This window comes from Vulpes lagopus, chromosome 3, assembly GCF_018345385.1.
Source record: "Vulpes lagopus strain Blue_001 chromosome 3, ASM1834538v1, whole genome shotgun sequence".
In the NCBI taxonomy this organism is placed as follows: Eukaryota; Metazoa; Chordata; class Mammalia; order Carnivora; family Canidae; genus Vulpes; species Vulpes lagopus.
Genome location: NC_054826.1, coordinates 30,711,581 through 30,826,939, shown reverse-complemented (window position 1 = coordinate 30,826,939; position 115,359 = coordinate 30,711,581). Strand labels below are relative to the sequence as shown.

Here is a 115,359-nt window from a genome sequence, read left to right as displayed (position 1 = left end):
AAAGTTGCCTGAGTTGATGTTCAGACAGAAGAGCAAAACCCATGTTATTTTCCTGTGAGTGATTTTACACTTCCTTTTTTCCAAAAAGGAACCTAAGTTTATGTCATGTAAGGGATAAAAGTGTTAATTTTCAACAGGTCCAGGGAATGTTACCTGGAAACCTCACAATTTGATTCATTAAACTGTAACTACTCAAAAAGTTATTTTAACCCCGAAGAACCAACTGTGTAATTCTTCAGGTCATAATGCCAGCATTGGCTGTGGAGTCAGTCTGTTACAGGTAAAACGACTGCAAGTCACAATTCCAACTGTGATTCCAATGCTTTTGGGAGGAGATTTTAAAAATATGCCGGCCTGGGCAGTGTGAGTTAAACTACAAAGTGTTTCATCACCCATAATGGAAGAGGTTCAAGATGATTCATACTTCCACATAAGAAACTACAAAAGTCACAATCCCACAGAAAAGCAACTGACAGCTAGCCAAAGTGAAGAGATTTAGAAGGAGCCTGGGGACATCTTAAACAATTAATTGGCCTGGAAAATTGGGTCAGGATTACAAAGCTCCTCATCCTTTCCCAGAAGAAAATATGATAGTATGTCTTTTATATGGAAATTCCTTTGTATATATGTATAAACTTGGTATGGCCTTAATGCTGCAGTTAAGGATTTGTTTGGCTACCACCTTAAGCAGCGTGTTAAGCAATCGCTTCCTTAATGTAACATTTTTACTTCTTACTAGACTCTTAACCTGAAACAACCGATTCCCTTTTTACCCTTACTCCATTTACCTCCATTTTTGCATGAAGTCATAAAAGTTATGGCAGTTATTTTTTGGCTTATTAAAAAAAATCTATTTCTGCAGTTTGAAAATGTAATGTAAAATTTCTGTGATACATGTATATAAAAATATATTTATTGAACCATCCATATACACATATCCATGCTGATTCCAATGGAAAAAAATTAAAAGTTTTCTGAAATTTTCTCTGTGGTTAACTCATAGTTACTGTTTAACCCGCTTTATATGTAAAAAAAACTTTTGAAATACTGTGATTACTTCAGAGAGGAACCTACATTTAATCTGGAAAACATCATTTCACTTAAGACAAGGCTTTATGTTGTTCATTCAAGAAATATTTATTGATAGGTACTATGGGAGATACAAAGATGACTCCGACACAGATCCTGCCCATAAGGAGCTTACAGTCTAGTAGGGGAGATAGAACACATACATGGGATACATGGTCAGAGCTATGTTTCAGTAAGATGAACCTAATATTGTGTATAAGGTAGGCGGGGGATCAGAACAGGTAAAAGAAGCCAAGAGTCCACTGAGATTATCTGAGTGTGGAGGAGATGTGAAAGACTTGAGGTAGCAATGACAGGACTTAGCTTGAATAAGGAAAAAAGCAGCAGAGGACGCAGACGTGTGGCATGGGTGACAACATGAACTGAGAGAACAATGGGTTCAGTTTGTGAAAAGAAATCAAAGTTGGCACATAAAATTTTCCTGCATAGGAACTAAGTGTCTAGGATAGGCTGGGTGCAGAAAGAAATGGCCTATCACCCAGACCAAGGATGGAAGTACCGCTGAATGACCAGTGACTTCCTCCCTCCTCTGCCCACCCCTTAAAATTTCCCAACAATTCCCTCCACTATGAATCATTGTAGTGCCTACAATTTATTAAGTCCTATCTCTAAGGCATGCCTCACTTGTAAGAATGAAAACAGAAATACATTAATTTATTCAACTCAATGAGTCATCTTTTAAGGACTCTTTTTATGGAAGTCACTGTACCTTCTGGTGAAATACAGGGATAACCCCCCCTAGTCCTTTTTCTCTAGGAGCTTATGGTCTAATAAGGTAGTAAAACAGATATAGGTCATTCTAATTGTAGGTTGAAGGGGTAAATTATGGGCTAGGAGAAAGGTATAAAGTGCTCTACGAACACGTATTTTTAAAAAATAAAGGTTGGGACAGAATCTCCAACAGGAAGGACAATGTAAAAGGGAATCAGATAAGAATGAATTTGCCCCCACTTCAAATTCTGGCCAAATTAACCCCAAAAAGGGGGGGGGGGGGGTTCCACACTCCCATCACAAATCTTTTCTCTTAGGGAAAAGAAAAATGCTCTTGAACTGGGTCTTGAAAAAAGTAATTTTGATGGCAAGAGAGTTGGGGAAGGGGGATAATAGATGCAAGTCTATCTTCAGGGAGGAAAGAAGGCACTTGAAGCCACAAAATCAGCAACGCCAGGCTTATTAGAAAAATCCCAAGTAATTTATTATCATGGCTGGAGCATCACCTCCATGAAGAATGGGAGAATCACTGGAAAGGAAGATTAGGACCCTGATACGTACATGGCGCTGCCAGGCACTGAACAGGGTACATGCCTAAGACCAAATTGCTGCCCCTTAGGAGCTTACAGTTATAACAATACAAGGTGGGGAAAAGCACCACAATGTACAGAATGCAAAATGCTGAAGGATTTAGGAGAAAATTACAGCTGAGTTTCAGCTATTAACACATTAGGATACCCAATAGCTTTCTGACAGCTAGTAGTAAACCCATCCCTGAGGGGAGCACAAGGTAATATCCTTAGACAATAGGCCCTGGTAGAACTGGGCATTAAGACAGTTCTAAGAAAATAGAGAAAAACTGGGTATGAAAACCGAGCTATAGTAGCAACTGAATAAGCATATAAAATGTGGCTCCTTCCCTTTTCTCCCCACATCTTGACCTTTAACATCTCTGGCTTCCTACTGTGAACCTAGGGCAGAGTGGTGACTCTGGAGGTGCTCCATGTTACTTCTACAAGCCAATTTGGGACTCTGTGCTAATAATCTATTCTCTGAGCCATCTATCTTTTGAAAAATGAAGGGGATGTTAGTCTTTTCCAGCACTAACTATGATTCGATGAATTCTAGGAGTCTCTCCTGCCTCTTATGGTTAATAATCAGAATGAGAAGAAAAACTTAAAATATTATGATGTTTCTCACTTAGAAATTTTTCCCCATATAAATGACAAGTGATTCTTATCCCATGAGCTAAATTCCACATCCACCCATTCTTCAAAATCTAACATCTACCTATATAAACTTATTTGTAACATGATGTGTTCTACATAATCTAAGCATACACTGTATCTTTCAAGAAAGCAAGACCTGTTCTTCTCCCCTAAAACTCCCTTATGCCAGCTTTTTGGTATAATGTCTTCATTTAAAAGGGCCAAATCAGTAAATATACTCTTCACAAGAACATTTAAGAATTTAAATCAAATCCAAACAGGTGACATCAAAGCTTGGGGGAGAAAATCAGTAACCAAGGTTGTTAATTACAGCAAGAGTTTAAACTGTTTATATCCAGATTAAACAAGATATAATTGTCTCTCTAATTACTACCAAAAATACAGGCAAACTTCCCATAAGCAGGTTTCTGAAAAATAAATACTTGTTAAATTCAATAGTGAATTTCTGGTAAACATCCCTTAATTTACTTTTTTAAAAGACGAAGACACATTGGATGGCTGTAAGTCCCTTAGGAATCTGTGACACTGGCCATATTCCAAAGTTCTCAAATGAGTACAGATTTCTATAATTGGCCAGGTCACACGGTCTATGGAAGTAACTGTGGTACTGATTTCCAATACGATTTTCCTCTCGTAGGGAACTAAAAAAAACCTACCAGGTTCAAGTGGAAATTGGAGAAGCCGAGTCTGTCCAAGGTTTTTGAAACAAGTCATATAATCAAAAAGTAAACAAGCTTGATTGTAAGCCAATACATAGGTATAATCAAAACCAAAACTGAGTATGGGTTTTTTAAACCACTGCTAATCAGATTTTTACTCATACAGGCCATAATGAGACTGTTTCATGAAATCATGAGCAAAGCAGACTAATTTTAGCCATTATCCTGAGCTAGCAACGTATCTATTAAGAAGTAATTAAGTTTTATCTCACATGTGCCACTATTTCTCCTGTAATACAGTCTAAGAGTTCACAAGCCTACCTATGGTCCCCAAAACCTCAACATCACAGTAAACAAATACAAATCCCAAAAAGTATTACCTTAAAATAAGAAATATTTACTTATCTACTGCCACATGGTCATTACTTGATCAGCAACTGCCCACACAAAAAGTTGCTAAGTTTCTAACACATTCTTTAAGGTTTCTAAAACATTTGTGGAAGACTCTAATTGTCCACTGCCCATCTGTAGTATATTACACTGTTAGCTAAAAAACCCCATATTCAAACTAAAGTTGAAGTTGCTTTTCTTTTTTCACAAGGTTCAAAATTGCTGAACCAAAAGGTTAACAATGATCTTGTTTGTATGCAGTTCCTGAAGATTCTTTTAAGTAACACAAAAATAAAACTTCAATAAGTTATCTTTAGATCAGTAGGTTTGACAAATGCAATCATTTACTTAAAAGAAATAAGCCACTCAGCATAAACAATGGACTATAAATTTAAACCTCATAGGAAGATTATTTCCATATAGATTTCAACAAATTGTTTTCTATAAAGTGCCACGTTTCCCACTAAATTATTAAACTCTACAAGGAATTTCAAATAAGGGGATGAAGAAAACTATCAAAGGATGGCAGTTATAAGCACAAAATATAACTGCTACAAACCCACCTGGATTAAGGTATTATAAAAATAGTTACCTTCCACATTCAGATTTCAAGGTTGTCCTACACGTATTTAAAAAAACAGATGGAAAAAAAAAGATGGGAAAAAATAACCTAAGAACAAGTCATTGTTACTGTGTTACTATAGTCTATACAAATCAAAAGGAGCCCTGCAAAATCAATTGTTTCCTTATCTCGTTTACCTTCAAGGAAATGGAGAATAATGCTAACCTTTCTCTGAATGTTACACTCGTATCTGTACTGTAGTAATTTATTATGGCCATGTCCTATTCTTCAGTATGTCACTCGAATGGAAATAGGTAGGCATCAGGGTTCTAGAGAAAAAGCATCAGTTTGGAGGCCAATCAGCGCTCCTTGCTACATGGATGACTTAGAAGCTTAGTCATTTAACTGCTCTGACGTGATTTCTTATTCATCTATTACTTTGGGAAAAAATAGCACCTAATCCACAGGGTTAATTGTGAAAATTAGCTTCTAACCTAAAACCAAAGTGCAGTTCAACTAATACTCTGGGGGTAACCTACCCACCACCCAAAGCCAAATAATGGTTTTTGGATTATCCACTTCACTGCTCCCAGCAAAAGCTCAAAAAGTTGAGAACGTAAGAAAGAAAAAAAAAGTTGAGAACATAGTAATACACAGGTAAGCCCAACCTCACCACAAAGGAAAACAAATACATTTTTTTAAGGCCCAAGATCTACTGCTTACTTTCAACAGGCCTTCAAAAACTAAGACCATCAAACCAAACTAATCTTACTTAGCTAAAATACTCATGGGTGAAGGGTTTAAAGCTCAGCAGAAAATAACTGTATATTGGGCCATTCTTACAGATGGAATCTTATTTTAAAACCCAAAAAGATTAATGTGATGAGCTGATGCTGCCTATAGAAAATCTTGTCCTAACCTATTTTCATTTTCTACGTGTATGAATATGTAGGTACTAGGTTATCATATTTATTTTATCAGCAATAATGTAAACAATGATACTGGCATTTTTCATAGTGTTAATCATGATGCTAAATCTGACGTATAAAGTCCAATGCTATTTAAAACTCCACAACCATCCCATTCTGATGACTTGAAATTACTAAAGCAATCTTTTGTTTTCTAAGCTTATGCAAAAAGTTACAAGAAGCATCTAACACATTGTTACTTCCTCTCCAAATATTTCTTTAAAAGCATACATGGGTACAAATAAAGTGAGATTATCAATTACCTGCAGTAGATGTAACTATAATTCCTGAAAAGAGATTTCTAGTTGCTAATTCATTTATCTGAGGTTATTCTTCAAAGGACTGAGTCTTCACTCCAGCTGTCCTCATCCACCCCTCCATCCTCCATGCAGCATTATAGGGAATGAGGAATATCGATCTCAGTGGGGCTTGCTTCATTTCTATACAACATTTGGCATTGCTGGCCCCATCCACTAAATGCCAGGCGTGTTGTCTCTTCCCTCCTCCCCAAATCTCATCCATTTCCAAATGTTCTCTAGGATGTAACAACAGCTTGAGCTGAGAATCACTGCATCCAGCTGGTGCCCTTCAACTACTGAATAAGAAAAAATGCCTAGTGAGGTGTATAGATGAGCATTTACTTGTGAAAAATGACTTCTAGGTTATCCTTAATTTATGACCCTACTGTTACTGCAACTGTATTTTTTTTTTTAATAACAACTTCAGCTAAATTTTTTATTTCCACCACAGGCTTAATATAAGCTACAAAAGTACAAGCTGAATTTCTTCCAATTATCACTGGCCTGGGTCAAATAAAGTGATTACCAAATAGTTATTTAAGCTGACCCAAAAACAGCCCTGTGACCCAGTTATGTAAGTTTCTTTATGAAGGAGATACTGCCAATTTTCAAATATTTCAGGTACTGAGGACCGATAATGTCAAACTTCATTTTAGTTTAAGACTACACCCTTCAGCAAACCTAGGGTTTCCCAGTAACAGCAAAACAAAGATTCCTATTCTACTCATATTCTACCCTCAAACAGTCCTAATGATGAATACTGTTAAGAAAATAAATAAGTTAAATTTGACAACCTTGTTGCCCTTCAATTAGTTTCACAAGTTATCACACAAAGGCTTGCTTCACAAATGTGTAAACAAAACCTTCACCCACCTCACACACAGCACTCAAAAAATTAACATACTATGTAAAACGAATATTAGTCTATATTGCCAGATTAAATTTTCTTCCAGAAATATTTTAATAAAAATTGGCCATTTCCAAGAAACACCCACTGCATGCCCATCAATAAAAGAGAACCATAACAAAATAGAAAATTTACCAAATGGCTATGATTTAAAGAAAAAAACGGGCAGACACTAGAGCACAAAGTCCAATAATAAAGTTATATTCCTTTGTATGGGGCTATGATTAGGATTCTGAACAGATTTTGAAATAAAAATACAAATGCTGGACTATTTAGGTCAAAGGACCTCCATAGAAGCATATCTGTCCTTAAAGGCATTCCAGTTTGAGACTCAATTTTAAGAATAAGGCGTAACAAATGAACAGAAGACATACTAGGTGAAAAGAGGGATTCTTCAATCCCAACATACTCTACACCTGGTAAAACAAATCTAGACTTTGTTTTTTTCCTTTAACTGCCAAGGCTGGAATCAAAGATAAATAGAAGGCACAACAGTTTTGCTCTGGTTTTATGTTATTTGGATTTTGGGGTTTCTTTTTTGTTTTTTGGGCTTTTTGTGTTTTTGTTTTTTTGTTTTTTTGTTTTTTTTACAAATACAAATTAAACATGAAAAAACTCTACTTCAAAAGAAATCTCAATCAGTTGCATTCTAGACATTTAAAACCTATCTCACAATTTAAATGGTAAAAACAGTTAAGTTTGTAATTGTTTGGTGATCACATATCAAAAGAAAAAAAAAAAAACTCTACTAATACCTTTTATTCAGTTTAACCATACCAGCAAGAATCAGAACTGTCAATTTTTCCAATGGCAATTTCTACACACCAGAAGGTAGTCATGACTCTCAAAGAACAAACAATTTGGATTTTTCCTGCCTTCAAATGTTTATCAAATCCTGTGTTTCTCACAGGCTTTTGCAACACATAGAAAATAAGAAATATTCCAATGAATGAAACATACCAAATGTCAGTAATAAGCAAGACACATTCCTTTGGGGAAACGGCTGTTAAAAAAAAAAAAAATCCAGTCTGTATATGCAAAAGTAAAGCAAGGAAATTCAGTCTTTTTCTCTTCTTTAAAAATCTGTTTTTCCTAAAATATCATTCCACAAAATTGGAAGTGAAGGACTAAAAGGTGAGGAGAGGGAAGGGCGGGAGAGGGAGCACACATCATTAACACAAAAAGTAAAATTGTACAAACTTAAGCAGTTTATCATAGACTAGGGTCAAACTCCAGGATACCAAACGCTGGTGTAAGAAATTCACCATTCTGCAGGAGCTGTGTGAAGATCAATGAAGAGCAATTCACTGCCTTGGAGCGATTCCCCTTCCCACTCCAAATCCGGGTTTCTGCACCATGCCTCCACGGGGAGGGCCTCGCATTCCACCACCCAGCCCACCTCGAGGGCCTCCTGGTCCCCGCAGGCGGTTATCTCGACGGTCCCCTTCGCGGGCAGCTCGAGTCTTCTTCTCTTCCACATTCAGGCGGACCTCACCTCTGAACATGATGGGCTGTAGGAATCAAGGTAAGCAGACTTAACAGTGCGCTTATGGGCTACCAACTACCAGAGATAAAACAAAGCTATTATCAAGAACCAGCAACTTATAAATCAGCTACATTGTCACTTCAGTTCTTATTTCCAAGTTAGAATACATAATTCTCCCAATTAACAAATACATGGAAAGGTGGGAGCTAGATACACAAGCTAGTTCAAAAAAAGGCAATTTAGGGCAGCCCCGGTGGCACAGCGGTTTAGCACCACCTGAAGCCTGGGGTGTGATCCTGGAGATCCGGAATCGAGTCCCATGTCAGGCTCCCTGCATGGAGCCTGCTTCTCCCTCTGCCTGTGTCTCTGCCTCTCTCTCGCTCTCTGAATAAATAAACAAATAAATCTTTAAAAAAAAAAAAAAAAAAGACAATTTACGTTAACATAGCAGCACAACCAACTCTCATTGTACTTGTTATTTTCCCCACAGAATTACATAAATAGAATATATATAATTGCCACCTTCTCCATGGATTTGAAGGCTTAGAATAATCTTCCATCATCATCATCACCTAACGTGGAAAGACCGTGCTGCACAGTATTTATGTAAACTACATATACATCTCAAAACCATCATTAATTTCATCTAAACAGAACTGGAACAAAATGCTATTTGCCTTAACGAAATTTTGGAAAATACTGAAGACAATAAAGATAACAAAGCTTAGCAAAAGAAAGAAGACACACCCACACTAAGTCTTGGGCCTTCTTTTTAGCCCAATAGATCTGAAGTAGAAACCAAAGGGTTACTGGAGATAGCAACGACTTTAATTTATGCTCCTCACTGGCACACACTGGTTTTCTAAGTGACATATTTTTTAAATAGATATCTAACAGTGCTTACCATGCAGAGAAGTGTTCTGTATACTTCACACTTATCTCATTTAATGTCCACCGCCACCCCTGAGAGCTGTCATTACACCCGAGACCAGCAAACCGAGGGCCAGGAAGTTTATGGAACTAACCCACGGGTAACAAAAGAATAAGCGATGGAAGCAGAATATAAACAAAGGCATCCTGACAGGCAAGTATACGCTTTAAACCACAAAGCTATACTACTGCATGTCAAACACCATGGTCATCTGTCTTACAGAAGCTATTTCTGTACTCATAAAGAATTACTGAAGAGAGTATGGTAGAGGAGCCAACACAGTAAGAAGAGGGAAAGGCAAGCTACTTATGAAATCCCAGAGGACAAAGGGGAGATATGAAAGTACACATGAAGAAACCTGCATGCGGGGGGGGGGCTCTGTACAATTTTAACTTACATTTAAAATTTTGATTAAATACATATTTGTACTTGTACATTAATAAATACATTAAGACTAAGATATTAAAAATGTTTACAGGGGCGGCCCCAGTGGCTCAGCGGTTTAGGGCCACCTTCGGTCCAGGGCATGATCCTGGAGACCGAGGATCAAGTCCCACGTCAGGCTCCCCGCATGGAGCCTGCTTCTCCCTCTGCCTGTGTCTCTGCCTCTCTCTCTCTCTCTGTGTCTCTCATGAATAAATAAATAAAATCTTTTTTAAAAAAATAAATAAATAAATAAAAATCTTTACATAACTTTTTAATTCACACTATATAAACCTCTTCACACACATTAATTAATATGAAGCCCTGCTCCAGGAAATAATTCTATATACAATGGGAAAAACAAAGCCATAGTAAAGTCTAAAAGATAAGGGGAGAGAATTTGAGGGGGGGATGTTTTAATAGGCAGCAACGGAAGACATGTGAGTTATCACAAGGGTAGAAGCAACTTGAATGAGAAAAATGTAACATACAACGCCTTTCTGAGGAAATTTTATTTCAAATAATTCTTAATGGTTTATCTATGTGCATTAAATGAAAAAAAAAAAAAAAAACCTCACACCTTGGACAATGAAAAGCCAGTTATCAGATCTGACCTCTTCTAGACCTCTGTGAATATCCTACCCTCTAAGGATAAATTCAAGCCTGTACCAAAAATGCTGGCCACTGGATCTTTTCTGCATACAGAATGATGGATTTACACATAAATGGGACATTTCCAGGTTCAATATTTTGTGGCTATGCTAAGACTAGACACTGTTCTCTCCTCATTTCTGTGCTCTTTGCAAGAGAAGCTTCATAAAAAGTGGTTAAATAGTTTGAAAGAATAGAATACACATGTGCAGATTAGGACCACAACATTAAACTTTACAGTATAGCCATCAACAATGTCAAGAACATTAGAGAGTCTATACAACCCATGGGAAATAATGATCTACATTTCTATTACATGGTTAACAAAACGTGTAGCTCTAATCAGCAGACTGAAAGATTAGTTGTTGTCAAGGGCTGCAGAGAAAGGGTATGAGGAAGGACTGCTTAATGGACAAAGGGCTTACTTTTGACAAAAATGTTGTGTACTTAGGTGATGGTTGCACAACCTGTATTAAAAGCCACTAAATTTTACACTTTAAAATGGTTTAATTTTGGGACACCTGGGTGGCTCAGCACCTTCGGCTCAGGGCGTGATCCCAGGATCTGAGATTTAGTCCCGCATCGGGCTCCCTGCAAGGAGCCTGCTTCTCCCTCTGCCTGTGTCTCTCTCTGCCTCTCTCTCTGTCTCTCACGAATAAATAAATCTTTTAAAAAATAATAAAATAAAATGGTTTAATTTTGTATTATGTGAAGTTCACCTTCATTTTTTTTAAAGTGAGATTTTTTTTTTTAACTCCCATAGTCACCTCAGTGAATTAGTAATATTATTACACTTTTGTTATTCTCTACTACTACAAGACATGATCTTTTCTTAAAGATATGGGGAGGTGCGCCTGGGTGGCTCAGTTGGGTAAGCATCTGCCTTCAGCTCAGGTCATGGTCCTGGTGTCCTGGGATCGAGCCCCAGGTCAGGCTCCCTGCTCAGATCAGAGCTTGCTTCTCCCCCCATTCCTCATCCTGCTCATGCTCTCTCAAATAAATAAAATCTTAAAAAAAAGAAAAAGATACAGGGAAAGGGAAGGGTTCCTTATGAACTACACAATAGTAAGATTCTGATTCTACAAAATCCCTCTATTATTAGAAAGCACTGGTAAGAAGAGTTCTGTTAATAAAAGTGGTTCCAGGTAGAGTGACTCCAAACCTAGACAACTTATAGAATAAAAGGAGAAGCTCCTCATAGTTAGACCCAGATAACAGTCCTATATCAAAACTGCCCAGGGGAAACTGACTCAGCTAGAAGTACATTGTATTTCATCTCCTAAACCAGAGGCCTCACCAAGAAAAGAAATCTGCATAAATTTCGGTGCATTGGTAACTATTAGTTATTTCAATCTCTTCATTCAAGGTCTTCAAAATTAAGTTAGACAGAAGTTTTGTTACTTTAAACTCCCAGGCAAGTCTTTTCACAATGGCCAATCACCATGGAATGAATATATTACCCAAACACACTGGAGTGAATACTACTTTACTTATAAGACAGTTTTAGGATGAATACATTCCAAGATCCAAGATAGTCTTTAAAAAAAAAAAAAAAAAAGTCAAAAACTGCTTACCCTGTTGCTAAGGACCTTTTGAACAGGCTCAGAATCATCAAACACAACAAAACCAAAATTGGGTAATTTCCCGCCACTGTTAATGCGTAGCTCCACCACATTCCCATAACCTGTAAGTGAAACACAGACTCTCAACTTATGAGAACATTCCCTTTAAATATCATACATACACTATCCAATGATAACCACTAGTCACATATGGATACAGACCACTGGAAGTGTACCAATTCCAAAACAAGAAATGCCTTAAGGGTAATAAACACTGGACTTAAAGGACTTAGTATGGAAAAACATAAAATAACTTATTTTTCCATGTTGAAATGATGTTTTAGATATATTGCATTAAATAAAATATTAAAATTAAATATCCTCATTTCTATGTTTTAAAATGTGACCACTAAAAACAGAAATGAAATGTAGCCACTAAAAACTTATAATTACATGTGGCTCATCTATTTCTATTAGACAGCATTACATTAGATGAATCTAGTGTTTAACTCCATAACCTACTTTGAAAAAAATCTTTAAGCTCCGATTTGTCCACTTCATGTGGTAGATTGCCAATAAAAAGTTGGTGACTATCAGGGTGTCTCACAATTCTTCGGGGCTCAACGTCACCTTGCTCACCAGCCTCACGGACTTAAAAAACAAAAACAGCAATGAAAGATAAAGACAATTTTCAGTGACTATATCATTTAATAAATTTTTTCTCCACCCCTAAAACCAGGTAATTTCATCAGCTCCACAATTTTTTTTAAAGTAGAAAATATCAACCACCCCTAAGACACAAGCTCTCACCTAAAACTCCCCCAAACTAGGTAAGTCACCCTTCTGAGCTCTTACTTGGTCTGGGTCCCCTCTGGGGAGGAATATTTATCCGCTGTTCTCGCACTCTTTGATCCCTCTGAGGCCTCTGCGGTGGAATCTGAGATTCAGGTTTAGATTCCGGGCGAGGCTGAAAAATTTATAAGTCAACTGCGTAAAAACAAAGCAAGCTTACTTTTAAAAGTTTCTTCGCTAACAGTAAGGTTTAAGAGAGAAAATGAAAGAGGCACCTGGGTGGCTCAGTCAGCTGAGCATCCAACTCTTGGTTTCTGCTCAGGTCATGATGTCAGGGTCCTGGGATTGAGGCCTGTCATACTCCGTGCTCAAAGCAGAGTCAGCTTGTCCCTCTCCCTCCCCAACCCTACACACCCGCCCCAGCTCAGTGCAAGATTGCACTCCTTCTCTCTCTCTTTCTCAGACAAATAAATGACAATTCTCTCACAAATTATTTAAAATAAAAAATAAAAAAAAAAACACCTTGGACTCTGCTCTGTGTACCAGCTCCCACATTCTCTAAACCTGTGTGAAACCAAATTACATGAAATACAAGCAAATATGCCTAATACACAAACTTAGAAACTCACCTGTGAAGCTGGTACTTTAACAACATGAGGTGGTATCCCAGTAACTGGAACAGCTCCACTGGGTGGAAGGTTCTTACTGGTCACAGATGCCCAAGAAAATGTCTAAGGGAACAACAACATTAGTGGCTTGACCATATCAAAACAATATAAAAGCTCTTAGTTATTAGATTTCTCATACATATGAACCACATTTTCAGATAGGATAGAGTTTCTAAGTACCTCGAGATTCCTTTTCTCCTCCTACTTAGAAATTTAGTACTAAAATTCCCTTACTCATCAAGTACCAGCAAAATATGAAAAGTTTAATAAAATTCTCTCCTCCAAAACCAATCTTCCTCCTATGATTCCTCCAACTCATGTGTAAACATCAACCCAATTACATCAACTTTAGAACTACTCTGAACACCTTTTCAATCTATGCACATCAAATTTACCAAATCTTGCTACTTACTGCATAAAGATCTTCACTGCCACAACCTTAATCCCAGGTGTCAGTTTTCTCTCCAGGACTACAATAGCCACCTAACTAGTCATTCCTTCCTAATCCAGCCAACCTACTTTTCTACCAGCAAGCAAAGTCATTTCACATTTCTCATTCCTACTCACCTAATCACTGCCAGAGACAGACCAAAAACTGTTTTACCAATAGTTCCCATACTTAGAACAATGCCTAGCACAGAAGCACTTGAATTAATTGTTAGATAAATGATGTAAGAATCCTGACTACATAAATAAAGCATTAAAACATATTCCCTCACGGAGCATCAAATGTAAAGGTTCCGGGAATTCAGTTAACATGAGCCTAATGAGACTCAGGAATAACTGAAAAGCTTCAAACTTTTGAAATCATGTATTCTAATTAGAAGAGTAGCTATTATTTCAGTAGTTTCTCCTTCTACTTTAAGGTTATCCTCAATTAGATTTCAGAAAAAAGGAAAGTCTGCTATGCCACAGTATTTTTCAAAAACATATATTATCACTTGTTGGTTATAACAAGCATGTCATAATTTGAAATAAAATATTTTTAGGGATCCCTGGGTGGCGCAGTGGTTTAGCGCCTGCCTTTGGCCCAGAGCACGATCCTGGAGACGCAGGGTCGAATCCCACATTGGGCTCCTGGTGCAGGGAGCCTGCTTCTCCCTCTGCCTGTGTCTCTGCCTCTCTCTCTTTCTCTGTGTGACTATCATAAATAAAAATTAAATAAATGAAAATAGCTATTCTATTTTAAAAAAAAAATATGTATACATATATATTTTTAAAATGAGGGCTTATTGATACGGTAATAAAATAGCACCTGAAATTTCTGGTCTTTTAAAAAAAAAAAAAAAAGAGTATTAAAGTTTCCTTAGGAGGGGAGGGGAGTTACTTTTATAAAATATGCATTTTACTTCTTATCTGAGGTATGGCTCAATATGCAAGAAATTTCCCTGAACTGAAAAACATACCTAGAAAAGTCAACGAAACACTAATAAAGGAAGAGGTATTTTTTAAAATAAATCAGAAATAGAATAAGAATAAAAAGACACATTGCATACCCTCAAGTCTTCCTGTACTGTCTGAGCTATGTCCGTAGGTGCTGGAGAAGAACTCTTCTGAGTATCCTCAGGAGCAGTTTCTTCCAATACTGGCTCAGACTTTTCCTCTTGGATCTCAGACACAGGTTCTTGCTCTGGTTCTGGTTCAGGATCAGGTTCTGGTTCAGCAACAGGTTCCTCTAAATGTTCTTCCAAGTCATTGCTTGCACAGGAAAATTTAAGAAATATCATTATGCCTCAAATGATTTAGCAAGAAACTCCGATGTTTTTATTTACTACAGAGATCTGAACCAAAAAAATAGCTCCCTCTCTCCAAAAAAAGATCTAGGAGTTCCATATCTGCATATTAAATAAAACAAGACTTTTTGGAAGAGCACTCAATGAGCAAATCTTACTGCAATCAGATTTGCTAAAGTCTGATAAGTAAACACATCAAAACAGATCAAAGATGAACCAAATCATGATTTTCTGTCACAATCCCAAAAACTCACAATTTACCTACCACACATACCAAAAGACAGGCTGTGGGGAAGGGGAAGAAAGGTTACTCAATGGGTATAGTTTTAGTTTTGTAAGATGAAAACTTCTAGAGATCTGTTGCACAACTACGTGCATAGAGTTAAACATTACTACACAGTGCACTTAAATTTCATATGATGCAGTTTTTACCATCAAAAAAGCCTCTCAAATAAATCACCCAAATAATTTAGAAGAAAAAAATAGTTGCGATTCAGAACACTAGCTCTTAAAACTTCCACACGAATCACAATATTTGTTAACACGGCAGGTGTTTTCCCCCCTGAAATCCAATTTGGCTCATGTCTGTGGTGAGACAATAGATTATTCTCAACCAGCAACCAGGTGAGTGGTGTGGTTTGTCCATCACCACAGCTTGAGAAATACATGAAAATATCCTTTTAAGCACTAAATACTAACACCAAAGGTTTCAGTATCACATGGCAACTAATAAATATTAATTTTTATTCCTATCAAACATTTCTGTTCCGGATGTAGAGAGAAAAAAAAAACAGCTTAAGACAGTCACACATTTACTGTCTTGAGTTTATAGTCATTTAATTCATGTCTGAATTTCTATCAATTTATGCCTGATCTCTAAATCAGTCCTTCAACGTACTTCCCCCAAAGCACTTAATGCAATGCCTTCTTACATTAAATACTTGATAAGAAGTCCCAGAATCTGTTTTTCACCTACTGTCAGCAAGTTACAACATTTTTGTTAGCTCAGAGATACTAAAAGCAAAAACCTTTCTTTTAGGAAATAACTTATATTCTGAGATAATTCTGAGAGAATATGTAACTCCCTCCAACCAAAGAGAACACAATCCAAATTCTCATTCAGCCTTAGACAGATGAACACATTTTTTCTTTACCTGACACTCTGATCATAGAAAGTTCCAGAATCATCAGGTACCACCTCAGGTGTCTGCTGTCTTTCTTCAGGTTCCTCCACCTCTTCCTCAGATTCTACATAAGAAAACAAATTTCAAGGAATTTGTGCTTATTTAATTCTCAAATATAGGCTGACCCCTGAAGAAGATGGTTTGAACTATACAGGTCCACTTATATGCAGATTTTTCTTGATAAATACAGTATTGTAAATATATTTTCTCTTCCTTATGATTTTAATATTTCCTTTTCTCTAGCTTACTTTAAGAACACAGTACGTAAAATACATATACAAAATGTGTTAATTGATCATTTATATATCAGTAAAGTTTCCAGTCAACAGTAGGCTATTAACAGTTAAGTTTTTGGAGAGTCAAAAGTTATACAGGAATTTTCGACTACGGGGGGGGAGGAGGGTGTCAGTGCCCCTACCCCCATGTTGTTCAAAGGTCAGCTTTATATTCACTTTCACAATGCTCACTGTGGGTGGAGTGATGAGGTGGATGGAGGAGTGGGTTAAATACCTGCTGGTGATAAAGGAGTATATTTATTGTGATAAGCACCAGGTGTTGTACTAAAGCATGGAATCGCTGTATCATACACACGAAACTAGTATTATTATGCTGTACGCTAACTGGAATTTAAACACTTAAAAAGAAGTAATGAAATAAGCATATATGTATATAAATGTAAGTAAATTATAGCAATTTGGTAAAATTATGGCAAAAGCTTTAAGGACAGAATTAAGGCTACGAGAGTGTTTGGGTTAAGAACATGGGAGTCTAGGTCATACTGTCCATAATTCAATGCAGGCTCTACCACCTAACTAGCTATATAATATCTGGCAAAGTATTTCTCTGCCATCTCGGTGCTCTAATCCATTAAATGAGAATAGTACTTATCTATAGGCCTGCTGTATTACACAATAAATACAAAGCACTTAGAATCATTTCAGCCATATAGAAAACACTAATATACTAATTATTATTGGTGTTTAGAGACAATTCATCATGGGTTTGTGTTTCTGCACATCTTACAACTAAAGCAATGGCTAACCTTTGTTTCAGTTCCTAAATTTCTTAGGAACATTTAAACAGCAAACAGCCTCAGAAAATACTGTCTCCCTTTAGAGCAAAGAGCAGGCATGTTTACACCCATTATAAAAGATTTTGATTCCTTAAACTTAGGGTTCCAGCTCTATAATGCACCCCACTCCAATGCAGGTATCATATGAACTTCAGGATATCCTGTGGAAATTGTGGCAAAGGGATCCCTGGGTGGCTCAGTGGCTTAGTACCTGCCTTTGGCCCAGGGCTTGATCCTGGAGTTCCAAGATCAACTCCCACATCAGGCTCCCTCCATGGAGCCTGCTTCTCCCTCTGCCCGTGTCTCTGCCTCTCTGCCTCTCTCTCTCTCTCTCTCTCTGTCTCTCATGAATAAAGAAATAAAATCTTAAAAAAAAAAAAATACAACAATTTAAAAAACAAGAAATTGTGGCAAAAATACATTATCATGTTGCAGCGAGTAATTGTGTACTCATGACTTAGAAGTTTTGGGTCTTCCATAAAACAGGTTAACTTGTTAGCTCTTAAGTAGGTTAAAAACTGAGACCCTTTCTCTGCCTTGACAATTAGAAGTTATTAATGAAGAAAATACAGAGTGTAATAAAAACATTCGAGAAACCCATACTCTCTTCAGGTCAACCTGATGCCTTCAAAAAAAAAAACAAAATTGAGACAAGTAACTTACCCTCCTGAGGCTCAGTGACAAAGCCACCAAAGACCTCATCTTGGTATCTGAAGATATCATTGTGAACGTAGAACTTATTCGCAACAGAGCCCTGCAATGGCAACAAAAACTTTGATTTATTCAGCAGACTTTCAAAAAACCAAACCACCCTACACCAGTGGTTCTCAACTAAGGGTAATACTGCACCACCAGAGACACTTGGCAGTGTCTGGAGAGATTTCAGTTTTCACACAGGGGAGTGCAATTGAAACTACAGAGAAGAGGGCAGGGATGCTGCTAAAACATCCCACAATGCACAGAACAGCCAGTCACAACAAAGAATTATTTGGCCCAAAATGGTAATATCAAAGATGAACGACCCTGCTCTACATTATAGCCATTAAAAACTACATTCAAATATACTGCTGCTTAAAATACCAACAAATGGATATCCAAACATTGGTAAAGCTCTAAGTATGTACAATGCCACACACCTCAAATAATTTTTTAGACAATAAATACATACTACCAATTGCAGCAGGTATTTAAAATTTCCTTAATTCCCTGTATCCAACAATATTGATAAAGCACTCAACAGTGGTATAGCTGAAAAGGTTTGCCCACACTAGGTAGAAGACGCATGGGAATACAACCAGTTATTCAGTTTCTTCTTTTTTTTTAGTTTTTTTAGTCATTCAGTTTCTAACACTGTCTTCATCTAAAGAAAGGATACCACCTTACAGCTTTGAGTATTAATATTAGCTTTGAGACAATTCATGTAAAAATGCACCGTATTACGGTAATATCAGATTCTTCCTCTTTAATAGTAAAAGGAACTTTAATCAAACTGGAAATAACTGGTCATCCTATCCCCACATGATTCTTTATAGTTAGAAGTGCCTCAAGTTTGATACTACAGATAATCTAAGCCATCCTCTGAAACTTAGAACTAAAATGAATCATGTAGTTTTTCAAAAAGATAATCGAGTTATTCAAACCGTTAAAAGGACAGGGTTTTAGATTCATTACTCTGGACAGAAAACTATCTTAAGGATAATGCTAGAGAAAACATCTAGCCAGCAGGCCGCTATTGAGCCACTTCCACACACTTGTGCAGATAGGCATCCTGAATGTGTTCAGTCTGCACCAGTCAGGAAGGCAGTACAAATATAATTATCAACAGTACAAATATAGTTGCCAACATAAATTACCACCCATTCATGACAAGCATGATAACTAATAGGAACCAGGGTTCCTTGAAGAAACAGCAGATTCCAGGGCCGGTGCTAGAGCAGGGAAGAGTCTAAAATGACCCTGAAACATCTTGTGTCACAGAAGTTAAAAAGTACTCCCCTGGAACGCCTGGGTGGCTGAGAGGTTAAGCCTCTGCCGTCGGCTCAGGGCGTGATCCTGGAGTCCCAGGATCAAGTCCCATATCAGGCTCCCTGCATGGAGCCTTCTTCTCCCTCTGCCTGTGTCTCTGCCCCCGCCCCCCCATCTGTCTCTTGTGAATAAATAAAATATTTAACAGCAACAAAAAAAATTTTACTCCCCTCACCAAGACAAATACAAGCCAGCTTGAAGGAGCTCAGACTTAATAGATCTGGGATATTTTAGCCATTAATTTAATCAGTGGGTTAAATCCATTAAATAAACTCCACAAGTGACAGCAGATAGAAGGTGGAGTACCTTATAGTAAGATGCTAAGTAATGAATACCAAATGACAGAAATAGATAACCACTATTTATAACCATCAGAGTAGCAGCTGACTACAGCAAGAATGATGCTAAAACTAGCATACACAAAAGTTTATTGAAGAAAGAGATAACTGCAGTCTCAAAGAAATGAACCACAATGTATTTACTAATAAATAAAAATACTAACTTCACAGTGGCAAACGTGACCATCACCTTAACTAAGTAATCAATGTTAATAACAGTAAGACTTAAATGACATCTAGTGCCTTCCTAATGTGGGGCGGGCACTGAAGGACACTAATATGTGCATAACCTAGATCTAATCACAAGGAAATAGACAATTCAAACAGAGATATTCTATGAAACACTTTGACAGTGCTCTTCAAAAAAGTCAGTGTCGGGCAGCCCGGATGGCTCAGCGGTTTAGCGCCACCTTCAGCCCAGGGCGTGATCCCAGGACCCTGGGATAGAGTCCCAAGTCCAGTTCCCTGCATGGAGCCTGCTTCTCCCTCTGCCTGTGTCTCTCCCTCTCTCTGTGTCTCTCATGAATAAACAAACAAAATCTTAAAAAAAAAAAAAAAAAAAAAAAGTCAGTGCCATGAAAAACACAAAATTAAAGAATTACTGATGGTTAAAGGATACTAGAGACATGACAACTATATTATATTATGTGTAATCCTGGACTGATTCTTGGACCAGGGAAAAAAAAATACCACATAGGACATTATTGTTACAATCACCAAAATTTAAATATGGGCTACAGATTGCTAATTCTATTAATATCAGTACTTCCTGAATTTGAAAACTGTAGTTATGAAAAAGTATTCCTTACACTTATGAAATGCTCACTGAAATACCTAAGGATGATAGTGACTAGGCATGATGTCTCCAACCTATTTTCAAATGGTTTTGAATTAAAATGACAGGTAAACAGAAAAAGAATTACAAATGTATGGGCAAGTGTTGGCGGTGGGGTTCTAGGTAAGGAGTATGTGTGAGCTATTGTACTATTACAACTTTTATGTTTGAAATTTCAAAATGAATAGTTCCTAAAAAGGTATGCACAACCTTTCATCGTCTCTTTTTTTCATACCTCAGGAGCAAGGACAAATGTCTGCATGAATCTCCTCAAAGCCTGGTTGTTATTAGAGAGCAACCCCATCACCTGGACCACCACACCATCATTCAGAGTGGCATGAGCATCAACATGGCGAATCTTAGTGTGGCAATTGGTAAAGTTTTGTGACATCACTTTCCTATGGATCTCCTAAAGAATCAAGGCAAGAGTTAACGACTTAAAATTTAGACAATCTCCAACAAAGAACTTTCCAATACAACACAGGTAGAGATAACTTGCATGCTTAAATTACAAACTACACAGCCTGTACTGATTTGCCTTAGAACAGTTTTTATCCCTAGTGACCACCTTGAGCTTTCTTAAATTGTCCTGAATTGACATACCTAAAATGTTTTACAGTAAATAAATGATGCCTATGCTAAAACTAATTATCTCCTAACAAAAAAATCTTCAGAATAGATCACTCAAAATGAAATGTGACACCCTAAAGCTTATCAATGGCTACCATATTTACCAAGAAGCTTCTGAATACCAAAATTTCTAAAAAAAGAAACTGAAAAATTTGATCTTTAAACAGTAAATCTATTAAATATGTATCTGCCTCAATTTTATGGGTTATTTTCTAGCTGTGTAACAACCTAGAGAACGCTTGGGATGCTTACTTTCTGTCCATAGACTGCATCTGCTGGCTTTCCATTTGAATCCAATCCCCCATGGACATAAGAAGAGTTCTTTCCATAAAATCTGTAAAACAGAGAGATAATTTATTTTTCAGTATCAAGTATCCTTAGATTAGATACTTATTTTTCAGTTTGGTACCTACCTGCCTCACTGGCAGACTCCTAGAAGCAAGAATGTATTTTCTTTTTCATTTCTGTGTGCATATGCATTCATAGATCTCCCCCCTCTATATCACTCAGTATTTGTCAAATGGAAATAGATTTTGGTCAATGAGGCACAACACTTATTTTATAAAATGTTGAGCTCCAGATTTCAGAGTAGGATGATTCTGTCAGTTAGGAAGGCTACTTTAGAATGAAAAACAGAGGGATCCCTGGGTGGCGCAGCGGTTTGGCGCCTGCCTTTGGCCCAGGGCGTGATCCTGGAGACCCGGGATCGAATCCCACATCAGGCTCCCGGCGCATGGATCCTGCTTCTCCCTCTGCCTGTGTCTCTGCCTCTCTCTCTTTCTCTCTGTATGACTATCATAAATAAATAAAATTAAAAAAAAAAAAAATTAGAATGAAAAACAGAAGTTCCCATTTTCACTCAAGAAGAAAACAGGCAGTTTTGATACAGATGAGGCCATCTATACCATCCCACAAGCGTGGGGAGTCCAATTCTTTTACATATCTGAGAATGTATTTTAGGGGTTTCCATTAAAAACCCAGTAACTGGAGCACCTGAGTGACTCAGTCATTTAAGTCCAACTCTTGATCTTAGCTCAGATCTTAATCTCAGGGTCCTAAGAGTTCAGGCGCTCTACCTTGGGCTCCATGCCAGTCATGGAGCCTATTTAAATTAAAATGAAATAAAATAAAATCCCAGTAACTCATGCAGGTGAAATTTAAGAGTAATTTTTAGCAATTTTTGCTGATGCAATAAGAGCTTCAGACTTTAATTCCGCATAGCCTTAATTCATCTATATCCTCAAATGTTGTTTTCATTTTAATACTGGATCAGGAAAACCTGACAGATACAACCAAAAGTGCCCCAGCACAGATAGAACTGCTATTACAATTCGATAACTATACTACAGATACACAATTTTCCACAAATGAACCCCATGTCACTCTACATCCTGTTTCTGCCTGTTCCCCACAAAAGTGGGGAGATTTGGGCCCACGGGTACCCCAGTGTACCCTGCAAACTTTCAAGTTATTAAAAGGCTTTATGTCAGCCACTGAATCAGTACTGCTGGCCAATCCACTTCTCATTTCAGGCATACCTCAGAGATATCTTAAGTTCAGTTCCAAACCAGTGCAATGAAGAGAATTTTGCAATAGAGTCAAAAAAAAGATTTCTTGGTTTTCCAGTGCATTTAAGTTATGTTTACACTACACTTAGTCTATTAAGTGTGCAATAGTATTTCTATAAAAATAATGTACATATCTTAATTAAAAAACACTTACTGCTAAAAAAAAAAAAAAAAATGCTGATCACCTGAGCTTTCAGTGAGTCCTCATCTTTTTGCTGGTGGAGGGGTCTTACCTCCATTTGGCTGTGACCGAATCAGGGTGGCGGGTGCAGAAGGCATTGGCTGTACCAAATTCTTAAAGAATTTAAAAATTTTTAAAGTTTTCCCCCCATCAATTGCCTCTTCCTCTCACTAACAATTTCCCTATAGTATGTGATGCCATTTGATGGCATTTTACCCACAGAACTTCTTTCAAAATTGAGGGTTAATCCTCTTAACCCCTGCCATTAATTAATCAACTAGTCTACATAATATCCTCTAGGATATTATTTCAATAATCCTCAGTGTCTTCATCATATCCTCTAGGATATTATTTCAATAATCCTCACAGTGTCTTCATCATATCCTCTAGGATATTATTTCAATAATCCTCAGTGTCTTCATCAATAGATTCCATCTCAAGAAACCACTTTCTTTGCTCATCCATAAGAATTCCTCATCTGTTCAAGTTTTATCATGAGACTACAGCAATTCAATCCCATCCTCAGACTCCACTTCTATTCTAGTTCTCCTATTTCTACCTCATCTAGTTACTTCCTCTACTCAAGTCTTGAATCAACTTCTTCGCAACTCCTGTTTATCTTGATATTTTGACATCTTCCCACAAACCACTTCCAATATAAGGCTGTTTCATCAACACTATAAATCTTTTGGGTAGTGTAGCCACCTTAATTACCTGAGCTAGATCTTCTGGAGAATTTGCTGCAGCTTTCTCATCAGCACTTGCTACTTCACCTTGCACTTTTATTTTATGGAGACAGCTTCTTCCCTTAAATATCATGAACCAACAACCTCTGCTAGCTCAAACTCTACTTCTGCAACTTCACCTCTGTAAGCCTTCAAATAATTGAAAAGTAGTAAGTGCCTTGCTCTGGATGAGGCTTTGGCTTAATGGAATGTTGTGGCTTGTTTGCTCTTCTATTCAGACTACTCAAATTTTCTCCATAACCATAAGAAGGCTTCTCTGCTTATTACTTGTCTGTTCACTCAAGGAGCACTTTAATTTTCATTAAATTTTCCTTTACATTCACAACTTAGCTAAGTGGTCCTAGCTTTTGGCCTATCTCAGCTTTGAACATTCTCTCCTCACTAAGCTTACTTCTAGCTTTTAATGTTAAGGGAAAGACAGTATACTATAAGGAAAGTCTATTCCTTTCACTTAATACTTAAAAGCCATTTTAACGGTTAAGTAACTGGCCTAATTTCAATATTGTTGTGTTTCAAGAAAAAGGTAGAGATGGGGGATAGCTGTCAGTGGAGAATTCAGAGGATACACCTTTATTTAACATTAAGTTCATGGTTTTGGGGCACCTGAGTGGCTTAGTCAGTTAAGCAGCTGCCTTCAAATCAGGTCATGATCTCAGGGTCCTGGGACTAAGCCCTGCATCAGGCTCCCTGCTCAGCAGGGAGTCTGCTTCTACTTCAACCCCACCCCTTCCCCACTTGTGCTCACCCTCTTGCTCTCTTTCAAATAAATAAATAAAATCTTTACAAAAAAAAAAAAAAAAAGGAGTTCAGGGACACCTGGGTGGCCTAGCAGTTGAGCATCTGGCTTCAGCTCAGGGAGTGATCCCGGGTCTGGGGATCAAGTCCCACATCAGGCTCCATGTGCAGAGCCTGCTTCTCCCTCTGTCTGTGTCTCTCATGAATAAATAAAAATCTTTTTAAAAAATAAAAATAAAAAATAATTTTTAAAAAAGAGTTCAGTCTTATATGAATGGGCATGAGTCCCAAAATAGTAACAAAAAAGATCGCTGATCGTAAATTACCAATAAATATAATAGTGTAAAAGTTTGAAATATTCTAAGAATTACCAAAATGTGACAAAGATACAAAGTGAGCAAATATTATTGGAAAAATGGCACCAATAAGCTCACTCCATGTAAGATTGCCACAAACCTCTAACTTGCAAAAAAAATGCAGTTTCTGCAAAGCACCATAAAGCAAAACACAAAACAAGATATGCCTGTATATCTAAGCTGTACTTCAGAGATAAAATGTGGAAAAAAGAGGTCTTTGAGTCAATTAATATCAATATTGACAAGAAATATATCAATTCATTTAGCTATCTTTCAACTCTCAGTCCTTTTCAAATTCCAAACTTATCTAACCTGAGGGCATAAAATCAAATTTTTACATAAAACAACAAAAATAGGGAAACTTTTCAAATTTTTTCAATCACTTAATAGTCCTATCAGCACCAGATTTTTAACTCCTTAGCACCTTTATCTGCAAAATAAAGTTATCCTAACAGGTCTTACTAAAGGTTTTTGTAAAGATCAAAAGAAAACAGGTCAAAGGGGCAGCGTAGGTGGCTCAGCAGTTTAGAGCAGCCAGCGGGTGTGCTCCTGGAGGCCTAGGATAGGGTCCCATGCCAGGCTCCTTGTTGGGAGCCTGCTTCTCCCTCTGCATGTCTCTACCTCTGTGTGTGTGTGTGTCTTTCATGAATAAATAAATAAAATATTTTTTTTAAAAAAAGAGGTATTTTCCATTTTCAGAGCAATGAATCAAAACAAATTTATAAATTTTCTTTTGCACCCAATAGCATATGATATCCAATACACAAGCTGGTCAAAGTATAGAGGAAAAGAGTCTGGTCTAGCAAATATATATTTCAAAATCTCAAATTATTCTAGGGGCACCTGGGTGGCACAGTCGCTAAGAGCACATGAGAGGGTGGAGCACGCAAGAGCAAGCTCGCTCTCTCTCAAATAAATCTTTAAAAAAAAGAAAGAAAAATTATTCTAACAAGTCCACATAGACATATTTATAGTTCTATATAATGCAAGACTGTTAAAGGAAATAATGGAAGCAACTGACAAACTCATCACTGAGGATTAATGTATGCTACATCTCTATAAATTAACTATGTGGATACTAAATGAATGTGATATATGTACTATCGTTATAAGAGGACCCCAGATTATCAAGTAAAAAAGAAAGACAGTATGTTAAAAATGTTTGCATGTCCATACAAGAAAATCTGTAAACATGGTTTTAGTAGAGCTTTCCATGTTTAAGAACTTTATTTATGGGACACCTGGGTGGCTCCGTGGTTGAGCATCTGCCTTGGGCTCAGGTTGTGATCCTGGGGTCCTGGGATCGAGTCCTGCATCAGGCTATCTACAGGGAGCCTACTTCTCCCTCTGCCTGTCTCTGCCTCTTTGGGTCTCTCATAAATAAATAAATAAAATCTTTAAAAAAAAAAAAAAACTTGGGATCCCTGGGTGGCGCAGCAGTTTGGTGCCTGCCTTTGGCCCAGGGCGCGATCCTGGAGACCCAGGATCGAATCCCACGTCGGGCTCCAGGTGCATGGAGCCTGCTTCTCCCTCTGCCTATGTCTCTGCCTCTCTCTCTCTCTCTCTGTGACTATCATAAAAAAAATAAAAATAAAAATAAAAAAAAAAAAGCTTTATTTACAAGCCTATACCATTTCCACTAAAGTTTCTTCATTTTTTTTTTTTTATAAAAGATTTTATTTATTTGAGAGAGAGATAGCGACAGAAGGCACAGGCAAGGAGGGGGAGAAGCAGGCTCCCCAACCCGACATGGGGCTTGATTCCAGGACCCTGGGATCATGACCTGAGCCCAAGGCAGACACTCAACCAACCAAGCCACCTAGGTGTCCCAAGCTTCCCCAATTTTTATTTTTTTTTATTTTATTTTTTTTAATTTTTATTTATTTATGATAGTCACAGAGAGAGAGAGAGAGAGAGAGAGGCAGAGACACAGGCAGAGGGAGAAGCAGGCTCCATGCACCAGGAGCCCGACGTGGGATTCGATCCCGGGTCTCCAGGATCGCGCCCTGGGCCAAAGGCAGGCGCCAAACCGCTGCGCCACCCAGGCTTCCCCAATTTTTAAAAGCACATCAACATTAAAAATATTATCACAGGAACACATTCATACCAAATATTCAGGATTCACCAAAAAAAACAGCACAAAAAAAAAACAAACAAACAAACAAAAGCACAAATTCTATACCTTTATGTTTTCAGGCACTATTTTTCTGATAATGTGAAAGTCTAGGTAACTTAGTCTAATTTCCTTCTATTTGTATGTTCTACTTAAAATTCTAATTTTAGGGGCACTTAGGCAGTCCAGTCAGTGTTAAGTGCCCAACTCTTGATTTCAGTTCAGGTCGTATCTCACGATTGTTGGGATCATCTCACAGGGGTTAGATCTCAGCAGGGAATCTACTTGAGATTCTCTCCCCCTCCCTTTGGCCCTTCCCCTGCTTGTGTGTGTACATGATCACTCTCGCAAACAAATAAATCTTTAAAATAACTTCTAAACAAAAAATAAATAAAATTATAATTTTAACAGCTATCATTTACTGGCTCTTATGTAGAAAGCACTATTATGCAACAACACTGCAAGCAAACCCATTCCAAGCAAAATTAATTCAGAAGAGCCAATGCCAAAACTTTTGTTTTATCTCAAGAGACATTTGTGATGTCAAGTAATGAATGGTCTGGACCTGCAACTATTTTATTAAGACAGAGAGCATAATGGCTTTTGGAAATCGCAAATATATATGCGACTCTCTGAAGGAGACTTTCATACTTGCATATACTATGCATGATGCATAAGAGAATCAAGTACTAAGTACCCCCATGCTAAAAAACATTAGATGATGCAGGATAAAAATTTTTTTAAAAAGTTTTACCTGTGTAGCATGTCTGGGGCCTGGTTCAGGAGCGTATAATACTGTCTCACAAATTCCCGCCCGACCAGCAGGGGACTAGGCTTCTCCATAACCATTGCTTTGGTCAATTCAACCTGGAAAAAAAAAAAAGTCAAATATAGTCAACTTACAAGTACAAGGCGAGAACTAGCAGGGGAGAAAACGGAATCATTTAAATAAAATCAACTCAAAGTAAGATAAGGTATGTCAACAGTTCTGGTTTCAAGAACAAATAAAACCCACACAACACACCAGGAGATATTTTTACTGAAATTTATTGCAATCTGATGAATTTGGGGTGGGGGTGGGGATTATTATTCCCAACAGTCAATTTCTTTATAATGAATGAGTATAAGAACTTGAAAGGTACACATTTTCCATCATGCACCTTATCATAACTTCTCTATATTTTTAAACCCAATTAAGAGTGTTCCAGTTCTAAGATTCCAAACATTCTTATTTGTGGCAGTATTAGATTCAAGGATGATAAATATAGTTTTGACCTACAGACAACATATGATCACGTTTCTAGTCAAACTAAATCAGAAAAATTTTTAGTATCTTTAATAGAGAAACCACAAAATCTAAAAATTCTATGCTTAGTTTATGATGAAACCAAAAATAATCTGAAAATGAGTTAAACAAAATGTTCTTACTCAACAAAATGATTTCAACACCTCAAAATCATGACTTATCTTTTTGAGTATTAAGAAAGGCAACTGACACACAGTTAAATCCTCAATTATGGTCAGTTATGATCAAATTAAACCTTTTTGAAAAGACACTGGTATGAGACAATCCAACTTTTCATTTGAGGAAATAAAATCATCCTGAAGTTAAACATACAAGCAAACAAAGAGATATATATACAGATCAATTACAGTATAAAAGGCAAGAAATTTTATTTCAGTTTCCTCAAAGGATGGGTGAAAAAATGAACTTGATTGGTCAATTATGAACAATTTGTGGAGATTTGTTTATCCTTCTAGTACATCTGCATTATTCTTGAATATGTGTCCCATTTACTACTTATTTCACCAAAACCTAAGAAATTAGTTCAAGGTTAGTCTGCATTTTCTCCAGATTACAGGAACAAGGTCAATACAGAACACCTTCCCAGTCACAATGGAGAGCAGTTCACCGGCAGGCAGTTATGAGAACATCAATAATAGGAATCTGGATCGTAAGTCCTAAACTAATGTACTCAAAGGCAGAACAAGAAATTGCTGTTATTTCTTCCATGGCTCATAGTCCAAAAAAAAAAAAAAAAAAGTAATTTCAGATGTTCTCACTGATCATAAATTTTTGAGAACTTCAGAGTTGGACATTGAAAATCTTTTTTTTTTTTAAGATTTTATTTTATTTATTCATAGAGACAGGGAGAGAGAGACAGAGACACAGGCAGAGGGAGAAGCAGGCACCACACAGAGAGCCCGACGTGGGACTCGATCCTGAGTCTCCAGGATCACATCCTGGGCTGCAGGCAGGCACTAAACCACTAAGCCACCAAGGGATCCCAACACTGAAGATCTTAACAGTCATCTAGCCTATGGTTTTCAAGTTTTAAGATTTCCCATTACTTCATTTAAGCCAGAGCAACTGCACTTTTTTTTTGTTATTACAGTTCCCACATAACTTTTACTTTCTTAAAAGAGCTTAGCTACTCTCATCAAAAGTCACTAACATCTGACCAAATCTCAAATAAAAGGAAAAATCCAGTGTGATTCCATCATTGTGATCATCCACCAGATCTCACAGAAGACCATTCTCTCCCAATTCCTCAGAAACTGGTTGTTAATATTTTCATTCCATTAGTTGGACTTGCATATTTTCTAACATAGTAAGAGGCTGAACAGAAAGTTTTGCTTCCCTCTATTACCCAAAATATACAATATATCCCCAATATAAAAGGCAATTTAAAGAGAACTTTCACAACAGGATAAAGGAACAGCACACATTAAGTAAACCCCTATTTTTCTATTCTAGTTGCACTTGCTTCTCAAGTTCCATCTTATTACCCAGTCAATATTATAAATGTCATCATTACTAGACCAATAGTATTAACCTAACTGCATCTTTTGATACTGCCAAGTAGTCTCATAACAAATTTCTTTTTTTTTTTAATTTTTTTTTATTATTATTTATTTATGATAGTCATACAGAGAGAGAGAGAGAGAGAGGCAGAGACACAGGCAGAGGGAGAAGCAGGCTCCATGCACTGGGAGCCTGACGTGGGATTCGATCCCGGGTCTCCAGGATCGCGCCCTGGGCCAAAGGCAGGCGCCAAACCGCTGCGCCACCCAGGGATCCCTCATAACAAATTTCTAAAAATCTTTTTAGCAACTACTTTTCTGATATCCAATATCCCCATGCAAAATAAAGAAAATCCTCTAATTATACATCAAAGGTAAGAAAAATTATCATCTATTGTCCACCTCTAGACTAAAGCTTCTCTTTTCTCGTTGAGATTACCTACATAATTCAAATTAAAAGAATAAAGAAAGTTCATTATTGGTTTAGTTACACCATTATCAACATTTTATTTCAGGTCATCCCCCTAAAACCAAGAAAAAAGAAAAGCTAAATATTTATATGCTAAATCAAACTTCATCTCGTTTGTGGATTTTTGTTATTAATTCTGAAGCCAATACTAAAATCCACATCATTTACCAAGTTTCCAACATTAATTTTCTTTGTTAGCTTAATGGTTTAATATAATTGAATATTTTGGGTTCTCAGTTAGCATCTTTTATTTTTTTCTAAATAGGTGATACTTTATTTTAGATTGAAATTTTCAACTTCAGAAACATGCAATAGCTATGCTGAAACCAAATTTTCAATACTCTGCTACTCAAGTTACAAGTTTTAACGTCAATCATCAGTGTCGCCTCAAATACCCTTGTAGCCTCCTAAGGGCTCATATTTACACTCCAAGCACCATATAATTCCATTACAGTTGAAGCTCTGGCTCTGAAGTCTCTCCTTTCAGCTCTTCTATAATACGGACCAATTAATTCAAAGGAAAATGGAAATACTATTTAAAAAGAATATTCCTGTCAAAAAAATAAAACATTCCTGTCAATGACCTCTCCATAAAAAAAAAAAAAGTAACATTTCATGGGATCATGGGACTAAATAATGTACATTTTATTGAAAAGAAACTATATTGTTTCACTGCTTAAAAAAAGAAACTGATGATTTTTTTTTTAAGAAACTGATTTCTAAATTAAAACAGCCAAAGATTTCAAGAATTCCTCATGAGTCATGGTCAGATAAAACATTTTGAAAAAAGAATGCAAGCTTCTTCCTAAATATTGTTTCTTAATAGAGATCATTTCTTATGTAACTTTCTAGCCCCAAAACTTGAATGTCTGACAAAGAATAAAGTTTTCTTTGGTTCAACATTCTCACACAAAAGATTAGAATTTTATACAACCAAAATGGATTTTTTATCATCCATTTGTCAGGTTTTTCAGAAGTTAGATTAAGATAACAGCCACAACACTGTTTCTTTAAGGACTAAGAAAAAAACCAAAAGAAAGTGGTGCTACAATTCAGAAATTCCTGAGAGGGATGGGGGGGGGCGGTTAGAGAAATGTATGTAAAGTTGATTTTCAAATACCGTGCCCCTCCTCACTTAAGGGAATGGACACCCACCCCAACCACATCTGAAAATCCACGTTTACCTTTGATTACCCAGAAACTTTATTACTGGCCTACTGCTGACCAGAAGCCTTACCAGTAACAAATGACAAACTTTGTATGTTATATGTATTATATATTGTATTCTTACAATAAAGCAAGCTACAGCAATGAAAACATTGAGAATCATAAAGAGAAAATACATTTCCAGAACCATTATGTATTATTAAGAAAAAATCCATCTACAAGTGGACTCACAGAATTCAAACTCATCTTAAGGATCAACTGTTTAAAAAAAAAAAAGGATCAACTGTTTGGGGATGATGACTATAAATATATGATGCAAAAATTCTTCAAGCTAAAAAAAAAAACATTCTTCAAGCTGAATCCTTAAATTCTAGAATTTAATTATTTGTAAACTGTGCCTCCAAAATTCTATATAAAAAATGCTTTCAGGGGTGCCTGGAGAGCTCAGAGGGTTAAAAGTCGGATTCTTGATTTTGACTCAAGTCATGATCTCAGGATTGAGAGCAAAGCCCACATCATGCTCCCCACTCAGGGTCGGCTTGAGATTCTCTCTCCTTCCACCCCCACTTGTACATCCCTGTGCACACTGTCTCTAAGTAAAATAGAAAGAAAAGAAATGCTTGAGGAAAAAAACACTAAACATGACCTTCAGTTTACCGGTTTTCACTGAACCATCCAAATCTAAAGCAAATCTAAAACTGAGTGCTCAATTTTAGAATACTGAGAAAGTACTGAGATTCAAATAAAGGGACACCTGGGTGGCTCAGAGGCGGAGTGTCTGCCTTCGGCTCAGGGCATGATCTCAGAGTCCTGGGATCCAGTCCCGGATCAGGCTCCTTGCGTGGAGCCTGCTTCTCCTGTCTGCCCCTCTCTGTGTGTCTCTCATTAAAAAATAAAATCTTAAAAAAAAAAAATTCTCCAATACCATTCACTTGCTGTGCTCTAGGGCTAGTAACTTAATCTCTATGCACCCCAGTTCTTTCATAAAATCAAAATCATAACTGCAATCATTTTTTCTTTTATTGAAAAGAAACTATATTGTTTCACTGCTTAAAAAAAGAAACTGATTTCTAAATTAAAACAGCCAAAGATTTCAAGAATTCCTCATGAGTCATGGTCAGATAAAACATTTTGAAAAAAGAATGCAAGCTTCTTCCTAAATATTACAATGTTACAATATTACAATATTATAAATAATATTGCTGCTGACAGACAGCAAAAACTGTCTATCAAATAGCAAGCACTGGGCAGCCCGGGGTGTGATTCTGGAGACCCGGGTTCGAGTCCCACATCGGGCTCCCTGCATGGAGCCTGCTTCTCCCTCTGCCTGTCTGTGTCTGTGTCTCTGTCTCTTTCTCTGTGTGCCTCTCATGAATAAATAAAATCTTTAAAAATAAAAAAATAAGTAGCAAGCACTGAAAGTAAGCTGTTACTATTAACTCTAATTATTAACTAACTCTAATTAAAGAAACCATTTTCACATCCCACCCTTTTCTGTTCCCAGAAAACTACTTAAGTACTCTGCTAGCAGTACTAAAATACTGGATGATTCTTTTTTAATAAATTTTTTATTGGTGTTCAATTTACCAACATACAGAATTAACACCCAGTGCTCATCCCGTCAAGTGTCCCCCTCAGTGCCCGTAACCCAGTCACCCCCAACCCCAGCCCTCCTCCCCTTCCACCACCCCTAGTTCATTTCCCAGAGTTAGGAGTCTTTATGTTCTGTCTCCCTTTCTGATATTTCCCACACATTTCTTCTCCCTTCCCTTATATTCCCTTTCACTATTATTTATATTCCCCAAATGAATGACAACGTACACTGTTTGTCCTTCTCCGATTGACTTACTTCACTCAGCATAATACCCTCCAGTTCCATCCACGTTGAAGCAAATGGTGGGTATTTGTCGTTTCTAATGGATGAGTAATATTCCATTGTATACATAAACCACATCTTCTTTATCCATTCATCTTTCGATGGAAACAGAGGCTCCTTCCAGTTTGGCTATTGTGGACATTGCTGCTAGAAACATCGGGGTGCAAGTGTCCCGGCGTTTCACTGCATCTGAATCTTTGGGGTAAATCCCCAACAGTGCAATTGCTGGGTCGTAGGGCAGGTCTATTTTTAACTCTTTGAGGAACCTCCACACAGTTTTCCAGAGTGGCTGCACCAGTTCACATTCCCACCAACAGTGTAAGAGGGTTCCCTTTTCTCCGCATCCTCTCCAACATTTGTTGTTTCCTGCCTTGTTAATTTTCCCCATTCTCACTGGTGTGAGGTGGTATCTCATTGTGGTTTTCATTTGTATTTCCCTGATGGCAAGTGATGCAGAGCATTTTCTCATGTGCCTGTTGGCCATGTCTATGTCTTCCTCTGTGAGATTTCTCTTCATGTCTTTTGCCCATTTCACGATTGGGTTGTTTGTTTCTTTGGTGTTGAGTTTAATAAGTTCTTTATAGATTTTTGGGATCCCTGGGTGGCGCAGCGGTTTGGCGCCTGCCTTTGGCCCAGGGCGCGATCCTGGAGACCCGGGATCGAATCCCACGTCGGGCTCCCGGTGCATGGAGCCTGCTTATCCCTCTGCCTGTGTCTCTGCCTCTCTCTCTCTCTCTGTGACTATCATAAATAAATAAAACTAAAAAAAAAATAATAATAAGTTCTTTATAGATTTTGGAAACTAGCCCTTGATCTGATATGTCATTTGCAAATATCTTCTCCCATTCTGTAGGTTGTCTTTTAATTTTGTTGACTGTATCCTTTGCTGTGCAAAAGCTTCTTATCTTGATGAAGTCCCAATAGTTCATTTTTGCTTTTCTTTTGCCTTCGTGGATGTATCATGCAAGAAGTTACTGCGGCCAAGTTCAAAAAGGGTGTTGCCTGTGTTCTCCTCTAGGATTTAGATGGAATCTTGTCTCACATTTAGATCTTTCATCCATTTTGAGTTTATCTTTGTGTATGGTGCAATAGAGGGGTCTAGTTTCATTCTTTTTTTTTTTTTTAATTTTATTTATTTATTCATGAGAATACACAGAGAGGAGAGAGAAGCAGAGACACAGGCAGAGGGAGACGCAGGCTCCATGCAGGGAGCCCGACGTAGGATTCGATCCCGGGTCTCCAGGATCGCGCCCTGGGCCAAAGGCAGGCGCCAAACCGCTGCGCCACCCAGGGATCCCTCTAGTTTCATTCTTATGCATGTGGATGTCCAATTTTCCCAACACCATTTATTGAAGAGACTGTCTTTCTTCCAATGGATAGTCTTTCCTCCTCTATCGAATATTAGTTGACCATAAAGTTCAGGGTCCACTTCTGGGTTCTCTATTCTGTTCCATTGATCTATGTGTCTGTTTTTGTGCCAGTACCACACTGTTTTGATGACCACAGCTTTGTAGTACAACCTGAAATCTGGCATTGTGATGCCCCCAGATATGGTTTTCTTTTTTAAAATTCCCCTGGCTATTCGGGGTCTTTTCTGATTCCACACAAATCTTAAAATAATTTGTTCTAACTCTCTGAAGAAAGTCCATGGATGATTATTCTGAGAATTTTTGTACAGAGTACTTTGAATTGTAGAAGCCCAAATACTTAATGTAAAACTAACTTTTCAGAGAAATTCTAAGCTGACTTTATGATTGTTGTAATCCAGCCTATGAATGTTACATAGGGAAGACTTTCTGCGTGCCTACAGGATTTAACTGCACAAACTGTAAAATCTAATCAGTGCACACTTATCTTAATTTTTAAAACATGCATCATGAATCTACAATGGTCTTACTTATGTGTGTGCTGTTATGTATAAAAATTCCAGCTCTTGGGCAGCCCTCGTGGTTTAGCACTGCCTATACAGGGCGTGATCCTGGAGACCCGGGTTTCCCACATCGGGCTCCCTGCACGGAGCCTGCTTCTCCCTTTGCCTGTGTCTGTCTGTCTGTCTCTCTCTCTCTCTGTGGGTCTCCCATGAATAAATAAAAATCTTTACAAAAAAAATTCCTGCTCTTTTTAAAAATTAAAGCATTTAAGTTATACTTTTCTTATAAGCAACACTATTTTAGTCTAGTCTTATGCTAGGTAAAAAAGTTTGCTGAACTGAAAGATTTCTGAAGTAATCTTTACTCATCAAAGCCATGAGGAGTTATTTCCCTTGAAAAAAGCTACTAGAAAATAACAGTCAAAACATTCATCTCCCTTTATTCCCAACACTAGCAACCTAAAAACTGAATAGTAATCACTTTTTCTTTTCAGGAAGGGTTAACTTTAAAAAAAAAAAAAAGGAAGGGCTAACTTTATTATTCGTGAACTGTCCATGCAAAAATGATTATTAAAAAACAAAAGGTGGGGATCCCTGGGTGGCGCAGCGGTTTAGTGCCTTCCTTTGGCCCAGGGTGCGATCCTGGAGACCCGGGATCGAATCCCACGTCGGGCTCCCGGTGCATGGAGCCTGCTTCTCCCTCTGCCTGTGTCTCTGCCTCTCTCTCTCTCTGTGACTATCATAAATAAATTAAAAAAAAAAAATTTAAAAAACAAAAGGTGTAAATAAAAAAACACAGGTAGAAAAACATATAAGGTATAAAAAGTACTTTTGCAGTGTTACAGAAAGTCATAGTCTATACAATTTACATAATGAAATGCTATGGAACAATTAAAAACAGTAAAATTCATACACCTCTGTATTGCTACAATGCCCTAAGAGCAACATACATTATTTTCAAAATTAAAAAATGCAAGAAAGGGTACCACCAACATCCAGTAAAACTAGTGGTATGCAATCATACATATTTTAGCTCTATTGAACAGATCTTTAAAATCTGCTTAGACTTTTTTTTTTTAAGATTTTATTTATTTATTCATGAGAAACACGGGGAGAGAGAGAGAGAGAGGCAGAGACACACCCAGGCAGAGACACACCCAGGCAGAGGGAGAAGCAGGCTCCGTGCAGGGAGCCTGATGTGGGACTCGAACCTGGGTCTCCAGGATCACACCCCGGGCTGCCCAGTGCTTGCTATTTCCAGGATCAGGGCCTGGGCCAAAGACAGCACCAAACCACTAAGCCACCAGGGCTGCCCTAAAATCTGCTTAGACTTATATTCCATAAATAAACTAACTCCACTCTTATGATTTTTATTAGTATGAGTGGGATACTTCCACTAATCTGAGAATACAACATCTCCGTGTATTTACTAGCAGCAGGTATGGATGATCCAATTTCAATTTTTTCAAGTGAAGTTTTATCTGGTTACTTTCTCACAACTTTCAAGCCTAAAATCTAAGAGCTAAGCATTCTCCTAAAAAGTTCTTAGTTTCACCTTCAAATTGGTCTTAAAATATCTATTTACTTTGCTTTTTTAGAAGACTGTATCAGAATACTTTCTGTTTAAGTTTTCCAAGTTTAGGGCGCCTAGGCGGCTCAGTGGTTGAGCATCTACTGTGGGCCCAGATCGTGATCCCGGGGTCCTGGGATGGAGTCCTGCATCAGGCTCCTCACAGAGAGCCTGCTTCTCCCTCTATGTCTCTGCCTCTATGTCTCTCATGAACAAATAAATAAAATCTTAAAAAAAAAAAAGTTTTCCACTTTTAGGAAGGAATGCACTTTTTGCCTGTAATACTATCATTTTTCCAACAATACCATTTTGTGTTGGCACTTGGATCCCTCAGAGCAAACAATGAAAAGCATGATTAAGGTACAGTACATGGGGATGCCTGGGTGACTCAGTGGTTGACCATTTGCCTTCTGCTTGGGGAGAGATCCCAGAGTCCTGGGATCGAGTCCCGCACTGAGCTCCTGTGGGAGCCTGCTTCTCCCTCTGCCTGTCTCTGCCTCTCTGTGTGTGTCTCTCATGAATAAATAAATCTTTAAAAAAATTCCTACTTAACCCCAAGTTACTAGATTGCATGGCAACTTTAAAGAAGTTTCCATCAATAATTTTGCTGAAGTTCACAAGAACGTTAAATGTGCTTCTTTTAACGGAGTCTAAAAAACTGTAATTATTTCTGTTCCAAAAGCAGGGAACCATGATGAAGACCAATCATAATCCACCTGAATTTTTATTTTATTTTTTTTAATTTTTTTTTCTTTCTTAATTTATTTATGAAAGTCACACACACACACACACACACACACACACACACACACACATACACACAGAGAGGCAGAGACACAGGCAGAGGGAGAAGCAGGCTCCATGTACCGGGAGCCGACGTGGGATTCGATCCCAGGTCTCCAGGATCCTGCCCTGGGCCAAAGGCAGGCGCCAAACCACTGCGCCACCCAGGGATCCCCTGAATTTTTAATAGTAGAGCTTATTCTGGCAAAGTCAATAATCTCAAAAATCCTGCGTGTTCAGCCCAGGTCTCCTGCTAAACAGAGTTGCTTGAGATTCTTTCTCCCTTCCCCCTTGCCCTGCCCCTACACTCACAAGTGCTCTAAATATTTAGAAATAAACTCTAAAAATTAAAAAAAAAAATTTTCTTTTTTTAAATAAGACCTACCAGTTCTCTCGGAAGATATCCTGAAGTATTAAAATACCAGTCAAGCAGTCTGGGTGGCTCAACAATTTAGCGTGGCCTTCAGCTGCTTCTCCCTCTGCCTGTGTCTCTGCCTCTCTCTGTGTGTCTCTCATAAATAAAATCTTTAAAAAAAAATCAAAAATGTTCCAATGAATCTATTAATTCTCTTCTAGATATATACACAAGTCACTCATGTGCACAAGACAAACTGAGAAATTAACTGCCACCCTATTTCTAAAACATAAGACAATCACCTATGTGTCTGTCATATGGGAAATGGATGGATTAAGTTGCATTTATGCCTATTACTCAAACCTCCTTTATCTAAGATCATCAAATGGGGCACTTAAAAGATAGAAAAGCAGTACTATTTATATTTATAATTATAGCAGGTTAACTAGAGTGAATTAGGGCTGTCCCTGGGAAACCAAGACAAAGTCATCCTATTTATAGCGGTCAAAGTCAGCATGAAAGAGATCTCAAAAACAATATTAAAATGAAGAGTCAGCGCCTGAATATGTACTGCAAAACAGCTTTTTTTTTTTTTTAAGATTTTATTTATTCATTCATGAGAATACACAGAGAGGAGAGAGAGAGGCAGAGACACAGGCAGAGGGAGAAGCAGGCTCCCTGTAGGGAGCCTGACATGGGACTGGATCATAGGTCTCCAGGATCACACCCGGGACTGAAGGCGGCGCCAAACTGCTGAGCCACCCCGGCTGCTCTGCAAAACAGCTTTTAAACGTGTTTAGAAACATCAGATATTGTTCACAGGCACGTTTATTTTTAAAACAGTATGGATGTAAAAACAAACAGATCCAAGGAACAGAATACTTATGAAATATATGCACAGGGCAGCCCGGGTGGCTCAGTGGTATAGCACCACCTTCAGCCCAGGGTGTGATCCTGGACACCCGGGATGGAGTCTGCATGGAGTCTGCATCGGGTTTTCCCAGCATGGAACCTGCTTCTCCCTCTACTTGGGTCTCTGCCTCTCTCTCTCTCTCTCTCTCTCTCTGTCTCTCTCATGAATAAATAAAATCTTTAAAAAAAAAAAAAGAAAGGAAAAATATATGCACACATAAACGGACAATTGGGATTTTTCAATACTAAATGCAGATAATCTGACAGAAAAAGGATATCTCTGTTCAACAAATGGTGGACCAGTTACACACTCAGATATAGAAAAAAATGAACCCCCTTCACGCTTCACATCATCTTAAAATTTAACTCAATGGCGTGCCTGGGTTGCTCAGTGGTTTGACTTCAGTTCAGGTCATGATCTCAGGGCCCTAGATAGAGCCCCAAGAGCCCCAGTCAGGCTCCCTTCTCAGCGGGGAGTCTTCTTGTCCTTCTGCCTTTCCCCCACTGTTTGTACATGCACTCTCACACTCTCCAAATTTTTTTAAAAATTTAACTTGAGGGGATCCCTGGGTGGCGCAGTGGTTTAGCACCTGCCTTTGGCCCAGGGCATGATCCTGGAGACCCGGGATCGAGTCCCACGTCGGGCTCCCGGTGCATGGAGCCTGCTTCTCCCTCTGCCTGTGTCTCTACCTCTCTCTCTCTCTGTGTGACTATCAGAAAGAAAAGAAAGGAAAGAAAGAAAGAGAAAGAAAGAAAGAAAGAAAGAAAGAAAGAAAGAAAGAAAGAAAGAAAGAAAGAAAGGAAGGAAGGAAGGAAGAAAGGAAGAAAGAAAGACAGGCATTGACAGGAGAGCTGAAGGTCAGGGTCAATGTTCCTTAAAAAAAAAAAATTTAACTTGAAGTGGTTTTATGCAAGACCTGTAACTATAAAATCTGCATAACCTTGGGTTAAGCAAAGATTTTAGATACAACACCAAAAACATGATCTGTAAGAGTACAGATGCCATAAATCTCATTAAATGAAGACTTTCCATTGTGCAAAACACTATCAAGAGAATGAAAACTTAAGCCAGACTGGGAGTAAGTATTTCAAAGCATATATCTAAAAGAAAACTCATATCTAGAATATACAAAGAACTCTTTTTTTTTAAAGATTTTATTTATTTATTCATGATAGTCACACAGAGAGAGAGGCAGAGACACAGGCAGAGGGAAAAGCAGGCTCCATGCAGTGAGCCCGACGTGGGATCCAATCCCGAGTCTCCAGGACCACGCCCTGGGCCAAAGGCAGGTGCCAAACCCCTGTGCCACCCAGGGATCCCCAAACAACTATCAAAACCGAGTAACAATCCTATAAAATATGAGCAAGATATAAAGAAACATTCCACCAAAGAAACTATTTGAATGCCAAATAAAGTCCATGAAAATGTAATCATTAGTAATCACAGAAATGCAAATTAAACCTACAGTGAGGTACCACTACACCTGCTAGAACGACAAAAATTTTATTTTTTTTTAAGATTTTATTTATTTATTTATTCATAGAGACACAGGCAGAGGGAGAAGCAGGCTCCATGCAGGGAGCCTGACATGGGACTCGATCCAGGGTCTCCGGGATCACACCTCAGGCTGCAGGCGGTGCCAAACCACTGCGCCACCGGGGGCTGCCCGTAGAAGGACAAAAATTTTAAATGCTAATATTGGCCAGGATACAGAGAGTAGAACCCTCAAAACACTGCTGGCGAGAATGTTAAATGGTACAACCACTTTGGAAAAGTTAGGCAGTTTCTTAGGAAGCTTTAACAGCCAAAAGCTAGAACCAAACCAAATATCCACCAGCAGATGAGTAGACAAACTATGGTGTACTTACAGAATAGAAGAAAAAAATTCAAAAGCACATACTGTAGGATACCACTTACATAAAAACTGCAGATTGCATAAAATGCAATTTCCAGTGACAGCAAATAAATTCCTCCGGGCAGAAAAGATAGGAAATAGGAAAGAGACAAGGCAAAGGGGCATGGAAAAACTTGGGGGTGATGGGTATGTATGTTCACTATATTGATTGTAGTGACGGTTTCACGGATATAAACAATGACAAGAATTACTGTACACTTTAAATATGTGCAGTTAAAAAAGCTTTTTAAAAATTTTTTTTAAAAGATTTATTGATGAGACACAGAAAGAGAGGCAGAGAGAGAAGCAGGCTGATATGGGGAGCCTGATGCAGGATTCAATCCAAGGACCCCAGGATCACAACATGAGCCAAAGACAAACGCTCAATCACAGAGCCACTCAGGCATCCCCAAAAAAATTTTAAGATTTTATTTATTTCAGAGAGAGAGGGCAGCCCGGGTAGCTCAGCGGTTTAGCACTGCCTTCACCCCAGGGTATGGCCCTGGAGACCTGAGATCGAGTCCCATGTCAGGCTCCCTGCATGGAGCCTGCTTCTCCCTCTGCCTGTGTCTCTGTCTCTCTCTGTGTCTCTCTCTCTCTCTGTGTCTCTCATGAATAAATAAATTAAATCTTAAAAAAAAAATAGTGTTATTTCAGAGAGAGAGAGAGAGTCAGCACAAGCAGTGAGGGAAGGGCAAAGGGAGAACCAGACTCCCCAGTGAGCAGAGAGCCAGGGGCCAGGCTTGATCCCAAGGCCCTGAGATCATGACCTGGGCAGAAGGTAGAGACTTAATTGACTAAGCCACCCAAGCACCCCTAAAGTATTTTTTTTTTAACTCCAACAAAAACAGCCTAGGACAAGAGTGGAATGGGAACCTGTGTAAGAAAAGAAATCCTACTTAAAAGAGTGATGCAAAATGCTAATCGTCAATTCTAATTGCTAGGATATTGAAGTAGTCTTTTTATCCTATTTTAATCATTTATCAAAGACCAATAAGAAAAAATAAACAACCAAAGGTTTCTATGTACTGACAGGAGTATATATTAAATTGTCATAAACTTTGTAGCAAGCTTATGCTATGTATTCAAACATTTGAAATTTGGTTTAGGGGGATCCCTGGGTGGCGCAGCGGTTTGGCGCCTGCCTTTGGCCCAGAGCGCGATCCTGGAGACCCGGGATCGAATCCCACATCAGGCTCCCGGTGCATGGAGCCTGCTTCTCCCTTGGCCTGTGTCTCTGCCTCTCCCTCTCTCTCTGTGACTATCATAAATAAATAAAAAAATTTAAAAAAAAAATTTTGGTTTAGGTATTAAGAAAAAGCAAAATGTTTTCTTAGAACCAGAGAAACTTTAATTTCATGTTTTTTAAGATTTTATTTATTCATGAGAGACACAAAGAGAGAGGCAGAGATACAAGCAGAGGGAGGAGCAGGCTTCATGCAGTGAGCCCAATATGGGACTGGATCCCAGGACTCCAGGATCACGTCCTGAGCCAAAGGCAGACACTTAACCACTGAGCCATCCAGGTGTCCCAGGGATCCCTGGGTGGCGCAGCGGTTTGGCGCCTGCCTTTGGCCGAGGGCACGATCCTGGAGACTCAGGATCGAGTCCCACATCGGGCTCTCGGTGCATGGAGCCTGCTTCTCCCTCTGCCTGTGTCTCTGCCCCTCTCTCTCTGTGACTATCATAAATAAATAAAAATTAAAAAAAAAAAAAAACACAAAGCATAGGGGACTACTAAAAGGACACAAGGGCCAAAACTGGAACAATCTGAGCAATTAAATAAGTAAAAAAATCAAAGTAAGTTAGATAACATTGGATTAAGAACCCAAAGAATAAAATATCCATGACCCCATAGTGATATAAATAAAGAAATTAATGAGTAAGAAAATAAAAGTCTTAATAAAATAAACTGGACAGAAGAAACAAATCTGCCCTACAGAGGAATTTCAAAGGTAAAGGAAACAAAGGAAATAAAGAATCACCATTAGAACACTACAAATAATAGCCACACCACAAGAGGTTCAGTGTCTGCCTTTGGCTCAGGGCTGGAGTCCTGGGATCAAGTCCCACATTGGGCTTCCTGCATGAAGCCTGCTTCTCCTTCTGCCTGTGTCTCTGCCATTCTCTCTCTCTCATGAATAAATACATAAATTCTTTAAAAAAAAAAAAATAGCCAAAAGCAAAATCCACTAATAAATGCTAAAAGGAGGGAACCTTTATAGAAACAGTATTAGAATAGCTTCGAAGTGTCTCCCCCAAATACTTAATAATTACAATGGTAGCTTTAATATACAGCTAATAAAGGTCCACAAATTCAGATCCTCCTCCCCCTGGGGGACTTTTTCTAAATACATAACCTTTAAAATATATATATTTTTTATTTATTTATTCAACAGAGGAGAGCGCATACATGCAGGGGGAGCAGCAGAGGGAGCGGGAGAAGCAGGCTCCCTGCACAGCAGAGAGCCCGATGCCAGCTAGATCCCAGGACCTGGATGGACATCATGACCCAAGCCAAAAGGCAGACGCTCAACTGAACCAACTGAGCCACTCAGGCATTGGGGACTGGTTTTTAATAAACAAAATAAGAGAAAAAACCCTAACCTGGCAGGCTTTAAGTACCACTTTATTCAACTTACCAAGGCTAAATTCAACCAGTAAATTAATGTCCCCCTGATGTGAATAAGCAGACTTAAGTCTCACCTCTGTGGTATTCTTTCCCCCAAATTCATAACCTCAGTCTACTTACTCATGATGTAGCCCAACTGAGATCAAGGGTCAAGATCACAAAAGACAAAAGACAGAAACTGTCACATATCAGAGAGAGACTAAAGAGACAGGAGGACTAAATGCAATGGGTTATATCTTAGATTGGATCCTGATACAGAAAAAGGACCTTAGTGGAAAAAAATAAGAAAATCCAAATAAGGGCAATCATTTAGTTAACAGTATTTCATTCAATGTCAATTTCTTAGCTATCTTAAACTCAAAAGAAGAAACTTCAAGACAGAGCTGAAAAACTTAACAATTCACTAGTTTGTCTTGGTTTTTTAGCATCCATTCCCCACTCCAAAGTTAAAAGCCAGTCAGATGGATTTATAATTAGGCAACAGTCTATGTTCTTTCCCATAGACTGAAATGTAAAACTATCTTGTAATTAATACTACTGTCTCATCTACAAATTCCTAAAAACATGAATTTCCCACCCTTCAGATCTCACAAAGCATAGAGCAAGCTCAGAGTCCAGAGTATACTTGAGGTATAGCCTACAAAAGCCTAGAAAGTATTTGTCACACACCTTCTAAATTCTGAAACTTTCAAACGTTTTTGAATAAGGACAAAGCTAAGATATAACAGTCTACAGTGCCCTACTAGATATACAAGCTTTACAAAATATACAACTATTTGGGTTTCAGAGCTTCAGTTCTTTTTATAAGTAAAAAGATAAGAACACTAAGCTATGTAAAAGCACTTTTAGAACATAAAAGGGCTATACAAACACACAATGATGCTGTTACATAGCCAATTAAGTTAACAGCCACCAAGGATGACATCCCTACAAAGCAGAAGTGTGTCCCATCTAGGAGGCCCCTTTTTCTGAACCACCTCTAACATTTACTTTAATGATTATTAAATACCTGGGGCACCTGGGTAGCTCAGTCAATAAGCATCGGACTCTAGGGTTTTGGGTCAAGTCTTGATCTCAGGATTGGAACATCAAGCTCCCAGTGGGGCTTCACACTCATTGTGGAGTCTGCTTGTGACACTCTCTCCCTCTATCCCTTTCCTTCTCCAGCCCCCACCAGCTCACTAGCTCATGCTCTCTCTCTCTCTCTCTCTCTAAAATAAAGAAATCTCTAAAAAATTATCATTAAGTAACGGAAAGACAACAAGGTGAACAGCTAAACAATATTACATGACGGACCACCAGAGAACAAAAGGAGAGATCTAGCATTCAAAGCCATCTAAAAACATTTACTAAGGCCACAATCTGTGAAATTTTTTGAATTACTTTGTTTCATAAAGCCCACTCTCCGTATGGAGATTATTCCTAGCTCTTCACCGTATTACCTGGCTTGCAATTCAACTTCTCTGGCCAAAGCCAAACAGGGTATCCAAGAATACTTCAATAAAAGTACAAAGCTAATTTTTGAGATTTAAAAATATAATAAACCCAATTAACCACCAGTGTGTGATCACCAACTACAAGTGAGATTACAATTGCTGAGTCTAAATTTAACTCCATGGCTGGAAGGACAGTGTTGCAACTAAAGGTTTTTCTCACTAGTTGTTAACTGAAAGGGTGGGGGGCATTTTTTAAACCCATCTGCTGAACAATGCATGACCGAATTCTTAAATATCATTTTTAAAAAAATGAGTTACAAAATGTGAAAAAAAATCAGAGATAACTTTATTAAACGGGCAAAAAAAAAAAAAAAACTGCTTTCAGTTACAAATTGAGGCTTTATATTAAATTTCCTTTCTTACCTGCCATTACCCTATTCATCCTATGAACCATATACAATTCACAAAGGTAATAAAAGCTTAAACTAACCTCTACCCTTTACTTTCTATGCAAAGTACTATAACAAGTAAAATAATGAAAATTACAAGAACAACTGCAAAATAGGTCAGCAACAAACACTACCAAATCTTCTGATGCACTCTTAGCAGACTGTCAGCTGAGAACAGCAAACTGAATGTGAGTTAAATAAAGAACAAAGAACTGCCTACTTTTCTATCTGAAGTACAAAAGCCTAAACAGAAAGGATTTAGCAATAACAAAAGTAACCTGACTTGGCTGGGAAGAAGGAAGGCACGCTACTCTCATATTATTACAATCTGCTTCATTTGTTCTTAATAAATCCATACATGGAGAGACACTGGGCTACCAATTTGTAAATTACCAGTTTTCATATTCCTACCCAACTGAGGCCGGAGGCGAGGCAAAGAACAGGCTAAGAAATATCTGAAAGGGAAACAAAATTCTTCTTCAATTAAGGCACAAGCAAATGTCATCCTAATCTATTTTACTCTGAGCACTAACACCATTAGCTGTACTCCAAGTTAACAGTTTAAATGTATGTTATTGTGTTTTAAAATTTGAAACCTAAAATAAAATGCTAACTCAATAGTTAAGACCAGCTAAATAAAGGTAACTAGAATTGCTACATGAAGGCACGTTTTAAGTAAAACAATGTTATATTCTAAAGCAATACCAACTAAAATAAGAACTTGGACCATACAATAGTTTGATCCTTTATTGCTACTTTCTGTTAAGAAACATGGAAAGTACGGGTAAATGGAAACACTTACAAATATTAAGCTTCCTTGTAGTATTTTAGTTTGCTGACGAGGATGTAAATGTTAAGGTTCCCTCTGACTGCAAAAAATTCTTATTGAAAGACTAATCCTAAAGGCTCTAATAAACAGGAGGGATCCCTGGGTGGCGCAGCGGTTTGGCGCCTGCCTTTGGCCGGGGGCGCGATCCTGGAGACCCGAAATCGAATCCCACGTCGGGCTCCCGGTGCATGGAGCCTGCTTTTCCCTCCGCCTGTGTCTCTGCCTCTCTCTCTCTCTCTGTGGCTATCATAAATAAATATTAAAAAAAATAAATAAATAAGAGGTTGAAAGCCATTCCAAGCAAAATTAATTCATTAGAGCCAATGCCCAAACTTTTGTTAGTTTTATCTCAAGTAGAGACGTTTGTGATGTCAAGTAATGGTTTGGACCTGCAACTATTTTATTAAGACAGGGAGCATAATGGCTTTTAGAAATCGCGAATATATATGCTCCCCTCTGAAGGTGTTTCATACTCGCATATACTACACGGGGGAGCCGAACAGTAAACGGTAAACAAACGAAATGAATGTAGAGAGGCTTTCACCCACAGAAGATTCCGACTTTAGCCCCAAGGGCAAGATTCCTAACACACCTCAATCACTCATAATTCACCGAGCAGAAGCTCCAGAGGCTTAATTCATACCGTAACGGGGCACCATCCTTTCCACCCCAACTTCACATTTCAACCCACCCATGGCGGGCGAGATCTGAACAAACTCCCCGCTCGGCCCCGCATGTTGTCCAACGACAAAACGAGCAAGTTTTGAACTATCTCACGGACGGTCTTTCTCGAAAGTCTGCCTCGGTTAAGAAAAGACGAAAAAGGCCTAAGGTGTACGCGCAGAGCCTGACGCTCGCGGCCGCCGGGAACTTCCCACCGTCGCGCTGCGAGTTAACAGATCCGCGCAGGAGCACGGTCCGCGCTCACCGGCACTTCCTCGCCGCCGTCCTCCGGAAGCTCCGCGGGCCGCGCATCCATCAGCTGGCCGTGCGCTCACACGCGGACCGCAAGCCCAAAGCCCTCCGCGTGTGTCCTTTGTCGCCGCGCCTCCCTGCAAGCCCACAAGTGGCTCCAGCACAGATGCCGCCGCGCTGGCCTCCCCGGAGACCAGCGCTCCCTCCGAGGGCACCGGCTCAAGGACGCAAACAGGCCGGGGGCCTGGCGGTCACGCGGCCCGGGGGCCCCCGATGCCTGCCCCTTACCGTCGGCGTGCCGGGGACCACGTCTCTCCGCCTCTGGACGTCCGGATCCATTGCCAAAAAGGCAACTCGCCGCACCTACCTCGCCGGACCGCCGTGGGAGCGCACGAGAGCCACCCAAGTTGCTCAGCACAGGGCCCGGCTCACAGCGACGGCTCAGAAAAAAGAGCGGTCATTCCTTCCACGCATCCTCCGCCGCTCCCCCTTCCCACTCCCTGGAAAACCCGGGAGCAGCAGCACTTCTGCTTCCCAAGCCGAAGCCTCCTCGCGCTCCCGGGCCGGCCCGGGCCGCAGCCCCTCGCCGGGGGCGGGGGGGGGGGGGGACTCTGCGGGCGCGCGGCAGCGGGAGAGGCCGGCGAGCAGGCCGCGCGGGGCCCCGGGCTCCCGACACGGCCCTGGGGCCCGGGCGGCGGCCGCCGCTCGCTCCCGGCCCGCGCGACCGTTGGGCGTGGCACGCGCATGCGGCGGACGCGGACACGGCCACGCGCGCCGACCGGTGAGAGCGCGGCGCGGAGGGGGCGGGGAAACTCCGCGCGCCCGGGCGCCCGCCTGCGGCCGTTGGGGGGGGCGGTGCGCACGCCTCGCGCGGAGGCCACCACCGCCGCCGCCGCCGCCGCCCGGACTTCTCTCTCAAGCGCCCCGGCTCGTCTCGGTCCCGGCCGCCCTGCCCCGCCCCGCCCACACCCACACCGGCGTACCTGCGCGGCTGAGCGGGAGAGGAACAAGCTCTGCTCCACGGCACGGCGGAAGGCGAAATCCCCTCACGCAACTGCGTCCGCACACACGCGTGCTCCGTCGCCGGTCTATATAACCGTGCCTCAGCCTAACTTGCTGCGGCCAGGTCGAGCAGCCGGCTGACCAATCCCAACTGCGTCCTCTGCGCTCTTCGAGCAGCAATTGGACACTGACTCGGGGTGAAGGCGTGGCTCTTGATTGGCTTTGACTTCTGCCTATGAGGCTCTGAGGATCTCGTTTCCCTAGTAACGGATTGGCACGGAGGGCGACCAACCATTTCACGGGACGTCGAAAGGAGGGCGGGGAGTCCCTTGAGTGATGCCCAGAGCAGCCAATGAATGCGTGGGGCCGCTCCCATTCGTCAGGATGTGTTTCCCCTGGGCGGAGATCCGTTGTCCGTGCAGGAGCGGTTGCTCCACAAGGTGGGGCCCGTGTACTTTGGGGAAGTAAACCCCAAGCAACTAGGAGGTGGGCGCCGGGGAGGCCAAGGGAGCCCCCGGCCAATCGCAAAGCGGGAAGGGTCTGATTGACGCGGGGGTGGGACTGCGCCAAGGAGACCGAGCCCCAGGGCCGCCGTGCCCTCCGGGGACGGTTCGGAGGCTCTCCGGCCCCGGGCTCCAGTCCTCTGTCCTTTCTTTCCCTCACTTGTTGGGTCTAGCCCCTGAGTCCCCCTCTCCCGCCTTTTCTGCGCCGTTTGGCACTAGGGAAACCAAGTGCGAAAGTTCCCGTTGCTTGGGGTTTTTTTTCTTCCTCTTAGGGCAACTTTTTTTTTTTAATTTCCTTGTGGCCGCCTAAGGGCCCTTGCTGGCTCTCACCATTAGTCAGCACTCGGGTGGGACAGCAGTTCAGGGGCCTTCCTGAGGTCGCGTGGAGAGGTCGCACGTGGGAACACGGGTCTGTGCAGCCGCTGCCGGTGCAAGTGCAGGGGCCCAGGCCGGCTGCGGGCCCCGCTCGCCGAGGTCTTCCCGGCCGTTGCTGCCGACGCGCCGCAGCCTGGAGGGTCTGCGCCCGGCTCGGTGCTTAATGCCACATCCTGTGCGTCACCAGCGCTGCCATCCAGCCTTCGGTCAGCGTCCGTAAGGGTGGCTGGTCAGGCCCTGCACGGACGCCCGCGTGCTTCCCGAAGCCCTGCTGGGGCGCAGCGGCGCGGCAGCCCGGTCCCGTCCACGTCTCTCGGGGCTCCGTCGGGCCCTCTGTTGGTCACCATGAGCATTTTGTAAGGAAACACTTAGACGCCTCGGCCGGTTCTCGTTCCAGGCTGGTGGTCTCCCGTGAAGTTCTGCAGACAGTTTGGGAGTGGAGCGCCCGCGGCGTCTCTGCTGGGGGAGAAGGGGCGCCGGCAGCCACCTGCCGGGCCCCGGGCGCATCCCCTCTAGCTCCCTGCGCGGGGACCGGCCCCAGAAACCGAGCGAGCGCGCCCCCCGGCCCCGCAGGTCCCCCTGCCCGGTGGACCCAGCTCACTCAACACTTAGGAAGCTCCCGTTAAGGGCTGGGCCCGGAGAGGAACTGAATGCCGCCTCGGCTCTCGTCACCCTGTCCGGCCGACCCGGGCGCTCTGCTGGGTCGGGAGCCCCCACCCCCGCCCCCGCCCCGCCCCCCTCTGGAGGGGGAACGGGCGTCTAGGACAATGAAGGCACCGGATGGAGCCCGACGCGGAGGAGAAAAGCCGCTAAAGTTTCCTAGACTAAGGACCCCCGCCCACCCAGCCCCCGCCAGGGTCGGGTCAGCTGTGCTAAGGAATTCGGAGTTTTATTCTGTGGGGCAGTGCAGAGCCCCTGAAAGGGTCCTTAAAGAGATTTCCTTTTACAGGACGACTCTCCAAATTGAAATGCTAATGAGAGATTTGCAAAACTTTAAATTTGCTGATTAGTAATTTAACCCAGATGGCCTGGGATAAGAGTCAAGGCTATTCTTGGATCACATTTGGAGGGAATTTTAAGTGATACGGCTATTTTTGTAAGGCTATTTGGCAGTCAACTATTAAAATTGTGTATATCATCCAAAACAATAATAGTACTTCTTGCTTTATAGCCACACTTTTTTTTTTTCCCATAAGAAGTGTATACCAGGGTGTTGAACTGCAGCATTGTCAGCTTTGTTACAACAAACTGAACTGAAAATGTTAAAATAAATAAATAAATAAATAAATAAATAAATAAATAAAGGACTGAAAATGTAGAGGCACCTGGGTGGCCCAGTGATTGAGCCTCTGCCTTTGGCTCAGGTGGAGATCCTGGGATCAAGTCCCACATCCGGCTCCCCACGGGGAGCCTGCTTCTCCCTCTGCTTGTGTCTCTGCCTCTCTCTGTGTCTCTCATGAATAAATAAATAAAATCATTTTTAAAAAACCAAAAATGTAATTGCTCATCAATTGACAAACTGGTTAACCAGTTGATGAACCTGTATTCTAAAACTACATCACAGTGATAATGCATATAATATAGAATATCATGCAGTAGTTTTAAAAAGAAGAAGATAGAATTATACAGATACGGATGGCTCTCCTTATTTGGATTAACTGAAAAAAATCAAGTTCAACAAAATATACAGTGAATTCCCATTTATGTCAAAAACAAAACAAAAAACACCTGATTTCAGTATGTTAAAATCAATATGTAAATGCATAGGAAGAATTTTAAATTTAAAACGATAGTTATTTCCCCTAGAGAATCCCCCAGGTTGAGAGTGATGAGGATAATGTATTATTCAAAAGTTTTACAATGAGACTGTGTCCATGTACTGTGTTGTATAATGGGAGGTTGGAAGAAAAGAAGGGGAATTGGATTACCAGAGGGAGAAGGTAGACAAGAACCCTCACGTGGCCATTGCTATCTTCCACAGGAGAGAGCAAGTTGACATTTTGTGGTAGCTTCCTCACTCAGATCATAAAAACTGGGGACATCTGGGTGGCTCAGTGGTTGAGTGACTGCCCTTGGGTTGGTCCTGGGATTGAATTCCTCATCCAGCTCTCCACAGGGAACGTCCTTCTCCCTCTGCCTATGTCTCTGCCTCTATCTCTCGTGAATAAATTATTTTTAAAAAATCATAAAAACTCTCAGCACTCAGGTGCTGGATAGTTAGTAAATGTTCAGTGAGTAATTTACTACCAATGAATTGTGTGGAGCACTGGTTCTAAAGCAGGGGAGTCAGGGGAGATTTTCCCCCAGGAGATGTGGCTTTAGTCACAACTGGGTAGAGGGACTACAGGCATCTAGTGGGCAGAGGCGAGGGATGCACAGATGCACTGGAAAGACACCCACACCCCTGCCATGACAAAGGATTTTCTGGCCAAAAAAGTCAATAGTGCCAAAGCTCTCAGAGAGACCCTTCTTGGGATCCCTGGGTGGCGCAGCGGTTTGGCGCCTGCCTTTGGCCCAGGGCGCGATCCTGGAGACCGGGGATGGAATCCCACGTCGGGCTCCCGGTGCATGGAGCCTGCTTCTCCCTCTGCCCATGTCTCTGCCTCTCTGTGTGTGTGTGTGTGTGTGTGACTATCATAAATAAATAAAAATAATAAAATAAAATCTTTAAAAAAAAAGAAGAGAGAGAGACCCTGATCTGTCTTCCTGAGTTGTGTAAGGGAGAGTCCCCAGCCTCCTGCTGGTCTTTCTCTCTATTGGCAAGCAAAATCTGGATACCTCTCCTGTACACTACTTGACCCTTCTTTCTGCCAATTCTCCCCAAAGCTATGAGAATCAAGGTAGGAAGAAACGTGGCCAAAACCCCAGAAACTACACTTTAGTGGGGGTATGGGGGAGAGGGAGGGGCATGTGGGGGGATTACTAGGTAAGAAATGATCCTAAGAATGTCAATGCAGTGTTCCCCAAACATAGCTAATCATTTATGGAGGATGCTTAAAAATATGTGTCTTTGCATTTATTAAACTCTCACCTGTGAACAAAGATCTAGTATAATAATATTCATTACAGCACTGCTTGTACTAGACATAGGAAACAACCCAAATATGGAGCTATATGGAACTACTCTTATTGTGGACTATCTTGCAACCATAGAGAAAATGAGGCAGGTCTATGTGTACAGTTACAGAGCAATCTGCAAAGTGAAGAATAATGGAAAGAATAAAAAAAGGGGGGCAGTTATTTCTATTCAGATATGCTGGATTGTTCTAGTTATCTCTACACATTCCTGGATGGTGTTGCTGTATATGCATAGGTTACATCTGGAAGGATCACAAGAAACTGTTAATGATTGCTAACAGGGAGGTGAACTTGGGCCCTGTAAGAGAACAGCTTAGTTTTCATTCATCCAAAGTACACTTTGGTACTGATAATTTTTTTTTTAACATGTGCATGTATTATTTTTCAAAAGAAATTCAATGTTAAGGGCAGATGTTAAATATAGGAAGTACAAATATGGAAACTTTGATCTTTAAAACAGGATAGGGATTAAGAGTACACTTATCTTGATGAGCACTGAGTAACTTCTAGACTTGGTGAATCATTATATTGTAGACCAAAAGCTAATATGTTAACTACACTGGTATTAACATAAAATATGGGCACCTGGCTAGCTCAGTCGGTAGAGCTAGAGAATGAGACTCTTGATCTCAGGGTTGTGAGTTGGAGCACCCCTTGGGTATGGAGATTACTTGAAAATAAAATCTTTAATAGAAATAAATTTAAAAAAACACCTTATCCTTTTATAGGTATATGAGGAATTTTGAAAATGAACATCAAAGTTTTAATCAGCCTGCCTACCAGACTACTAACATCTTTTCCTTTTGCTCCTTAGCATACAAAAATCTAAAGAGACACTTTACTGGCTTAGAAACACATGCCTAACGACGCCTACATAGTTCAGTGGTTGAGGGTCTGCTTTTCGCTCAGGGCATGATCCCAGGTTCTGGGATCGACCCTGCATCAGGGAGCCTACTTCTCCCTCTGCCTACGTCTCTGCCTCTCTCTCTCTCTCTCTCTCTGTCTCATGAATAAAGAAATAAAATCTTAAAAAAAAGAAAAAAAGAAACGCATGCCTAATTGGATTTCTCCTTTTTTGGCATTGACTGTCTGCAAACATAGGACTTCCTGAAACTCTATGGAATGCTGATCATGAGCCAGGCAACCTTGTGAATATTCTCTACAAAGATGATGTCATTTATGCCCACAAAAAAATGTATTTCTCATTTCTCAGAAACAGACTCAGAGAGGGTAAGCAACTAGCCAAAGGTCACACAGCTGAGGTTGGAAACTAGGTCTCTCTGACTTCAAATTCATCTTCATTTACCTACTTCTCAATACTGCCCAGGGAAGAAGAATATAGCCCCAAGTAAGAAAAGGGGTTTGGCCTCCTCAAAAATCCCTGAAAGGCTGGAATTATTTCAGGGCCTCAAGTATGCCATCAGGTAATGCTACAGAGACAGCTTTCCAGGTGATTTGAGAATTCTGATATCCATGGCAAATTCTAGAAATCTGCAGGATTTTAAAATTTTAAAAACATATATTACAATATACATAGATATAAATCCCAAGACCAGGTAGTTTATTAAAAAGAGCATCTTACAAATTATGTACAGTATGTCAGGCATGCTTTAAAAAAATACCAAAAGCGATATATGCATATGTATTTATTAGTGTTTGTGAAACCACAGAACAAGGTCTGAAAGAATGTACAGCAATCTGACTTCCTCTGTGGAAAACAGTGATAATGAGGATTTGAAGGAAACTCACTTTATCTGGATTGTTTAAAAATTTTTACATTAAGAAACTTTCCTTGTATTATGTAATTTAAAAAGTAACTTGGGGGGCACCTGGGTGGCTTAGTCAGTAAGCATCTGACTCTTGATTTCAGCTCAGGTCATGATCTCAGGGTGTGAAATCAAGCCCCACATCAGGCTCCACATGCAGTGTAACGTCTGCTTGAGATTCTCTCCTCTCCCTCTACCACTCCCCCTGGTCTCTCTCTCTCTCTGTCTCTCTCTCTCTGTCTCTCTCTCTCTCTCTCTCTCTTGCGCGCGCGCGCGCGCATTTTAAATAAATAAACAAACAAATAAATAAAATCTTAAAAAAAAAAAAACCTGGCATAACCGTAAGCGTGGCTTCTGAGTATTTACTGTATGTGAGGCACTGAACTAAATATTTTATGAACATTATCTTATTTCTCACAATAATGTTATGAGATAGGTCCAATTATTATCTTTATCTCACAGGGAAAGAAACTCAGGTTCAGAAAGGTTTGTTGCCCAACACAGCTAGGAATTGAACACAGGTTTGTCTAGAGTGTCTCATTACACATAGCTTTAAATCCCTGATGCCTAGAGAAGTACTGCAGTGGCCAAAGGGCTCATGCCTTATCTGAAGAGTCCTTGGTGGTCGTTTGTGTATATATATATATATATATATATATATATATATATATATATTTAATTGAGGTATAGTTGACAGGCAATGTTACACTGATTTCAGGTGTACCACATAATGACTCAACAATTCTATACATTAGTGTTCCCATGATAAATGTAGTCACCATCTATCACCATACATTTTTTTTTAATAATAAATGTATTTTTTATTGGTGTTCAATTTGCCAATATACAGAATAACACCCAGTGCTCATCCCGTCAAGTGCCCCCCTCAGTGCCCGTCACCCATTCACCCCCACCCCCTGCCCTCCTCCCCTTTCACCACCCCTAGTTCGTTTCCCAGAGTTAGGAGTCTTTATGTTCTGTCTCCCTTTCTGATATTTCCTACCCATTTCTTCTCCCTTCCCTTCTATTCCCTTTCACTATTATTTATATTCCCCAAAGGAATGAGAACATATAATGTGAGATCCCTGGGTGGCGCAGCAGTTTGGTACCTGCCTTTGGCCCAGGGCACAATCCTGGAGACCCTGGATCCAGTCCCACATCGGGCTCCCGGTGCATGGAGCCTGCTTCTCCCTCTGCCTGTGTCTCTGCCTCTCTTTCTCTCTGTGACTATCATAAATAAATTTTTAAAAAAAGAACATATAATGTTTGTCCTTCTCCGATTGACTTTTCACTCAGCACCATACATTATTACAATATTATTGACTATATTGCCTGTGCTGTACTTTTCATTTTTATGACTTGCTGTATTTTTTTCTGACATAGCTGTTTCCAGTCCTTCCAAGTACCTGGCAGGATTATAGACAGGTATGACCACATGCCCTACTTTGGCCAAAACAAGGTGAGCAAATGTGACACATCTCTCCTCCAGGAAGAGAAGTCTTTGGAGCTAGTGATTATTTGCTGAGCTCTTCCCTCCCCACACCAGCCCCCATATTCAATATCATTCTATTTGGGGAATTTCCCTTAACCTGGGTCCTTGAGCTGCTCCTCCAAACTGCCCAACCTGCAATGGTCATATGACATAAACAAGAAGAAAATCTGTTGTTTTAAGCCATTAAGGTTTTGTGATGGTTTGTTGCTACAGCATTACCTGGCCTGTATTGCCAGTTACAGATAAGTTTCTAGATCTTCCAGTTTTTTACCAGACACTCAAAATCTGGATCATTCAGTGTTCTTTCTTAACATTTTATTAATGGTATAAAAGTGTTTGGTCCTCACTTTTTTTTTAAAGATTATTTATTTGAGAGAGAGCACACACGCAAGCAGGTGGCAGGGCAGGGGCAGAGGAAGAGGAAGAAAATCTGAAGCAGACTCCATGCCCAGCCTGACTAGGGGCTCCATCTCAAGACCCTGAGATCATGAGCCCAAACCAAGAGAGGTCATTCAATTAACTGAGCCACACAGGTGCCCCTTGGTTCTTACTTCTAAAAATACAATGAACATATTCTAGGAAGACTATAGTTGAATTTATTCTTTTTTTTTAAGATTTTATTTATTTATTCATGAGAGACAGAGAGAGAGAGAGAGAGAGGCAGAGACACAGGCAGAGGGAGAAGCAGGCTCCCGACAAGGAGCCCCACGTAGGACTGGATCCCAGATCCGGGGATCACGCCCTGAGCTGAAGGCAGACACTCAACTGCTGAGCCACCCAGGTGTCCCGAATTTATTCTTTTTTAAAACTTTATTTGGAATTGATATATTTCATAAAAAAGCTTTTCTTAAAAAAAATGCTTTTCTTGGTCACTGAAAAGTAACATTGGTACAACTATGCTTACATGTCATGCTACAAATAGATTTTATTTATTTTTTTTTAAGGTTTATTTATTTATTTATTCAGAGAGAGAGAGAGGCAGAGACACAGGCAGAGGGGGAGAAGCAGGCTCCATGCAGGAAGCCTGACACGGGCAGGACTCAATCCCCAGTCCCCAGGATCACACCCCGGGCTGCAGGCGGCGCTAAACCGCTGCACCACCAGGGCTGCCCTACAAATAGATTTTAAATTGTAACATATACAGAACATTATATGTTCTGTATGGTTAAAGAACACTTTAACCATTTTTAAGTGTGCAACTCTGTGGCGTTAAAGGTATATTCACACTGTTGTGCAACCAAGCTCCCATGTTTGTAAATGTTGTCAACTAATTAAAAAATATTTTGAGCATTTTAGGAACTAGATAAAATATGTCTGCAGACCAGCTGCAGCCAAATCACAACTCTTCCTGATACCATGCTGCCTGCACCAAGCCTGCACCCCAAGCCACCTGTGCTTGGCAGCCCTTCTCTTCCCACGCATAGGCTTTTCTGAGGGCCTTTTCAGCTCAGAACCTTTGATCCTAATCTGAAGGTTCCTTGATGGATAAAGCAGTGAGACAGCCAGCCTGTACCTCTGCTATAACACAAAAAACAGACACTTAGTATTCCAGAGGGAGTAGACAACAGCTACAAAGGCCTTTCTTTGCAGAGCTTGACCCCAGCATCTGCCAAAGGGTCACTCCAGTAGGGTGAGGTCCAGAGGTAGGATATACCAGAAAGAAGATACCCACCACTTGTCTGTGAACTTGTCATCTACACATGACTACAGTCTATATACTCCTATCATCATAACAACACTGGGAAAGGGCTCATTTCCCAAGCCCATTGGTTTAGTGCTAAATCTACTTACTCAAGTTTACAAGACCAGTAATAAGACTCCTGCGTAGTCTGGAACTCAGAATTCCTGAATTCTGCTTTTCTTTTCTTTCTTTTTTTTTAAAAAAAAGATTTTATTTATTAGAGACACACACACACACAGAGAGAGAGAGAGAGAGAGAGGCAGAGACACAGCAGAGGTAGAAGCAGGCTCCATGCAGGGAGCCTGACATGGGCCTCGATCCCAGGTCTCCAGAATCACACCCTGGCCTGAAGGCGGCGCTCAACTGCTGAGCCACCAGGGCTGCCCTGAAATCTGCTTTTCAAAAAATTTTTTTCCTGAGATTCATTTTTTTTTTTTAAGATTTTATTTATTTATTCATGAGATACACACACACACAGAGGCAGAGACACAGGCAGAGGGAGAAACAGGCCTCCATGCAGGGAGCCCATGTGGGACTCAACCCCGGGTCTCCAGATTCATGCCCTGAGCCGAAGGCAGACGCCCATCCGTTGAGCCACCCAGGCATCCCTCCTGAGATTCTTAATACATATTATAGAACACATGGCAAAGAAAAATAGAAAGAAAGGAAAGAAAAATCAATAATATTGGAAATGGGTGAGAGTAGCACACATAGATCTGAAGATATGAAAGCATAGTTCATAAAACTTCTTTGAGAGGCAATCTCACTATCAAAATTGAAAGCAAACAGCAGGGCAGCCCCGGTGGCGCAGCGGTTTGGCGCCGCCTGCAGCCTGGGGTGTGATCCTGGAGACCTAGGATCGAGTCCCAGCAACCTGTATATCAGTGAGAGACTATATCAAGAATATGTCAGGGGCAAGTAACAGGTAGTCTATGTAGCAGTCGAAATAAGAGGGGCTTATATTTGTCATGTAACAAGTCTGCAGTCAAGCTGCAGCTGGCATCAGTTCAGTGAGCACACAGTCAGAACCAGCATCTCTGTAATTCTCTTGGCATTTCCCTCATGGTTGTACTCAAGGTATCACGCCAGTATTCTCAGCAGGAAGGGGAAAGGAGTAGTATCTGTTCTCCTTGTGAAAAAAGCAAGAGCTTTCCAGAAACATTCTGCTTCTGACTCACTGGCCATAGCCATGTCATATGGGCACACTTGGCTGCAAGGAGGATGGGAAAGCAAACATTTAGGGTATTTAGGGATCTGGTCTCTACAGTAGCAAGATAAAAAGACTGGGAGTGAGGGTTGGATTAGCCAACCAATGGTTTCTGCCATAAGGACTAGTTAAATTTTTTTTTTAATATTTTATTTATTTATTCATGAGAATACACAGAGAGGAGAGAGAGAGAGGCAGAGACACAGGCAGAGGGAGAAGCAGGCTCCATTCAGAAAGCCCAACGTGGGACTCGATCCTGGGTCTCCAGGATCACACCCTGGGCTGCAGGCGGCACTAAACCGCTGAGCCGCAGGGGCTGCTCAAGACTAGTTAAATTATGGTACAACTGAATACTATAGCATTATGTATCACTAAAGAGAATGAAGGGGATATCCACAAGTAAAGAATAAACTCTATAATATTTTGTAAAGTGACAAAAGCAAGGTGCAAAATTGTATATAGATGCCTTTTGTTTATTTATTTTTTACTTTTTTTTTAACTTTTTTTTTTTTAAGATTTTTATTTATTTATTCATGAGAGACACACACACACACACAGAGAGAGGCAGAGACACAGGCAGAGGGAGAAGCAGGCTCCATGCAGGGAGCCCAACGAGGGACTCGATCCCAGGTCTCTAGGATCAGGCCCTGGGCTGAAGGCAACACTAAACCGCTGAGCCACCCGGGCTGCCCTGCCTTTTGTTTAAAAAGGGGTAGCCAGGGTAGGAGGGAGACTTATTTTCCCCATATACCCTTCTGTGCTATTTGGAATTTCTTAAATAGTATGTATATCAAGAGCCTATAATCCTGCATCCATTCCAGATAACTTCTATAACATTTGCTGTAGTTCATTTCAGGCTTAGTTGTTATGTAAATAACTGGAACGTATGCAGATTATAGGAACTATCATGCACATTTTCCTCTCCTCATTTGTCAAGTGCACTGAGTTTCCGTTTCAGTAACGCTGCCTCTCATTAGGTTGTGCTCTCTCTGCTTCACCTCCCCTCTTCCCTAATTCTTTGACCTATTCACTCTTCCTCTGCCTTTCCTTTAGTGCCCCCGTCCCTTTCACAGTTGTGCCCCAGTATACAGTTGTGCCCAGTGCTACTAAAATGTTGAGCCTTGCCTTCACTGGACCTAAGGAAATGCTTGGCAGGTCACAAAGAGGTATGAAGGGTTAAGGGGTGAGCATTTTGCCAGTAGGGAAAGAGCCATGTCAGGGAGGCCAGGACCAATTCCAGCAATTAGAATTCTAGTATTTTTTGATGCCTATCATGTGCACAGTAATGCGCTAGGGGTTTGTAGACAGTATCATTTATGTTCTTCCCAATAATACCACAAAATAGTTTTCTTTAAGAAACCCATATGTCCTGGTTTGCCTGGAACAGTCATGGTGTATGCCTATTGTCCTGGCAACCCCTTTTACTCTCAGAAGGTTTGGATAAAAAATTGTATAGTCACCTTAACTGTCCTGGTTTTAAAAGTGAGGATATTAAGGTTTAGAGAGGTAAAGTAATCTGCCCAAGGTTATACAGCTGGCAAATGATAGGGCTAAAATTCAAACTCTGGTGTCTATGGCCCTAATTGGTTTATTTATTTATTTTTTAAAGATTTTATTTATTTTTTCATGAGAGACACAAGGAGAGAGAGAGAGAAAGAGGCAGAGACACAGGCAGAGGGAGAAGCAGGGTCCCTGCAAGGAGCCCGATGTGGGACTCGATCCTGGGACTCCCGGATCAGGCCCTGGGCTGGAGGCAGGTGCTAAACCGCTGAGCAACCCAGGCTGCCCTCTATATGGTTTATATGGACTGAAATGTGTTCCCTCCAAATCCACACATTGAGGCCTTAATCCCCAAGGTGACAGTGTTTGGAGATGGGCCTTGAAGAGTTCATAAAGGTTAAATGGGGTCATAAGACTGGGGTCTAATTCCATAGGGCTGGTGGCCTTAGAAGAGGAGGAGGAGATACCAGAGCTAGCTCTCCCTGCCATGTGAGGACATGGCGAGAATGCAGCTATCTGCAAGCCAGGAAGAGCAATCTTACCAAGAACTGAATCAGCCAGCACTATGGCCTTGGACTTTCCAGCCTCCAGAACTATGAGAACTGAGAGAAATAAATATTTTTTAAGCCCTCCAGTCTGTGATATTTTGTTAAAGCAGCCTGAGCAGACTAAGAAAGGCTCTCATTTCCATGCTCCTTCCACTCACCATGCTGGAGGTGGGCCTCTTCACTCAGGGCCAGTGTGAGTCAGTGACAGGTTCTGGCCTAGATTTATCCCTTCCATTTTGTGTTCCTTGAACCTAGGCCAAGGGTGGATCCATTACCCTCTTCCCTAAACTGAAGCAGGCAGCTTGTGGTCACTCCCTGTATCAGTGTGTTCTAATCAGGAGAAAGAAACCACACCATAATTGGAACAAGGAAAGTTTAAAAATCATGAGTCTGTGATGAGGCATTGGCTAGTAAGAAGTAAAGAGAATTTTAAAGAATATAGAAACAGCAGATACAAGGAGCAGCCATTGCTGGTAAGGCCAAGATAGTAACATAGAGTATTACACAGAGAAGAATCTCCCAAGCCTCATGCTAGCCTGAGATCCAGGCCTTGTGGCCCACAGAATGGCAGAGAAATGGCTATGATGCCAGGCTGGTGGGACTTGCTAGACATCCATCCTCCAGCTGGAAAATTTCCCTCTGGGGTGCTGGAAAAAGCTATTTACAGAGAGGCACTTCACCGAAGGCACTCTGCTATTGAAAGTACACAAGGAAGGATAGACACAAGGAAGGTGCTAGGCTGCTAGGTGCTGCCTGTCCCTGAACACAGCAGGAGCCTGGTGCTGAGGAAGCCGTTCTCAGAAGATGGGCATGGGGCAACCACTCACATTGCAAGGGTCTGGCAAGTGAGCACACTGGAACCAGAAAGGAAAACCGTTCCCCTTCCAGCGTCTTCCCAGAACTTTAACTGAGAAGTTTTAACATCCTGCCAGAAGGTAAAGGAAAAAAAAAATATTTAAAGAGTCCAGATTCATCTTCATAGAGCAAACAAAAAGGATGAATTGGAGGTGAGACAATAAATCAGTCACGAGCACACTTTCTTAAAGAAGTTTCATGTAATAAGACTATATAGTTTTCCTCAACCAGTGGTTCCCCAAACCAAGCAGAGGAGGGGGACTAAAAGTATACCTGGAGAATAAGGGGCAGTGAATCTAGGGTGAAGCCTAGAAGTCTCGGTTGTTAATAAGATGTCCAAGCAGTTCTGTTGATGAGGGACATCTCTGAGACTACTCAGACCGGACCCCTCCGGCAGGTTCCTTGGATGTTCCAAGGGGAGAGCCCCCTCACCCCAAGCTCGTGTGTGTGTGTGTGTGTGTGTGTGTGTGTGTGTGTGTCTGAAGTTCCGAGTCTCCGCATGCCTGTCTCTGTAAGTGTCCTTCATCTGTCTTCACCCAAGGCTGTGGATCTCATATCCTTCTCCACCTCTCTCTGTGCCTGCCTCTCAAGCCCACTCTCATCTTCCGTCTTGCTGTTCCCTCTGCCTCCCTCCTTCCCCAGTAGCTCATCTTCACCAGATGAACGTGAGCTCTCCACCCTTGACTCAGATTACTTCTTCCCGAAGCCTCCTCAGCCGGCCTCTCCTGCCCCCAACACACTCCAGTCTAAGTTAGAGACCCTTCCTCTGCTCCCACGATACAGCCCCTCTAACACGGCGTTTTCACCGCCTGCTTCCTTGGCTCCCTAAGAGGCGAGGTCTTTTTCACTAGTGCATCTTGGCTACCTAGCCCCGCGCTGGCTCAAGGCTGGGACTCATTTACATCAATAAATGGGATTGTCCCTTTAGGGAGGGGCGGAGTCTGTCGTCTTCACTGCGGGGGGTGGGGGTGGGGCTGGCATTCCCAGCCTCGAATACACGCCTGACACGAAGCAGGTGGTCTAAAAATGGCCAGTAGGCTTTGGAGGCCGGCCCAGCGCGCGGCGGACGAGCGGGGAGTCCGCGGCCCCTACCGCGGGAAAGGAGGCGCGGCGGCAGGCGGCAGTCAGGTGGCTCTCCGCCCGGGGCGGGGTGGGGCGGGGGGCGGGGCCTAGCCGCACATGGGGGCGGGGCCTAGCCGCCGGCGGCCGGGTGGGGGGCGCGGCGTAGCCGCACGTGGGGGCGGGGCGTAGCCGCGGGGGGGCGGGCGGGGGCGGGGCCTAGCCGCCGGCGGGCGGAGGCGGGGCGTAGCCACACGTGGGGGCGGGGCCTAGCCGCCGGCGGGCCTAGCGGGGCGGGGCCTGGCGGGAGGGGCGGGGCCTGGCGGGAGGGGCGGCCCTCCCCCGCGCCCCGCCCCGGAAACACAGCCGCGCCAGCGCTCCGAGCCGGCCGAAGCGTCGCCGTCGCCGTCGCCGCCGCCGCCACCCGCCATCCACAGTCATGCCGGTGAGTGCCCGCTCCCGACCCGCGCAGACCCGGCCCCGCCTTGCGCCCCGGCCGCACCGCGCATCGGCCCCGTCGCTCTTCAAGGGCCCAGGCCGCCGCCGGAGCTCTTGCCTCTCTTCTCGCTCCCTCCCTCCCCATCTACTCCCAGCTTCCGCGACCCTCCAGAAAATCCCTCCAGATCCGAAAGGGGTTTGGTGTAGGAGTCAGGCCTCCGGACATCGGAGCGGCAGGGCCTCCAGTGGTTACAAGCCCAGCCCTTCCCAGCGCAGACGAGGGAAACTGAGGCCCAGCGAAGGGCCGAGTCGCTGAGCTCATCCGGGGAGCGAGCCTGTGGCGAACTGGAACTGGACGTCTGGTCCCTGCGCCTTCCCCGCGTGCCCCTGTCTGCCCCTGTCTGCTGAGCCGGCCAGGAGGGGGGAGTGGGGGAGGGGCTGGGGTGGCCGTTGCCTCCTGGATGGGGCACATTTTCAGAGATCCGTGGTTTCCTTTCCTTCCTCTTGCCTACTCTGGCCCGTTTTCACTTCAGCCCTGGGCGACACTGTGCTTTTAACCTTTCCTACGATCACTTTCCGACCCTGAACCTAGGAGCCCATGGGAGGTTAAGGGACCTGCTCACAGTTGCCAGTTGCTCAAAGACAGAGTTTGGGGAGGAATGAGTAGGTCTTAGGCGCCTTGCCGCTCACTCAGGCTTAATGCACATACATGGTTGCTCAGGACCTCATTTTGTAGATAAGAAATTCAGGACTTTTGCAGATAAGAAAAGAAAAAGCCCCGTAACTTACTCATGGTCTCCTTGAGGCAGTGAGTAGGGCTAGGATTAAGCCCCTTATCTTCAGGCTCCCAGTCTCTTCTGGCCTGACCACTTGGGAAATAAATGCCAGACAAAAGTAGTTATACCGGATTGAAAGTAAGCTGTGATGCCAAGTATATCCTGTAGATCCTGGTTTGGGGTCATGTGGTGTTGAGCGGTTTCCCCCAGAGTGCCTAGTTTATGGCTCTGATTCAAGGGGATACCCAGAGGTGTTCCACAGATGCCCTGTGTCTTAGCAGCCTAGCTTTGGGGAGCTGACACGTAAGCCAGTGGCCCCCTGGGCCAAGCCACAACCATCTCAGGTGTCCTTTCCCTTGGGGCTTGCCAGGTGCCTTGAGACAAATCCTCAGACAACACAAGTATGGACAAAGAACCTAACAGGATCGGCCCTCCTCCTTGAGCAAATCTGCCTGTGGCAATGTTCAGAGGACAACATTAATCACCCTGGGACTGAGATGGTCACCAGGTGTTTGTAGAGGGTGGCAGTGAAGCAAAGGCCAGCTTGAGGATCACTCCATTGACAAGCTAGAGACCCTCCAGAGCAGATGGTCAGAATGAAGAGGGTACTTGGCACCATATCACAAGATGAGCAACTGAAGAAAGGAGGGTATTAGTCAAGGGCTGTGGTCAAAACTGGTCAGTGTGTCACCCGAGAGGTTTCTCAGACAAAAACTTGGAATCTCAGAGGCCTCTTTGAAAAATCTGTGCCCTTGCTTGCCAGCTGGGTGACCTTGGGCAAGCTGCTTTATCTCTCTGTGCCTTGATTTCATCATCTGTAAAATGGGGATAAAAGCTGTGATCTCAAAGGACTATTGTTAGTATTATCTGGAAGAATGCCAGTAAAATATGTAGCACATAATCACTGATGTTGCTAGTTCCCAAGAAATGTTAGCTCTCGTGTAGACCAAGGACAAGTGGGTAGAACTACAGGCAGGCAGGTGTTAATCCCATTTTAACAAGGACCACGGTGGTTAAAAGTTTAGGCTTTGGAGACATTTTCAGTATAGGCCCTGGCTCCTCACTAGCTGTGTCACCCTGAGTGAGTGCCCTAACCTCTGAATCTCAAACCCTTGTGTGTCAAGGGATAATAACACCCATCTCATGGGAACCTTGTGGTGATTAAACAAAGTAATGCACACAAAGTGTTTAGAACAATATCTGGCATGTAGTCCACATTCAAATATTAGTATTAGTAAACCCCTGACTGACATTGTGTTCAAAGATTAAATATCCGGGATATTTGAGAATTTCTTCTCTGGGAGGGGGCTGGACAGCCACCCCACTGCATTTCTGCCCTTCCAGTTCTGAGATTCTATTAAAGAATTGCACAGTTTACTGGACTTTTTCATGGCTTTAAAGGACATGTCTTAGAGGTGACAGACCAGTCTGAGGCTCTGAGGGGCTGAGGCAACAGGGGTTTGGGATTCTCTGTAAAGAATGGGTTACTCTATCCATGAAGTAGATTTTCTACCACCCTCAAATTGACTTGTGCAAGTCTGAGGGGAAGAGCACTGAATTGTAACTTTTGCCACCCAGACGCCGCCTCCTGGTTTCTGACCTCTGTACTATGGAGGATGAAAGGAGACCCGCTCTCTGTAGGCAGCAGCAGAAAGCTTCACATATTCTGTTGACTTAGGTTCTTGGGCAGCATAAACTTGCATTTCTTCACAAGCTGTCCCACTCCCAGAGCTCCTGCTGAGAGTCAGGGTCGCAGGGTGGCAGCTGGCAGTGCTGTTGGCTGCTCCACAACTAGCAAAATGTCCCTGGAGCCAGGAAGGCCTGGGTTCATATCCTCAGCACAGACTTGCTACAGGACTGTGAGCAGCTCAGTGAACCCCTGGGAACTTCAATTTCCTTTGGAGTAAAATGGGGTCTCGAGCTCCCTTTCCAAGCCAAGTGAGAACTAATTTTAAAATACCATATACAGAGCATTTGGCACAGAGGTGCACTCAGGCACAATAGATTTAGGCCTTATATTGGTCTTACAAACCCTTTAAAGCTTTGGGTGGGTTGGGATGCCTGTGTGGCTCAGCAGTTGAGCGTCTGCCTTGGGCTCAGGGCGCATGATCCCAGGGCCCTGGGATCGAGTCCCACATCGGGCTCCCTGCAAGGAGCCTGCTTCTTTCTCTGCTATGTCCCTGCCTCTCTCTCTCTGTGTCTCATGAATAAATAAATAAAATCTTAAAAAAACAAAAAGCTTTGGATGGGTATATGCAGGTGCAAACTATTGACAAATCTGGATTGTCTGCTGGTTATTCTAGAGCAGAAGTCACCACACTTTTTCTTAAAGGGTCAGGTAACTACTTTAAGTGCCTGAGGCTTCATGAACCATGTGGTCCCTACAACTACTCAACTCTGCCATTCCAGGAAAAATCTACAGTGTCTTTTGTGACCTGGCCTTAGAAGTCACATGATGTAATTTAAGCCATATTCTACTGGACACACAGAGCAACCCTGAGACATTGTGGAATGGGATTTCCTAAGGGCATAAATCAGGAGGTAGAGGTCACTGGGGCCATCTTGCATGCTGGCTCCCATACTTACAATGTTCATCCCACTCAGTAACCTAGAGAAAGGACTCTCGTCCCTGTTTTGCAGATGTAGAAACCAAGGCAAAGAGGAGTTGAATAACTTACTCATGGTCATACAGCTTGCCAGAGTTGGGAACTGAGGCCGGTCTTATTTCCAGAGATTTTATTTTATTTTATTTAAATTTTTATTTATTTATGATAGTCACACACACACAGAGAGAGAGAGAGAGAGAGAGAGAGAGAGAGAGGCAGAGACATAGGAAGAGGGAGAAGCAGGCTCCATGCACCGGGAGCCCGACGTGGGATTTGATCCCGGGTCTCCAGGATCGCGCCCTGGGCCAAAGGCAGGCCAAACCTTTGCGCCACCCAGGGATCCCTTATTTCCAGAGATTTTAAAATAGAAGATGTATTGGTATAGAAATCTTTGTCTGAAAGCAAAGGAAGGACCCAGGGTTCCTCAACCAGTTGTGTCAATCATCTGTTCACTCAACAAAATGTAGTAAGCACCCACTCTGTGCCAGGCGCTGTTCAAGTATTGGGTCGCAGCAGTGAATTCAACAAAGCTTGCCTTAAGGCCCTTGGACACTATAGGATGTTGAGCCTGTACGAAGAGTCGAGGAGTCTGGGGTCCCTTACTGGCCCAGCCTCCACCCCGCTGGGAGACCTGGCACATCCCTTCTTGTCCCAGGACTCAGGTGCTGCCTCTGACAGCATGTGGATGAGAACAGTGATCTCTGTGTATCAGAATGCCAGAGAAGCTTATTAGCCATAATAGACACTCCAGCCCAGACTTGTGGATCAGAACTTGCGGTTTTCGCAAGTTCCTGGATGATTCTAATGCATAAGATGATCTTCTGATGCATAAATAAGACCACCAGATCAGCATTGCTCAGAGTCCATGGGCCTACTCAAATCACAGTTGTCAGTGGTCTTGAGACAAATCCTGTAGCTCAAGAATCAAGATTTTGAAGGTCAGACTAGACACCAACATTTTATTTTTATTATTTATTTATTTTTAAATATTTTATTTATTCATGAAAGACAGAGAGAGACACAGGCAAAGGGAGAAAGAAGCAGGCTCCCCACGGGGAGCGCATTATGGGGCTTGATCCTGGGACTCCAGGATCACGCCCTGAGCTGAAGGCAGATGCTCAACTACTGAGCCACCCAGGTGTCCTGGGATTATCTCATTCAATACAACCTGTGAGATGGAGAAACCCTTACTTAACTCCACTTTCCAGTTTAAGAGAGTGGGGCTCAGAAACAAGCTACTGGTGAGTCTGATGACAGCCAGATCTTGCCCTGTCTCTGCTTTCTGTCTTGGCCTCTAGGTGGGCCTGCATGCTCGTGGAGTGTGTGTGTCATGCTGAAGGACTTGCTTATGGTCCCCTTTGTTTATTTTAGAAGCACGAGTTCTCTGTGGACATGACCTGTGAAGGATGCTCTAACGCGGTCAGTCGGGTGCTCAACAAGCTGGGAGGTGAGTGAGTGGCCCTCAGTTAGGGGTGAGGTTGGGGAGGCTGACGCACTTAAATCATGTTCAAATGCTTGCAGACATGGATCAGGAGAAGCTTGAGTTAAAGCTGCTAATAACAGTAAAACTAAAATGTATTGAGTAGGGGATTCCTGGGTGGCTTGGTGGTTGAGTGTCTGCCTTCTGCTCAGGGTGTGATCCCAGGGTCCAGGATCAAGTCCCACATCAGGCTCCCTATGAGGAGCCTGCTTCTCTCTCTGCCTGTGTCTCTGCCTCTCTTCTCTGTGTCTCTTATGAATAAATAAATAAATCTTAAAAAAAAATGTATTGAGTACTTAGCATGTGCCCTTTACTCTGCCTAGTGTGGTTTCTGTGAACCACATCATCTGTTCCTCACCACAGCCATTTAGGTTGCTTCTTGGACTATCTCCATCCTCAGCAAGAGGAACTGAAGTTCAGAGAGGTTAAGCAACTTAGCTGAGATCACACAGTAAGTGGCAGAGCTGGGATTTGCCACACAGTCTAGCTCAGAGTCCTGGCAGCACTAGTTAATGTGTTGGTGGTCTTCAATGTGATAATTTTGCATATGCTACATTTGAGTGTCATTTTCTATTAACATTTAGAAAATTGTAATATTTAAAAAAATGAACTTTGACTTGAGTCATGTGCAAAACTCCTAAAGCACCTCTTCTGGACATATTTAGAAAATCATTATTCTCATCCAGCCCCCTTGGTTCTCAGCTGGGGAGACTGAGGTCTGGCCCTGGGTTTCCGAGAGGTAATGACTGAGATATGACCAGTGTTCTGATAGTGCTAAGATTTTCACTTTTAAAACCCTAGATAGCGGGGTTCCCTGGGTGGCTCAGCGGTTTAGCGCCTGCCTTTGGCCCAGGGCGTGATCCTGGAATCCCAGGATTGAGTCCCACATCGGGCTCCCAGCGTGGAGCCTGCTTTTCCCTCTGCCTGTGTCTCTGCCTCTCTCTTTCTGTGTGTATCATGAATAAATAAATAAAATCTTAAAAAAAAAAAAAAAAACCTAGATAGGGGGCACCTGGGTGGCTCAGTGGTTGAGTGTTTGCCTTTGGCTCAGGTTATGATCCCAGGGTGCTGGGATCAAGTCCCACATCGGGTTCCCCGCAGGGAGCCTGCTTCTCCCTCTGCCTGTGTCTCTGCCTCTCTCTCTCTGATGAATAAATGAAATCTTAAAAAAATAAATAAAATAAAGATTTTATTTATTTATTCATGATAAAATAAAGATTTTATTTATTTATTCATGAGAGCCACAGAGAGAGAGGCAGAGACACAGGCAGAGGGAGAAGCAGGCTCCATGCAGGGAGCCTGTCGTGGGACTCGATTCCAGGTCTTCAGGATCAGGCCCTGGGCTGAAAGTGGTGTTAAACCACTGAGCCACCCGGCCTACCCCCCCCTTTTCTTTCTTTCTTTCTTTCTTTCTTTCTTTCTTTCTTTCTTTCTTTCTTTCTTTCTTTCTTTCTTTCTTTCCTTTTTTTCTCTTTATTTCTCTTTCTTTCTTTTCTTTCTTTTTTTTTTAAAGAAATAAAATCTTCATTTATTTTTTTTTTTTAAAGATTTATGTATTTATTCATTCAGAGAGAGTGAAGAGAGAGGCAGAGACACAGGCAGAGAGGGAGAAGCAGGCTCCACGCCGGAAGCCTGATGCGGGACTCGATCCTGGGTCCCCAGGATCACACCCCGGGCTTCAGGCGGCGCTAAACCGCTGCGCCACCGGGGCTGCCCAAGAAATAAAATCTTTAAAGAAGAAAAACAACCCTAGATAATACCCAGATTTCAAAGGCCTTCCATATGGACTTGATCTCATTAGCACTTCAATCTCTGAGCTGGCCTTTCTATCTGTGGAATGGGAGTGTTGACACCAGATCCCAGGAAGGGAAGTGACTTGCCCAAAGTGAGTCAATGCCTGGTTTCTCGTCATGGAAACCATAATCTTAATTTGAAAGTCTGAAGCATCGGGGAAAACCTGGCTGCTGACTTGCCAAGTGACTGCAGCCTCTTCTCCCTGGGGCCTATTTCCCCAGCTGTGGTATGGGCGTGTCAGCCTATGTTAGCTTCTGCCGTGGATACCATAAGAGGAAAACTGCTCAGGGGCCCCTCCAATATGAAGTGGCACATTCTGGATGAAGTGAGGAGTGCAGATGGGCCTGCTTTCACTCTTGATGACTTGAGAACACCCGACCAGGAGTCTGGGCTATAAGCAACACAGTTTAAAACCCACTGGGTTAGATGATCCTAGAGTTTCTTCCAGGTTTATGATGCCGCCAAAATATTTATTCCAAAGAGGAGGGAGACACTTCTTTTTCTTTTCCTTTTTTTTTTTTTTTTGTATTTTTTTTTTATTGGAGTTTAATTTGCCAACATATAGTATAACACCCGGTGCTCATCCAGTCAAGTGCCAAGGAGGGAGAAACTTCTGAACCAAAAGACAAAAATCTAGTGTGTAAGGACACGTTATGTTTTTTTTTCTCCCTCAGTATCTGTTAGGTACAAATTCAGACATCCTGTACTGTGGGCTTTTTAAGGCTCTTTGATGTTTGGGGAATCTCCCTTTGACCTTGGATAGATGGCCCCATCTTTTACCACTGTCCCTACTTGGGTAGCCTTTTGAGGTGGGTCAGAAGGGCTTTTTGAGTTGAGGCCTTAGATGAGCAGTGCTGAGCCTGAGGAATCACAGCTAATGGCCTGTGTGAACCGGATAGATCACAGGTGCTGACCACCCCCAATTCCTTCATGTACAGATGGGGAAACTGAGGCCCATTTTGGGCAGGACCCGCTTGTGGTCATCCAGCCAAGTCAGTGATGAAGCCAGGCCTAGAACCTATCACGGCCTCTCCCTCTGGATCCCATCGTCTCCACAAGATGGCATCTCTAGCTATTCCCATGTACTGGTCTGTGGGGAGGGAGAAGCTTGAAATTGACTTAGTCCTTTAGGGTGGTTTTATAATATCAACATTTAAGATTTTATTTATTTATTGATGAAACACACACACAGAGAGAGAGGCAGAGACACAGGCAGAAGGAGGAGCAGGCTCCATGCAGGGAGCCCGACGTGGGACTCGACCCTGGGTCTCCAGGATCAGGCCCTGGGCCGAAGGCGGCGTTAAACCGCTGAGCTACCCGGGCTGCCCTAATATCAACATTTAAAATGTGCCCATCGGTTGCTCACAATTTCCATTCTGTAAATTCATGGTATAGAAATATTTTCACAAGTTTTATAGGATGTGTTCAAGTATGTTTATTGTAGCATTGTGTGATAATCCGCAGTGTGGATGTCCCATACATCTACTCGATCCCCTGCTGAGGGACACTGAGGTTGCTGCTTTGAATTTTGCACTATTATCACACAACAATTACTTTTCACTTGTCTGTCTGAGAGAAAGACTGGGTAGATGCTGTGCTGTTCATAGTGACTTCTGGAGATAGGAGAGAGTAGGGGGCCTTCCACTTTCCAGTTTTATTAATTCAGAAATGTTTGCCTTTTTTTTTTTTTTTCCCAATGGTGTGTATTATTACTTTTGAAATTAAAAAGAAGAGAAAACTTAAAAGAAGCCCCAGTCTCAAGCAGGGGCTGGCAAACTATAGTCTATGGGCCAAGTCTAGCCCACATTCTTTTTTTGTACCGCTGAGAATGGTTTTTAACATTTTTAAAGGGGTGTAAAAGCAATACACACAGAGACAAGAATATGTAGCTGAGTGCATTTGGCCCCAGAATGCCTAAAACATGGCTTTGGCCCTTTATAGGAAGAATGTGCTGATCTCTGGCATGGAGGAAAGGGGAAGGTGGTTGTGAATAAGAATTCTGGAGCCAGCATTCTTTCTTGCCCCAACTGGGAGGGTCTCTGCTTCCTCCCCACACACCCTACTTCCTTTTCCTGCAGGAGTTGAGTTTGACATTGACCTGCCCAACAAGAAGGTCTGCATCAACTCTGAGCACAGCGTGGACATTCTGCTGGAGACCCTGGAGAAAACAGGAAAGGCCGTTTCCTACCTCGGCCCCAAGTAGTGAGGGCCTGGACCCTGAGCCCATGATGGACCAAAGGGAGCAGGTGGGTGAGGCCCCAGCCCTTGGATGGAATATTTCATTAGCTAATGCAAATCATGAGTTCAGGGAATCCTCACAGCCCCCTGAGAATATGTGGAGCACTGTGTTATGTCTCCCAGGGTCCCTTTTATGACTTGGGGAACGCATCTCATGACCAACAGGGTTTAAGTATAGGGCGTATGAGCCTGAGCAGTGCTTTGATAAATTGTCCCATCTGCAAGGACACCTATGTCCTGGGCCTTATGCTCCTGTGTGCTGACCAGGTTCAGCTAATTCAGCTTGGCCTCTCTCCTTGCTTGGAACTGCTGTCAGCTTCCTGAGCATGCCCTCTGCCCCCGACTGGTGCAGAACAAATCCTCATCCAAGCAGGATGTCCCCTTTAATTGTACAGAATCCAGAGAGGCTTATAGGTGGCCAAAATCAGTTGGTTGCAGAACCAGGATAGACCTTATGTATCGCTCCAGCACTCCTTCCCTCTCTGCACAACCCCAGCTTCAGAATCCTTCATGGCACAGCCTTTCCTAGCTGTTACTGCCCTTGCAGTGCCTTTGGTGCTTGAATGACAGTGATTGCCACATCCCTGATGTGGATCAGCCCTCTCAATGCCATTGAGAAACAGGAGGCCTGGCAAGGGGAAGTGCCTTGACTGAAGCCCCACCCAGGAGGGTGGCAGAGACAGGATGAGGGTGTCCCAAATTGGAATCTGTAGTGGCCAGTGGCCTCATCCCTGGGAACAGGCCCATGAGACCCTCCTCTCCCAACTGACTGCTGGGCTGTGCTGGTGTCCTGTGTATGTGGTGATGTCACATGCAAATCATGAGGGGTCAGAGGCCTCTGTTTTCCTGATCCCCTGTCCATCCATGGACACAGCCCATGATCAGGAGTGAGCTTGGGATGAATACTGAGAATTCTGGCATTCTGATTCCAGCTCTGTCCTCATGTCACGCTATGACTTTGGATACTTCTCCTTACATCCTGGAGACTCCGACCTTTCATCTGTAAGATGGGGCCACAGCCTCTATCCTATTTTTCTTCCTTATGGGGATTCCTGTGAAATCCCTCTGAATAGGAAGGATTATGCTCAAAGGGAGGATAATGTTTCCACCATGCGAGGATCAGTGATCATCATATGGTCCCTGCACCCTGAGGAGTTTAGGAGGAGACTGATGCATGGCCCTCTGGGCCCCTCCAGCCATCCCAGGTAGTAGCTCTGTTTCATACTGGGTCTCCATGTAAGATTGTGAGATTGTGGTTGATATAAGCGCTCCACAAGAAAGGATGGAGGGAGGGAAGAGACAGAACTTTCTGAGTGGGCAAAACACCTGGGGGAGCCCCAACGTAGACCCCTTGCATTGGAGACTCCTGGCCTGAGCGTGTGCATCTTATTCAGCTAAAAGAGTACTGCCTGCCAGTTGTAAACGATGTATAACTGGATGTGTCTTCTCATAGTAGTCTTTGAATTTATTGAGGTGAAATTCACATAACATACCATTAAAGTGTACAATTTAGCGGGTTCACTGCATTCACGGTGTTGTGCAACTCTGATTTCAAAGCTTTATCCCCCACCCAAAAAAAACCGGCCCAAACCCATTTAGCAGACACTCTCCACTGCCCCCCCCCCCCCGCCCCTGGGGGCCACTAATCTGCATTCTGCCTCTGATTTGCCTCTTCTGGATGTTTCATTTAAAAGGAACCGTAGGGGATCCCTGGGTGGCCCAGTGGTTTGGCGCCTGCCTTTGGCCCAGGGCGCGATCCTGGAGACCCGGGATCGAATCCCACGTCGGGCTCCCGGTGCATGGAGCCTGCTTCTCCCTCTGCCTATGCCTCTGCCTCTCTCTCTCTCTCTCTTTCTGTGACTATCATAAACAAATAAATAAATTTAAAAAATAAAATAAAAGGAACCATAGTATTTCACTTAGCATAATGTCTTCAGGATTCATCCAAACTGTAGCTGGATCAGCACTTTATTCCTTTCTATGGCTGAATAATTCTCAAGAGTTTTTAATTGATTTATTTACCTTTGCTTTTTTATTTTGGAAATTTTAGTCATACAAGTAGTAAAATGAATCCCCACGTACCCATCACCCAGATCCAATGATCAGCCATTGCCATCACTGTTTCATCTATGCATGCCACCGCCTCCCCCTATTATTTTGAAGCAATTTCTAGATACCAGCTAATTTTATCTGGGCACATGTCTGCAAACATGAGTAGTATGGAAAGGCTCCTGCAGATTCAGATGCACAGCACTGGGTAAGAATCACCTGCCAAACAGCTCCCTGCCCATCTCTGCTGCATCTATCTCAATCTGTTTTAAGACACTTCCCCAGGGAGCAGCCCTGGTGGCTCAGTTCAGGGTGTGATCCTGGAGACCCGGGATCGGGTTTGAGTCCCACGTCAGGCTCCCTGCATGGAGCCTGCTTCTCCCTCTGTCTGTGTCTCTGCCCCCCTCTCTCATTCTCTCTCTCTCTCTGTGTCTCTCATGAGTAAATAAATAAAATTAAAAAAAAAAAAAAAAAGACACTTCGCCAATGACCAATGTGATGCCAGGTTTGGGAATCAGAGATAGAGCATTTCTGGGTAATAAAGTCACCTGGACTGTCTGTTCATTGGCAGATTTGTTTGCTTGTGATTTTGTTCATTGCCTCCCCTGTATGCATTGAAACAGGACAAGGAGTATCATCCCAGCAGCCCCGGAAGTTCCCCAGAAAAAGGCGTTGGCAGAGATTGGCTTGCGTGAGATTAGTGGGTGCCAGCCACCGCGACAGACTTGGTGGGCGTAGTGTGTGGGGCTGAACACGGGGCGCTAGTTCCACTCTAGCACCTGGGTTTCCCACTTCCTTCGCCTCCCACAGCTGCCCCTTAGTGAACCCCTGCTGCTTTTGCAATGCCTTCCTGTGCACAGCAGATGGTGCTTTTGTTCCACCTAACTTCTCATCTCTTTCAGGATGCTGATCCTCTCCTGCCTTCCAGAGAGACCTGGGGCCTGGCAGTCCTGCTCAGCGATGGCAGTTCCTGACAGAGACCCTCACTTGCCCCGTTCCTCCCTAGCTTCCCTGTAATAAAGTTGAGCCACTTTTGCTGGAGGTGTCATCTCTTGCGATGTCTGGATGTTACTTGCTCACGTGCAATAAAAGAGTAATTACAGTGCTTACTCGGGTTGGAGTTCTAAGGGCTCCCAGCTGGGAGCAACTGGCCTGACAGATCCTGATTCTTTGGGCTGTGATCTCCAGCAAGTCACTTGCCCTCTCCATGCTTCCCTTTTCCTATCTACAAAGTGAAGATGTTGGGCCACATGGGTGACCCCCCCCTCCTTTGTTTTCAGTATCTTGAAAGACTTGTCTGTCATCAAGTGCATCACATCTAAGGGTTGTTAAATCTTATAACAGTTGGAATAGTGGGTAAAAGGGAGACTGCTTGGGATAGAGTCCAAGCTCCAGTATCTCCCAGCTGGGCCACGTAATTTCTCGGTGTCCACACACATAAAATGTAACAATAGCATCTACAGCAAATGGTGGGGTGTGTGGATTAAATGAGGTGACGTGTAAATCACCTCAAGTCATGCCTACCAGTTAGTAAACATTTTTTTTTAAGATTTTATTTATTGATTCATGAGAGATGCAGAGACATAGGCAGAGGGAGAAGCAGGCTCCCTGTGGGGACCCTTATGTGGGACTCTATCCCAGGACTCCAGGATCACGCCCTGGACCAAAGGCAGGTGCCCAGCCGCTGAGCCACCCAGGCGTCCCAACAGTAAACCATTCTTAATTCACTCATTTGTGTGTATTCACTAACCATCCGTCTATAGAAATCACGTAATTCCAGTCAGCCTAAAAATTAGTGTTTTACAGAGTTCTTTCAAATATGTCAAAACAAAGGGAATGTTTTACTGTGTGTAGCTTTATTTTATTAAAAGAAATATATTTCTTTAAGCCAGCCATTCTCAAACTTACTGTCTTAGGACCCTTTTATACTCTTCAAAATTCTTACTGTGTATCTCAAAAGAGCTTTTGGTTATGTAGGTTGTGCCTTATTAGAAGTTAAAACAAATTTTTGAAACAAGAATATACGTACGTGTATGCATCCCATTAGCCATTGGGTCTAGATGAAGCCATTGCGCGTCACTTAGATTCTGGAAAATTTCACCACACGATTGTTAGTGAAAGAAAAAGGCTCCTTACAGAAATAGCTTTTCCCTCTTTGCCTTCTAAAAGGGTTTTGGGTACCACACGTTGAGAGTCCCTTTAACTCTTTCTTGGGTATTGATGGGTGGGACCAGCGCTGCTGGGCTTGCATGTGACCCAGCTCTGCAGCTGTGACCTCGGATAAACAACCTAATCTCCCCGGAGGCAGTTTCCTCCTCTGCACCCAGATGATGCCGGCACCTCAGGGAGCTTGGTATCCAGAAGTAAGACGTTGTTTCCACTCTAAGTTGTGTGCTAGCATAATTTTGGCTCCCTTATGAAATTATTAAACAAGTCTCAACCATTTCAGCCATTGTGGCCCTCAGCACAGGGACACTCCCAACCTTCATGGTATCTGGCTTCCTTGACCACCAGATGGCAGTGTCCTCTGGGTTTAACCATCAGGACAAGTTTAAGACCCGTCCCATGACTATACTTCAATAAAAAATCAATTGTGTTTATATACAAAAAAAAAAAAAAAAAAAAAAGACCCCTCCTGTGGGTTCTGGGAGGATGAACCTGAGGGTTTTTCCATTCTCAGAGCCTCCCAGGAGACCTGATTCAGGCTGGCTGGCCCATCCAGAACGTCCCAGGATTGAGGCACCAGTGCTGCTTGGGACAAGTGGCCCTTGGAGTTCTTTCCCACCCCCCTCCCCCACCTGAGTTTCTTGTTTGGTCCCTTGGTTCTGTTCTTGGAGGCTCCAGAGGGGCCTGCCAGCAGCCCAGCTGGCCGTCCATGGAGCAAGTGAGTTTACATAGTGGAGTGGGAGTTTCTGTGGGGGTAGGAGTGGGGTGGGGGCGCATGTGTCAACATACTTCTCAGGGCTTCCTGTGCCTGACCCAGCCTGACCCAGCCCTCATGCAGCCAGATCAGTCCATGCTGCTCCCAGTAAATGAAATGTTCTCCTCTGCCTGCCTCTCCACCACCACCCTGTCTCCGTGTACAAATTTTCTTCCCTGTCTTACATACCACAGCTTCCATGAAACCTCTCCACAACTGGAAGTAATTTATTTCTTCTCCTGGCCCTCACAGCATCTGTCCCACCCGCTTCAGTGTTAAGACAAAGCTTTTGGTCCACGTGTCTTCCCTATCCTCACAGACCAGGCCAAGCACAGAACAGGCACTGAGGGAATATTTGATGGCTGTGTAATAGGCACCATTTGGGGGGTGTTTCCTGGGTGTCTGCTCTTACATTAATGTCATTCCATCCTATCTGGTCCTCACAAGACAGTGGATGAGGACAGACCCTGGTGTGTGTTGGGTGCACAGTAGATGTTTGTTGGGTTAATCTTTGAGAAGAGGAGATTGTCTGGTCTAATCCTTTCAGCAGGCTTATATTTTTGTCATAGGTCCTTGGTTGTGAGTACAGCAACCTAGAGTGACCTCTGGGGTGTTCCCAATAATTGTCATTGTCATTATTTCTGGGACTAATGGGGTAAAGCTCCTAGCAGCTTTGCCTCTGTCAAACAACCCATCTTGTGGCCAGAGCCTTGGTTTGTCCAGTGCTGACAGAGCCCACAGCTACAGAGAAGCCCTCTGCCCCTCAAGATGCTGGAGGTAGAGCCTGGGGGCTGGACTTGAGTGAGGCTATGTCCCCCCCCCACGGTGGTGTGGGCCCCAGAGTGAGCCCCTCCACAAGCTGAGTGAGCTTAAGCCAATCACCTCCTGGCTCAGCCTCCTGTTAAATACAAGATTTTTATTTTTGACTGTTTTTTTAAAAACAGATTTACTGAGGTATAATTCCATTCAATTAATTTCACACATTTTAAATGTGTGATTTTTTTAAAGATTTTATTTATTTATATAAGAGACACAGAGAGAGAGAGAGAGACAGAGACACAGGCAGAGGGAGAAGCCGGCTCCATGCAGGGAGCCTGATGCGGGACTCGATCCCAGGACTCCAGAATCACGCCCTGGGCCAAAGACACCCAACCACTGAGCCACCCAGGAGTCCCAAATATGTGATTTTTAAAGACACAAACACACTCTCATGAATTGATACGCAATCAAGATAGTGATTAGATCACCTCAGAAAGTTTCGTCAGGTCTCTTAGCAATCCCTCCCCTCCCCTCCCCACCCCAAGCAACTACCATTCTGCTTTCTGCCAGAATCAGTTTCAATGCTCTAGACTTTTACATAAATCCAATCATACAGTATATACTCATTTTTGTCTGTTTTTTTTCCCACTCACCATGATTAGTTTGAAATTCATCTGTTAATATGGGTATCAATATTTCCTTTCTCTTTAACACCGAGTAGTAAGTATTCTATTGCATGGCAGTACCACAAGCCCTGAATGGTTATTCATTCACCTGTTGATGGACATTTGAGTTGTTTCCAGTTTTTGAAACTGCTCTCTGGTGTTGGCATGGTTTCCCGAGGGCCCTGCAGTGCGTAAGAGAGAATCTCAGTGGGCTGGACTCTTCCAACCCAGCATACCCAGACCCGAACTAAGGCAGCTCAATTGATAGTTTTATCAGCTTGGCTTCCTTCTACAGCCCAGGCCCACATCCTCTGGACTTAGGCAGCTCTTGCCTAAATTCTTCCTTCACCACCTAGTAACTGTGGAGCCTTGGGAAAGATACTGATTCTTTGGTGCAACTCAGTTTCCTCATCTATAAAATGGGGATCATGGTAGTATCTACCCCATGTGGCTATTCTGAGCCTTAAGGAAGAACATTACATGCCAAATGCCTGATGACAGCATTTCACAAATGAAGCTTTTTGTTTGAACAAAAATTTTCACCATTATACAATTAAAGCTTGAAACTGAAATTTGATAAACATCCAATCTATGGGGCACCTGGGTGGCTCAGTTGGTTGGGTGTCTGTCTGCCTTTGGCTCAGGTCATGAATCCCAGGTCCTGGGATCAAGCCCCACCTTGGGCTCCCTGCTCAGCGGGGAGTCTGCTTCTCTCTCTCCCTCTGACCCCCACTTGTTCTTTCTCCCTCTCTAGTGCTCTCTTTCTCTCAAATAAAATCTTTAAAAAAAGAAAGAAAGAAAAAGAAAAACATCCGATCTACGTCCTTTTGACCATGGCAGACTACAAAAAAGTAAAAATGAAATCTCAGCATTGCTCCATGTGGGTGTGAGCAGTTGGTTAGAGTCACGGTCCTCTCTTGTGTTCTCCTTTAATTAGTGCCAGTCTCTTAAAAACCTCAAGTCTGTAATTTCTAGGGAGTGTCTGTCGGAGCTGATTTTAGATTTCCATGTCCTTAGGGGCTATGGCTACTTAGTTTAAGTGGACAAGATGAGTTTCCTAATCTGCTACCTAAAATGGGGGAGGTCTGCAAATCTCATGACTGCCTTGAAATAAAATGTCAGAGTCTCTGGAAATAAGATCTATCTCCCATTGGTCTGCTTAACATGGGTTCCTAGCATTCTAACCCTAATACTATTCTAAGGTAGATCCTCAGACAGCTAGAAGCAGTCTCTATCTCATATCTTGGATAAGAACACATGTTCTGCAGACAAATGGGTTCAGTCCCAGCCTGGCTGTTCATCAGCTATGTGAACTTGGGCAAGCTGCTTAACTGCCCAGGATCTCAGTTTTCCTATGTGTGAAATAGGAACAATAATAACGATATCTTTTTTCTTAGAATGACGTGAATAATGCACACACATAAAGGGTGCTCAGCTTGGCTATCATCATCATTGCAGGATCCTAGGGAAGGAGAAGAACTAGGTGGTCATCCAACCCAACATCCATGTCCACTCCCTCTGATGGGTGGCCCCAAGCCTTGGCCTGCCCACCACCCCGAGGAGGGAGCATCACTAGCAGCTTACTCTGCCCTGGACAGCTCTGTGAGGGAAGGTTCTGGTGTTGAACCCATCCTTATATCCCTGGCACATCTCATGACTGGGGCCATGTTGGTCCTGCCATGCAGGCCATCAGTCTAACAGTTCCCTGTGGTGGCTCCTCAGAGACATGCTTTCCCTTTCTAATCCCTATGACCCCTCCCTGGCTTACCTCATGAGGAGTAACCCAAATTCTCTCCTCAGCGTTTCCTCAGGGACAGAGCTGGACTTATCTGACCACCTGGTCACTAGCCTCTTTGTTGATGCCTTCTTAATAGTGGGAGCTAAGAAACCATGGAAAAGTCCAAGCAGTTCTGGAACCCCACCGATTCTATGTCAGCCCACACGGTTCCTGGCTCAGCATGGAAAAAGCTGGACTGAATTGAGAAAGCACAAGTACCTCAAACAGAGGGATTCTGGGCAAGTTACTCAATCCCTCTTCATCTGGAAAACGTGGCTCTAGGTGGCACCTAATTCACAGGTAATGTTCACAGAGTGCCCAGCATGTGATAGACCATCAGTCAATGCATCTCGAAATTTACATTTTTGAGGACGTGTCCCTGAATCCTACCACTCAGTAAAAGGACTGGGCCTGCCCAGTCAGGCCACACCCACCAACAGACCTGGCCCTGACTGTACTCAGTCACTGCCCCTCCCAGGGTCCAATTTGGAAATAGCCCTCACCCAGGCAGTCGTTTGTGGGTATCTAACTCCTCCTTTGCTCTAAACAGAAGCTGTGGTTCCCTCTATGTTCCTGGTAATTAGAGAGGCCAGAAAAGCCATTGAGATGGTAGGAAGGGCTGGAGGGAGAGGGAGAGGTGAAACCTTCCGGTCAACAGTCAACTATTAGTAGTTAAGTTTGTGGAGAGTCAAAAGTTATATGAAGATTTTTGGGATGCCTGGGTGGCATAGTCGGTTGAGCATCAGACACTTGGTTTCAGCTTGGGTCTGATCTCGGGGTGGTGGAATCAAGCCCTGCAACAGTCTTTGTGCTTATCATGGAGTCGGCTTGAATTTCTCTCTCCCTCTGCCCATTCCTGCTGTGCTCTCTCTCTCTCTAAAATAAGTAAATCAGTCTTCGAGTTATACGAAGATTTTCTCAACCACACAAGGGGTTGGGGCATGCAGGGGGTCGGTGCCCCAACCCCTGTGCTGTTCATGGTCAACTGTATATATAAGGAGACATAAATGGTTTCTCCATCAGTTAATTAGAGATCATTGCATTTATATCACAGGGCAGTTCTGAGAATTAAACAAGATAATCCATGAAAATCATTTATTACAGCAGCTGGCGTGTAGTAGGCATTTGACAAGCATTAACCATTTTATTAGTAGGGATGTTTTATAAACCGGCTTCTTTCACTAAATTGTGTATGGACACACCTTCATCTCAGATGTCTGTTATCTGAGCTGCTTCTGCACTGCACATGCCGAGTTGAAGAGTTGCAACAGAGACCATATGACCCGCATAGAAAAATGTGTTAATTCATGATCTAGATCAGTGATTTAAGCTATGTTCTTTGGACATCTAAAGTTCCATGCATGTACCTCAGGAAAAAGATGGCAGGGCTATAAGGCAAGAAAAGGAAATAAAAGGTACACAGATTGGGAAGGAAGAAATATAATTGTCTTTATTTGCAGATGAATGATCATCCATGTAGAAAATCCAAAGAGTTGGGATTCAGAAAGCTTCCAGGTTGGTGAGTTCCAGGTATCTCAATACACATCCATGTATTGGAAAGTGATGCACCCCAACTCCACAGGGACAGGAGTGAGTAAGGGACAGACAGAGCTAGTTAGGGAGAGATAGGTAGGGGGCTATGGGATCAGGTTCACAAAAATCCCAAAAATGTGGAGGTGAGAGGAAAACAGAAATAAGCAAACAAATCAGGGATGCCTGGGTGGCTCAGTGGTTGAGTGTCTGCCATTGGCTCAGGGCCTGATCCCAGGGTCCTGGATCAAGTCCCTCATCAGGCTCCCTGTGAGGAGGAGCCTGCTTCTCCCTCTGCCTATGTCTCTGCCTCTCTCTGTGCATCTCTCCATGAATAAATAAGTAAAATGTTAACAAACAAACAAACAAACAAAAAGGAAACAAATCAGACCATCCTGTCCTAGGTGTCAGAGATGAGGTCTCATTATAACATTGACTTGTGACAAAGAAAAATGACCAGGCTCTAAAAAAGGAAGTAAGCCATTAAAGGTGATAATGCTAATTCTTGTTCAATGGTGATATCAATAGAGATGTTAAAAGGATTTAAGTTCCCTGGTTAGCTTTCAATAAAAGACCAATCCTAAAAGCTCCCAGTGGCAACCCTGTTAGGACCCTTCACTCCTGAGCGCTTCTTCTGTAACCTTGCTTAACTCCATGAGAAAAGAACCTCACTCTCCTGCTCCCAAATCGCCTATGCTTAGGAGTCTTCTGGCCCTCACCCTATGTATCCCTTCATCTGGCTATTCAAATCCATCCTTTATCATTTCCTGCAATTGATAAATATAAGTTTTTCCCTGAGTTCCCTTTTGTGGGAAACGATCAGATCCAAAGGGGAGGGAGTAATGAGAACCTCCAATTTGTAGCCAAGTCAGAAGTTGTGGGTAGCTGAGGGTCTACAACAGATGTACTACTTGGGCCTGGCATCTGAGGCGGGGGTGGGGTGGGTATGGTGGTGTCTTGTGGGAATGAGGCTTTCACCTGCAGGATCTGACACTATCTCCAGAAGGATGGTGTCAGAATTGAGTTATACTGTAAGACACTCAGCTGGTGTCACAGAATTGCTTGCTGTGGGGGAAAAAAACAAAAAACACAACACCCCTCTCCCTTGATGACCGGATGTGTCCCAAGTGTTCTGTGTGAAAGTAGAGAAGAAAGACACAAGAAGGGAACTAGGATTTTCCAATACCACCATATATGGTACAATGTTAAGATTCATAAAAATTAGCAGGTAGACACAAAGTTTTTTTGTTTCGTTTCGTTTTGTTTTTAAGAAGGCTCTGTGCCCAGCATAGAACCCAATGCAGGGCTTGAACTCACAACCCTGAGATCAAGACCTGAGCTGAGATCGAAAGTCAGACGCTTAACCACCTGAGTGACCCAGGTGCCCCAATACAAAGATATTAACTTGAGGTGCCTGGGTGGCTCAGTTGGTTAGGCATCTGCCTTTGATTGGGGTCATAATCTCAGAGTCCTGGGATCAAATCCTGAATGAGGCTCCCTGCTTAGCAGGGACTCTGCCTCTCCCTTTGCTCCTCTCCAACAACTTGTGCGTGCACACACACTCTCTCTCCTCTCAAATGAATAAATAAAATCTTTAAAAATAAAAATAAAATAAAATAAACTCCTCTGAAAATCCATGATGAAGATGTAACATGCAATTTAATAACAAGTGAAAAGAAAGAAAGACATTAACTTTATTATTCTCTATACCTTCCTTGTATGCTTGAAATATTTCATAAGTTAAAAGAAAAAGCTTATATATAAAAATGGAAAATATTGCCAACAGTTCAAAAGGCTATATAATGAAAAATAAATACCCGTTCATTTCAGATCTATGATCCTCCTTGGAGACTCTGATTATTATCAATTTCATATGCATCCTGCAGGAGTAGTCTGCAAAAGCAAGCTTTTTCTTTCTTTTGTTTTTTTTTTTTTAAACATTTCTTTTTTTTTTGTTTTTTTTTTTGTTTTTTTTACTTTTTTTTTTTTTTTTTTATGATAATCATAGACAGAGAGAGAGGAAGAGACACAGGCAGAGGAAGAAGCAGGCTCCATGCACCGGGAGCCCGATGTGGGACTCGATCCCGGATCTCCAGGATCGCACCCTGGGCCAAAGGCAGGCACCAAACCGCTGCGCCACCCAGGGATCCCTCTTTCTTTCTTTTGATTTAAATTCAAGTTAGTTAACATATAGTGTATTATTAGTTTCAGGGGTATGCAAATGCAAGCTTTAATATCTGGAATTGCTGCTCCACTCAGAAGCATATATACACACATACCGGTGTACTTACACACCTGGATGTCTATTTCTATTCACCCATGTGGGAAGCAGGCCAACACACTGAAGCCTTCCATTTGGAAAGTCTACCTTATGACCCTTTATTTTGGACGCTCACTAGAAACCACTCTTTGTTTTCTCTTTTAGTGGACCTGAACCCATCTGTGTATCTTTCCCAATTGGTGAATATATGGGCCTCTCTTATTAACTAGGGTCAACTTTTCTGGAGAATGACTGATTATCTCTTTGAAGTATCCTCCTCAGGCTCCGTATCATGAAATTTTCATATGCTGAACAACTCATATTTTAAGTCAGACCATCACAAGCATGTTAGAATTTAGTGAAAATCAGTCCAGCAATTTTCTTATGATATGGTACAGAAGTAGACAAGAAGTCACAAACTTCACTTTATTACATGAATAAATCTTCCACTGCTCCCCTCCTCTGACCTTTAGGGGAAAAGAGAGAGAAAAAGAGAAAACTTACAAAATGAGAGCACACTTGGCACACCTGTTCTGTACCTTGCCTTTTTTTCCTTGTTATATCTCGAGGTGGTTTTATGTTTCTTATCAGTCCACACAGTTTTACTTTTGTATTTATAGTATAAATACTAGTTCAATTTCATTTGTGAACAAACTGGGATTAAAATTCATAATAAGCTTTTCTTTCTAAAATAAAGTCTTAATTTCTCTTCAGTGTAGGGGTGACCAAGTCATCTTTTGGCTTGGGCTTTGCCTGGGATTTTATCATTTAAAATCCTATGTCCTGGAAAACCTCTCTTCACATTTGTCCTAAAATGAAATTATTAACCACATATTGTTGATTTGGAATAAGAATTTTTCCTAGGGCTTTTGCTAGTGTTGAGGGTTGCCTCACACTTTTAGGTGGCTGTGTCTATTCTAGTGTTTGACTCTATATAATTGTATTAAGCCTGCTTCCTACTAGTGGACATTTTGTCTCTTTCTAGAGTTTTGTGGGAACAAACAAGTCTTCCATAAATGTCCTCGCTTATTTGTTCAGTAAACTGGTAAATTCTGCATAATAATTTGCTTGGAAAATAAGGCTTTCCTGCTTAAAACAAAACTCAGAAAGCCACAAGATTAAAGACTCTTTCATCTTGAGCCTTCTGTGAGTCTCTTTTTCTTCAGGTGACTGACTGGGCTAAGGATGAGTTTAAAATGGGTTGGCAGCCAAGGTCTGGGAAAAAAGCCCAGGCACAGGAGAGGCTTCCTGGGGTGCATGAGGGAGAAAAACAGCCAGTGCTGTGCTTCCCAGCTCCGAGGGGGTGTTTATCAAGGCCAGTGGGAGAGGAGTTGGCCAGACTTCGAGGGGTCCACTGTTGGCCAGGAGTAGGCCTGAGAGACTGAGGCCATTCAGCTGTGTTCCAAAATGAGCAGGGAAAGGAAGGAAAAACAAGCCCAGACACACACTGGGTGGCTGCCGGCTGGCCAGGGCTCTTGGTACAACAAGCCTGGTGCCAGGCGGTGAAGCCCCGCCAGCTGTCCCCGGGAACCCACCCCAGACTGGGCAGGGTTTGGTCAGTTCCACAATTGCTTCTTGGGGCTATAAGGAGGATGGGATAATTCAGTACTTTTCCAGAGGGATCGGCTACCTGGGCCAGAAAGGGGATTTTCTAGTTACATGTGATACATGTGTATTAATGCATCCTTTATCCTTCAGAGGGGCTGCAGCATCACTGGCCAACATGTTCTATGCAGGATGCTACTAGTGAAACACCAGATCCAAAAGTCAAAAAAAGCCCTGGAAATGGCAAGTCAGTCAAAATCAAGTAAAATGCTTTACTGTGGGAATTCTCAGAGCCTTCAACATGCTAACACTGCACTTCCTGACTCTTCAAAAAGGAGATAAAGTATACATGGTTTCCTAAACATTGAGTCCTTGGAACCTCCCCTGCCCCTTCAGGTAACACGTAACAACATCTTTACTAAATGGTACTTGCTAATTCTAGTCCATGGGAAAGCCAACAGGCCTACCTGTAAACCATCCAAGAATCTAGGACAGAGAAGGCTGTGGAATCTGGCTAATGAGGTGCTATTGGGTTCTGCTGTGTCCTACGCAAACGTGCGATGGGCATCTTTCACAAGATAAAATAACTGACTTTCATGAACGTAAGGGATTCCCCTGGAATTAAGTTAGGAGCATCTCCATGCTAGTGAGAACAGCTGAGTGAATGTGGGAGAAGAGCTCGGGCTTGCTCCAGCCTGTATCTCTGCTTCTCACTGCTGGTCCCAGAGATTCAGCATCATACTTCACCACAGTGATCTCTAGGGCTCTTGTGTGTCAGGCTTAGTGCACACAGCACCATGGGAGAGATGCCCACTTCACATTATTATCATCTCCGTTGCGTGTCCTCTGTCTGTGACTCCCACCTTTGCTGGTACATTTGTTTTTTATTTTATTATTTTATTATTTATTATTATTATTTTTTACATTTATTTTTTAGGTGAAAGGCAAAGTCATCCAGGAAAAATCACTGCCAAGTTCCTTAACAGCTTCTCTGCCCTGAGATCTATGCAGAAAGAGCCAGATTCAGTGTGGAAGGATGGAACGTCCTGTAGAAGAGGCTGTGTTGGCATTCTTTCCCATCTTTTGGTCACTGGATAAGGCTGGTATCTTATATCAAGGGTCGTTTTCTCCTGGAAAGAACTAGAAAATGAAATGCTAAAGAGTTAGAGAGAACTTGAGTCTTAGTTCACTCTGCCGCTAATTTGCTGATTGATACTAGAAAGGTCTTTCCTCTCCCTGAGCCTTACATTCTTCCCCTGTAAAATGAGATGGTCAGACTTTCTCAATCATTTTCTAACTTTCTGATCAGAGGAAGACTCCTGTCAAACAGTCTTAAGAGTCATCCCATGTAAAACAGATAAAAGCAGTCTTTAACCAAAGTGTTTTTAAGGTAATATTACATCATTAAATTATGGAAGTGTTTACTATAAAGGTCAGAATAGAGGTGCTTTTAGGAGCAAGTGGGTAGTTGGGATTAGGTCAAAGCACACAAAGGGCATTTGGGTGACTACAAACTTCTTGACCTGAGTGGGAGTTACAAGTGGAAAATATTTTCCTAGAATCTTTCAGTAAACACTCAAAATATTACTAATATGTTATAAAGTCAGTCACTGAGAACACAACTGTGTTCAATTAGGTTTAGTTGCAAAAGACAAAAACTTCAAAATAAAAGTGGTTTAACAAGATAGAGGTTTGTGTTTCCTTCACGTTAATGAAGTCTGAGGTGAGCCATATAAGGCGCTCAGTGTGAACAGGTTAGAGCTCAATGATTGTCGAGGACCCAAGGCTCCTTCTCTCTCTTGTCCATCAACCTCAACACAAACTTCTAATCCAGAGCTCAAGATGGCTGACTGACCTCCACCATCACATCCACATTAGATCCAACAAGAAGAGGGATGAGAAGGACATACTCTCTCACTTTACCCCCTAGAAGTAGTGCTCACATCCTCAGTTCACATCCCATTGACAAAACTTAATGACACAGCCTTACCTAGCTGCAAGGGAGGCTGGAGTGTGTAGCCTTTAATCTGGGTGGCCATGGCCCTACCCAACTGTAGTCCACAACAAAGGTAAAAAAGGAAGAGTAGATTTAGGGGACAACCAGCAGAATCTGCCACAATATATTAATGGATTATGGTTTCTGATGTGTCAAAATTAATGGGTGACTAATGCGGGTGTCTTTGCTGTCTTTCAGTCACAGTTGTAAATACAGCTTGAGGTATACAAAATGAGATGAATAGTAATAGTCTGTGGCACTGCAGATGCACTCACAAAACACAGCTTAAATCCCCTGAACTAGAAACTCCCAAAGAGCTTTTCCAGCTTTGACCTTCTAAAATTCTATGAAAGCCCTGACCCTTGCCATGAGTTTGCAGAGGGCTTTCTCTCTGGGGACTGGCAGGGGACTTCTTGTTACCTTCAGAACCGAGAATTGTGCTCATTGTTTCTTCTGAGCTGGGAACACCCTTGCCAAATATCTTGAAAAGCTGTCATTCAGCAGCCTTCCCTCTTGGGCTGGGAGTTCCCCAGAGGAAGTGTAGTTTACTGAGGCAGTGAAAAAGACTCAGCATTTCAAAGCAGGGGCTGTCATAGCTGGGAGGGACTCAGACTTTCCGCAAGATTTTCAAGCTCTTTCCAGTAGAAGGGCTTACCTTTGGTTCAATTCTTATATTTTTCAGAGGAAGAAGCGTGGATCCAAAGAGGTTGAGAAGATTATCTGAAGTCACTAGCAACTTACAGCAGGGCAGGGCCATGTGCTGACTTGTCCTGATGCTTTTCATCCACACTAATTGCAATAGTTTAATTTAATGTATGTGTCTTATGTGCCATGTGGTGGGTTAAGCACATGACATGCAAGATCTCATTTACACTTCATGAATACCCTGAGAGATAGGCATACTTTCTTCTTCTTCTTTTTTTTTTTTTTAAGATTTATTCATTCATTCATTCATTCATTCATTCATTCATGAGAGACACAGAAAGAGAGACAGAGACATAGGCAGAGGAAGAAGCCGGCTCCTCACAGGGAGCCTGATGTGGGACTCAATCCCAGGACCCCAGGATCACGCTGTGGAGGCCTAGAAAATTAAGGCCATTCCACTTTAAGTTCAGCGTTAGCACAAGTACAGCCATCCCAGGCCCCTGTGAATAAGAGCTGAACTTTACATTACTTCAGTTACAGGAAGAAAAGAGCTTACAGCTTAACATCCTAGAAAGCCCCTATTAGAATGAGAATGGAGCCCAAACCAAGGGCAGGAAGCCCCTATTACAATAAGAACAGAGCTCAATGCCCTTGAAAGCCCCATATCAGAATGTAAACAGAACTTGAGAAATTCCTCCACCCCTTCTGGAGGTCCCCTAGACCAGCCCTTAAAACTAAGCTGAAACCCACCTCAGGGTCCAAGTCCCTGCTCCGCTGTGTTGGGTATACTTGGACCCAAGCTCGAGCTTGTAAATAAACCCTCGTGTGTTTGCATCCGTGTCGGCTCCTTGGTGGTTTCTCGGATTCGCAATCTTGGGCACAACAATGCCCTGAGCCAAAGGCAGATGCTCAACTGCAGAGCCACCCAGGCATCCCCTTTCTTCTTTTTTTAAGTCATTTTATGGAACAGGAAGCTGCAAATTCGATTTACCCAAGACCTCACTGTTACTTGGTGTGGACCAGAACATGAACCTAGACAGTGCATCAGTGGAGACTGCACTTTGACCTCTAAGAACGACTGCCTTCCACTAATGCTCTTGGAGTGAAGAGGACAGACCACTACGGAGCAGGAGCACTTCATCACCTGGATGAAGCCAATCAGGTATCACGTCCGTTCAGACCACCCTTTGCCCCAAATTTGTGCTCCATCATCAGCTGCTTGATGTCTAGTTCAAGATGTCTTTTTTTTTTTTTAAATAAGATTTTTATTTATTTATCTGAGAGAGAGAGTGCGCGCACAAACAAGGGAAGCAGCAGAGGGAGAAGGAGGAGCAGGTTCCCCCCTGAGCAGGAGTCCTGATGCAGGGCTCTATCCCAGGACCCTGGCATCATGACCTGAGCTGGAGGCAGACGCTTAACCCACTGAGCCACCCAGGCGCCCCTAATCCAAGATGTTTTAGCATAGGGAATAATATGCCCTGAGGTGTGCATACCAAACTTTCCACTAGCGCATCTCTCAGATTTACCATGAGCACCTATCCTATCTGCCCTACGCTATCTATGTGAGGCCATCCTCCAACAATGCAAAGATGACCAAATGGAGCATCAAAACCTGCAAATGTACTGTCCCTAGCTGTGGGGGCACATCTCACAACCTCCCCCATCTCTGGACTGTCTCTGGACCTTGCCCAAGCAGTCTGCAGCCGGTCCTCCTTTGTGACAGCTTGCTGTGTTGAATACAGTGGCACTATAGCCACAAGGCCTTTCCGCCTGCTGTCACTCACCTTTCCCCTGGGCAAAGGAGCTGAGGAATTGTCTGGCCTAATGGACAACAGGAAGCTTTCAAGACCAGGAGCATCATGAAGTTGCTGGGGAGACCTGAGCTATTTAGCTCACCCCCAGCTCTTTGGGTTTCTCCTTGTCCTCCAGCACAGAAAGCTTCTAATCTGTTCCAGAGGCCAAGGAAGGATGGGATGAGTTAATGGGCCTGAGAGACTTCATCTCAGAGAAGGTTCTAGAAAGGCCCAGGGGCCGAAGGTATTGTTTTGGTCTCTATTCTGACCACCTTTCTGAGAGGAATGTTGGTGGGGGTTGGGCATGCTGGGTAGCCCATTCAGACAGCAGGGTTGGGACAGTGAAAGGCCAACAGCATCGCTGACCTGCCTCTGTCATGAGCATAACCCTGGAAAATGCCAGAGCTTCACATGGCACAATCTGTGCAGCGTCCCAATGGAAGAAAACAAAGTCCCACCATCACAAGTCACTTTGAAGCTTTATGATCTTTACTTCATATATCTAGGAGCATTAAAAGGGACCTGATTAATAATCAATACAAAACTCTATTTCTGTCCCATCAAACTCCCTCATTTCCTCACTCATAGTGCCTAACTGCCAGGAAACTGCAAAACCCCACAGCTAGGACCTGTGGATTTTTGTATCTTCCTTTCTTCCTTCTTTTCTTCCTATTAATTCAAAAAACATCTCTTTAGAACTCTTATTTTGAACTAGCCATGGATTCACAAGAAGTTGAAAAGACAGCAGTACTCAGAGGTCCCATGTACCCTTTACCCAGTCTTGCACAATGGTTACATCTTACATAATTCTTTCCTATTACATTTTAATAGCTCATCTGATCCTTGCAATAACTCCATGAGATCACTATTCTCATGATCATTTTTCATAAGAAGAAACTGGGTCCCAGAAAAATTAAATACATTGTTCAATATCTCTAGCAATTTGGTGCAGAAATAGGACTTAGAGTCAGATTTCTTAATTCCAAAGTTTGTCGATGCTTAAATAAATTTTTCTTTTTCCTTTTTTTAGAGGGAGAGCAAGTGTGCACATGAGTGGAGCAGAGAGGGGCAGAGGGGAGAGGGAGGGAGAGAGAGAATCTTAAGCAGGCTCCATGCTCAGCGCTGAGCTCAACTGACATGGGGGCCCAATCTCAACCACCCTGAAATCATGATCTGAGCCAAAACCAAGAGTCAGATGCTTAACAGGCTGAGCCACCCAGGCACCTCTATATTAATTCATATTCTTCCCCCATCCCCTCCCTGACCCTCTCTAGAAAAGAGGAAAAGTTCTAAGGAGGCCCAGCCCCTGGAGGAATGTAGCTCTTCACATGCCTCAGAGGAGTAAGAGCCAGAGTTTGCTGAAAGTTGGAGGAGCCTCCCCTACATAGCTTGGCTGAAGAGTCATTAAAATGATGCTTGTGACCCAGACAGCAGCTCCAGACACTGTTTCAGCCCTTTTCCAAAGCTGGAACAAATTTTCTCCTCCCCTTAAGGCTGCTCCATGCCTGGTGTCTTTCTTCCTCTCTCCTCTGCCTGCTTTGATGTGTCTCTGGAGCCAGAGGGTTGAGTCGCCTTTGCCGTAAATGTCATGTCCTTTCTCTTATTTATTTATTTTTTTAAAAATTTATTTATTAATGAGAGAGACAGAGAGAGGCAGGGGAGGCAAAGACACAGGCAGAAGGAGAAGCAGGCTCCATGCAGGGAGCCCGATGTGGGACTAGATCCCAGGTCTCCAGGATCAGGCCCTGGCCTGAAGGCGGCGCTAAACCACTGAGCCACGGGAGCTGCCCATGTCCTTTCTCTTAAAGGTATGACTGTGGCTCACCTTATCTCACAGACACAAGAAATGGCTATCTGTCTGCTGAATAACCATGAGCTCTCCTCAGAGCCAGAAATCTGGTTTCTTCTCCTGAAAGCAACAGAAAACCCAACCCAGAAGAACGTAAGCAAAAAGGGATTAATTGGCTCCTGTTAACAAGAAGTCCAGAAGCAGGACTGTATCCCACAAAAGAATTGCAATCAGCAGAAACTTGACTCCAAAAGCTTTTATCTCACATTGCAAAGCAGACTGGCCACCTTGGGATGATGTAGAGCAGAAGCCATCAATGGTGTGGCTGCATCTCTGTCAGCCTCCCCAGCTCAGCTTCCTGCTCCTGCTGCTCCACTTCTAGTCTCAGGTCTGCAATCTGAGAAGGAGGGGCAAAGCCTCTCTCCCTCCACAAGCTCCCCCAGCAGCCCCAGCCACTGACCTCTGCTGCAAGTCATTGGCCAGAATCGGGCCACACGGCCTCCCTGCACTGCCAAGGAGCCTAGGAGGCTGAACATTTGGGATTGGACATAGAGCTCCCTGAGAAAAACTGAGGGTCTGTTGATGAGTCCAAAGAGCAGACAAATAGCAGTGTCTGCCCCAGGCTGGTTCCCAGGCCAATGTCCCAGGGCCAGTCTCTGTCTTTCTCCACTTTGTTCTCCTTCATGTTGGTGTCTGGCTCACGCAGGCCTCCGTGAGATGTCAGGAAGGATGCTGCTATTTTGGCTCTTACGGATGTAAGAGCCACTCCTAGTCCAGCCTGGAAGGAAAAGGCCAGATTCTGTGTTGAATTCCACCTCGAATTCCTCCCTGAAACAGTTCCTGGTTCCTGTGGCTGTGGAGAATGGGATGGCTTAGCCTAGTCTCATGCTCTTTTTCTCAGCTGGATTTAAGAGTGCAGGAGAAGGTATTGTTGAGAAGGAAATCAGGCATAGTTCCCCAAGAAGGGGTAATGGGTGTTGGTGGCCCCAAATCAAACCCAACAAATCATAAACAAATATTCTACTGCTGAACCTCAGGCATCCTTATGTTCAGAGATTCTTAAGCCACAAAGGTGTGGGAGAACTTCCTAAGTATTTGATTAAAATTTCAATGGTTTAGATCAGTGGTTCTCAAAATGGGATCTGGGGTACCTGGAGGTCCCCTTAAGGGTCCAAACTATTTTCATGATACTACTAAGATGTTGTTTCCCTCTTTCTTTCTTTCTTTCTTTCTTTCTTTCTTTCTTTCTTTCTTTCTTTCTTTCTCTCTCTCTCTCTCTCTCCCTTCCTTTCTTTCTTTCTTTCTTTCTTTCTTTCTTTCTTTCTTTCTTTTTCTTTCTTTCAGATTTTATTTATTTATTCATGAGAAACACATACACACAGAGAGAGAGGCAGAGACAGAGGCAGAGAAGCAGGCTCCATGCAGGGACCCCAAAGTGGGACTCCATCCCAGGACTCCAGGACCATGCCCTGGGCTGAAGGCAGGCGCTAAACAGCTGAGCCATCCAGGGATCCCCTCGTTTACCTTTTTTATTTTCATTATCTCCCAAGTGTCTGGTGGAGTTTTCCAGAAGTTACATAATACGTGGCTCTGACACCTGATGAGATGTGTTTATATATTCTTATGTTTTAAAAAGGTCTTATTTTAATTTCTAATACAGTAAATACTGGTGTTTATAGCCCACTAAATAAAGGTTCTTTAAGGGCCACAGTAATTTTTAAGAAACTAAAGGGGTCCCGAGACCAAAGGTTTGAGAACCATTGTGAAGGGTAGCAGAACACACCACCCCATGTCACTTTGGCATATTTCGAAGTGGTATATTTCTGCTACTCTTTAGCTGTTTTAGATATTAAATTTACTTGAAAATCTTAAATAAGACACTCTTAAATCTCATGTAATGTTACAGAACAAAGTTGTTTTGTTTTTTTTTTAAGATTTTATTTATTCATTAGAAACACAGAAAGACAGAGGCAGAGACACAGGCAGAGGGAGAAGCAGGCTCCATGCAGGGAGCCCTACGTGGGACTCAATCCCAGGTCTTCAGGATCACGGACGGCCTGGGCGGAAGGCAGACTCTCAACCCCTGAGCCACCCAGGCATCCCATAACAAAGTTTTAACACATTCTAGGCCAACATCGGTTTAGCTTTTTTGTATCAGACCGGTTTAACTGTGACAGAAAACCAAAAGTAACAATGTCTTATGTAAAAATTTGCTATGCTCTCCTATAAATACAATGTGGAAACAAGTTATCAAGGGCTAGGATTGTGGCTCATGATTATAAGAGACCTAGATTTACTCAATTTTGTTGCTCTGTCACACCCAGCTTGGGGGTTAAACCTGATGTTCCAAAGAGCTGCTTAAAATGCCCACCCCAACTGCACCTGTCAGCAAGACATTTCCAGAAATTGCATTAGGCACCACTGCTTATACTCTTTTGGTCAGAACTTAGTCATATGGCCTACCTGCAAGAGAATCTGAGGAATTCAGCTTTTCAAATTCTGTTCATCATACCCAGTTAAAATCAGAGTTTTTATTCCCAAGAAAGAAAAGTATACAAAATATCAGGGGTCAGCTATTAGGCTAACTTGTTTGTGCAGATCTTGGAATAAAGTTTCTCCTTTATTCTCTGTTTCGAAGTGAGCTGTTTAAAAATGGTGACTTTACAACTATATCTCTTTAAGTTGGTATTTTTCTTAATATCAGGCAATAAATTATTGTTCAATGAATTAACGGCTGAGGCTGGTTCAAGTCTACAATTGTCATCAAAAACCCAGTTCCAGTTTCAAATTTTTGTGATCATCAATGCCTATTCTTCTCTTTGGTATTAAAACAAAAATAAAGCAATATGTTTAAAATCAGAATATAAAGGCTCCTGGGTGACTCTGTTGTTAAGCATCTGCCATCAGCTCAGGTTGCAGTCTTGGGGTCTTGATATTGAGCCCTGAGTCCGGCACCCTGTGTAGCAGAAAGCCTGCCTCTACCTCCACCCCTCCCCACTGCTTGTTCTCTCTCAAATAAATGAAATCGTTAAAAAATAAAATCATAAAATAAACTTATTCTGAAAAAACATGACTATTATTTTTATAGCAGGATCTTGTGTCTAATTTCATTTTGAATTGGGGCATGTTATTATTATTATTTTAAGATTTTATTTATTCATGAGAGACACACAGAGAGAGAGGCAGAGACACAGGCAGAGGGAGAAGCAGGCTCCATGCAGGGAGCCTGACGCAGGACCCGATCCCGTGTCTCCAGGATCACCCTCTGGGCTGAAAGCAGGGCTAAACTGCTAGGTCACCGGGGCTGCCCAGAATTGGGGCATATTATTAAAGAAGTGTTTTTTGTTTTTTTTTTAAGATTTTATTTATTTGAGAGAGAGAAAGTGATAGAGTACAAGCAGGTGAGTGGGTAGGGATAGAAGGAGAGGGAGAGCAGACTCCTGCTGATCAGGGAGCCCAATGCAGGACTCAATCCCAGGACCCGGGGATCATGACCTGGGCCAAAGGCAGAGGCTTAACCGACTGAGCCACCCAGGTGCTCCTTAAAGAGTTTGATAACAATGATCTTCTGAAGGTCCCAAGCCAAAAGATGTATTTTGCCTGGCTATCACTGTATTCTTAAACATTTTAAATGGCTTGAAATAACCCAGGTACTGTGCTTCACCACAGGCTCCATTCTATCCTCATAAGTTAAACTTCCTACTTCACCAATCTTAACATTTGGCTGATTTCTGGAGAAATGCCTATCAGATTATAACACAGAAGGAAAGCACTTGCCTAAAGTCCAACAAGGAGGGGTGCCTACCTGGCTCAGTGGGTAGAACATGTGACTCCTGATCTCAGGGTCATGAGTTCAAGCCCCACAGTGAGTGAGGAGCCTACTAAGAAAAAAAAAAAAAAGAAAGAAAAAGAAAAAAGTTAAAGTACAACAAGGATTTGCTGAACTTGGGAGAAAGCAAGAAGTGGGTGAGTGTTCTTATATAGAATAATAACTGAAGTATGAATCAAGCATAGGTTAAATAAAAAGATAATGGTGGAGGTTGAGGTTCAGGTGTTGGAGTCTTAGAGGTGAGCTGAGAATACTGGCCTTGACCCTGTGGGTGATGGAAAACCACTGATGTTGGATTTTATTTTATTTATTTATTTATTTATTTATTTATTTATTTATTTATTTATTTATTTATTCATAGAGACACACACACAGAGAGAGAGAGAGAGAGAGAGAGAGAGGGGCAGAGACACAGGCAGAGGGAGAAGCAGGCTCTGTGCAGAGAGCCCAATGTGGGACTCAATCCCGGGTCTCCAGGATCACACCCCGGGCCGCAGGCTGCACTAAACCGCTGTGCCACTGGGGCTGCCCTGATGTTGGATTTTAAAGAGTTTAGAATTGTTAGGGAGTTCCTCTATAATTCCAAGGGTAAAATAATCTGTTCTGTACATGAGAGTAGAGCACTAAAATAAGGCAGAAAGGACCAGCTTGGGGTTAGAACTAATGGAGACAAGGGCTGGGTGTGTCTGCCAAGGGACTAGGAAAGCCTTCAAGAAAGACAAGAGGGCAGATACAGCCCAGCACTAGCTGGGATGGCCATTAATATTTTAATGAATGCACATAAACAAGAATTTGATTGATTTCTTGAGAGTTCTAAGCAAAGCTGAGCATTCAACCCAGAGAATGACTCAGGAGCCATAAGTTGAAGGAGCAAAGCCACTGTTGCGTTTGCCAGATCCTTTGGGGAGGCTGGGAGCAGGGGTCACAGATAATGAACGAGAAGGTCACCCTCTAGGGCAACTCAGGGAGTTGCTTTCTGGGTCTGTTGAGCTGGACTGGTGGACAAGAGGTGCTGAAACAACTGCCATTTATTGAGCCTTTTTCATGTGCCAGGCATTGTGCTAGGCTATTTCCGTGAATTACCTCCCTGAGCCTTCTTAACTGCTCTATGGGGATAGATAGCATTATTCCTATTCTACAGAGAAGAAAACTGAAATAGAGAGGCTAACACAGGTTTTTGGGACTGGTTCCCGTTGATGGGGTTAGTTAAAAAGCACAACTAGATTTCTTTATGTTGCCTCTTCTCAGAGGAAATGGGAAAGTTCCATATATTTATTTTAGTGCTTGCAGTGAGATAGGAAAGGCAGTGGCGCTGCTGCGTCTTGTCCCTCAGCATTCATTGACCTCCTCTCCAGTTATTGCACCTGAGTTTTCCCCTGGGGATCCCTCCTCCCACTCCTAGTACCTGTGCGGGGTTGGGAAGCCCCCCCCCCCCCCCCTGCTGAGAGACCAGAAGGGCCTCTCAGTGTGGCCAATCAGAGCATTGCTTGCTCTGGTCACGGAGGTATCAGTTGCTCCCTCCGCAGTTCTGAAGTGCAGGCAGTCTGGGAAGGCAGTCAGGACATTGAGAAGGCAGGAAATCTGGGAGAAAACTGCTTCATAGTCGTTCCAAAATGTACCACTACGCCAGTGTCTATTTTCAGAATAGTGAACATTCTCTTGGAAATGGCAGATTACAGCTAGCTCTGGGAAGGCAGGGAGTAAGTCCAGGTGCATGACAGCACGAAGCATAGTCCATAGCAGGTGTTTAGGAGATAATTGTCAGTTGACTGGATGAGCTGTTAGGTACCTTGATCACTTACTGAATCACAGCTTGACCTGATTGGAGGGATCCCAGAGGTCTTTTAGTCTGATGCCTCCCATCTCACAGAAGAAATCAAGACAAAGGGCTTCCCGGGGAAACCAGCACCTAGTGAGTATTGGGTCCAGGGCCCCCTGCCCCTCAGTCCAGGGCTGGCTTTGTAACACCAGAGCTTCTCAAGGTCAGCATTTACCATGTTTTGTTCCCAAGAGTATTTTTTGCATGAAATTGCACTGAATCCACAGATAAATAAATTATATCCTTTTAAAATTTTTGCCAAGCCCTTCCAATCACATCAAAGAGAAAGTCTTAGTTTGGAGCTATTGAGTTCCTAACACCTTTCCAGCACTTGCTAATCTTTGTTAGCAAGGGAGTCAACTTTAGGCTCAGAGCCTTCAGAAGTAACAATTTAACTTAATATTATTATCTTGAGGTTTTATAGAAATGTTTTAGCATGCTTCAAAGCAAAGAGTATAACCATTAACCTCCCACGTGCCCATCATCCAGCTTCCATGATTCTCAACATTTTATCAAGCTTATTTTACCTACCACCTCTGTCACACACTGTTTTTCAGGAGTATTTCAAAACAAATCTAATACATGGTAGCATTACACCCATAAATAGTTCAGTACGTGTAGCTAGCAGATAAGGACTTTCTTTTCAAACTAGCTATAATTCCTCAGCTCACCTAACACAGTTGAAAGTAATTTCTTAATATCACCCAAAACCCTGCCTATATTCAAATTTTCCAGATTATCTCAAAAATGTTTTATATTTGGTTGATATAATCAAGGTACAAAGAAACTCACGCACTACACTTTATTTTTTTTAATATTTTAGACAGATTTTAAATTTAAAGATTTTAAAAATATTTAGAGAGAGCATGCAAATAGAGGGAGGGACAGAGGTAGAGAGAGAGAGAGAATCCCAAGCAGACTTCCTGCTGAGCATGGAACCCAACTTGCGCCACCATCCCACAACCCCAAGATCATGACCTGAGCCAGAATCAAGAGTCAGTCCCTCAACCAACTGAGTTACCCAGGCACCCCTACACTTTATTCTTATGTCTCATTTAAGCTATTGAAGTTCCTCCCCACCTCCCCAAAATGTCCCCACCCCCCCTTTCATGCTATTTATTTAATAAAGAAACTATGTTACTTATCCTGTAGAATTCCCACATTCTGGATTTGGCTGGTTGGATTCTTGTGGTGGTTGGATCTTGTGGTCGTTTTATTTTAAGTAATCTCTATAACCAATGTGGGGTTTGAACTCACAACCCTGAGACCAAGAATTGCATGCTTTACCAACTGAACCAGCCAGGTGCTCTTTGTGGTGATTTAAAAGATGTTCCTCGGGATCCCTGGGTGGCGCAGCGGTTTGGCACCTGCCTTTGGCCCAGGGCACGATACTGGAGACTCGGGATCGAATCCCACGTCAGGCTCCCGGTCCATGGAGCCTGCTTCTCCCTCTGGCTGTGTCTCTGCCTCTCTCTCTCTCTCACTGTGTGCCTATCATAAATAAATAAAATAAAATAAAATAAAATAAAAAATAAAAGATGTTCCTCTATCCCTTTGTATTTCCTCTAGAGTCAGATTCAGATTGGTACTGAAAGTGGCTCCCGAGGAACAGAATCTTAAAGATGGGTTTTCTGAGTTGATTTTCTGGTTGGATTAGATTTAAAGGCTCTTGTGACCTTGTTTCCAGTCACTTGCAGTCCATGGCATGTGGCAACAGAACAGTTGTTCAAACTATTAGCTATAGATTCCTGTAATCAAGTACCTCTAGAAGGCAAGACTCTGAGTGACTGAGCATTTGCTGTCCTAAAATACCTTAGAATAAGGAGTGCAATGCAGTGGATTGGTTGCTTCTAAAGGATGCTGGGAAAGGAGGGAAAGAAAATCCTGAGCTAGGGGCTGCTGAATTCCCAGCTCGATGACTGGAGTCCTTCATTTAACGTTTTTTTTATTTTTTAAAGATTTTATTTATTTATTCATGAGAGACACACACACACAGAGAGAGAGAGAGAGAGGGAGAGAGGGAGAGAGGCAGAGACACAGGCAGAGGGAGAAGCAGGCTCCATGCAGGGAGCCTGACGTGGGACTGGATCCCGGGTCTCCAGGATCACACCCTGGGCTGAAGGCAGCGCCTAAACTGCTGAGCCACCATGGCTGCCCCATTTACTGTTTTATTTTAAAATCGATCTCATAGGCTGGAAATGTTGGTTGCTAATGATATTAACAAAATTTATTTGCTTATCGTATATAGTTAGTTTATCCTGTTATTTCAAAATGTTAAAATTAATACTAAGGATAAGACTTAGTATATGGATATAGTATAGTATATACTATATCCTTAGTATATAGGATAAGACTATGTATAAATATATACATTCCTTAGTATATATCTCACTAAGGATGAATGGCTAAAACACTATTAAATGTACTTGAAATAATGATTCTCAGGATGGTTATGCCACCAACTTGGTATACAATTAGGCTCATTTACTTAGAATTAACTTTATCTCTTTGATATGCTTTAGTATTTTTAATTATGTACAACAGTTAATAGTTCCAAAGTTAGAACTATATAACAAGGTATATTCAGAGAACTAGCTTTCACCAACAACCTTTTTCTTCTTTCCCTGTAAGGGCACTATTTCTATTAATTTTTCTTTCTTTTTGAAAATATAAGTAAATACATATACAGTTGACCCTTGAACAACGTGAGGGTTAAGGGCACCCACCCCCACACAGTCAAAAACCTGAATGTGCCTTTTGACTTCTCCCCAGATTTGACAATGAGTAGCCTGCCGTTGATTGGAAGCCTTACCAATAACACTAATAGTCAGTCGAATAACACATAGTTTGCATATTATGTATATTGTATACTGTATTCTTCCAATAAAGGAAGCTAGAGAAAAGAAAAGGTTATGAAGAAAACAGTAAAGAAGAGAAAATACATTTACAGTGCTGTACCATATTTATCAAAAAAGAATCCATGTGTAAGTGGACCCGTGCAATTTAAACCTGTGTTTTTGAAGGTCCGACCATGCATGTTTTTATTTCTCCCTCCCTTGCATTTTAAACATTGTTCTGCAACTTGTTTTTTTGATGTTGCTTGTTTTCCATGTAATACAAACTGAAGATCATTTTATAGCACTATGCAGAAATTCTTTGTACCTTTTTATGTTGAATTAGAATTTGATAGCATAATTTTACTAGCACTGTGTCAACTACTTTCTATTTATGAAAAATTTATCAGTCAGGTGCCTGGCAGGAGCAGACGGCACTTTCAAAATGAATAATCCGATAACTGAATCAAAGAACTATTCATAGAGATGTAGGCCCCACTTAGGTAAACCACAGGGATGGTACAGTTTCTCGGGACACCAACAAATGCAAAGGGCCTGAAGGGCAAGGGAGCAAGGGGTTTTTTAGAACCAGAGAGGGGCCATCAGACAGGAGTTGGGCCTTGGGGCTAAGGAGCACAGTCAGTCTGTGCTGGTCCCAGAGGAGAAGCTGGAGGTACAGATACCACATTCTTCTTTCTCTCACTACCCAATCTCCTACTGATGCTCCCCATTGACCAATCCCAGATAGAAACAGATACCATAGGAGACCACTGATGGGGGCTTAAGGTCAGGCTCCCTACCCCACAGCAGACAGGAGTGGTGGAGAGTGGCTCTGAGGGACAAACAGGACACAGCCAGCACAGCAAGTGAAATTTTTTCCACTTAATAGTGATAAAAGCTTTCCTTGAAATTAAGTATATTTAGGTTTTAAGAGATAAGTTGAAGTAAAGCAAATAATACCATAGGTGTTATGAGGCATTGGCAGTAAGGGGACTGTGCTACCAGGTGACAGACATCTGGGAAGCCCTACTCAGGACCAGACTGCCCTTTTGTATTGTAGGTAGCAGCCTCCTCTCTCTCCTGGCCCCTCCCCACCTGCCTTTCCTCTGGACCTTTGAGAGTTTGTTGAGAAACATTAGGGAAGGGATATTCTTAATTGGAAAGAGCAGGAGAGGCCCTGGGAGGTCATGGAGTGAAGGGGTTTGAGAGCCCCTGAAATGGATCCAGGCTCTCCTGGGCATTCCACCGACTGCTCCCCCCCACCTTGCAACCTACGCCCTTGGCCACCCTCCCAGGGAACACAGGGACCTCTTTCTTATTCCTTGGCCAACTGAGATGCTGCCTGTCGTCAGGGCTGAACATTTGGGTTGGAAAGTGGAGAAGGACTTTACAGGGTGGAAGAGTCCCTGCCTGTATTCGGATCCAGCCCTCCCTGGCTCTGGCTCACAAGCCAGCCATGGCCTAAGGGCTGAGTAATGACTTCAGAGAATTTCAGTTTCTCTCCAAGAACCCAGGGAGGCAGAAAGCTGTGCAGTTGGGGGGTGGGAGGGAAGAAAAAGGCAGTTCTAAAGGGAGGCATTCCTGTTGCCTGTCCATGCCTCCATCTACTAGATACAATCACACTCGAATGAGTACCTGAGCCCTTCGGTACTGGGTGCTCTCCAAATGCTAGGGACACAATGGAGACAAGGTCTGTTTCTCCCTCTCTAAACCCCAAGTACTGTGGGGGAGACAGATGCGTAAATAGTCACAGAGCCCGTAGGGGAGGTGCCTGACCCAGCAATTGGAAGGCTGGAGAATCTGGGTTATGCAGGGACTTGCAGCCACCTGATGGGGCTTGTAGGGTAGCCTGCAGGGAATGAAATGTTTAGGCAGGCGAGTGACATAATCAGATTTGTTTTCAAAAGATTCTTCACAGTACTCTAGAGATAGCTCTCAGCGTGTCCCCACATTTCTATCCTTAAGCCCCATCAGGGGCAGAGCAATAGTAAGACCTCGGCAATAATAAGTTCTTCCTCCTGAATCCCCCAGCATGCTCTACTTCTGCTCTAGGTAGATCTATCCTTCCCTTGTTCCTTTATCCTTCCCTCCTTCCCTCTTCTTTCCTTCCTTCCTTCCTCTCTCTCTTTTTCTTTCTTTTTCCGTTTTAGTGACATATAATTCACATACCATATGCTGTAGGCTGAATTTTGTCCCCCCAAATCCATATGTTGAAGTCCTAACCCTTAGGACATCAGAATGTGATCTTATTTCGAGACAGAGTCTTTAAAGATGTAATTAAGTTGAAATGAGGTCATTATGATGGGCTCTAATCGCACACAGCTGGTGTCTTTACAAGAAGAGGAAATGTGGAGGGAAGACCAAGTGAAGGCACAGGGAGAAGAAGGCCATCTACATACAAGCCAAGGAGAGAGGCCTCTGAAGAAACCAACCCTGCCAATACCTCGATCTCAGATATCTAGCCTCCAGAACTAGGAGAAAATACACTTCTGTGGTTGAAGCCCCCAGTCTATGGTACTTTGCTATGGTGGCCCCGGCAAAGAAATACATCATACAACCTACCCATGTAAGGTTTATAATTCAGTGGCTATTCTCAGTTGTGCAACCATTGGCATAGTCAGCTTTAGGATATTTGCTCACCCTAAAAAGAAACCCCACACCCATTAGCAGTAACTCCCCACCATCACCATCCCCAGCACCATTCCCCCCCACCCCTTCCCAGGGAACCACTAACCTACTTTCTCTCTATATAGATTTGCCTATTCTGGACGTTTCCCATAAATGGCATCATGGTCACATAAATGTAATAGAGTCTTTGGTGACTGCCTCCTTCATGTAAGTGCAGTGCTTTCAAGGTCCGGTTGGACGACTTTCCTTAGTGTCTTGTTGCTATGTGTACATGTGCCTTTTCTCACCCACAAAGATCAGTTACCCATGGGCACAATTCATGTCTAAGTCGCACCTTTATGGCCCTTAGCACATGCCTGCCATAGAATGAATTCGTTTTTCCATGAAATCCCTTTCCGTGTAAATAAGGTGGAAAAAAGATACATTAAAAAAATTAATGTGTTGTCCTTAGACAGGATTACATTGTGCGACCTTGCCAGTAGTTAAACATCAAAAAAAATAAAATAAAATAAAAAAATTCTTGGGCAGCCCCGGTGGCGCAGCAGTTTAGCGCCGCCTGCAGCCCAGGGCGTGATCCTGATCGAGTCCCGCGTCGGGCTCTCTGCGTGGAGCCTGCTTTCTCCCTCTGCCTGTGTCTCTGCCTCTCTCTCTCTCTCTCTGTGTCTCTATGAATAAATAAATAAAATCTTAAAAAAAAAATTCTTGTTAAACCTAACATTCATTAGTGTAAATTTCCTAATACTAACTGTAGCATTAAGCCTTGAACTTTCTAACCTTGGCATCTACAAAGACTGATTTTGTCAAATGATGATAAAACAAACATAACATGAAATTCATATGGTGAGTTCCTGATAATGGAAAAGTCATCACTGTCAAACCGATGGATGTATTATGTGAAGCACAAGGCCTATATCAGTGACCAAGACAGATAAGGCCTCTGCTCATGTGGAGCTTAGATTCTGGGGAGGGTGAGATAGAGAACTAGCCCATAAATAAATACACAAATTCATTTGATCTTGTGACAATACTATAAAGAAAAGGCCCCAGGTGCTATGGTAGAGTGACTGGAGTTTGTGGGTGGGTAATGAATTTTGTTGAGATTAGGTGGCTAGTGAAAGTTTCTCTCAAGAATTAGTTGAGCTGAGATCAGATGGATGGCTGGTGTGGGGTGGGGGTGGGGGTGGGGGGACAGGGTTGTAGCTTGTCTGTGAAGACCTGAGCTAGAAGCATTCCAGGCAAGGGAATAGCAAGTGTCAGGTCCCTGAGGTAGAAAAACCACCAGCATGCTTGACATAGAGAAGGTATGTAAAGAGTTTGAGCAATGGAGAGAGTAGTTGGACCTGAAGCCTGATAGCTGGGGTCAGCTTACATAAGGCTTTGAGGGTCAAGAGAAAGCAGTTGGGTTTTATTCTAATGTAACAGGAAACACTAGGGGTAAATCAGTTAGAACTAAGTTTGGCCACATACTGAAAAAATAAAAGGTATTCAAATTGGCAAAGAAGAAGTCAAACTCTCCCTCTTTGCCAATGACATGATACTCTACATGGAAAACCCAAAAGCCTCCACCCCAAGATTGCTAGAACTCATACAGCAATTTGGTTGCGTGGCAGGATACAAAATCAAAGCCCAGAAATCAGTGGCATTTCTATACACTAACAATGAGACTGAAGAAAGAGAAATTAAGGAGTCAATCCCATTTACAATTGCACCCAAAAGCATAAGATACCTAGGAATAAACCTAACCAAAGAGGTAAAGGATCTATACCCTAAAAACTATAGAACACTTCTGAAAGAAATTGAGGAAGACACAAAGAGATGGAAAAATATTCCATGCTCATGGATTGGCAGAATTAATATTGTGAAAATGTCAATGTTACCCAGGGCAATTTACACGTTTAATGCAATCCCTATCAAAATACCATGGACTTTCTTCAGAGAGTTGGAACAAATTATTTTAAGATTTGTGTGGAATCAGAAAAGACCCCGAATAGCCAGGGGAATTTTAAAAAAGAAAACCATAGCTGAGGGCATCACAATGCCACATTTCAGGTTGTACTACAAAGCTGTGGTCATCAAGACAGTGTGGTACTGGCACAAAAACAGACACATAGATCAATGGAACAGAATAGAGAACCCAGAAGTGGACCCTGAACTTTATGGTCAACTAATATTCAACAAAGCAGGAAAGACTACCCACTGGAAAAAAGACAGTTTCTTCAATAAATGGTGCTGGGAAAACTGGACATCCACATGCAGAAGAATGAAACTGGACCACTCTCTTTCACCATACACAAAGATAAACTCAAAATGGATGAAAGATCTAACTGTGAGACAAGAGTCCATCAAAATCCTAGAGGAGAACACAGGCAACACCCTTTTTGAACTTGGCCACAGCAACTTCCTGCAAGATACATCCATGAAGGCAAAAGAAACAAAAGCAAAAATGAATTATTGGTACTTCATCAAGATAAGAAGCTTTTGCACAGCAAAGGATACAGTCAACAAAACTAAAAGACAACCTACAGAATGGGAGAAGATACTTGCAAGTGATGTATCAGATAAAGGGCTAGTTTCCAAGATCTATAAAGAACTTATTAAACTCAACACCAAAGAAATAAACAACCCAATCATGAAATGGGAAAAAGACATGAACAGAAATCTCACAGAGGAAGACATAGACATGGCCAACATGCACATGAGAAAATGCTCCGCATCCCTTGCCATCAGGGAAATACAAATGAAAACCACAATGAGATACCACCTCACACCAGTGAGAATGGGGAAAATTAACAAGGCAGGAAACCACAAATGTTGGAGAGGACATGGAGAAAGGGGAACCCTTCTGCACTGTTGGTGGGAATATGAACTGGTGCAGCCACTCTGGAAAACTGTGTGGAGGTTCCTCAAAGAGTTAAAAATAGACCTGCCCTACGACCCAGCAGTTGCACTGTTGGGGATTTACCCCAAAGACTCAGATGCAATGAAACGCCGGGACACCTGCACCCCGATGTTTCTAGCAGCAATGTCCACAATAGCCAAACTGTGGAAGGAGCCTCGGTGTCTATCGAAAGATGAATGGATAAAGAAGATGTGGTTTATGTATACAATGGAATATTCCTCAGCCATTAGAAATGACAAATACCCTCCATTTGCTTCGACGTGGATGGAACTGGAGGATAGTACGCTGAGTGAAATAAGTCAATTGGAGAAGGGCAAACATTATATGGTCTCATTCATTTGGGGAATATAAAAAATAGTGAAAGGGAATGAAGGGGAAAGGAGAAAAAATGAGTGGGAAATATCAGAAAGGGAGACAGAACATGAGAGACTCCTAACTCTGGGAAACGAACTAGGGGTGGTGGAGACTGGGTGGTGGGCACTGAGGGGGGCACTTGATGGGATGAGCACTGGGTGTTATTCTGTATGTTGACAAATTGAACACCAATAGAAAATAAATTTATTTAAAAAAATTTTAAAAACCCTCAAAATAATAGTGACTTAAATGAGATAAAGATTATTTCTCTCTCAGGTAAAATTCCTGAAAGTGGGTTGAGGCACCTCCTTGGTCATCAGGCACCAAGCTGTTTTTTTCTGTTCTATCACTTCAGCTAATGGCTTCCATCCTTAGGGTCGCTTTGTGGTGCATAATGGCTGCTGGTATTCCAGCCATTGTGTCTGAGTTCTAGGCAGTTGGAAAAAGGAAGAAAAGAAGGGCAAAAGAGATGGACTTCCACATGCTAATCAAAGTAGTACTGCAATTAACAGTAATCCTGTCCTTTGGAGTCCTTTCTCGTCCCACCAGGAGTGAGTCTCTGCCTCCTTGGGAAGGAGAAGAGATGAAGAGACCCAGCTTAGTCTGCTCTGCCTGCTAAGAGTAAACATTTGAGGGAATCTGAGGAGAAGAGTCCACAATACAGGAGACATTTGGATTTAGTCACAGGCAGAGCTCCTCAGGGTGTACACAGCCTTGGCCAAATTTTTTGGTGGGAGGAGTGGGCCCCTATCTATATAAAGAATTTAATTAAAAAAAAAAAAAAGAAGAAAGAAGATGGACTTCGTAGGGGAGTCAGATTCCTGAAAGGATCCCTTTCCAGCTCCACACATCTTGCTGGCTAGAAAATGGATATTGGGGAATAGGATTTTGCAAGGGTTTTAAGCAGGACAGAGACTTGAATGATTTGGATTTTAAAAGGGTCATTCTAGGCGCATGTGTAACATGGGCAGTAATGTGGCAAAAGTGGGAAGAATATCAAAGAGGGAGTCACTGACCTGGTTCTGGGTCCTGATGCTACACAGGCCAACTAGGTGACCTTGAACAAGCGTCTCCCCTGCCTGGGCCTGACTTAATTCGTTTCCTAACTGGGGTTGGATTTGACAAGCACTCCGCTCCCTTCTCCTAATGAGGCTAACCTAGAGGTGGTTGCCTGTGGGCCTGGCAGCTCTCAGAGCTGGTTCTGGTTCTGGAGAAGCATCGCCAGTTCTGGAACTTCTGAGTGGCTCTCCTGTCCTCCCTCTGGCCTGAGCACCCAGGTTTCGGGAGGAGGGAGAAGGTGCAGCGCCTGCTCCTGTCTGTCCCTCCACCTACCCACCTATGGATGGTGGGGGGCTGTTTGTCCCTGCTCTGTCTGGGTGCCCCTCAGCCTGCCTGCCCCATGTCTCCCTCCTTGGCTTCCTCTGTCTTCCTTCCTGCCTCCCACACAGACTTCTGATAGGGCCGCACTGCGCCAGCCTCCGACAGGAACCAGGTAAGGTCCATGGTCCCCACCCTTAAGAGCCTCCCCCTGGAATCTGGCTTTCTCTGCTTCCCCTACTCTTTTTCTCTTCTTTTTTTTTTTTTTTAATTTTATTTTTATTTATTTATGATAGTCACACAGAGAGAGAGAGAGAGAGAGAGAGGCAGAGACACAGCCAGAGGGAGAAGCAGGCTCCATGCACCGGGAGCCCGACGTGGGACTCGATCCCGGGTCTCCAGGATCGCGCCCTGGGCCAAAGGCAGGCGCCAAACCACTGCGCCACCCAGGGATCCCTCTTTTTCTCTTCTTTTCAAGATTTTTATTTATTTCTTTGAGAGAAAGAGAGAGAGCACAAGCAGGGGGAGGCGGCTGGCAGAGGGGGCAGAAGAAGCAGGCTCCCCACCAAGCAGGGAGCCCGATGTGGGGCTCCATCCCAGGACCCCGGGATCATGACCTGAGCCCAAGGGAGATGTTTAACCTACTGAGCCACCCAGGCACTCTGCTCCTCCTCCTCTTGATGTCATCTCCCTTTGGTGGTTTCTTCTTCTCTCCCAGGCTCTTTGCCTTTCCCTCTATGTCTAATTCTCTATTTTGTTTTATTTTATTTTATTACATTAATTAATTAATTAATTTTTAAAAAAAGATTTTATTTAATTACTCATAAGAGACACACAGAGAGAGGCAGAGATGTAGGCAGAGAGAGAAGCAGGCTCCCTGTAGGGAGCCTGATGTGGGACTGGATCCCAGAACCCCGGGGTCACCATATGAGCCGAAGGCAGATGCTCAACCACTGAGCCACCCAGGCGCCCTGATTCTCTATTTTAAAAGCATAAAATAACAGGTGATTTTAGGCTCACAAGAAGCGAATCTGGAGGTCCCCCACATCTCTGTTCTATTCCACCCCATGCCCTCTCCAGGTGGGTGCTACCTCTGGCAATGCTTGTATGTGTGTGTGTGTGTGTGTGGCTGCCCCTGACTTGCTGTCTGACTCTGTGTGGGGGTTTGACTGGGTCACATGCCCCTGTTCTTCTGTCTGCGTCTCTGTCCTTTTCTCCTGAGCTCTCTCAGTGTCTAGAGGCCTTCTCGCTCTCTTGTCTGTCTCATTCTATTTCTGTCAAAATATAGTTGTTGTTTTTTTAAAGTTAGAAACTCTTATAACTCTTTAAAGTTAACAACTCTTATAAAGAATGAGCACATGTCGATGATTACTCCATTAAAAAAGGGACTGAGGATGGTAAAGCTGGTTCAAAGAGAATTTAGAGGGAGATAGGTACTGCGAGGTCATCTGCAAAACTGGTGACTGTCCTAAAAGGTGCCCAAACTGTAACCTCTGAGTGTCTTCCTTTAACTGCACAGAAACCTACATGTTAAGATGTACGTGCAGAGTCAGAGTCCTAATCAGTCCTAATCAATAGGTAGCAAGTCAGACAGCAATACGTCCCCAGGAGGGGAGGGTGGTCAGACCACACTCCAGTCTGACGTGGTGGGGACACGCAGTCGCCTTCCGTGTGACTGCGAAGTTTGGGTAAGTTTTCCCCACATCTGTTTCTGTGTCTGTCTTCCCTGTGTCTACCTCCTCGCCTCTGTCTCCCTCCCGATCATGACACACTGTGGGTGTCTCTCTCTCTCCCTTTGGCTCTGCTTTTCTGTCTTGATCTCGCGGACTCATCTTAGCCACTTTTACCCGGGAGTAGGCTGTGTGCCAGGACGTGCACCAGCAGCTACGGCGGGAGGACGGGGCACAGGCCCACATGCCCTTGCGCTCTGTCTGCTATTTCTTTTCAGAACTGGAAGGAAATCAAGTGGAAATTCTGAGCACTCAGAGGAGAGGAGCTGAGGGTGTGGGACGTGGCGGGGAAGGGAGGGCCCGCCAGCTGCCCTGGGCTGCGAGAGAGCGCCGGGCTTCAGCTGGCTGGGGCGGAGATGATTTCACACCACAAAAATGTCTGAATCAGGAGAATAACCCAACTTGGGATGCGGCTGGGAAGCAGGCAGTGTAGTGGGGGAGTGAGGGCTGGAGATCTGTGTCGGGATCAGAGGCCAAGATAGGGTGAGCAGGCTGGCCACAGTTCATCATAGCCCTTGGGGGTCCCTCATTGTTCTGGGATTTCAGGAAAGAAAGGCTCTCTTCTTTCATGTTGCAAGTGAAATTGCAGACCCAGCCTCTCAAGAGATAGCAGAATACACTCAGGGTTGCAGCCCTGGAGGATCAGAAGGCTCTGCTAGCAAACCCTAGGCTCTGAGCGAGTGATCCCAGGGAGGGAGAGAAGAGGAGGCAGAAGAGAAAGAGAAGAGGAAACACTGAATCTAAAGGCTGGAAGGCCTTCAATTAAATGACCTAGTGAATTTCAAGTTTTATTAGCTGCAGAATCCTTTGCTCACATGAGAGGCTGCTATTAAAATAGCCAAACAACAGCTGCTTCTGAGGCTTCCAGGGGAAGAGCCTGGACTCTTGGTCCTCTTGGTCCTCATCACTCACTGTTTGGAAATTATGACCTAATCCAACACCCTTCTGTTTCAAATGAGCAAACTAAGCCCCAGAAAGGGGAGAGGACTTGCCCAAGTCATTTACAGAGTGGATGAACAGCCCAGGTCTCTTGGCTCCTTGCCCAGTGCTCTTTTTATTTTATTTTATTTTTTTAATAATTTATTTATTTATTCATAGAGACAGAGAGAGAGAGAGAGAGAGGCAGAGGGAGAAGCAGGCTCCATGCAGGGAGCCCGATGTGGGACTCAATCCCCGGTCTCCAGGATTACACCCCAGGCTGCAGGCGGCGCCAAACCGCTGCACCACTGGGGCTGCCTCCAGTGTTCTTTTTAAAAGGATGGGAAGGACAGAAAGAGGAGGGCCCAGGCAAAAAGGAAGGAGAGAAAATATATGAGAAGATGAAAGAGAAGAGGAACAGATTAGGGAAGAGTAGGAAGCAAGAGGCTGGGTCTCTTTCAAGTTTTCCAAACCAGGAGGAGGTTAAATGCTAGCCTTTCCCCCAGAAGAATACAGAAGAGGGCTGGTTAATTCCCTTAAAGAAAGGTGAATCCAGCCCCCATAAGTAAAGTTACCAAACTGGTGGCCCAAGGGGATATTTCTCCAGCAGATGAATTTTGTTTGGAGGAGAAAACATTAAAAAGGGGGAAGAAGGTATCTGAATCCATCTGGGTGTGGCATATCCTCTCCAGGTGGGCTCAGGCCCCCCTGGTGTAGTCCGGGTGTATTTCTTAGAAAGGATGCCCCCATCGGTCACCTGCCTGTCCCTGAAGACACTGAGCTTGCATGCCTAGCCACCCCTGGTTTGTCCTCCAGGGAAGTACTGGGCTGGTGGATGGAGTCCCTTCCTCCAGCTTCTGGGAGGAAGCAGGTACTACCTACCATCTGGCCAGGGTGAGCACACTGCAAGCTTCTGTGGAGTGGGTCTGCCATCTTCCGGGGCTCACACCTGGCCTTGGAACCTGCCCCCTCCCGCTGTGTCCAGTACAGTCTGTGTTTGTGATACTCTATCCTTGGACAGATGCCCTTCTCTCTCCATGCTCATTTTATCTTCACTGGTAGAGATGAAGATAAATTTGTGCGTTTCAGGGTTTTTTCTTTTTTTCTTGAGTAGTGAAATCATTTTAAGAAATGAAATCTTAGGCAAAAGTCCAAATATGTCACACATCAAACAGTTCTGGTGGAAGCAGGGATGGGCCGGGGGCCTGGAGATCTGCATGGCTCCTGCATGGAGCTCCCTGAGCTGCATAGAAGGCAGTCTGAATACCACTGATACGGAGCATCATGAAGGTTCCTTACAAGAAGCTCCAGTCCGAGGAAAGGAGTCAGACCCAGGAGTGGGGAGAGAGGGCATGATGAGCAGTGCTGGCCCAGCCTCAGAAGAGGGCAATGAGGCCTCATCCCAGGAAATGGTGGAGAAAAGGAGACTACCATTGGAGAAGAGGGGTGGGGGCTCAGCCACGTGGGCCAGCTCCCTTCCTCATCCCCCAAGCTGTCCCCTGGGTCGCCTGAGTCACCCTGCCACATCACCAGGCTGGCGGGCCCTTCTTACTCCTGGTTGCACAGCTACTAAAACCGAAAAGAGGTTTGGTTTGCAGGCCACGTCAGGCAGCATGTAAGATCTGCCACGTTGGAGGGTTGGGTTATTGGGCTTTCCCCCTCCTTCAGAAAAGACTTCCAGGCGTGTGGGGTTTCAGAAGAAAATTGGTGCCTGCGTGTGAGTGTTCACTGGACCTGGACCAGCAGCTGCAATATGACAGAGCCAGGGATGGGTGGAGACAGAACCAATCCACCGCCGAGCTCCTCCAACCCTGCCCAGGCCAGAGGGAGCCCGCACCATCAGCCGTGGAAACAGAACCCTGGAGAAAGGCTGAAGGCCCTGCCACTTGCACACAAGCCCATACAAATCTTTAATGCTTGGGGAGTGCGTATCCGCATCAGTAGCAGAAGGCATTTTTCTCAGTGTGGTTTAATAGAAAGAGTGAGAGGCCAAAGAATTCATTAGCTCAGGTCAAGCCCCAGCTCTGCCATTTACTGGCCAGGGCAAATCACTTCACCTTCTTGGACTTCAGTTTCTTTTTAAGACAAGGGCATTGGATCCAATAAACATTTTCCGAGGAGTTCTTCACAGAACACAAGCTCTGTGGGAGGCACTTACAAGTTCACGAAAAAGAGGGCTCTGTGACCGGTCAACAGAGTTCAAACGGTTTCTCTTCTGCAGAACTTCTCAGGGGCTTTAATGTTCCCATGTGCCTCAGGAGTATCTGTGAGCAAGGTGACAAACTCCACTTTACCTGAACCCACTTGAGCCAGGGTCCCCCTTCTTCCCAAGGACTAATCTTTTCTGGAAGACCTTTTGGGAAGTGTTGAATAATCTCATGCTCTGATGGTAAGAGAGTGCACATTTATGGGTCGCTTAGGATATGCAACAGTGAGCCAAATGTATGACACGTATGCTCTCGTGACTCCTCACAAGGACCCTATTAAGCGGGGGCTTAGCCTGTACACTCGAGGCACTGCCGCTGGAGGTTAAATAGTGTGCCCCATGGCTCCGGAGTTCAACAGCTTGCCATAGAACCCAAGCCCAGAGATCTGACTCCAAAGCTGCGCCGCTTACTGACTCCAAAACTCATGCTCGCTTGAATATTATGCTGACTTTGTACCCAGGAAGGTCAAGTGTAATCATGCTCATTTTACAGATAAGGAGAGCCAGGTGGAGAGGAGAGATGAGCTGCTCAAGGACAGACTGTGGGCAGGGCCTGAGGGCACAGATCCTCCTAAGGGCAGTATCCAACTGGGAGCTCGGGTTAGCACTTCTCCTCTCTGGTGGGTTTGTGTCAACCTAAGAAAGTGCGGCCAACACACAGTCAGCCACTTGTCACCTCAGTGAAGAAGGGGATCTGTGACGTATGCCTCAGCAAGCTCTCCCTGGAACCCTGGGTGGAGGCAGCAGGTGCACTGGAAGGAGACTTGGGTTGCCTGTTAAGTTTGGACTTTTCATTTCGGTTCCCCCATGGGCCAGCTGTGTGATCAAGGGCAAGTCCCGGAGGGACGCTGTCTGCTCAAACCCAACATGTGCTTAGCGCATCCTGACTTTTCTACCTTACAGACTAACTGCGCCACTCAGTAAGATTATGGGTACAAAAGTCCTTTGTGGGGGCCCCTGGAGGGCTCAGTCGGTTAGGTGTCCAACTCTTGGCTTCAGGTCAGGTCGTGATCTCAGGGTCATGGAGCCCAGCTCTGCACTCAGCGGGGAGTCTGCCTGAGATTCTCTCTTCTCCCTCTGTACCTTCCCACACTTGTGCTCTCTAAATAATCGAATGAATAAATGAATGAATGAATAAATAAATAAAATCTTAAAAGAAGATTTAAAAGTCCCTTGTGAACTGTGAAGAGCTGATGGAAAAAATCTGAAGCTGCTCAGTTGGGAGTGTTACAAGTGGGGAGGGGACTGAATGAAATTTCATCGTCCTCTCTGTTTGGCCTTGCCTGGTCAGCAGCTACTCTCTGCCCAGGGGACCGAAGGCCAGATGACAATGGGGTTTTTGTGCCCTTCAGCCAATGCAGGGCCTTCCTGGGGATAGATACAGTAACAAGACAACAGGCACCCAGGCCTTGCTAGCTCCGCAACCTTGATTTTGAGCCAGACACACAAAGAGGGCATTTCAGAGTTTTCAGAGTTTTGATACATAATCTTCAGCCCAAAGGGATCAGCGGGTCCGGTCCCTGCCTCCAGAGGCTTGGAGCAGTCAGAGCTGGCCTCAGCCTGGGCCTAGAGTTGGGAGATCCGGGGCCCCAGCCTGGTTATCCACACTGTGACCTTGAGCTCTAGGATCCTCAAATTCCTTAGCCCTGTAGGGAAAGTATTAAGATTGAGTAGGGCTTATGGGCCTATCAGCTCTAAGCTTTGAAGAATAGGAGAGATTCAGTCTGATATTGAAGGATGGGTAGGTTTGGAGCAGATGTGAGAGGATGCAGCCTCTCCCAAAGTGTGGCATCAGCAGAGGTGTGTGTACAGAAGCAATGGAGAGTAGGGGGCCTGAGGTTGAGCTACTTGTGCGGATTCCTGGCTACACTACTGTGGGGCTCTGAGCAAGTGATTTTAGTTCTCTGAACCTTTGTTTCCTCATCTTTTAATTGGGAATGGCAATTGTACTCAATTACTATTGAGATAGACCAAATAACAACCCCTCAAGTGGGTCAAATAACAGCGCACCAAAGGTGTCCGTGTCCCATACCCCATAACCGAAATGTTATCCTACATAGTAAAGGGACTTTGTGGATTTAGGGTTTTAAGATGGGAAGATTACCCTAGGTGATCAGATGGCCTCAGTGTAATCCCAAGTCTTTATAAGAGGGAGGCAAGAGGGTCAAAGTCCAGAAACAGATGTCATAAAGAGGCAGAAGCTGGAGCGACAGTCTTGAAAACCGAGGACAGGTCACCAGCCAAGGAATGCAAGTGGCCTCTAGAAGCTGAAAAAGGCAAAGAGTCAGTTCATCCCTCAAGCCTCCAACACCTTAATTTTAGGACCTCTGACCTCCAGAACTGTTAAAGTAATGGATGTGTGTTTTAAGTCACCAAGATAGTGGCAAATTATTACAGCATTAGGAGGAAATGAATGCACTACCTAAGTGTGTGTTTTAAGTGAAGATGAAATGGGATAATGGATATAAAGGGTCTGGCCCAGTGTCTGCTCAGTATAACTGAAATTATTATCTTTCTTCCTAGTTTAGTCATAATTGTTCCTTCAGGACCTGGTCTCCCAGGGGTCTTCAATTCCCACACATAAAACTTGTCAATCTTCCTACCTGCCAGGCCCATTCAGGATTTATGGCCTGGAGATCTGAACCACTGAGATTCTGACACTGTTTCTGATGTAAGCCTCAGGGGATGTTTTTTGGCATGGCTTCTATTTCTTCAACTTTCTGCTTGGTTCCTTTCCTTCTTGCCAGAAGCCAATATTGCCAAATTAGCAGAGACACCCCGATCTGTTTCCAGAGTTCAGACCTCTCACTCCCTGTCCAGGTACTGCTGCCCATACATGGGAATACTGGTTGCCCATCTGGCCCTGCCTAGCTCCCAGAGATGGTCCCCCAGGTGGTTCAGGTGACAGAGACTTTTGAGTTCTCCAGTAGAAAGACAAGCAAGTTCTCAGTCGGGTTGGGAATCTGCCTCTGAGTCAGGGTTCAGGAGACCTGGCTCTGAGCCCCAGCTCCCCAGGCTGATTGGGGGCCCAGGTTCCCCATATCTACAATATAAGTTGTAAGAGCTACCCTGACTCCCTCACCAGACTGCTCTGTCACCGACTGAGATATTACACGAGGAAATAAACTTCAAATGGCTGAAAGGGTATAAAAGTGGTAGGAATGAGGAGGGGAAAGAGGAAGGAGAAAAGGAGGAGGAATAGGAGAAGGGGGATCTCCACTGATTGGCAGTTCCGGGCACACTTTCAGTAATTTGAAGATGCCAAGCTCTCCCTGCCCCAGAGTCTTGGCACTTATTGTCTCCTTGTCTGTAATATTCCTTCTGCAGCCCTTCTCACTGACTCACCATCAACTTTTCTATCAAAGTTTGCCTCTTCTGAGAGGCCTACCCTAACTACACCATCTAAAGTAGTACCCCCCATTACTTTTATTTTTTTATTTTTTATTTTTTAAATATTTTATTTATTTATTCATGAGAGACACAGAGAGAGAGAGGTGGAGACACAGGCAGAGGGAGAAGCAGGCTCCATGCAGGGAGCCTGATGTGGGACTCGATCCCAGGTCCCCAGGATCAGGCCCTGGGCTGAAGGCGGTGCTAAACCGCTGAGCCACCTGGGCTCCCTGCCCCCCGCCCCCATTACTTTAAAAAAAAATATTTATTTCAGAGAGAGAGAGAGAGAGAGAGAGAGAGAATGCTCATGGGGGGAAGGGGCAAAAGGAGAGGGAGAAGCAGACCCCACCCCTCCACACTGAGCATTGAGCCTGACTCAGTCTCAGAACCCTGAGATCATGGTCTGAGCTGAAGGCAGAGGCTTAACCGACTGAGCTACCCAGCACCGCCCTCGTTACTTTTTCATTTCATCCTGTTTATCTCTTTCATAGAATTGATCACAA

The 115,359-nt window shown here is 43.1% G+C and overlaps 2 protein-coding genes across 3 annotated transcripts; one reads left to right on the top strand and one right to left on the bottom strand.

Moving 5' to 3' along the window:
* Positions 1-1,112: 1,112 nt before the first annotated feature.
* On the bottom strand, positions 1,113-47,931 carry G3BP1 (G3BP stress granule assembly factor 1). Of its 2 annotated transcripts, none has more exons than XM_041747651.1 (12): positions 47,790-47,931; positions 27,598-27,710; positions 21,397-21,478; positions 20,750-20,923; positions 17,980-18,070; positions 16,215-16,308; positions 14,824-15,025; positions 13,289-13,390; positions 12,723-12,834; positions 12,390-12,518; positions 11,880-11,989; positions 1,113-8,325 (listed from the first exon to the last, which is right to left on the bottom strand). In XM_041747651.1, the coding sequence occupies exons 2-12, from the start codon at positions 27,690-27,692 to the stop codon at positions 8,119-8,121; spliced, it is 1,398 nt and encodes a 465-aa protein (XP_041603585.1). In that variant the 5' UTR covers positions 27,693-27,710; positions 47,790-47,931; the 3' UTR covers positions 1,113-8,118. The 2 variants fall into 2 exon arrangements, with proteins under 2 accessions (XP_041603585.1, XP_041603584.1); XM_041747650.1 differs by lacking the exon at positions 47,790-47,931 and adding an exon at positions 47,095-47,292.
* A 14,265-nt stretch (positions 47,932-62,196) lies between these two features.
* On the top strand, positions 62,197-74,294 carry ATOX1 (antioxidant 1 copper chaperone). The gene is made up of 4 exons (XM_041746948.1): positions 62,197-62,317; positions 67,064-67,139; positions 71,045-71,212; positions 74,156-74,294. The coding sequence occupies exons 1-3, from the start codon at positions 62,312-62,314 to the stop codon at positions 71,167-71,169; spliced, it is 207 nt and encodes a 68-aa protein (XP_041602882.1). The 5' UTR covers positions 62,197-62,311; the 3' UTR covers positions 71,170-71,212; positions 74,156-74,294.
* Positions 74,295-115,359: the final 41,065 nt, after the last annotated feature.

Coding starts and splice junctions, on each gene's coding strand:
- ATOX1 (XM_041746948.1), top strand. Junction 67,140..71,044: donor GGTGCTCAACAAGCTGGGAG/GTGAGTGAGTGG, acceptor CTTTTCCTGCAG/GAGTTGAGTTTGACATTGAC.
- G3BP1 (XM_041747650.1), bottom strand. CDS start 47,145: ATGGATCCGGACGTCCAGAGGCGGAGAGACGTGGTCCCCGGCACGCCG. Junction 21,479..27,597: donor GCCCCAGACATGCTACACAG/GTAAAACTTTTT, acceptor TCTGTTTTACAG/ATTTTATGGAAAGAACTCTT. Junction 8,326..11,879: donor AAAAGGTCCTTAGCAACAGG/GTAAGCAGTTTT, acceptor TGATTCCTACAG/CCCATCATGTTCAGAGGTGA.